The sequence below is a fragment of the Artemia sp. Qi Xiang Cuo genome, chromosome 1 (assembly GCF_049724085.1).
Source record: "Artemia sp. Qi Xiang Cuo chromosome 1, ASM4972408v1, whole genome shotgun sequence".
In the NCBI taxonomy this organism is placed as follows: domain Eukaryota; kingdom Metazoa; phylum Arthropoda; class Branchiopoda; order Anostraca; family Artemiidae; genus Artemia; species Artemia sp. Qi Xiang Cuo.
In genome coordinates this window covers 94,620,397-94,764,575 of record NC_142794.1, presented here as the reverse complement: position 1 = coordinate 94,764,575, position 144,179 = coordinate 94,620,397, and the positions used below count along the sequence as shown (strand labels likewise).

General features: G+C 35.7%; 2 protein-coding genes across 2 annotated transcripts in view; one reads left to right on the top strand and one right to left on the bottom strand.

The window, feature by feature from the left end:
• Positions 1 to 50,672: 50,672 nt before the first annotated feature.
• Positions 50,673 to 128,891, bottom strand: Pcl (polycomb protein Pcl). The gene is made up of 9 exons (XM_089096934.1): positions 128,860 to 128,891; positions 98,282 to 98,386; positions 94,035 to 94,223; positions 83,073 to 83,216; positions 80,240 to 80,412; positions 77,568 to 77,763; positions 72,641 to 72,875; positions 59,958 to 60,142; positions 50,673 to 52,884 (listed from the first exon to the last, which is right to left on the bottom strand). Exons 1-9 carry the CDS (start codon positions 128,872 to 128,874, stop codon positions 52,501 to 52,503), a joined length of 1,626 nt encoding a protein of 541 aa, XP_088953060.1. The 5' UTR covers positions 128,875 to 128,891; the 3' UTR covers positions 50,673 to 52,500.
• A 3,005-nt stretch (positions 128,892 to 131,896) lies between these two features.
• Positions 131,897 to 144,179, top strand: part of LOC148956948 (1-acyl-sn-glycerol-3-phosphate acyltransferase alpha-like) — a 51,622-nt gene continuing 39,339 nt past the window's right edge. The window contains exons 1-2 of the mRNA XM_089087920.1: positions 131,897 to 132,076; positions 139,632 to 139,768. Of these exons, the coding sequence (XP_088944046.1) occupies positions 131,907 to 132,076; positions 139,632 to 139,768 (307 nt within the window). The 5' untranslated portion in view covers positions 131,897 to 131,906. The remainder of the gene's footprint in view (positions 132,077 to 139,631; positions 139,769 to 144,179) is intronic.

Genomic DNA, 144,179 nt, shown 5'->3' with positions numbered 1-144,179 from the left:
ACCTACACTGGTTCTAGAGAATTCGGAGTGGCATGGGAAATTCCTTATCGATGTTTTTAAGAAAATGGCCAGCCTGGAGGACTTCACTTGTGATATTGACATGCTTGAGGACCCAGAGTGGGCAGATAGTTTCATGCGTGAACATTAAGATAATGTTACAAGTAAATTTGAACCGGGTCCTCATAAAGAAATTCCTTCAGAGGACAATACAGGCTGGATCGATCAATTGCCCCCAAACACCTTAGAATATGTACTAGGGGACCTCATGTCACATTCCCCCAATGCGATTGAAAAGGCTGGGAGTGATGTTATTGACAATTCCCTGTCACCCTCCTCCACCATTCCACTTAATAGTAGTAGTAGTAGTAGTAGTAGTAATACAACAGCAGCTCACTTTTCCGTGGACATTTTTAATGAGAACTTTACTATTAGTGAATTGAGTCCTGAACAAACAGGGTCAGGACATGAAAATAGTGCAATGTACCCGGAATTGCTTGATTTTTATCTGTTAGAATCTGCTCTAAGTCATTTACGAACATACTGGGTAGATTTTAGCCTTCCCGAGGAAAACGCTGGCATTATTTTAACTGACCCCGTGAAAGTTCTCCATAGCTATATCAACAGAATTTGAGTGCAAATTGAGATTCAGATCCAGAAATGGGGAGGTCGAGGGGGAATTAAAGCATCAGTGAAGCAAAAAGTTTATTTACAAAAGGGGACATCCGGGGACGTTTTTTATTTTCATTTTTCGACAGGCAACCAGACATTATAACCAGGTCTAAACGAAATTTAAGACAACATTTTCAACTGGGTAAATAAACTAATTTCAACTATGGATACGATTAGTGAGAGGGGGGGTGTATCCACCATTTTATACATTGAACACATGGATCTGAATCTCAGTAGATTTAAAAAAAAACTTTATTTTAAGGGGAGCAGGTAATCTAAAACTAAAATGCCACCCAGATTTGTCGACTACCAAAGGAGTTCAGGGTTTCAATTTTGACACAGGACTTCAATGCTTTAAGTATGAGTTTTTAGCAGCGGCCCATAAGACATTATAAAATGATTCAACAATGAAAAATCTCGAAAAAACTTGCACGTAACGGTGTGAAAAATTTCTCTAAAGTAAATTTTGACTGTTTAGAGGGAAAGTATCCGGTGGCCTTTAAAGAAATAAGCATATTCGAGAAAGCAAATGAAAATCTTGGGGTGGGGGTGGTTGTTCTCCAGTACGACACAGAATTTGTAGATGGGGGAAAAAAACCAAATAAAAAAGGGGTTTTGTACTCAGTGAGGACACCAATGGTGGATAATGTTAAAAATTGGGTATGGATTATTTACGAACCTCCCAAAGATGTAAATTCCTATAGTAATTTTTTTGCTGTAACAATGATGAGTCGACTCCTATCTCAAGGCGTTCAAAAAGGAGAACGTTTCTATTGCCCCATGTGCCTTTCCCCATTCAGATCTGAGCGGACATCCTCAGATCACATGGGGCATTGCAAAATTCATGGAAATCAAAGAATTAAAATGCCGGTAGAAGGCAGACACTTTACAGTTTAAAATTTTTCAAAATTCCCTTCTGCAATCTGATAAAGTGTCTTTGGATTGCGAAACAAGACTGGTTGAGGTATCAGACCCATCAAGGCCAAATATAGTCAAGAAACACAAACTAGTTGCGTGTTCCTATGCTCACGCCCGTCACGACGCCAACAATAAAATGCAATTGGAAGAGTTTTTTTTTACTATGGACGAGGAGGGCAGTATGGAAAAGCTATTGATTTCTTTAATAAAAACGGCAAACAGAGCGATTTCACGATTACGTCATACCAATTATCCGATGACATTGTCGGATAAAGAGCAACTGGCGCTGGAAAAGGGGACAATTTGCTGGGTGTGTAGGGATGTTCTTGCCCCAAAAGACGCGGTCCAGGACCACAATCACCTTATTGACCCCAATTCAACGGGAAAAAGTAACTTTCGAGGGTGGGCTCACAATTCGTGTAATTTAAAAATTAAACAACAACTTTTTCTACCGGTTTTTATACATAATTCTAACTACGATCTGAAGTATGTGCTACCTGCATTGGCACATCTTCAAAGAAATGGAACAGTAGATGATGATGCATGGGTGACAGACAGCTTTACGTACAAAATCGTACCTAAATCAGCAGAAAAGTTGCTTGTTTCGGAATTTATGTGGAAATTTGTTGAAGACGACGTTGAGTACAGGAATAAAATTCACTTTTTAGATTCCTACAGTTTTTTCCCTAAATCGTTGAGCGAATTAATTCAAGTGCAGAAAAACGATGACGGTTGCAATGCTTTCCCCCTTCTCAAGAAACAACTTCCAAAGGATTTAAATGATATTTTACCGGTCATTGTCATATATACTTATGACAATTATTCTTCAAAGTCGAGAGTTACCGAGGAGAATGTACATTACATTGAATGCATTATCGTCAGCCTTCATGATCGTGGTTGCACCCCCAAGGACTACATTTTTGCTAAAAAAGTTTGGGCAGAGGGAGGGTGTAAAAATGGGTTTGACTACTGCAAGCTATATTTGTCGAGTGACGTGTTAACTTTGTTAGACATTATGTGTAAAAATACGGATAAAATCTATGAGGAGTTTAGTATTGTTTTGGTCTATTATATTTCTTCGCCTCATCTAGGGATTTTCCTCATTCTAAATAGTGGTGGGGAAAAACTCTGGCTAATCCCTGACATTGATCAGTATAGGTTTATCGATAGTTAAATGAGAGGGGGGTTCGTTTTTCTCAGAGACCGTATCTTGGAAACCGAGCCACCGGGGGAGAAGAAGGGGACAAAATTGAAGGCAGGTTTCCTCAATATGGAGTCTCTCTAACCCTCGGCCAGGTCCCATTATGCACTATCTTGTGTTGACTACAAATGGCTCAATGACCCTCAAGCTTCCCGTATCCCAAAAATTGACAGTGTTGAGGAGACTGGGCTGGTGGGATGGTTTTTTGAAATTGATGGAGAGATACCAGTCGAGCTTCACGATTCAGTAAAGTATTTTGTTTTCCCATGCGTCAATAGACCAGTGACTAAGGACTCTTTGAGTCCTCGCAATAGGTGTTTAGTCGATGTGGACGGATTGCATTGGACACCTTCAAAACAAAAACTTATTGCTGACCTTCTGCCGAAAAAACACATAGTTGTACATCATGTAACGTTAAAATGGATGTGCAAAAATGGTTTTAAAATCACAAAGGTTCACAAAGCACTCGAGTTTAGTCAAAAACCCTATTTGAAAACGTTTGTTGACACTTTTGTCAACAAACGCTCTGAAGCACAGACGAAGGCAGAAAAAGAAATTTATAAACTCATTTTAAATTCGGCTTTCGGGAAAATGTGGGAGAGTGTTCGCAATAGGAATCGTTGTGACGTTGTGACCGATCCAGAACAATGTGCTCGAATTATTGCCGATCCCAATTACACTTCCTTTACAATCATTGACCCGGACATGGTACTTTTGAATAGGAAAAAAAGACGCATTGTCCTGAATAAAAATATTGCTGCAGGCAGTGCTATCTTGGAGATCTCAAAAAAGCTCATGTTGGAGTTCTACTACAATGTGGCTAGGGTACAGTGGCCGGCAAAGGGGCAAGTAGAGGTCTGCTACGGTGACACGGATTCTCTACTGCTCAAAGTAAAAACACCAAATCTAATTGATGATTTGGCGCACGGTGAAATTATCAGTTCACGGATGGACTACACCTATTGGTGTGGTGGTCTTTACCCTGAGCTAGTAAAACGTCGGGCGCCCAATCAGCTTTTATTTTTTAAATCTGAACCGGGTAGCGACTTGATTTCCCGTGGTATGTTTGTAGGTCCGAAGGTGTACTTTATACAGACATACGACGAGGAAATCAAGAAACGTTGCAAAGGAGTACCCACGCGCTATGTGGACAAGAATTTCGACATGAACATTTATAGGAATTGTATTGTTGAAAATGCAATTCCACGAGCCAAATTGTTGGCAATTCGTTCATTGAACTACAGGAACTTTACTGTAAATGTAGAAAAAATAGCCATGAGTACCATTTCCGACAAGGTCTATGTTTGTCAAGATGGTGTGACCACCCTACCCCTTGGACACTATTTAACTTCAGACCGGATCGAATGTATTGCCCACAGGGAAAGTCTCGGTTTAAATAAAGTCCTGTAAATTATTTCCTAAAAACTTTGGGGGGGGGGGGGGCCTTGCGGCCTTGGGGGGGGGGGGGGGGGGGCTCGCGGCACGGGGGGCGGCCGCCGCCAGCGCGGGGGGCGCATCGTCACAAGTTATCTTTTTTTTGGACTTAGAGCAGATTTTTTTTTTTCAAGTGCCATCTCTAATTTAATGTTTTTTTTCTCTATAAACAAAAAAAAAGTGTTTTTTCTCTCTGTACCTATGTAAATGTTGTTGTATTTTTTTTATTATAAATAAATTTTAAAAAGTATATTTTTTCAAGTGCTCTCTCTAATTTAACGTTTTTTTTCTCTATAAATAAACAAAAAAAAAGTGTTTTTTCTCTCTGTGTGTACCTATGTAAATGTTGTTGTATTTTTTATTATGAATAAATTTAAAAAAAGTGTATTTTTTTAAATGTATTGTTACTTTTTTATGTGCATATAATAAAAGAAAAAATATGATTCTTTATTCGTCTTTGTCTTTGTCTTCTTCTTCTTCTTCTTGAAGAACAGAGTAGTAGTAGTAGTAGTAGTAGTAGTAGGGGAAAATTATTTAGTCATTAGACAATTAGGGTCTACAGTTAGTTGTCCAGGTGAACTGTTGAAAGGAACATGTATCAATTTAAAACACCATTCAGATCGTTTCTGTGTGGGCCCTCAATGTCGGAGAAAACAAAACTATTAACTAAAATAATTAAAAATTGTGATAAAATGTTTGCGGAAAGGCCGAGAAAAATCTAATATTGCTATAGTATTTGGCAAGAGTCATAAAATAAAAGCAATTGCTGCCACCACCATTGGATCGATGCAGATACAGTTCATACTGGGACTTTATGTTTTCAACATTATTGAACCAAACTCTTGGCTGATCATTGGCGATCCGGCTAAATCTATTGAACAATGGTCCCAGCAAATGCTGCAATTGTTCACTGTTCGCTCTCATTATTAACAGATTTCCGTTACTCTAGTTCTACATAAACTCTTTCATCACAGCAAATGTATGCGAACACTTGCTTTGAACTGCACCTATAATATCATCTGCAGACTTGTTCGTGATTCTAGCTCGCTAATAACTCTCAATAAACAAATCTATCCAGTTGCCCGTAAATTTCTGCTCTCATCAAACAATCAGGCAACTAATAAACCTCACGGTTATATTTTGCTGGATCTTAATCAAACTACACCCAAGGATTTGCGTGTAGTCACAGATATTTTCGACAATGAAATTACAGTATATCTCCCGTTGAAAACTAAAAAGACCTATTAGTCGCTATCATGACACTGAAGAAACTACATGAAAATAGACATTTGTTTTCAGTTCTAAGCACTTCAAAACATCAGCTTAAAAAAACAATACTCAAACACGGTATTGACAATGATTTCATTAATCTAATATCTGAACTTTGTTTAAATTTGCCCGAGGGTAATGTTCAACTAACAGAACTATTTAAGCAACAGGCAAGGCAACATCGTTCTATTGTACACATATTGGCCTCTAAAAAGATAGGAACGAATTTTAAAAAGAAACGACTTCTTCAGGCGGACAGTAGCTTTTTCACACTTTTAATGCCAATTATTGCAGGACTAGTAAACAGTTTTCTTTAGATGGCAAAAACCTATAGATTGACTCCAATAGAACTTTCTCTCTCACCCGTCGAACACTTTGAGGACAATATGAGTAAATTCCTCGACATTGAAACTATTGATGATGATAAAAAACTGATTTTACTTCAAGATGCACTTCGCCGAGTGGACAAACACTATCGATCAAAGCCCACTGCTGCTGCTGCTGATGATTCCCAAAAATAATCATCTCCTCAAGAGTGTCCCGCTGCTGGAACACAATAAAAGAAGGAGTAATTGGATTAATTTGTATTGAAATTTGTAAATATATGGCCCAAATAGTATCTAGAAAAACTTACATGACTCCTAATCTATCTCTGGGAAAGTGGTCAAATTCAAGTTGAGATCAATGGAGAAAGGATTAAAATTCAGGGCAAGAGCTATAATCTACTTGATTTAATGTATGACATGGTTACAAATCGTAAAGGACTATTATCATTTGACACTCATCTATACAACTTTCTAAATACATTAAACTTCACCAAAATTCTTATTGTCAATATACAAATTCTAAAAAAATTAAATTAAAGTGCATCATCATAATCATCAACATTAAAATATGAACTTGAAGAAGAAGAAGAAGAAGATTTTAAATCAATTTTGGAAAATACTAGCACACCATTGATAGCTAGACAAAAGCGAAGACGTATCAAGTCAGTGACACCACCAGCAGCAGCAGCAGCAGCCAGTATACACCAGGGTAGCAGTCATTACACACCTTCATTTCGTTTAAAAGGGTTGAAGTTCTGACAGGTGTTTAGGAAAATATTTGTGTGATGGGGCGGTTAGTTCCACCACAGCTATTTCGAAAATCATGGGTGTTTACACTAAAATTGTACAAGACTATCTACAAAATGAGCCAAGTTACACTCTGCATATAAATGATAGACTTAGTGACAATCAATATAGAAAAACTAAAGAATTTTAACCATTTGATATAATGCAAGCAGATCTCATGACTCTAGATGACCTTCAAAGACGTCACAATACACCGTACAAGTACATTCTACTTGAAATCAGTGTTTTTAGTCGCTATGCATATGCTATTCTATTGTGATCAAAGAGAGATGTTGAAGTTGCTCAAGCCATTGAAATTATTCTCGAACAGGATTCATATAAAAAAAAATTCAAACGGTTTGCGGTAGTGAATTTGTTATTCCTCATGTTGCAAAAGTACTAGAGAAATAGAGTACACTGCTCTATCATAGTCACAGTCCCATAAAGGCTGCATTGGCCGAACGATTGATTAGAACTATTCGACTTTTAATTTCAAGATATTGTAGATTGAAAAATACGCCAGCTTTTATTCATGATCTAGATAAAATAATGTTGATTTATAATCAACGACCTCATCGATCATTATCCAACTCTACACCCACGGAAGTTCATCATTCGGATCATGATACAATTGACACCTTTCTTAAACAATATTCCAATGAATCAAAAGTCAAGAAGAAGAGAAATAAATTCAATGTTGGTGATACTGTTCAAATTAATAGAACAACTAAGGTTTTTGAAAAGGGGAATTACCTGTGGTCCAACGAGCTTTTTAAAGTGGCAAAAATCCTAGCCACGAAACCCATAACTTATCGTCTCCTGCGTGATACAAAATATGAATAGATTCTCTGTGGCTTTTATGACTATGAATTGCAAAGAGGTAAAAATGCTATTGAAATTTATCAAATTGAAAAGATATTAAAGACACGTACTCGCAGGGGTAAGAAACAGTTACTTGTTTGCTGGCTAGGATACAACTCGGATTTTGATTCTTGGATTGGTGTTGAAGATATTGACAATGCCCAATGATTTCTATGTAACTTTCATGTCCAACGTTTCCAATCCTCTCTACAGTGACTTGAATACGACAAGTGATTTTTGGACAAAACTCTCCCCCACCGTCAAATTTGACGGTGCATATGAATTGGATCTTGTCGACTGTATTCTCAAAAATACCTATGACATCCTGAGAAAGGGTCGTAAATATGAAATAAAAATACGACCGTTTGAGTTCGGTGATGAAGGTGCAATGGCAACTATTGACTCTAATCAGTACCCTATTGCTAACATCCCCTTCAGTTAATACAAGAACATTAATGAAATGTTTATAGTTATCAAAAAAAAAATTTAACGTCTAAAAATATGCTTTTTCACTTTAAATTACTCTACTTAACAAATGAGAATTTATATTACCAATTCATTTGATAATGAAAGAATTTTCCTCAATGAGACTTTACGTGAGTTTCTTGGTTTTAAAAAACGTATTATTAACACAGAAAATTTCAGTGGTATTGACCATGTTATCTATGCAGATGATGCACCCAACTTCTCCACAGACACTTGTATATTTATCTACGCTTCATTCGTAGAAACATCTCGGGATGGTAATTCAAATGTTCCCCTCCTACGAGTTTTTGAACGAAAAACCAATCAAGAACATATTCACCACTACAATATAAAGCATCTTCAGTATAGTCCCGTAAACACTTCCTATTTGGAACTCTGTCAGTTAACACTAAGAACTTAATTTGGTTATCAAATATAAATTTCAAAAGGATTGGAAGTTATTACTTGTAATTTTCGACCAATTTTCAACGACAACGACGGTACAATAACCTAAAAAATGAACAATAGAAGAATTCCATTTGTCCGTCCTGATATCGATTGCTATGTTGGTGCTCTGAGTCCACGTCAAATAGGCAATGGATTGAAATACTACAAGGGGTGTACTACAAAATCTGGCTATGGTCTTGGTAGCTGGTTTGCTAGGCTATTTCTTTCTGCACTACCCCTTGCCAGAAAATATCTTGTACCTGCTGCATCAAATTTTGCTGCCTCAACACTACAGGACTGGGCGTCAGATAAGAATTTAAAGGACAGTGCTAAGGAAATATTAGATTTTCAGCAAGAGCCATTGGTGAACAATTAAAATCTCGACAAAATGGGGAGGGATTGAAAAGGATGCGTTCGCGTCATTCACTCATCAGTCTCCACCAAGGCAGGAAGCAAAGGACATCAACAAGGACTTTGAGAAATAAAGAAACGAAGGCCAATACGCAGCAGCAGCAGAAGAAGAAAAATAAAAAGATTGTTAGATCAAAGATGGATTTCTTCGCTTAAGATGACTTATGTCCCCCACAAGGAATCATATCCATCAATCAGTTCCTCATTGAATCTATTCAATGCTGAAAATGTTGATGTTAGTGTCAAGTATGGCTACTATGAACAATTTCATCCTCAACAACCCCTCTTGGAAAATATACACTTTCAAATATTTTCCAATGAAGACTATTTCATTGATTTGTCGTCAACATTTATTGATTTAAATGTTGTGGTGAAGACAAAGTCAGATAATACAACTCCAAATGCCGGCGATGGTCTCTCCTATGAAAACTGTATTCTACACAACCTATTCAAACAAATTAATGTATTTATTAATGGAATATTGGTGAGCACTAGCAATAATTTATCCAACTATGCAAGCTACATACAATTTATGATGATGACGCCAAAGGCGTACAAGGAGATGAGAGGACAATTATTGGGCTATGAATATCGAACAGGTGTTGATACTGACGGTGAGTTGACTACTTCAGTGACCCAGGATTATCATCTAGTTTGAAAATTAAATCACGATATATTCAATATATCCAAATGGTGATCTCAAACTATGAAGATCAAAATACAGTTGCAGATGGCCCCATATACGTTCAATTTGAGAAAAACACTGTCTGGATAATACGATACAGCGGTCATTATCACATCGTCACTACTCCACGTTCGAAAACAAAAAGTTAGTAGCTCTTTTGCACTGGCAGTGGAAAAGCTAAGAGCCAATGGCAACAAAATTAAACTTCTTGTCTCCCATACAATCACCAATCAACGTTACATTGCCACCGGTTCTCGTAGCTGTAGCGATTCATCATTTATCAATGGAGAAATACCATCAAAACTGGCATTGGCATTTGTGAAGAGTGGCAGTGCTGTTGGATTCTAGGCTGAATCACCCCATTATTTTAATTTTTTTGATCTACCTAGGCCTGCGTGCAAAGTGAATGGTTTTCCCTTCTACACTTTATCATTTGACAAAAAATCCCGTAGAACTCTGTACGAGTTAACAATGCAGTCCCTAGATCATGACTCTCAACTATTTGAAAATGGAATAACCGATTCAATGTTTTCAAAAAAACATGGGGTTATTGTTTTGGACTTGTCAGGCACACAGGATATGAGCATAGTACGAACTGGGAATGTACGTTTAGAGTGTACATTTGCCAATGCTCTGACTGAGAGTATCACGCTAATATTACTGAGTCAAATTGAAACCTATTTGAATATCACACCCGTCTGATTGTTTCTACGAAATCTTTCACCATGAATAGAAACAAAACAATTACTATATTAAGTCTGGACCTATACATGTCCGGGTGAAATTAATATAGCATACTTTCTGACTTCATTAAAAGAAACTCAAGCGTTGACAATACCCTAATCATTGTTAATAGCAGTCCATCGACTTTGAAGACCGGCCATTGGCTATGCATCTTTCAAACAGCGAAGAACATTGAATTTTTTGATCCTCTTGGCCTATCGTATAAATTCTACGTTCCATACATCAGCAAATTTATTGAAAGCAGTGGGAAAACCATTATTCAAAATCAACGAACAGTACAGGATTTAAGGACTAAGACATGTGGCTTTCATGCGCTACTCTTTTTCATGTTCAGATGTTGTGGTTATACCTATAAGCAGTTTCTCAACATCTACGTTGACTTACCTCGATTGAACGATTTTCTAGTGGAAAATATACTTACAAGAGTATTTAATATTGATTTTATTGCCCTAAGAATAAAATGTTCTAAAGATGTATTTGAAATTGTTTATTAATAAAAAAAAATATATTTATACACATGATATAACGACTTTTCTACTCTTTAGATCTCATCCACTACTAGATATTTGTCAACAACAACTAGTGTAGGTAGATTATCTGAATTCACCGTGCATTGATCCTGATGTACTGCAATGTCAGGGTCACATCTTCTACCGTAGAGTGTGACTTCACTCTTGTCATATCTCTTTGTATATTCAATGATACTATTCTCATTCATTCTATAGAATTCACATGTTTCAATTTGCTTATTTGAAGCAATTTCACAAACAGTGTCCTCAAGTGTCGAATCACAGTCCGTCACAGCCAAAGAAAAATCAGTGGGCTTATAAAGATAGCACCCATTGTCTTCACAATGCTGACGTAGAAACTATATTCTCTTGTTGTTCCAACAGTTGAATCGTTGACCCGGGTCCTCCTCCCAGAACAATCTATAACCACGACGATACCAATCTCGTACCAGTAAACTAAAATCACGGTTAGGATTCTGTCCAATCATACCGGGATATGTACTCTCCCACTGATTACATTTATCATAATGACAATTGGAGCATAGGTGGCCTCTAGGATGAGAGTCACACACCTCTTCAAGACAGGAATTACAACCTTTAATTTGCACAGCATATCCTCTATGCAATTTACACGGGTTGCATAATCTACACTTTTCATCAAACTCCTCAATCATTGTGCAATTCTCACATGATGACCAGCTGCCCAGTGAGTACATACATAACGGACATGTATAGAACATTTTGTCATGTGTTGACACTCTCACTGCCACAATGAAACTGAGCTAGCAACATCAAAAAATTGTCTGAGATAGAGAGAGAGAGAGAGGAGTAAATCATGCTTGAGCACCATCTTTCTTATGAAAAAAAAAAGTCCTAAATTTCTAAGAACTAATGTTTAAAAAGCATAACCACAATATCATTTTGCTGTGTCGTGATCAATATATCAATAAATTGTGTAAATTCATTTGGACAACGATGTAGAAGATTCATGCAATAGTCTAATGATGGAGAATTGGTTTTCATTATATCAACAAGCATTCCCCGAGAAAATATCTTCCTTTGAATAGACAGCTCTATAAAATCATCATCTAGAATTAAACGTTTTCCCATAAGAACTAGATTCCTCATGATTCGATATTTCTCGAATCTATCCATTTTTTTTTTTTTTTTTTTTTTTATTTTTTTTTTTAGTCCTAACTCTCTCACGAACAACTTAAGACTAAACAGAATTTATTTTTGTACTCTAGAAAATATATGATTGTCTACTATAGAAAAATAAAAAATACCATTGATTTAGAAACAGTTTTATTGATCATAATTACAATAATAATATTCACTGATGCATTTTGTTCTCATCAATATGTTTCGATAGGACATCTAATGCTGACCGAAGTTTATTTATATGGAGAATATTTACTTTTCCAGCAAAACACAACTGCTCCTCCTGCTTAAATTTGCTTAATGATATCACGTATCGTATCGTATCGTACATAGTGCCCCATTCAAGACATAGTCTACAGCCAACAGTTATTTCCACAGCTACATTAGGTACTCGTATATCGTTGCTGCTGCTGCTGTCGGTTCCATCATTAATCTCCAATAATGTAAATGCACCACTCATTTTTTTCTCCACTAATATCCTTGCAAATAAAAACTATTCTCTTTGAATTCAATTCTCTTACTTATATGAATTGTAAAGAAAACTATTCCTTTTATTCAAATCCTAATCACCAATCAAGTTATGCTCGTTCCTCTTGGCAAAGGTGTAATGACCTGTAGAATAGGACTACCAGAAAAACCGGAAGGAACGTAAAGGCCGCAAATAAAACAGGATGGAACATAAAGTAGTAGAAATGGTACCTCTTAGTCTACTTTCAATGTTTTTCAGTAGAGGAGGGCAGAAGTTAATTCCATTATCATCCGAATGTTATTTGAATTAATCTGAAGCACCTCTCAAAGAAAGATGGAGAACAGGGACACTACACTCTCCCCCGTCCCCGCTCCCCCGTCATCATAAGAGAATTAATTGGAAAATACCCCAATAAATTACGTGCAACTCCTCGGTACTCTATAGCCGTTAGTTTTAATAGACCGTCTAACATTAACGGTTCATCTTATGGATTACAATTATGTTCAGGGACGAATGCCATATTATACGTCAGTACAACCTCTGAGACTGGGAGACTAAATAAATACTGTTGCAAAAGTTCTTCGTTTTTATGCTCGATAAAATTTGACCTTGTTCTGCACCAAAACCCTTGAATGCTACAATTTCCTTTGGCATGACCAGTTTTCTTACTTAAAAGACACTTGGTCTTTAGGGGCCAGGGCCACATCCAGTTTTTTTTATCGGGGGGGGGACAAAAAAACTTTAAAAACGCATCAAATTTTGTGTAATCAAATCAAAAATTTTCATCAAAACATTCATTTTTGTTACTTTTTTACGAGTATGACAAACATTTCGGAGGAATGGGGTTTAAACCCCTAACTCCTTCCTCTTGGATACGGCCTTGTTAGAAGCTTATTTAAATCCAACTTACGAGCGGTGCAGCGAACAGATACAATATCGAGAGCATTTTCTTATACAGCAGAAGAAAAAACAAATAGTAAGAATTGAACATACTTGTTTAAAAAAAAAAGTAAAAACTAAACTAAAGCTAAACTAAAGGGAAGAGAAAAAAAGTAAAGTGAAGATAGTACCTGCGGGATGACAGCAAGTAGGAGAAATTCACCGTTCACGTACAAAGCGTCCCGTTCTATTTCAAATCCGGGTTCAGGCTGGGAATCATGAAGGTGGCGTAACGCCTATAAAATGGACAGTTTAAATTACTCCTTTTGCTTAATGACAGGCACATCACATTAGATACATATTAAAACAAAATCACAATTCTAGAAATTTTTATTGAACCAGCGGGTTAATCCTTTTCTGAGCAGAAATTACTGGACCATTTCAAACTCTAGTGAAAATGAGAAGGAGTTCGAAAATTGACTGTGTGATTCAAACGGTGAGCTTAGTTTTATCGTTGGACGGTCTGCGATTCTAGAGTGTGCATTGCAAAAAAAACGACACCTTGTGGTACTCACACGATTTGTGCTGAGGATCTTAAGCCTGGTTCTACCTTACTAATTGAACGCCAATTCTTTTTCAGATAATATTTTGATTTGGCTTAGTCCATGGCTGACCGTGGGAAAGGGAAAGCCAGCTGACCAGTGCTCTTAGTATAGGCCAATTACCGTCTCTTCAGTTCTGTGTCAAGTATTTGACTTACTAATTGTTTCTGAAAATGATATTAGGTGTTCTATACAAGATAACCAGTTTGGTTGTACACATGGCAAAGGTTGCGACCATGCTTATCACCTGGTTACTAATCTGTTATTGCATACCAGTGAAAACAATGAAGTTTTTATTTTGCTGGGCTGGTCGCGGCTAGACCCCTTGATTCGGAGATTCATAAACATATTCTTTTGATGGCCCACAAGCAGGGTGTTAAGAAGTCTGTCGTTTTTGATTTGCATAATAGGTACAAGAAGTAGAATGCAAGAGTTAAGTTTACTGCTTCGCCTGGTGTCATTGAGCTTAGCGTGCCAATTGCAGCAAAAAAAAAGATTAAACAGGTTACAGTTGCTTCACCTCCTCTGTTCTAACAACACTGAAGCGTTATCACAAGGAGAGGTTTCAACTACTTGTGTTTTTAGGGATATTGATGTCTCTTTGGTAAACTTTGCGGATGTTTTCATTCTATTAGCAGACAGCGCCAGAACTGTGTCAGGAATAGAAGAAAATCTTAGGAATCTTGACAACGAATACCTGCGTATTGGTCTTCTATCCAATGAGAGTAAAATTGAGTTTTCGGCTATAATAGCCACTCTGATTTTGTTAAATATCCGACTACGTGAACATGTGATCCAAGCACAAGACACATTGACGTATCTTGGCGTCCGAATTGGGTTGAACCTTCGTACTACGTGGAGACTTTCCCATCAATCATGTTTGCGTCATCAAACCAAATTATTAACTAACATTGTTTGAGAATTCCTCTAACAAATTGAATAATTGTTGCAGAAAATTGTTGGAGCAATATTTAAAAATTAGATAACGCAGCTAAGCAGAATGACTAGTTTCCACGGTTATAACATTGATAGACGGTTCGAGATAGTTAATATATCCCACATTTAGCAAATTCTTCGCATATATTTTGTTTTTGAGTGCCTTTTTTCCCACAAAAAAACTTCTGATATTTTCCAGTTTAATTCCAAGCTTTTGGTTTTTATATTGCCTGAGTAGTATGTTACCTTATACTTCTGGGGCGCCCCCGTACAAACAGTTTTTTAGGTCATTACACTCTTTCAAAGAGGAATGAGTATAACTTGATTGGTGATTAGGATTTGAATATTTTTTAGGTTAAATCCGTGGTCATTCATCTGTAAGTTGATTAGTGGTTTTTTTTTTTAACTTGACTAATAGGTTTTTAAACCTATTACTACGAATGCTACATGCATTCCATTTTTGGAACTAGGAGCGAGATTTTGTGATGCTATAAGACTGGTTTCGTTTAATGGGTTCATTAATAGAAGGACTAATGTTTTTGAAAAGGGTAATTACTTCTTTAGTTTACGAGATTTGCGAATTTTTTGCGAAAAGATATTTGCGTAAAGGTATTGCGATGGTTAAGAATAGGTCATTACACCTTTTTGCCAAGAGGAACGAGTATAATACATGTTTATTTATTTTTTTTTTTTAACTGGTATTTTTTCAATGAAGTCCATAGCACTTTGCAGAAACCCGTGAATTTAGGACTGAAAGTCCAATTACTAATCAAGCTAGTGTGACCGCCATTTTTTTGATCTGGTTAAGTGGGTATAATCTGGTTTGGTTTGCTATTGCGAGAGGACTCAAGCGATTTCTTTCTTTGTCAAGAGATTTACGTAATTAATTACACCTGTATTATAAAACCAGCGTGTCTTGTTTCGAGTTTTAACGGGCAAGTTTTTTGATAGCTTGATAGGTGATTAGGATTTGAATAAAAGGAATTTTTTCTGACGTAGATTTCTAGTTCATGATACATGTCTTTTTAGTATTTGCAAAAAAAGGAGTAATTAGTGATTGGACAATTTTTTAATACTTTTAGAATCGGAGATGTTTGATTAACCTTTTGCGAAAAAAAAGGGTAATGGGATTTGCGAATTGGCGGAGATGTCGTGGCAAAAAAGGAGTAATTAGTGATTGGAAAATTTTGAGGGAGATGGGCTTGCATGGAGGATTGAGTTGCTTGAGAGTTCAGTTAAAGGAGAGTACAGTTACACGGAGGTTTAGTTAAATGGGGTCAAGTTGCATGAGGGTTCAGTAGCACGAGGGGTTCAGTTGCATGGGGGAGTTCAGAAGCTTGGGATTCACTTACATGGGGGGGGGGGGTTGTTACCTGATTCTTTTATTCTAACTTAACTTGTAGGAATAGGACTTCATTCCATTGGCTAAATCCGTTTATTCATCTATAATGGTGAACAAAAAGACTATTAATTCTCCGTATTCTTCTTTATCTTCTTGCATGAGGGATTCAGTAGCACGAGGATTCAGTTGCATGGGAGTTCAGTTGTACAGGGTTTCAGTTCTACAGGGGTTCACTTACATGGAGCGATTTAGTTGAACTAGGAGGGGGGATTTACGATTTGGAGGAGATAGGATGATAGTGTACTGTATAATACAGAAGTGATATTTTGGAGCGTATTGTCAATTTACCGAGAATGCTTCACTATAAATAAGGCTATCGTGTTTTACCGAACTTTCTAGGGCAGGGGTAACTATTTAGTTTAAATAATTCTAGGAGGAATTGAGTCTTATGGATGGTATGGAAAAAATGCTACTTGTTAAATATTCGGGTAAACATACGACTCCTTGAGAGTTCAGTTAAAGGAGAGTACAGTTACACGGAGGTTTAGTTAAATGGGGTCAAGTTGCATGGGGGTTCAGTAGCACAGAGCTTTACGGGGATTGAGAGACTCAGTTGCCTAATTCCGTGTGATTTTTCTTTACTTGAGGGTCAATAACATAGTTAATATCAAGGTTAATAAGTAGTTTTTGTAACTTTTAAAAGAACTTTCCGGGGGTTGAGAGACTCAGGTGCCTAATTCAGTGTGATTTTTTCTTACTTGGTGGTCATTAAAAACGAAATTTTTATGTTAAATAAATAGTTTTCGTATCTTTTAAAATAGCTTTACAGGGTTTGAGAGACTCAGTTGCCTAATTCCGTGTGATTATTCTTTACTTGATGGTAATTAAAAACGAAATTTTTTTGTTAAATAAGAAGTTTTTGTATCTTTTAAAAGAGCTTTACGGGGATTGAGAGACTCAGTTGCCTAATTCCGTGTGATTTATCTTTACTTGATGTTCATTAAAAACTAAATTTTTGTGTTAAATAATTAGTTTTTGTATCTTTTAAAAGAGCTTTACGGGGATAGAGAGACTCAGTTGCCTAATTCCGTGTGATAAAACGAAATTTTTGTGTTAAATAATTAGTTATTGTAACTTTTAAATGAGCTTTACGGGGATTGAGAGACTCAGTAGCCCAATTCCGTGTGATTTTTATTTACTTGTTGGTCATTAAAAACGAAATTTTTATGTTAAATAAGTACTTTTTTATATTTTAAAAGATCCTTACGGGGATTGAGAGACTCAGTTGCCTATTTCCGTGTGATTTTTCTTTACTTGTTGGTCATTAAAAGCGAAATTTTTGTGTTAAATTAGTAGTTTTTTTAGCTTTTAAAAGAGCTTTAAGGGTATTGAGAGCCTCAGTTACCTAATTCCGTGTGATTTTTCCTTACTTGATTGGTCATTAAAAACGAAATTTTTGTGTTAAATAAGTAGTTTTTGTATCTTTTAAAAGAGCTTTATGGGGATTGAGAGACTCAACTGCCGAATTCCGTGTGATTTTTCTTTACTTGTGGGTCATTAAAAATGAAATTTTTGTGTTAAATAAGTAGTTATTGTATCTTTTAAAAGAGCTTTATGGGGTTTGAGAGACTCAGTTGCCTAATTCAGTGTGATTTTTCATTACTTGGTAGTCATTAAAAATGAAATTTTTGTGTTAAATAAGTAGTTTTTGTATCTTTTAAAAGAGCTTTACGGGGATTGAGAGACTCAGTTGCCTAATTCCGTGTGATTTTTCTTTACTTGATGGTCATTAAAAACGAAATTTTTGTGTTAAATAAGTAGTTTTTCTATCTTTTAAAAGAGCTTTACGGGGATTGAGAGACTCAGTTGCCTAATTCCGTGTGATTTTTCTTTACTTGGTGGTCATTAAAAACGAAATTTTTGTGTTAAATAAGTAGTTTGTGTATCTTTTAAAAGAGCTTTACGGGGATTGCGATTCAGTTGCACGGGGGTTGAGTTAAATGGGAATTGAGTTCCACGAGAGTAGTGCTTTGTCGTGGTTTACCCGTGAGGTCCCTTACCACAATCCCCAAAGGGCTCCGATCCCCCCACCCCAACCCCGAAGGAACCCCCCGGTCCTCAAAGGTTCTCTAGGCTCCCAAAGGGGCCGTGGTTTACCTTGTCACAGTTACATTCTCTTGATTTTCAAAGTTCCGTTTGAATTTCTTTCGCTGAAATGCAAGAGTTGGAATATTTCAGTAGTGTTTGGTTGTGGTTTACCTTGTCACAGTTACATTTTATTGATTTTCAAAGTTCATTTCGAATTTCTTTCACTGAAATGCAAGAGTCGGAATATTTCAGTAGTGTTTGGTTGTGGTTTACCTTGTCACAGTAACATTTTCTTGATTTTTCAAAGTTCATTTTGAATTTCTTTCGCTGAAATGCAAGAGTTGGAATATTTCAGTAGTGTTTGGTTGTGGTTTACCTTGTCACAGTTACATTCTGTTGATTTTCATAGTTCATTTTGAATTTCTTTCATTGAAATGCAATAGTTGGAATATTTCAGTAGTGTTTGGTTGTGGTTTACCTTGTCACAGTTACATTTTCTTGATTTTCAAAGTTCATTTCGAATTTCTTTCACTGAAATGCAAGAGTCGGAATATTTCAGTAGTGTTTGGTTGTGGTTTACCTTGTCAAAGTAACATTTTCTTGATTTTTCAAATTTCATTTTGAATTTCTTCCGTTGAAATGCAAGAGGTGGAAGATTGCAGTCGTAGTTGGTTGTGGTTTACCTTGTCACAGTTACATTTTCTTGATTTTTCAAAGTTCATATTGAATTTCTTTCGTTGAAATGCAAGAGTTGGAATATTTCAGTAGTGTTTGCGTGTGGTTTACCATGTCACAGTTACATTTTCTTGATTTTTCAAAGTTCATTTTGAATTTCTTTCATTGAAATGCAAGAGTTGGAATATTTCAGTAGTGTTTGTTGTGGTTGACATTGTCACAGTTACATTTTCTTGATTTTTCAAAGTTCATTTTGAGCTTTACAGAGTTTGAGAGACTCAGTTGCCTAATTCCGTGTGGTTTTCCTTTACTTGGTGGTCATTAAAAACGACATTTTTGTGTTAAATCAGTAGTTTTTTGCATCTTTTAAAAGAGCTCTAAGGGGTTTGAGAGACTCAATTGCCTGATTCCGTGTGGTTTTTCTTTACTTGGTGGTCATTTGTTGTATCTTTTAAAAGAGCTTTACAGTGTTTGAGAGACTCAGTTGCCTAATTCGGTGTGATTTTCCTTTAATTGATGGTCATTAAAAACGAAATTTTTGTGTTAAATAAGTAGTTTTTGTATCTTTTAAAAGAGCGAGACTCAGTTGCCTGATTCCGTGTGGTTTTTCTTTACTTGGTGGTCATTTGTTGTATCTTTTAAAAGAGCTTTACAGGGTTTGAGAGACTCAGTTGCCTAATTCCGTGTGATTTTCCTTTACTTGATGGTCATAAAAACAAAATTTTTGTGTTAAATAAGTAGTTTTTGTATCTTTTAAAAGAGCTTTAAGGGGATTGAGAGACTCAGTTGCCTGATTCCATGTGATTTTTCTTTACTTGGAGGTCATTAAAAACGAAATTTTTGTGTTAAATAAGTAGTTTTTGTATCTTTTAAAAGAGCTTTACGGGGATTGAGAGACTCAGGTTTACCTTGTCACAGTTACATTTTCTTGATTTTTTCAAAGTTCATTTTGAATTTCTTCCGTTGAAATGCAAGAGTTGGAATATTTCAGTAGTGTTTGGTTGTGTTTTACCATGTCACAGTTACATTTTCTTGATATTTCAAAGTTCTTTTTGAATTTCTTTCGCTGAAATCCAAGAGTTGGAATATTTCAGTAGTGTTTGGTTGTGGTTTACCTTGTCACAGTTACATTTTCTTGATTTTTCAAAGTTCATTTTGAATTTCTTTCGTTGAAATGCAAGAGTTGGAATATTTCAGTAGTGTTTGGTTATGGTTTAACTTGTCAAAGTTACATTTTCTTGATTTTTCAAAGTTCATTTTAAATTTCTTTCGATGAAATGCAATAGTTGGAATATTTCAGTAGTGTTTGGTTGTGGTTTACCTTGTCACAGTTACATTTCCTTGATTATTTCAGTACTGTTTGGTTATGGTTTAACTTGTCACAGTTACATTTTCTTGATTTTTCAAAGTTCATTTTGAATTTCTTTCGTTGAAAAGCAAGAGTTGGAATATTTCAGTAGTGTTTGGCTGTGGTTTATCTTGTCACAGTTACATTTTCTTGATTTTTCAAAGTTCATTTTGAATTTCTTTCGCTGAAATGCAAGAGTTGGAATATTTCAGTAGTGTTTGGTTATGATTTACCTTGTCACAATTACGTTTTCTTGATTTTTCAAAGTTCTTTTGAATTTCTTTAGTTGAAATGCATGAGTTGAAATATTTCAGTAGTGTTTGGTTGTGGTTTACCTTGTCACACTTACATTTTCTTAATTCTTCAAATTTCATTTTGAATTTCTTTCATGATTTTTCAAAGTTCATTTTGAATTTCTTTCGTTGAAATGCAAGAGTTGGAATATTTCAGTAGTGTTTAGTTGTGGTTTACCTTGTCACAGTTACATTTTTATTGATTTCACCCCTTGAATATACAGTACAGATACTTCATTCAAGAAACATGATTAAACACGTTTTGAAACTACATGCTATTTGTATGCCTTTCCTTGGCACCTTTCCAAACGAGCGGGGGATTCCCCACTGGTTCCTACACATTGCAAAAAGTGAGCAGTACGAAAACTCCACGTTTTCAACCAGACTGGTTTTTTATGGAACCAATCCTTTCCTTGGCACCTTTCCAAACGAACGGGGATTCCCCACTGGTTCCTACACATTGCAAAAAGTGAGCAGTACGAACATTCCACGTTTTCAACCAGCCTGTTTTTTTAGGGCCCAATCAGGAGACATATGCAAAGTCGACATAGCTTTATTGCATTTTTTTTATGGTTCATAGAGACGAGGTTACGTGCGCGCACGGAACCTCGTCTAAATGAACCTTAAAAAAAATGAAATATTGTGTAAATATGTGCCTTAAATTAAATTTAATTTGTAATTTAGATTGATGCATTTTTTATTTTCTTCGAAGAATTTTTATTTTTGCCTTTTTACTTCATTTTCGTTGTTTTGTAGCTGAAGAAAAAAGTGTTGTTGAATTTTAACCCACATCCATAACTCGTTTTTCTCATTGAAATTGTCTTTTTTTTCTGCTTGTTAGAATTTTTAAAGTTATAAATCCAAAAGTAACCGACCCAGAAAATAGAATCTATTCAAAACTGCACTAGTTCAATTTCATTCACTGGAAAGATCACCACTTTACAACTTTTGATAACAATATTGGTCAGATTGGTGGGAAACAAAGACAGTCGACCTCCGTTCATAAAATCTACATTAATATGACTAAGAAAAGACTGCAATCTTTGACTATTTGTCTGACGCTCAAGCCAAATGAAATATACCAAAGTAAGATAAAAATATAATAATTTAGAAACAAATTCGGAAAACAATAATTTAGAAAACAACAAAAATCACCTTCCGATAATGCAATTAACGTCGACTATTCAATCTGTTCCGGTTCGATTATACAATCAACTTCACTATGCAGTTTAAACAGTAGAACCTTACTGAAAAATTTACATCTTCTCATTGAAGAATTTTCCAGATTTAAGTCACTTGCCATTGTTATCAGAGCTTTTCGGTCTTCTACAAAGCCACATGGAATTGCTGGGTCTGGATCACGAATTTTGAGAGGATAATTTACGCTTAGCGGTGACTGCAGCTGAATTACAAAGAAAGATTCTTTGTACCTTTGCAGTTTTGCAAAAATCTGATCTGAAAGCTCCTCTTTCTTCATTTTCCTCTTTTTTCCTTCTTCATTTTTTTTTATCGTTTTTTCAATTTCATCCGGCCAGAAATCCCCTTTAAAATACGGGAGGCCCGTGGGAAGACTTATCTTGTCACCAATGGTTGCTTCTAGAATGTTTCTGTAGTCTAAAATAACTCCGTCACTTTTTCCTTTGTCTAGAATCCTTTTATACCATTCCTGAAGTCTCTTTTCATCAGGGATTTTTTGTTCGGGTGGGTGACGATAAAAAATGTATCCCTCATCATCTTTATCTGGAGGACAGGCCCAGATATATGCAGTAGTGAAGCCGAGCTTTTTAACATAGTCGAAGTATCCGAGTAAAATTTCTTGGTAAACCTGCGTTCTCAGTCTTTTGGGTCCGAAGAACGGAAGGGAGTCTAAATACGCAATATAAATTCTTCTTTTATTTGGCTCTGGCGAACCTGAGCCATATTCCTGAACGTGCATTCCAAAAAAAACAACGTCGTCACCATCAATTTTTTGAAATGCCAATACAACTTTTGATTTGTACGGGAATGATTGAGGTGAATCCCCTTGCTTCTCACAAAATAGTTTTTTCATTTCAGGTCCAATTTGGACCACCTTATTGGCTGAAGACACGACTCGGATAAACACTTCCGCAGCTCCTGCGTTTTGGTTTTTGAGGAAGTTATTTACTCTGGCTTGAATAAAGCTGTCAAGTTTAGTTTCAGCTAGTTTCCGAGCACTAAATCGATTGTCATTCATCGTTGCACCTTTCAACCTTAAACAGCTTTCACACGTAAACTTCTGCTCTACAGTTGGCTCATAGTAAAGCACACATAACTGATGCAATTTGCGACCGCAATCCACACATTCTGTCATTGGCTCGGGCTTTTTCACGTTCGTCCCAGCACAAGGCAAGTCTGGCAGTGGATCAAATACGTACTTACGTCCGCAACAATAGCCTAGTGACTGCAATGCTGAATCGACCTCTTGCGCAAATATTTGAGACAGCTTAACGGAGCATTTGTAGGCTTCGGAGGTCTTTCTGTTACAGAGCTGTTCATTTTCAAATGTTTCCCAAATTTCATCAACACATTCCCAGGGATCTTTGTACTGTCCTTCTTCAAGCTTCTTTTGGATACTACCAAAACTTAATGTGCTTTCTCGACTATTTGCATTTTGGAGGAGTATATTCAAAACTGGTACCATTGTCCGGCAGATTATTTCTGGCTTAATTTCAAAAGTACTGGATTTGTACCGTTTATAGCCAGGTATTTCGTCAGTGTTAGTATTCTTTCGCTTCTTTCTTTTTTCCTGTTCATTCACGGACACATCATTTTGACTTTCACTAAAGATTTCGATGTCAGAACGGTCAAGCTTAGATTTTTTGGTTTTAGGGTGATCACATTTGTCAGGATTGTCCATTTTACGCTTATTCGCTCTACCAATGTTGAATTTTTCTGGAACACATAAATCACTTAAACGGTACAATTTGACGGAACACTGTTTAGTTTTCTTTTGCTGGTTTCTGCTGCCTTTTCCACCAGAAGACTTTTCCGACTCATGGCTTTTGTCATACATTTTTCGTCCTTCAGTATTTAACTGCTCACTATGATATTATATAACAAGTTTGCTGTAATCACAATTAACTCTCTAAAGTAACTAATGAGATTACTTGACTGTATACTTTCTTTTATATTAGCACCTCACGTCATTACAAATGACGTCATTTTTTTATGTATTATGGCTTGTTTCAAAATGACGTCACTAATGATCGTAACCTACGATGTATGACGTCGTTTGTCATTTTGGATATGAAAATGCATTTTTTATGAAAAAATTGCATTTTGTTACAATATCATCTTTTGTTAATAATGACAGGCACAAGATATTGCAACTTCTTTTCAAAATTAAAGAACTCTCTATGTTTCTTTCCAGTGTCCCGTTAGTGGTCACAAGAAAGAAACACTAACAAATCAGTGGTAACCATGAAAAAACTGATTTTCCTTATTGTTCAAGGTTAGGGGTTACCCTTGAAATTTTGCAGGGGGGCAGACGCCAAAACAGCAGTGGTGGTTGGGTGACAGTTAAGAGGGTTTACGGCGCCAAACTACGACTTTACCCCGAAGAGGACGAATTTGCAATCAACTTAAAACCCTTAAAAGCTAATTGATTTAAAAGTATCAATAACTATATCTTAGGCTTCCCAGTTGCAAAAGAAGTAATGCCACACGGTGGTAGTACTGGATTCAACCAAGTTGATTCGCTTTATTTGTAATAAAACTATGTTACGTTTGATAATCTGTAATTGCGTATCAACTATAATGATGGGGTTGTGAGTCATTGCTTAGGTGGGGGTAGGGTAGAATCCTACAAAAGTACATTTTAATGGAAAAACTGCTTACTGTTCATGAGGCTTCAGATAAATGTTGAAAGAGGAAGGAGGATTAGGAACTAATTAAAATATTTCTCTATACAGCTAATTTGTTACATTCCAATACCTACCAGAACAGAGGTGAAAAAGGCAAGGCAATTCATCATCAGCTCCGCCTTGAAACTTCTCTGGGCTGGCAAATACTGCTAGGAACTCAGTTTTCAGCAATTTTCAATGGTAATATTTTTCTTCTTCGTTTTTGGAGGATCAAAAGTCTCACAGAATTTCCATCCATACAAACAATAATACTCCTTTTCATCCAAACAAAATTCTTTAGTAGTAATAATAACAAGGACTTTTCGCCAAAATTACTATTCGTCGCCAATTTTTTATTCGTCGCCAAGTATATTCAATTCTTTTTTTTTCCAAAGTTGAAATTGCAAATTTAAACGTAGGACGTACTAATCAACATACAATTATTGATTTACACATTTTAAAAGCAATTCACCAGGGATTTTAGTACCGGTATCTCAAATTATATCTTGGTTAGGCCTGGGTATGATTTTGAAAACTACAAGAAATTAAATAAAAAAAAGAGTCTAGTCTTACCCATGAAAAGCTACGAGCCAGAGAAAATTTGTCTAATTTTCGGAAATTAGGGGAATGACCCCCTTGAATTCATATAATTTTAATGGAAATCACATTATCAGATTAAGCGTATCAAAGGACCCTGCTGTAGATGTTTCAAGCTCATATCTGCAAAAATGTGGAATTTTGTAATTTTTACCAGAAAAAAAAAATCACGGATGCGTGTTTATTTTTTGATGTTGTTTTTTCATAGGGGTGATCGTATCGACCCAGTGGGCCTAGAACGTCGGGATAGGGCTCATTCTAACTGAAATGAAAAGTTCTTGTACCCTTTTTAAGTGACCAAAAAATGGAGGGCAACTAGGCCCCCTCCCACGTCACTTCTTTTCCAAAATCGTCCGATCAAAATGTTGAAATAGCTTTTTTCTTCATCATAGTTGACAGGCCAAATAACTTTGTCTTTGGAGATAAGATGACCCCCTACAGCCCCTGGGGAAAAATTTTTAGTTATAAAAATCTCCATTTGTTTTACTTGTTATTGGGAAGTATACAAACATTTTTCGGGTGGGGAGGGGAGGAAGAATTTTCTACTGGGAGAATTTTCAATGGAGATTATAGTTTCCAGGGGCTGAAATTTTCCGAGGTGAATTTGCCAGAATTCATACACGAAACTTCTTTATATATCTTGCTTTCTCTTTGCCGATTCAATTTTATGTGTGGAGATGTTAAGGGTAATTGTCCGGGGTAAATTTTCGTCAGGATTGAATTGCCTAGAGGGTATTTCTATGGGGAGGGGGATTTTTCCACGGAGGTGGAGCCAGGTTTCCTGGCGTTATTAAAAAACGATCAGAAATTAAAAAACGAGTTTTTTTCGATTGAAAGTAAGGAGCAATATTAAAACTTAAAACGCACGGAAATTATTACGCATATGGGGGGTTTTCCCCCTCTTCAACATCTTGCTGTTTACGTTAAAAACTAAATTTTGTCCCAATTCTTTAAAAACGATTCTTAAAACATTAAATAAAAAAGAAAGTTTTTTAAACTGAAAGTAAGGAGCAACATTAAAACTTTAAACGAACAGAAATTATTCCGTATATGAAAGGGGCTGTCCCCTCCTCAACGCATCGCTCTTAACGCTAAAGTTTGACTCTGTCTCACAACTTTAATAGGGGGTCTTTCCCCCTTTTATCAAAAATCAGCCAAATTTTCTCAGGCACGTAGCTTTTGATGGATATAATTAAACTTGATGAAACTTATATATTTGAAATCGAAATTAAAATCTGATTCTTTTGATGTATCTATTGGTATCAAAATTCCCTTTTTTAGAGTTTCGGTTACCATTGAGCCGGGTCGCTCAATACTTACAGTTCGTTACCACAAATTGTTTGTTAAGGGTCGTTTAATTAGAACAATAAGCAACTTTTGTTGAAATGCCAAAAATTTGTAGCGTGAAGAGTGGGGTGTTGAGGGGGGTGGCCAACTCCCTCATATACGTAATATTTTCTGTTCCTTTTAAGTTTTAATGTTGTTCCTTACTTTCAGTTGAAGAAACTTGTTTTATTTTCTATATTTAATGAACCTTAGAGACAAAATATTTTCTAAAGGCAATGGAAAAAGTATGTCAATTAGAGTAAAAGTATTTAAAATGAAAAAAGTAAGTAGTCACAAAAAATACACAAAACAATAGCCTACATACAAAAACTAAGATATAAACTCCCAGCATTAAGTTCTGTTGAGCAATGCTTACACGTTGGACGTTGGACGTATATTTTTTAACAGTATCAATAGTTTTGAACTTGGTTATCAAACACCAAAACATTTAATTAAATATGAAATAAAATAAAATTAAATTTAAAATATTGATTCAATATTTTAAATTTAATTTTGAGTGCCAAAAGCTAGTATATTTGCCACCTTTAGACTTCATAACTGTAAAAAATGAAATCTTTTTCGAAGTGAGAAATAGATAAATACAATCACTCCTAGAAAAAAAATGATAATAAAACATAAAAACGTATCCGTTCAGGGGGAAAATACAGAAATTCTTAGCATTCCGTTCAGGGAAACATTTCTGATTATAGTGGCTTCATAATTCAGCTCATGGGTACTCTTGCGATGCAAGCAAAAGTTGACGGTATATTCTTACCGAAATTGCTCCTTAATAAGTTGTTTTCCTTGTGTTTTCAATAATTATACTAACTTTCTTTTGTTCTAATAACTGCACTAATTACTAATAAACCAATACATATTTAAGATCACTATAAAAAGCTGATTCTTTGACTGAATGTTATTAATAGTTAGGCTCTTATACTTTCGTTATTGACAAGGATAATTATTTACTTACCATTCATTACTATGAAGAATTTGATTTCTGTTTGCTCCAACCAAATCGTATAGGAAAAATATTTGTGGAAAACTGCTTAGGGGTTACTCAGTCACAAATTAGAACTTATACTCCCTTATTATGGGTCAAAATCCATTGGCAGGGAGCCAACAATGGGGCAACAAACATTTGTTTCATGGTTTTTCCCTATTCTGCTCTCTCATTTGGTTTCCTTATAATTGCTTTATAGTCTCAAATTTCCAGGGGGGCCATGGCCCCCTGTTGGCGCCCATTTCGAGTAGGGTTCAACCTCTCCCCCATATGATCGATAAATTTTGTTCGTTTTAAGCTTTAATGTTGCTTCTTACTTTTAGTTGAAGAACCTAATTCAATCTTTATTTAATTTCTGATTATTCTTTAAATAATGCCGGGAAATCTGTCTCCCTCTCCAAGACAAACCCCCCCCCCTTCCATGGAAAAACCCTCTAGACATCTCAATCACGGTGACAATTTACCCCAAACAATTACCCTCAACGTCCTCACATGTAAAATTCAGTCGGTAAAGATGAAGTAAGATAAATAAAAATAATTTTGCATAGAAATTCTAGAAAATTCCCCAAGTGTAAATTTCCCTTGAAAAGTTTGTCCCCCCGAAACTTCTCTCCCTATGAAAATGCACTTCGTGGAAAATCTTTAGCATAAAATACTCACCCTTCCCCCAACCAAACAATGTATGCATGCTTACCAAAAGTAATACTATACTTAAACAACATATAAATTTCATAACTTAAACACCTTTCCCCATGGGCTGGGTGGGATTATGTTATCTTTAAAGGCATAGTTATACACTCTCATACGCTGAATCTTATGGTGTTATTTTCATTAAGATTCTTTGACTTTTAGGGGATGCTTCCGCTTTTTTTCGAAATGCAGATAGTTTTTCCCTGGCCCGTAGCCTTTGATATGTAACATCAGACTTGATGAATTCTGTATATGTAGAATCAACATAATCAGCCAATTTTTTTTATGTATCCATTGATATCGAAATTCTCGGTAGCAAAGTTTCAGATTCTGGATATAAAATCAAAATGCTATCATTTTTGGTTAATATTGGGTCGTATCACTCCTTAAGTACAGTTTGTTACCATGAACTGTTTGATTATGTAATTTTGCCGACTTTATCTGCCCAAACATCAATATTCTGGTTTTAGGTATTGATTTTTCATTTTAAATTGAATTACCTTTTGTAATTTCTATTAAATTAGAAGAAATAACTGAAATATTAACGTTTATGTCTGTAGCCCATTAGTTTCTTTGGTGGACGTTTGACGGAATGTTTGGTGGACGTTGATTGATCTACCGTTGTATTCTCCCCTTCCCTTTTATTTTTAGCCTCTTTCTAGATACCAATTGCTATTCCTCTTGTCTGGATTGGGTTCAGATGTCATTGATGGTTAGTTCGATCACTCCAACGACCAAACTTGGCACCCTCTTCGTGGTACTAGTCCGGCTCTGATTCAATCCCTCCTTGAATATGCATATCTCACATGGGACCCGAAGATTCAGAATGTAGGGTACCTAAGTGATGATCCCTAGGGGATCCAAAAACAAGCTATAAGGGGTGCTATTGCGGGAAAATATGTTGAATACAACTCGGCTTTGAAATCATTGAATTTACAAGATCTCTGTGATTGTCGATTACTGACGATCGTCCCCTTTGTTTACTTCTTGTTTTCAAGTTTTCAACATCGGACATTACTACCAATTGCTATGCCAGCCCGGGCGAACAATCGCAACAAACTGAAGGCAGTTGTATGCTGTACGTTCTCAGTCATTGTTTGTTTCCTTTTTTACAATTGTTTATAACAAGTTAAAATGATATATTGTAGTGTGTACTTCCAAATAAAAGAAAGAAAAGCCTCCTTCAGACAATTTTTTAAGTGTCTATGACATCTCTTTTGAATATATGATTCTTTTACACTACACCGCGAAAGAAAGAAATGCGTAAGTCTGCTTTTGTCTTTTCGCTTCTTTCTGTCTACTGGCTGAAATTTCCCTTGTTTTCTTGTTTATTTTTCTAATCATATCTTCTTTTTTTTCTTTTTGTCAAACGTGAAAGAAATGCACCCCCTCTACACATTAGAATGGCCAGCTTTCAAAATACTGATTTCAAGACTGGCCATAAAATTAGCTGTTATTTCCAAGAAGGCCTTTGAAAATAAGTTGAATGACAATCTGAAAGACCGAAAACAAGCTTGGTAGAAATGCTAAGAAGGAATCACTAAATTTTACTGACTGCAGATATATGGTCATACCTCAGCAATAGATTTCGTGAGGTGACCATATATAAGCTAAAAAGGGTGTTCAATAATCTTAGATGTTCTGCGATTCGAATAGTCACAGATTAATGACCAAATTGCAGAAAAGTTTTCAGCCATCTTCAAATAGTGTGGTATCGAGAATAGTATAACTAAAGTCAAGTTGATTGTTACAGGTAATAAGTCAAACTTTGTGAAGGCTGTCAAAGAGCTTGAAAAGAAGGGAGAGGAGGAAGGTGAATAATTGCTGAAGATAAATTCACATCCACGATCTATTTGTGCTGCTGGATGAAAGTCAAAGCTTGCTGAATCAGTCTAATGAAGTGTATGTAACATATGCATCTAGTAAAAATGCTGATACACCCCAGCACTTACCACAAAACATATTTTGGCGTACATTGGCAAGCTAAGATTAGTTGCTCTAACTGATTCTAAGGCTCCACTATTTGAGGCTCTTTAGCAAATATTGTTTTCTCCGTTTTCGTGAAAGTAGTTGGATTGCGGAATTCTCTAAGCCTCACCACAACCAGTTGTGATTGCTTGGGTGAATCTAGGGGGAAAATGATTCAGCCAGTAGGAACGCAATGGAACTCTAAATAAAATAAATTATAATGTGTAGCATGTTGCACCAGTGGGGGAAAGCTCAGTACAGTATGTGACGGTAAAATATACACAATCGAGTTTATGGAGGAATACTTTTCTTTTCAAGAGTCCCTTGTAGTTAAGGCGGAGATACTCTAAAGCAAAAAAAACGTGTTGGTTTGGAATCATTTATCTTGCATTTAAGAGCATTTAGAAAAAAATTGATAAAGCTCTGACAGTCTGCTAACGCACTGCACCCTTGATCAGCCCAAAACTACACTACATGAATGATGATCTAGCTTTCTGAAACATTTGTTGCTCCTCCATAGCGCTGCCAAGACAATGTTCTTGGCAGCGCTGTGTTTTGTGATTGTGTTTTGTGATAGTTGAAAGGAACAAAATGAAAAATCGTCAGTCGAGGATGCCGTAAAGCTGGTTTTCTGCAATTCTGATGACGGCAACTCCAATCTCTTCTCATGGAACAGATTCTAAAAGTTTTGGAGGACGAAAGGGATGACAAATGGTGAGATCTTGTTGCTCTTAAGGACTATCTACCCGTCCACCAAGTTTTCAGACAAACGTGTCTTGCCCTCTTCAGTCCTGCGGAAAGGTTTTTCTTTAATAAGGGTTCAATTCTTTCTAAAGGGAAAAATTTCATGGGAGAAATCGGATTTGAATGCTAGGCGGTGCTCAAAACAAACGTCCAGTACTTAATAAGGAAGAAGTACCAGAAATTTTCAACCAAACCACTGAGTAGACTTTTATTAGGGCCGTTTTTCAGCACTAAGATCTTACATCTAAGATCTTGCATCTTTCTGCAAAGGTTATCGTTTTTTCAACTCATCTTTGTTCTAAGATCTTACAACTCAACTGATGTTAGCAAAAAGCATGAAAGACGGCATCTTTTTGCCAAATAGAACAATGATGAGAGAACTTTGATAATATACTCATTATTGTTCTCAGACCGCTGACCAGAGCAGAATGATGAAAGACGTTTGCATAAAAACGACAAAAGATGTAAGATCTTAGTTCAAAGATTTCACTTTTTAAGCGTTTTCTGACAAAAGAAGTAAGATCTTAGCGCATTTATGAGTGAAAAATCAGGCCTATTCTTTCTTACATTTTGAAAATATGACTTTCAACGACTGCACATCGGTCTCAGATAACTGAGCTATCGTTTAAGTCTGTAAGTAAGTTAAGTGATTTAAGTAAGTAAGTAAGTTAAGTAGGTAAGTTAAGTAAGTAAGTAAGTAAGTTAAGTTTCTATAAGTAATGATTCAAACTTTTACTGATTTATCAATTTTAGAATGTACTCAAGAAGTATTTCATGTAATACTTAAGGATAAGTCAGGTTCTTACATCTCAAGTAGGCCTACTGCTTAAGTAGATTTTTGGTCATATATTTAGAACTTGACACTTAAGTAATAGTTTTGGAAGTACTTGGTGTTTAATAGTTAAGTGGAAATATGAGACACTCGTTACAAGACAGCTGACCAGCATCCATAGGATTCGTCCTTATGGGATTTAAGGCAATATTCATTCAAATGAAAAGGGAGCTGGGGGTAAATTATAACCCTTTTATTTTTTTTTAATTTAAGGTGGTCAACCTTCCCTAATAAGGTGGTCACCTTATTAGGGAAGGTTGAGCATAAAATTGAATATTATGTTCACACTGTTACTTTAACAATGTTAATTTCATACTCAACATTCCCTAATAAGTGACCATCTTCTTTCCTTCAGCAGCCGTTATTGACGCTTTGTTTAATCTATTTCATCAGATTTCAGGAAGCTTAGAGGTTAATAGTCCCTTTGTTTTGATTAATCTGGCCTCTTGGTCAGATTGGTTGGTCTCTCAGTAACATCTTAAATTTTTTCGGAGAGAGGGGTCTTTATCCTGAGTACCACCAATCCTATAGAAACAGTCCGGTTGTCTGCAATAGTTATTATCCAAAGGATTAACATCCTTCATTCCTATGGATAGACTTCATATATCTTTACGGACTGAATGGAGAAGCCAACGGCTGTATGTCTTCAGAAACTATGAGATTTGACACAAATATCTCAATACTTTTAAACATATTGACTACTTCCTTTGTCCGAGAGGACAAGGGTTCGAATCCTAGTGTGCTCAATTATTTGGTTTAGGACGGGGGTCAGTGGCGTGACTGTGTAAGCTCAGCCAGAGTCGACCCAGTTTTAAATGGGTATTTGAAGAAATCTGGGGAAGGTAAACAGGAAGGGTGTGCGAAAGCACAGGATGGTTGCCCCCCCCCCATTGCACTTCCTGGCTGAAGGGCCAAAAACGGAGATCAGCACCACTGGTTGAGACTATAAAGTCCAATGCTGTATTCCTTACTTACTTTATATTGATTACTTCAATATTTTCGTTCACTCCGATGATGACTTTTTTGCGCCTGATGATTGTTTGGCGATAGAAAATAAACTTGCTATTACTAATCTCCATTTTTCACTTATGAAAAATACTAGAACTCGGAATTGCTATTTAAATGATGCCTCTTTCCATATTCTCAGAACTCTGGTTTAATGTAACTAGCTTTGAATCTAAGAAAAGAAAAGGAAATACGCATCCGTCACGCATCATACTTCTTCGACTTCCTTTACGTGGCTCTCACAAATTTTGAATTTGGGGGTGTAAAAATTAAATTCCTTTAACTTCTTAAACACGAACATCGCTTTCAAGAATCCTATGTTTATGGTTTCGCTGAATATAAGTGAGATCAGAACTTTACTTATCTTTGGTAGAATACGATCAATACAAAAGAAATTAATTCCTTCCCCCTCTCTTTAACGGTAGGCGGAAGACAGATATTCTCGTGTTAATCAAAAAGGTACTACTTGAATTAATTTATATTGTTGTTTTGTTCTCCAATATTTTTCTCAATCTATAAGTCATTTCTCCGTGTATGGCCCTCCTCCTCCTTGTGTATTTAAGTCATTATGCCTATTTGGGGTTATATTATGAGCGTATTAACTACTCTGCTAGATCATTATACCAATCAACTTTCCATGTGCTAACCTTGCGTAAATTACGACAATTCCTTTGACATTCTATGCTAATTGCCAGCAGGAAACAGCAGGCAAAAACTGTTTTGAAAACGTAACTTCGCTCATCTCTAAAAGGTCAACTTAACACGCCAAATTTGAACCTTCGACGTAATCAGGGATTGTAATACTTTAAAGTTAAAAGCATAAATTATTTGTTTAATTTAGAAGTTTTAATACTTTTAATCGGTTTTAGTTAATTATTTTTAATAGCTGAAAAGTAATCAAAACACGACCAATAGGGGAGGGGGTCTTTCTATATAGGGAAAAGGAATGAGACATTCGGTACTTAGTTTTCAAATGTCTGAATCTTATTAAAAAATCCTAAGATGAAGCCCTTGAGCAATAGTTTCATGGGAACCTTTCTAAGTCCCCCCTGTCCCTAGTGGCCCCGGGGAGGAAATCATTGTCAACTCAGGTAGAAAATGCTCGCAAAGCTTAGTATCAAATCCAAAATAATAATAATAATAAAAAATCGAACACGGTAATTTACTTACGATTTTGAAACATATTAGTAATGGATTTAACTGTCTTAGTTTTCGGTCACTAAAAAGAACATAAAACTTGATTGAGGATATAAGATTGATTCTTTTGTATGGAACTTTAAGCAAAATAGGTGAAGTGAAGCAGTTTTTTAGTGACAACATTGTTTGTAAATAAACTCAAATGGTCAAGTAAGGTCTGTGTCATTATAACTTAAAATTAACAGATATTATTCCACATTTAAGTGGGGCTGGCCTCTCCTCAACTCCTTGTAATTTACAAAAATTTCTATCTTCCCAAGTTGAAATTATTTATGAGTGCAACAAATGTGCAACCGATTGCTTTTTAAAACAACTGAACTGAAATTTTAAATGAAGTGAATGCACATCAATCAGGTCTTCTATCCGGGAGACACTGTGGATACTGCAATCCAATCACCTTTGCCCTAGAACAGTCATTCTTAAAGCATTGTAGACAAAAAGACCAATTATAAAACTTCGATTTCTACTGGCAAGCGTCGCTCTTCACCTATAGTTTCTTGCTAGTTCACCTCACCCTAGGCTTTCGTAAATATAAGGAGAGGCAACTAATCCCTCTTTCAATGCCTATTTCTTACATTTAAGTTTAATATCCATATAAAAGTACATCAGGAACAATAATTATCTTTAAAAAGGTGCACTCCTCAAAATATTTATTAGAAGGGAAGGGTCCTGAAATATTAAAAACAGTCTATTACGTAGTATTCCACGGCTTTCGCGGTGATTTCTTCAAATAAATATTCTTTTTACAAAGATACCTTCAATGGATGTCACAAGGGAGGCAAGGAAGTCAGTGATCATATTCTGTTTCAGTATATTAATTGGGACAAAAAAAAATAAATTATTTAACATTTGTGGAAACGACAATTTTACCTTGCGACACGTAGGAATGAACCTGCCAACCTTCGATTAGGAAGCGCAGCTTTATTCGCACCATCATCGCAAGGTATTATGAACAATAGTTCGTTTATAATTTTATTAAACTACTTTAAAAATTGGAATTTTAGTGGCTAGTGCAGGGGTGGCCATCCCAAATTATCTTGCAGGCCACTTTGGACATATATATATATATTACATATATATATATATATATATATATATATATATATATATATATATATATATATATATATATATATATATATATATATATATATATATATATATATATATATATATATATATATATATATATTTTTACTATTATTTTACGTATAAACATAGATAATATAAAATAATAATAATACTAAATGCACATTTTAAAAATATATAATACTAACAATAAAATATAATGAAAGAAAAAAACTACAATCATAGACAAATACTTATGTCACTAATGCAATATTTATTTCTTCACTTTTTCACTTAGCTTTTGCAAGTCGATCTCAATTTGGGTATTTGCACATCGTAATTGGTGTTGCAGGTTAGCGTCCGTTATGTTTGAGCGTGTTTTGTGTTTGGTCAATTTCATTTTCGAAAAAAAAAAAAAAAATGATTCGCAGTGTAAGTTGAACCAAAAGCGCTAACAACTTTTTGTGCCAAATTTCTTAAATTGGATAATCTTTCTTTTGTGACGTTAATTCTTAAAAGATATATATATTGTATATTTTTGATTATGAATTCTCAAACATGCGTTTTAATTCATTATTGCACAGTTTGTCAGTCAGATCCGTTTGGAGATATTCTGGGACAGACTCAATTTCGGAAAAGGAGATGAATATATTTCAAAATTGTTGGTGTATTTTTCCAACTCTAGATTATTGAATAAGCTTCCAAAAGAATCTGCAAGTTTTCTTATTTATGTCGCATATTTGATATATTTGCTACATTTTGATTTCTTAAATTCTTCCAACAATGGAAAGGGGTGAGCATTCTTAATTTCCAATTGTGATACAAATAGCAACAATTTCTTCTGAAATGCTCTGATGTAATTAAATGTAGTGACTATAAGGCTATCTTTTCCCTGCAGTGATATATTTAATTCATTGAGTTTGTTGACAATATCCACTAAAAAGCATAAATCCGATAACCACTCATCATTTATAATTCTGGCACAACCCTTTTTTGTCATTCATTTTTTGTCGTTTGTCATTCATAAGCAAATCAATTTCTTCTCAAAACTGGCAAAATCGCTGTAAACATCTTCCACGACTTCTAGGCGGACTCGACTGAAGTACACAACATAACCGTATTCAGAATCTAATTCTTTCAGAAAATCCTTGAATTGTCAATGCGCAAATGCAATTCACTGAATGTAATTCACCGCTTTTATAACTACTTGGATAACATGATATATTGATAATACGTGGGCTATACAACATAATAATATAATACTTGGGCTATATACATTGAAAAACGACATTGTTAAAAGTGAAACATCGAAATCGAATCCGTGATGTCCCAAGATGTGCGCGCATCACGAGGGCGCAGAATATAAAAGTGTGATGTATCTCGCGGGCCGCAAAAATGTTTACGGCGGGCCGCATGCTGCCCGCGGGTTGGCCGCGGGTTTTTTTTGATGATATGGAGTACATTTTGAAATTCAGGAAACAACATTTTAATTTTTTTTTATTTTGCTTGATGGAAACATAAAAAAAGATACTTTCTAAGTTTTTCTGGGGGAACGAATGATCACTGGCAACTATGCCTGTCATTTGAGTAAAATATTGCCATCTATTCACAGGACAAGAATAGAACGAAAAATATACATAATGAGGAAAATGGGAAATACTACCATTAAAACTTTGGCACAAACAAAGCTCCTGGTGCCACTTGTACCTTCACATCTCATATTTTATGCCAATAAGCACATGAATGCAATCTTTGATGTTTACAGAAAAATCGTTTCTGCAACAAAAGAGAGCCATCACTCCGCAGCATCCATATTACAGTCTTAGTTCGGAAACATTTCTGGGTAGCAAGGGGGGTCGTACATAAATTTATACCCCCCCCCCCCTCAAATAAAAACGCTATTTACCTAATGTAGCTTTTTGAGGGTTCAGACCAACGCCTTTCCTATAAAGATTTACCACTTCTCCTTCCTAATAGCTAAAGCGCAAGTATATACATCTGCACATTATCTTATTAAACCTAAAATGAATCAACTTAGAGGACTGAATCCTTAGATACATGTCCGTATTATCCGTTTCTTTGATATGCCCGCATTTGTAGGAACGAATGCACCATTGAGTGGCATACCTTCCCCGTGGTGGATCCAGCGGGGGGGGGGCGAGGGGGAGCGTTCCCCTAACGTAGTCTAAAGTAGTGTAATTTACTTAATTAACTCAAGTTTGCGTTATTTAAACTTGCTCCTAACGCAAGTTTATGGGATCAACCTATTTTGCCCCCCCGGCCCCCCCCCCCTAAATTTTTTTTCGGATCAACCTATTTTGCGTCCCCCACCCCGTAAAAAAATCCTGGATCCGCCCCTGTAACTGCCTCTAAAACTGAAAAGATCAATATATATTTTTTCGGTTATTTTAAATCCAGTAACTATCTCAAAATTTTCAATTGATAGCTTTTTTCCTTTTTGAGACAAAATTGTTGTTTTGTGCCTTTAACTTTTAATTTGCGTTCAAAATAATTACTGATGGATACAGGAAGAGGGTGCAGGGGACCCCCCCCCAAAAAAAAGAATTATGGCACCCTCATTTATTATTTTTTTTAATAGATTTGTCAATTTGGTCAATTATTGGCGCCCTTGTCACACTGCCCCCCCCCCCAAGATTTTTCTTTATTGGTGCCCTTGTCACAATGCCCCCTCCAGAACCGGAAAAAGGGCGATTGGAACGATTGGGCCCAATCGGGCCCCGCTTTTGAAAGGGCTCAGTTCCGCCATTAAAGTTAGCACAAAATGACACCAATACGAGCAGGTAAAGCAAAGGACATTGCAAAATTGTCTGAAGTAATCAAAATCGAAAAACGTGTCAAAAATGAAAAAGAAGAGCAAAGATACTGGCGGTTAGAATATATGCGAAAACGACAATTAGAGCGTGTTAAAAATAAAATGAAGAGCAAAGACATACGCGGTTAGAAGACATACGATACCGAGCCAGTGAGCGAGTCAAAAATGAAAATGAATAGCAGATACACACACGGTTAGAAGAAAAGCGGCGGCGTGTCAAATATACGCGGTTAGAAATATGAGACACGGCGCATGTGAGCGAGTCAAAAACGAAACTTAAGAGGAAAGACACACGCGGTTAGAAGACAAGAGACACCGAGCATGTGAGCGAGTCAAAAATAAAAATGAAGAGCCAATACACACGCGGTTGGAAGAACAGCGGCGGCATGTCAAAAATGAAAATGAAGAGCAAAGACACAGGGAGTTAGAAGATATGCGACACCGAGCATGTGAGCAAATCAAAAATGAAAAGCAAAGACACGTGCGGTTAGAAGACATGCAACACCAAACATGTGAGCGAATCAATCAAAATCAACCTGGACAGCGAGAATCAAAACGTGTCAAAATTAAAAATGATAGCATTGGTGATTGGGTTCGGGATTTTGAAATGGATAAGGTCATCAATGCCTACCATACTTTTGTTGAAAAAAAAAGGTTCAGCGATATGTATTTCATAATGACGAAAGACAAGCCGAGGTAAAACGAAGCAAAAAAAAAATCGAAAATGATAGCGATGATTATTAATGGTTGGATTTTTTACACGGCTAAGGTTATCAATGCCTACAATACCTTTGAAAATCAAAAAACCTGCCGGACTAGATAAATCATTGGAAGAACAAGATGTTATTGTCCCATCACCTGAACAATTAAAAGAAACAAAGGTTCGGCGATGTGACTTTCATAATGACAAAAGACAAGCCGAGGCAAAAGAAGAAGTTTTGTCCCACCACCTGAACAATTAAAAGAAACAGAGGTTCTGCAATGACGTCACACCTTGTGGCAATTTGGAAATACAGTACACTGTTATGTTGTCACAATGTGGAAAAATTGAAGATTTTTAAGACATGAAAAAAAGTTGAACATTTTTTTAGTTTAGTTCAGAATCGCGAAAGTTATAATATTGCTGTAATAATAATCAAATATCTTTGAATAGAATGCAGTATGAAAAGACATTTAGTTGCGTAAAGAGGAAAAGAACTGGTAATTGCAAAAATATTTGTATATATTTTAACAAGGGACTACAAAAACTCAAAACCTTAACAAAGAAGTATGAAGCTTAGTAGAAATTGCTGTTAGAAAAACATCATTACTGTTGTTCTTTTCTTATAAGTATAAGCAATGTCTATTTTAAAACATGAAAAAAAGTTGAAAATTTTCTTAGTTCAGTTCAGAATCGCGAAAGTTATTATGTAAACTACAAAAAATATTTTCGGTGCCTTAGCAATAATTTTAATGTTTTAATTCAAACTAGAAAAACACCTGAAAATTTAAAAATTAGCTGTTTTTTTTTGTTTGTTTGATAAAATCAACTTGCTACGTGATTAAACTTACAGGATTGAACGTAACCAGTTATATAATGTCACTAGGAAAGTCCAAAAACTGAAGATTTGCAATTATTACAAATGATGATTCTCTATTTTGACAAGGGATTACAACAATTCATAAACCTTGAAAACGAAAACCAAAAGTTGCAAGCTTAGTACATATCGTTGTTATAAATCGGACTAGATTCAATAATCAAAAATCTTTGAAAAGACAGTAGTAGGAAAAGATATTAAATTGTGTAAAGAGCAAAGAACTGGCAATTGCAAAAACATTTGTATATATTTTAAAAAGGTATTACAGCAATTCAAAAACCTTAAAAAAAATATCCTTTTTGAACGCAACCATACTCTCAGAAGGAAGGCCAAAAACAAAAATTTTCAATTATTATAAATGATGATTCGCTATTTTGTCAAGGGATTACAACAATTCAAATCCTTAAAAAAAAACCATAAGTTTGAACCTCAATACATATTGCTGTTAGAACTGGACTTGCTTTAACAATCAATATCTTTGAACAGATACAGTATGAAAAGACATGAAATTACGCAAAGAGCCAAAAGCTGGTAATTGCAAAAATTTTTGTAGGCTATATATTTTAACAAGGGATTACAACAATTAAGAAAGAATAAAAATTAAACCAAAAGTTTGAAGCTTAGTAGAAATCGTTGTTAGAAATTGGATTTGCTTTAATAATCAAATATCTTTGAAAAATACAGTATGAAAAGATGTTAAACTGTGTGAAGAACAAAAAACTGGTAAAAGCAAAAATATTTGTATATATTTTAACAAGGCATTCCAAAAATTCAGAAACCTCAAAAAACTAAACCAAAAGTTTGAAGCTTAGTAGATATCGTTTTTAGAAATTGGGATTGCTTTAAGAATAAAATTTCTTTGAAAATACTGCAGTATGAAAAGACAACAATTTGTCTCAAATTGTTTGCGGCTAGTAGACAAGCAATAGGGGGAATCCATATATATATATATATATATATATATATATATATATATATATATATATATATATATATATATATATATATATATATATATATATATATATATATATATATATATATATATATATATATATATATATATATATATATATATATATATATATATATATATATATATATATATATATATATATATATATATATATATATATATATATATATATATATATATATATATATATATATATATATATATATATATACGGTATGTTTATTTATCATGGATTTGAATTAAGCTTAAAAACTTAATATAGGCCTATAGAGGGGGCCCGGCAAAAAAAAATCCATTTGGGCCCTACACATAGTCGATCCGGCCCTGGCCCCTCCCTGGTTTTGCTCTAGATCCACCCCTGAAAAGAACCTTCTCTCAGTTTTCTAGGACCATTGGTTAGATGTTAACACTCCTAAGAAAAAATACAAAATTCTGAATTTTGAAGCTTTTTTCTTGTAAATGGGGTAATCGTTTTAAGTCTTGTAGCTTTTGGTGGCTTACTTCAAATCATTGAAGTTTTACATGTTCGAAATCACTGTAAAAAGCTTCTTTTTATGTCCGTATATATTGCTATCAAACTACTTCTCTTAGAATTTCAGCGACTGTCAGAACTAGTCACTCTTTAGTTATAGTTCATTGCCAAGAACCCCATGAAACATGGACCAGGTGTTTAGGCAGTTCACTTATTCACCGTAGTATTGTTTACGTGGGCTTTAGACTGCCAAATTAGTATATCTTCCCATGATTATTGTGGCTCCTGGAAGGCACCCACTGGTGCCAGGCATTAAGACAGCTAGGACCGTATCCATGATTGTTGTTCGGGGGGAGGGGGGTACACAAAAAACTAAAAACGCTTCAACAATTTGTTTATCTGTATTTTTGTAATGTTTTTGCGAGTCCCACCCCTCCATGGAAAAGGCCTTGAAGTATAGTATTTAACAAAAAAGAAACAATTAACAAAAAATAACGGCTTACGCATTGGCTGGCACCCACGCGATATATTGTGACAAAGGAAACTAGTCAAACGGGTATCTGTCAATAGAGAATTTAATCGTAAACCGTGGTTTGTCATTGCGTTTACAATATTTAAACTATTGGTTTTGGGGGATTAGGGGGGGGGCAAGGTACCTAGGTTAGGTTATGTATTTAATATATGCTATGCTTTACCCCTCACCCCCCTAATAAGCAAATATGTAGCCCAGATTTGTCTCTAAACTATTATATTTTCATCCTATATTGTTTTATTTTATTAGCATTAACCAAACTTGACTTTTCGCGTGGGTACCAACTAATGCATAAGTTCCAAATAACGCTATGAATTATCCTAAGTGAAAATTAAAAAGAAGATTTCTGAAAACTTCGCAGAATGACCCAATCGAGACAGTAGGACAGCAAGCAATTCAATACCACCAATTTACAAAATTTGTGTGGAGGTGAAATATTTTCTTTATTAAAAAAAAAAAAAAATGTCAAAAGGTATCTTTATATAGGAATCCTGTTAAGAACATGCCACATGCCATACTGATTCCGGAAACAGAATACAAAATCACATACAGTTTGTATGTCAATGTGTAATGAATGAATGATTTTATTCAGTGATTAAACCCGTACAGAGTATTTCACTATCTAATCTACAAAATATAGCATAAAATATCAAAAACGTCAATGTGTAATTTAGCAGTAGGCAATTTGGACTGATGGTTTAATATAGAGGCTGAGGGGGTAGTAGTTCCCTCTCATTGCAGGAAGATTTTGAGCAGAAACAGGAAGATTATAATGATCCGTTTACTGGTAAAGAGGCGGGGAAGGGGGCCTCCTAAAAGACGGGATTTCTCTAAAAGACAAAAAAACTTGTTTTCTCGAAAGTTATAGAAGTGTGATCCAAAAACTATTTTTTTGCATTTCAGACTAAAGAGATTTACAATCTTTTGTACAGAAAATGTCATACCTGGTTATCATTATTACTGGAATGCACCGTTTATTTTTGTAATTTTATCATGAGCCCTGCGAAATTTTTGAATGAGATCAAAATCAAAGTTTTTTAGTTCGTTTAAAATCGAATTCTAACAAGATCACAAGAATTTGCATATATTATTATTCCCACGCAAAATTTATATTGGAAATTATCATGGGCGCCCAAAAGCTGAATTTCAGGGGGGGGGGGTTACCTGGTCTAATCGGAACTTCCAATGCTGTATAATAGAATTCTCAAAACAAAAATATAAAATATAAGCCAACATCATTCAGCCAGGGGGGGGACTGGATCCCCCCTGCACCCCCATATGGGCGCCCATGGTAATAACTCATGAATGATTCAGTATTCATATCAGTTTGTTGCATTTTTGACAAGGTTTGGTTGTTTTGGTCATTTTGAAGGATGCTACCGTTTTGCATACTGAAGACCTCTAATTTAGGTAATTAAAAATTATGCGGCAACATTGCTTAAACATAGCTGTAAATTCTCCAAATTCCCATACGGTAAACGTTGCAATGGTTTACGTTTCAAGAACTTTAGTAGGCTGTGAATCAAACTGAACTTATTGAAATTCATAACCTTGTTAACAGCCGAAAGCTGATACTTCACAGGACAGTCCCTGTCACTGGTTAATTGGTTTGGAATGAAGGCGAGACTCTGTACGCTCAGCCACAGTCAACCTAGCTCTGAATGCGTGGAGAAATCTAGAGAAGGTAAAAAGGAAGGGTGTGTGAAAGCACAGGTTAGCTGGCACTCATTTCCTCAATTTCTCTTCTTGGATGAAGAACCGTGAAACAGAGATCAACCCCGCTGGAACTATTCTTTGCAGTTCTTTTTTTACAGTTCCCTGTCCTGTGATCATTACTGTATGCTGTGTTGTGAAGCATCAGAATTCATCTGTTCGATAAATGCGCAATGACAGAAACACTTTTTGTCGCAGATAATTTGCAAAAAAAAACTCCTATTTAAATATGGAAAAACCTAGCAATAAGGAAAATCAAGACACAATTTCAAAACAAAAATTAGTTGTTCAGCAAATTCATCGTTAAGAGCCACAACAACTCCTCAACTTTCTAATTATAGGCCTACATGACTTCTTAGTGATACTTTTGAATTTTACTTTTCAGACTGCGGTTGAACCAAATTTTCCAAACGCGGCTTAAATATTTTAACGTCAATGAACTTTGGGTTTCTCGTAAATTCTTTTCCGGGAAAGTCACACCGGTTTACAATAAACGTAGTATTTGTGGACACATTCTTATTAAATACACCCCCAACAGGGAAAACCTACAAATCAAAATTCCAACTTATAAAGCACAAAAAAGGGACAGTAGAAAACCACACGAAAAAGATGCATTGGATATAAACGAAATACTTCGGCTTTATTACTTCATCCAACTTAATAGCAAAAACTAGGCACATGCATAAAAGGAGAAGATCCCCCCCCCCCCAAAAAAAGATAGGATTTTATGCGTATGTCCATAGTTTGTCCTAATGGTAACAATAAATAATGCGAAAAATGGAATGTAAAGAGATTTGGCTAGGAAGGCGGGTAGAGTAAAATTTATAAGAAAAAAAAATGTAAATTACATGAAAAAAAAACTATGTTATGGCTGCAGTGATTTTAAAAGGGGCATACAAATTAGGGGTCAACACTGTTTCCGTTTCCGTTTCTTTTTTTTTTTTTTCACTGTCTTCTGTTCTGTTTTTTTTTTTAGGAAACGGAAAAAAAAAAAAACAGCTAGCCGTTTTCTTATTACCCTTTTTGTTTCTGTTCCGTTTTTTTCTTATCGTTTTTGCCGTTTCTGTTTTTTTAAATCCGTTTTTCTTCATTTTCCGTGATTTGGTTGCGAACAGAATCATATCGCATTCTTGCAACTTTTATTGAATTTTGACACTTGCCATGTATGGATTCTTGATAATCTTGATACATGCTGAAGTTTGTCAGTTAAGAAAATGTCGATGCATGAGAAAGAGCTTGTAATTAGAGAAATTTAAGTAAGTAGAAATTCAAGGTAGGCTAATGTAGCTACATAGTTATATATATAAATATATAGGCTATGTTAAATAAAAAAACTGAAAGTAAGGAGCGACATTAAAACGAACAGAAATTATTCCGCATATTAAAGGGGCTATCCTCTCCAATAGAGTTGTGAGAAAGACTCAAACTTTGGCGCATAGAGCGAGGCGTTGAGGATGGGACATCCCCTTTCCTATACAGAATAGATACTGTTCGTTTTAAGTTTTAATGTCGCTGATTACTTTCAGTTAAAAAAAACTTGTTTTTTTATTTATTTCTGAGTGTGTTTGAATTAATAGAGGTTTTGATTTTGGATCACCATACATGAATAATTAAAACTAAGTTTGCATATTAATTTTACTTTTTTTTGGCTATATGGATTTCTCGAAATTTTGATCTGACGATTTTGAGAAAAAAGGGGCGGAGGAGGGGGCCTGGTTGACCTCGAATTTTTGGTTAATTCAAAAGGGCACTAGAACTTATAATTTTATTTACGAACGTTTTTATTAGTAATAAATATACGTAACTTAAGAATTAACTTACGTAACGAATTTCTGTATTCGTATATTTTTATTACGTATTTTAGGGGCTTTGCCGCCTTGCTAATACGTCTCTTTTTACGCTAAAGTTCCAATTTTGTTCTAATTCTTTAGAAACAACCACTTAATCACAAAGACCTTTAATTAGAATAAATAGCTCCTATGAAAGTACAAAAAAAACTTTATCGTAAAGAGCGAGGTATTGACTAGGGGGTGAACCCAATCATATGCGTAATAATTTCTTTTCGTTTTAAGTTTTGATGTTGCTTCTTACTTTAGGTTGAAAAACTTAGGCACTTATTTAAAATCCGATAAACACGTGAGAAGTGAAGTTTCGTTAATGCTGATGAAATGAAACAAAATAGGATGGAAATATAATAGTTTATGAACAAATTTGGGCCATATATTTGCACATTGGGGGGGGGGGGTAAAGCATATAATATATTAAATACGTAACCTAACCTAGGTACCTCTTTTTGCCCCTTCTACCCCGAAAAACTAGTACTTAAATCTTTGTCACGGAGTGAGCAATACCTCACTGGGCAGCGAAAACCTATTTTTCATATAGCATCTTTGAGATTTAGATGCGGTCTTTCTCACGTGTTTATGGGATTCTAACTAAGTACCAAAACTTGTTTTTTTATTTAATTTCTGATCGTTCTTTTTTAAATTATGCTGGGAAATCCGGCCTCCCTTCATAGCAATGTCCCTTCCCCCATGAAAAGTTCATCCATGGAAAGATTCTTCCACGTAAACCCTACCCCTCCCCCCCCCCCTCCACAACCAGAAAAAATCCCTCTGAAAATTTCTGTATTCTTTCCAATAACCAATACTATGTGTAAACATTGGGCAAAGTTCATAACTTTCTGACCTTCCTCCGGGAGCTGTGGGGGATTAAGTCATCCACAAAGACATATTTATTCTATTTTTCGACCATGCTGAACAAAGTGGACCATCTCAAAATTTTGATCGGGTGACTTTGGGAAAAAAGTGAGCGTGGGAGGGGGTCACTTAAAAGGGCATTTTTTGGTCACTTAAAAAGGGCAGTAGAACTTTTAATTTCCGTTTGAATAAGCCCTCCCGCGATATCCTAGGACCACTGGGTCGATACGATCACCCCTGATAAAAATCCGTGATCTTTCCTCTGGCAAAAGAATACAAAATTCCACATTTTTGCAGATAGGAGCTTAAAACCTCTACAGTAGTGATTATCTCATGGATTAATTTTCATTAAGGTTCTATGACTTTTAGGAGGTGTTTCCTCCTTTTTCGAAAATAAGGCAAATTTTCTCAGGCTCCTAAGTTTTGATGAGTAAGACTAAACTTGATGAAACTTATATTTTTTACATTAAGCATAAAAATCTGATTCTTTTGATGCATCTATTGGTATCAAAATTCCGTTTTTTAGAGTTCCGGTTACCATTGAGCCGGGTCGCTCGGTGCTGTGGCTTTATAGTTATTACAGCTCATTACGTAATGAAAAATGCTGACGGCAAGCTCACTTTAGTACATAGAGTCCTTGACCTTAAGAGACTAAAAGTTGCTCACACTAGCGCCAACATCCTTCGTGCGGTCCGTAGTAGCCTCCAGAAGTTCAGAATTCTGCATAAAGTCTACTTTATAATTACCGATTCAGGAGCTAATATGGTAAAGGCCCTCAGATACGGTAACATTATGCGAAGCTCATGTTTTTCACACAACCTGCATAATGGGGTGCCTAATGCCCTTAAGCTATGGGAATGCAGAAACAAGGCACACTTAGTAAGTGCTACCCACCTGAGTAATTCCGGATCTAGTTCTGAATCTGATGATAACATAGATACTGGTGAACTAGATGACTTTCCCGACCTGATTGTAGGTGACAATGACATTGAAGAAACGGGTTACACTGACTGCAGTAATGACAGTAATAGTAGCTCGGAATCAAATGATTCAGACCTTTACAGTGATTATGAGAACTCAGTACCAAGACAATCAGGACTTTCCACTGAAGTATTGACGCTGGGAACAGCCCTGGTAAAAATACGAAAGCTAGTTAGAATACTGAAAGTGTCTTCCAAATCCGATAACGTCTTAGAAGCTATCTGCAAGACATATAATCTTAGTCCATCCATCACAAAGGACATGAATGTTCGATGAAACAGCACCCTTACTACGATAGAATTGTATTGTGCCCGTAAAGAACCACTGCGCGAATTCTTCAACCGAAGCCTTCGTGACGCTAAAATCAGAGACCTCGAACTTAACAACAATGACTGGTCCATTGTGGAAGCTGTCATTGAGGTTCTTCGCCCGTTCAAACAGGCATCGGTGATAGCTAGCGGGTATAGTTATATTACGGCAAGCAAGGTTAGGCCGATGATTAAAGTACTTCAGGTATTTTGTGAGACGTTAGATAGTAGTGCTATTACTGAGTCAGTCAATGACCTGAAGGAATTATTAGCTGTCCAACTCAGGAGATATTTTTTTAACAGTCCTAGGTTTGATATGCTACTCTTCACAAGAGCATTGCCTTTTTGACCCTGCAATTTACGAACAAATGAACGATATAGACAGATTCAGCTCGTCAGTCCGTCTCTTCACTTCTCCAGCAGTTCATTTCTGAGAAGAGAAATACAGAAGAACCAATTCAAATCCAATTGAAATCTGCATCTTTCCCAATTGACGTCACTCCTATCAAGACAAAGACTAACGAAAAAACATTACCAACTCCACATCAAGAAAACAGCTTGTTTGCAAAGTTTCTCGACGCGACTGGGCTTTGGATGGACTCTTCAAATCAATACTAACAATATAAGCACTGCCCGCGCATCAGCAAATATTATTAGGGCATATGAACAGATAGTTCCAGTGTTCTTGAGTGAGAGACGTAGATCAGGAAAAATTAATTCTGATCCGCTAGAATTTTGGACTGAGTATTTCTACACTTGCCCAGAGTTAAGTGAAATTGCTTGTATACATCTCGCAGTGCCTGCAACTTCAGTACCAAGTGAGAGCGCATTTATTATTGCTGGGTATTTTACTCGAAAGCAGTGCTCACTAATGATTGCAAAGGCACTTGAACTTCGAATGTTTTTAAGTGATAAGTTTTGATTTATGTGGCCATTTTGAATTTTTGATCTTTTTTATATTTGATCTTTTTTATTAATCAATGTTTGTAAATGGTAATTTTACTCTCAAAAGCATAAAAAACTTAAACTAAAAACGGAAATATCTTTTAAAACGACCGTTAAAAAGAAAAAAAACGGGTCGTTTCTGTTTTTCGGAAAAAAAAAACGAAAAAAATAAACGGAATTCCGTTTATTTTTTCTCGTTTCTGTTAGAATCTGTTTCTGTTCCGTTTTTTAATTGCCGTTTTTTACCGTTTCTGTTTTAGCCAAAAACAGAGACGGTGCCGACCTCTAATACAAATGTATAAGAAGAGAGGAACCAAAAAAAAGGTGAACCTTATATGTACATGGAAAGGAAGGACCTCCAGGCCTTACACCCCTTAAAATCATGATTATGTGCATTTGCTCATCATTTCTTTTGATAATAACACAGATGGTCTGTTCCTTTTTTTAAACCCTAAAAATTTCCAGTCTGTGCATAGTATAAGGATGTCCGTGATAACAGATTCCAAAGGTCAAAGATAAAAAAAAAATCGGTGTTTCGCGTGTTTTTTTGTAAACAATTCGGTTCCTTTGGGTCTTATGCTACTTTTATTTATTGAAAAATAATGCAGAAGACGGAATTCCTACAACTTCTGTTCATTTTTTTTGTACTTTCCACCGTTTTAAGATGCTGGCAGTGAGTGCGCAGTGTCCAACACAGTGAAAAGCCAACAGTTATTTTTGAAAGCTTTTCACAGAGAAGACCCATGTCTTTGAACCAAGACTAGGGCTCTCTGATTAAAAGACACGCAATTGAATCATAAAAGCGTATTTGTCTCGTAATGTGTATAATTTCGTTGCAAAACACAGTGAAGTCATTTTTGTGAGCTTTTCATAGAGAAGGTAGATTTCTTTGAGCCATGAGCTTTTCATTTCCTTCGTAATGTGTATAACCTCATTGCAAAACATAGTAAAAATACATTCTTGTGAGCTTTTCATGTAGAAGTTCCATTTCTTCGAGCCAAGACTAGGCCTCCCTGATTGATAGGCACACGTTTGAATAATAGAAGCGTATTTTCTTCGTAATCTGTATGATTTTGTTCTAAAATATAGTGAAGCGTCGTAATAAGAGCTATTTTTGTAGACTCTTAACAACAAATGTTTTTGTGGCTCATTTCCAGGCCCCTAACCACTCCCCTTTCCCACTGCAAATGTTTCTTCAAGGAACCTGAGAGTACAGGTAGATTAACAATTAGCGAAAGGTACATGTTTTTTCGTATTTTCTTCGTAATTTGTATGATTCCGTTCGAAAATACAGCGAAATGTCGTAATAAGAGTTGTTTTTATATAGGCTCTAACAACAAATGTTTTTATGGCTCAATTCCAGGCCCCTAACTCCTCCCCTTTCCCACACCAAAATGTTTCGTCAGGGAACCCTAGAGTCCATTGGAGATTAAAAATTAGCGAAAGGTACACGTTTGAAAATAGTCAAATATTTTGGAATTTTTTGTTACACTTGTGCCTAAGAATTTGCTCAAGAAAATATAGTCACTGCCAATCCCAAAGATCGGATCTGAAATGCTCATCTCTTCAACTTCGGAAAAGTAGATCATGAGGATCAAAGCGTAGTTGAATACAAATCGACCAGGTGATCCTTCCTATTAGGATAAGCACGTTCTTTAGTTACTCAATTTTTTTTATCTCCACTTTCAATAAATATGAGAAAGTGACAGAAACAACCTCTAGGCGTTAGAGCAATAAAATGCAGTATGACCCACTTCGAGAAATTAAAAAACCTTGGCTTTGGGGAAGAGCAAAGAGATTCCATAAACCAATTTTTTTTTTCGGTGACAGCGCTATGTATGCAGGAATTTAATTTTTTTGGGGGAAGAATAGTAAAAGGAGATAATTTGAATAAGAGAAGCTTGGAAATTCGAAAAGGTGTAAGATTTCAGGGGAGACCGTACCCCAAGCCCCCACCCTCAGGATACCTCCTTGATTTGAGACATGTCTCGATTATTTCACCCTTAGATTGTCAGAAAAGCTTGTTTCACTTTTTTTAACCTTTTAGGCCTGTTAACTATGTCTAGCCTTTACTTATATTTTTGTGATTCCAAATAGTAATAAATAGCACAAAAAGGAGAAAACAAAGATGAAAAAAGTAAAAAGAGCCCCGAAGATTGTTTTATCTGGTATACAAGGATAGGACCTTCGCTAAAATCTTTCATTGGCTGAATAAAACGCTTGGTCATAATATATAAAATGAGGACTAAAGGGCTTTGATAACTCATGCACTTCTCAATTGCTACCCCAAGAGTGAAAGTTTGGTCGAAGGGTCCTCTACCCCTCCTAAAACCACACTATTCTTCTCATAAAACTTTATAAAAAGAGCCCCAAAGATTGTTTTCATCTGGTGTACCATACAAAGATAGGACCTTAGGCAAGGTCTTCTATTGGTTTTCATTTTTAAGCAACGAAAAACGTTTACTCGAACAAAACGAGCGTATAATTTTTTTTTTATGGGGGTGGGGAGGATTAAGAAAGAATGGTCTAAATGACAACATTTGAAACATACACAGCGAAATACTGGCCAGAAATAGTTCTAAAGTTAGAGTCTGGGCACAGAAACAAATGTGTAAAAGAAAAACCTTTCCAGACATTACTGAATCTTATGTCTTTTCTTAAACAAGTTCGTTTTAGACCAGTATAAGCATACTGGTCTAAGTTTACCTTAATTACCTTCCGGACACTTCCAGCAACGTGTTCAACAGTAGATAGGCTTTGAGTGGGCGTATAATGAACTTGCTTATTTTTTCTATACTTGACAAAAATACAGTATTTGTGTTTATTTGCATTTCCTCGAGCTTTTAATTTGAACAACTGGAATACCCAAGTAACACTTATGAGCCAGAATAACACTCCGTTCATAATAGAACTGTAAGAAAATTAACCACAGTAAAGTTAATAATGATAGGATTCAATTTTTTTATATAATCAGTTTTACAATAATAGCATTATAATAATAGTTTACAATAATCTTACCAATTATAAATAATAACTGGTAACGTTAAAAAGCAGAAAGGAAACGAAAAAAAAACGAAAGAAAGAAAAAATTGCTTATAATAAAGCCATCAAATTATTGGCCCATAATTGCTGCCAATTCGGTTCACTAAATTAGGACGCCTGAAGTTACAGGCCTAGAATAATTTTGTTTTGTCCCTTTATGAAACCTTATGGCTCTTATTCAGAACACAAACAAAGAAAATTCGAATAAAATTAGTTTCCAATAAAAGCGCTTTTACCAATTATCAACAACAATTAATAACATTAAAAAGTGAAAAGAAAAGGAAAATACGAGAGAAAAACAATTCATTTTGCTTATACCAAAGCCGGCTTCTTATTGGTCCATAATTGCTGCCAATTCAGTTCATTCAACTAGGACGCCTGAAGTTACAGGCCTAAAATATTTTGTTCTTTAAAGCCCCACCATCCATACTTATGGGACCCTCATTAAGAACACAAACAAAGGATATTTAAATAAGCTTAGTTTCCAATAAAAGTGTTTTACTAAGTATAAATAACAATTAATAATTTAAAAAAGCAAAAAGAACAGAAAAAAGCGCGAAAAACTAACAAAAAACTACTAAGCTTGTATTTTGACCAATTAAAATAATTAAACAACGCTCATGAACAGGAACAACAAAAGAATTCAGCTTTCCCATGTCATTCATTTTCCAATAACAGTATTCTATCAATTATAAATGACAATCAATGGTTTAAATAAGTGGAAAGAACAGGAAATAAAAACTGAAGAAAAGAATAATTTTGCTTATAACAAAGCCAGTTTCTTATTAGCCTATAATTTCAAAAAATTAGAAGCAAACTATCTTATGGTAAGTACAATAATAAAGATAAAATTTAGTTTTCAATATTTATATTTTACCAGTTTTAACAGCAATGAGTAACTTAAAAGGAACTAAAAAAGATGAAAATCGAAAAAAAGGAAAGTGGAAAAAAAAAAACGAACTTCGAAGTTTACACACATTACTCACTTGGACACATATATATTAACTAAAAAAATAAACAAACAAAACTAAGAATGTATGCTCCCAGAGTGCTGGGAATCTTGGTCTCACTTTTGACGAAACATTTTGTCAGTTATCCATTTTGTCAATTTCGGTCTTTCAATCAATATGCAAAAAGCAATGACAGATCCACGCGAGCCCTCCCCCAGTTTCAATGTAGTAAATTCTATGCAAAATAGCCTTATATATTTATAAAACTCTCTAACAAAAAGAATTACATATAATTCTTCACAGCAAATCTGTACCCACCCACCTTTCCTTTTCACACGACGAACAATATGCAATGTTGGAGGAAACAGAACTGTTTTAGATAACAACCCTTGCCCCTCCTGCTTAGATAAGTTTTAGCCCCTTAGCCTTCCAAGAAAATTGGTGCTATTTATTCTTTCCATTCTGCTCCTTTGTCTTCTGTCAAGATTAGAGAGTATTTGATAACATAAGACAACTCTTAGAAATCCTGATTTGACTCAAGGAACATTTAAAATGAGTGTTTCTAAATTCTCATAGTGAATGGCCAACTTGAACGATGGTTTGAAACTATGCTCTTTTTCTGAAAAGAGGGTAAAAAAAGAAGCGAAGCAGTGGCTAATTCTCAAACTTCAACAAAAACATCGTCTTCATATATAAAACCATAGCCTCCTAAAGGCAGCACTTTTCTAGCAATGCACAGACGTTTAGAATCGGAAACTTGTTCTTGAACTAGCAATTTTCTAAAAATTTTCTTTCGTTTTTTTCTCAGACGTATTTCACCATTATTACGAATGATTAGATCTTTGGCACATAATTTTCGATTCCTTGAAAACACTTGTTTTAGTTCAAGCCATCGAAATGGATTCATATCATCACCATATTTTCTGGCAAATGTTGCTACATAGTCTACTAAGTTAATGGTACCACTGAGAAAACAAGGATCTAAATCTGTGGGATTAACACCATCCGAAAATCCATTCATCTTCCGCTTCTTCTTTTTACCACTCTGAAAATACGAGAAAACATAAAATCAAAATATATCAAAGCTAAAACTATCATTAAAACTTAATTGACTAGATTTTATTATAGCCCCCAGACCGAAAAAAGAGAAATGGAACCCTAGGTTGAGTTCTAACATAATTAACTTGTCTACTTATCTCAGTAGACAAAAGTCTTGTAAATAGAAGAGGAAAGAGAGGATAATATTTAAACAAAAAAAAAGGATCAGAGATAATCTTAAATGGGAAGTAAGCATCAGCACTGTTCTGTGTAAAAAAAAAAAAAAAAAAAAAAAAAAAAAAAAAAAAAAAAAAAAAAACGAGAAACAGGTCCGTCAAAAACGGGCAAAATGTTTTTCTTTTCTGTTTTTTTTTTGTTTTGAAGAACAGAAACAGGTTAGACAAAAATAGATGTAAAAACAGAAACAGTGTCGATGCTTAATAGGAAGGCTGCTATCAGACCACTCCCTCCATTCACTCCACCTTTTATGCTACGGGTTGACTTTTTCTTATTAAAAAATAAAAAAAATGATGATTAAAAAAGTGTGATTCACTATATTACTTAGCATAAAATGAGCCGGATCACAACCCATGTCAAACTAAGAACATGAAACTAGAATGAAATAAAATCACACCTTTTCCGTTACGCGACAGATACTCGGCCAAACTTCACTAAGAACATAAGAAATAGTAACAGTAGCAGTTTGCGGAATTGCAAGAAGATTTATCACGCTCCAAAACTAAAAAAAAATGCTTCAGAGCTTAAAAAAAAAGAGATTATTTTATTTCAACTTTGTTTGCAAGATTTTCTAGCGATACATATTGTCTTTTACTAAGTGACCACGGTATGGCAGCAATGGTACTCTTGTCTGTCCACTCTGTGGCAACAAGTATGGATGTGGGATACTTACATGGGCTTCGGGAGGGGGGGCAGCGGGTGGGGGTGGAGCATACCTTATATGCTTCCATGGCATAACTTATAACCCTTGCCCTGGGGGCTCTGGGGGACCTTTCTTTCTCAAATACATAATTTCTAGAACTTTCAACTATGTTGAACAAAATGGCTATCTCTAAACTTTGATTAAATGTGTTTGGGGAAACGGTGGGCGTTCACTTACTCTCCACTTACTTTCGACTATTAAAAAGGGCTCAAGCCCTTTCAATTTCTAATCAAATGAGCCTTTTTTGAAATTTATACAACAACTTTCTATATAAACCTTATATGCCCCCAGGACATTGGAAAACTTAAGCCAAATATCGGATCATCTAGAGAAACAAGGGAATGAAGCTATCTTAATGGGGGACTTCAACATCAATCTTACTCTTCCTCTATCTTCCGGTGCGACAGATCTGCTTAGTATAATGTCTGCCTTGAATATGTACCCCTCGACGACGATTCCAACCCGAGTAACTGCCACTTCCCACTCACTGATTGACAACATTTTTTCGACCCTGCCTCCAACATCAGCCTCAGTTCTGCTATCCGACACTTCAGATCACGTCCCTCTGATTACAAATTTCAACATACAGCATAAATATCCAAAGCCTAATGCTTCTATATAGCAGGGGTTCACTACCTGGAAACTGAATGACGAGAACCTGAAAACTCTTAATCAAAATCTGGAGAGCACATTCTGGGAAAGTGTTATGAATACAGATGATGTTAATTTAGGATTTGAGGAATTTCATAACATTTTCATGAGAATATATACGGATTGCTGTTGTGAAAAGCGTTCTTGGAAGACGGGACGGAAAAATCAACCCATAAGCCCTTGGATTAGTCAAGGACTGCTCCAGTGTATTAACAGGAAAAATAAACTGTGGATGGATTACACAAATGACCCATGCATTGCAACGCTGGAGAAATATGAAAAATATAAAAAATGTCTTCGATTAGTTTTACGTAAAGCTAAAGGAGATTATTTTAGTGGGAAAATAGCTGAAAGTGGCAAAAATTATCGGAAAATATGGAAGGTTGTTAACTCTATACTGCGTCCCTGCAGCCCCCCACCTGAGCTTCCATCTAAATTATCTGTCAATGGGGAGACAGTAACAGGACCAGATAACGTTGCAAATGCATTGGGAACATTTTTTGCAGAAGTGGGCAGAAAAACAGCAGATTCTGTTGGGAATTCCGCGAAGAGTTTTAAAGATTACATTGACCAGGCTTGCACTATGTCAATGGCAATGGCAACTGTATCTCCATATGAAATTCTGCTTATTGTACTGAATCTAAGAGGCAATTCGGCTTCTTGGTTTAACCGAGTACATACCAAACTGTTAAAAGCAGTTGCCCCTTCAATCATAGAGCCCCTTACTTACCTCATAAATTTGTCTCTGCACAAGGGCACTTTCCCAGAACTGCTAAAGAAAGCTAGAATAATTCCACTGCACAAAGGGGGTTCTCGAGTTGACCCGGCTAATTACAGACCTATTTCTATCCTCTCAGTTTTTTCAAATGTTTTTGAAAAACCTATGCAACAGCAGCTACTCCAGTTTCTGGAGAAGAAAGGGTTTCTCAATAATCACTAGTTTTGATTCAGACCAGGGCACTCCACACAGGATTCAATAAGGGCGTTAAGTTTATGAATGAAAAAAGCTTTGGATTCTGGTCTAGTACCTACAGTGTTTCTGTTTGACATCAGGAAATCATTTGATAGCATGTACCATTCAATTCTCCTCGGGAAACTGAAACATACAGGAATAAGAGGTGAAGCTCTGGATTGGTTCAGATCATATCTGAGGGACCGCAGCATTTATTTGGGAGAAGATCCTGGAAAAGATTTTCTTGTTAACTACGGTGCAGCCCAGGGCTTAATATTCGCACGATCACTTTTCTTGATCCATGTTAGCGATCCGCGTCGAGTGCTAAACCCGGCACGAAAATTTCTTTGCTGCTGTAACTTGTGCCAGGATGAAAACTCCCTCCGGTCCGAAGGTGAAGATGATGAGCTCGTGGCCTTTGCCGATGACACCCCGCTTGGTTGCTGTGAAACGGATAAGACAACGCTCATGTCTAAACTGAGGGAGGTTCTGGAGGGGACATATCTCTGGATGGATGCTAACCGACTTGTTATTAATGTTGAGAAATCTTGCGTTCTATTTTTTTCCCGGGTTGGAAGTGTCCATCCGGAGATATGTGGTATCCAGACATCCAGAGGTGTGATTAATCGGCCAGAAAAGCATGTTGCAAAATACCTAGGAATCCTCCTCGATGAGAACCTATCATTCGTGCATCATATTCAAGCAGTAGAGTTGAAGCTATCCCGGAATTTTGGAATAATAAAAAACTGAAAAGCGCTTTGCCGCAGAAAACACTGGTCCTCCTTTACAACGCTCTTATAAAACCCCATTTACAGTATTGTGCAATGATCTGGCAATCAACTTTTAAATCCCACCTGCGAAAACTGAATTCGATTCATCAACGATGCCTGATATTAATTGGAAAAAATGAAGAGTACTTGTCATTAGGGTCCCTGCATCAATTATCATGCTTGACCTTTGTGTTCAAGTTTTTAGCTGGAGAGCTGCCATCTGCGTTTAAAAGATTATTTCGACCTATTTCAGACCAGCCTAATTTGCATACCCGATCATCATCAAACCTGCAAATATCCCTCACCCCAACCGTGCGATCAGATTTCGCTCCTAACGTAGCTTGTGCAAAGATATGGAACCTGATACCAGAAGAGCTGAGAGGTAGGAGCTCCCTCGCATCATTTAAAAAAAGAGTAAAAAATCATTTAATAGCATTACAAATGAATAGTAAAAAAAAGAAAAAAAAGAGAGAAAAAAAAAAAAAAAAAGAGTTAAATGTAAGTAGTAAATTTAAATTACAAATGTATGATTTTTAAATATGACGGGGTCGTTTCCCCTGAGGGTAAGGAACGGGAAGGTAATAGTTTTAGTTATTTGGTAAATGAGGGGTATGGTTGTGTCTGAGATTAGGAGCGGTGACCATTCTGCGTATAATGTTAATTTGTAATGATTTTGGTTCTCGACGTCCAGGAATGGACTGAGTATTTTGATTATGTGTGATTTATTATTTTCATTTGTTAATAAACCCATTGAACAGAACAGAACAGTATAACTTGCAATCCTTGCACTGAGGGCTTTGAGGGGGTTATCATCCTAAAAGATATAATTTCCAGAACTTTCAACTACGTTGAACAAAATGGATATCTAAAAATTTTTATTGGATGTGTTTGGGGAAATGGTGAGCGTGAGAGGGAGGTTGATTGCCCTTTAATCATTTTTAACTATTAAAAGGGACACTAGCCCTTTCAATTTCCAATTGAATTAGCCCTTTTTGAAGTTTCTACAACATCACTTTCTATAAAAAACCTTATATGCCCCCAGGCATAGCTTACACCCTTGCCCTGAGGGCTGTGGGGGGGGGGGGTAGGGGTTGTAATCCTTAAAGACCTAATTTTCAAAACTTTCGACTACGAAAAACTTTCAATTTTGATTGGATGTGTTTGGGGAAAAGGTGGGCGTAAGAGGGGAGTTAGTTCTTTCGACTTTCGAATCACTTTCGACTATTAAAAAGGGCATTAGACCTTTGAATTTCGAATCGAATGAGCCCTTTTTCAAGTTTCTACGACAAAGATTTCAATAAAAACTTATCTACCCCCAGGGCATAACTTATAACCCTTGCCCTGAAGACTCTGGGGGAGTGTCCTGCTCCAAGGTATAATTTCCTGAACTTTAAACTGCGTGGAACAAAATGGCTATCTCAAAATTTTGATCGGATGTGTTTGGGGAAATGGTGGGCATGGAAGGGGTGTTAGTTCCCTTCCAATCACTTTCGACTATTAAAAAGGGCACTAGCCATTTCAATTTCCAATCGAACGAGCCCTTTTTGAAGTTTCTACGACAACGCGTTCTGTAAAAACCTAATATGCCCCAGGGCATAACTTACAGCTCTTGCCCTCAGGGCTATGGGGGGGGGGGGTTGTCATCCTCAAAGACCTAATTACCAGAACTTGAAACTACGTTGAATAAAATGGCTATATAAAAACTTTGATTGGGTGTGTTCGAGGAAAAGGTGGGCGTGAGAGGGGGGGGTAGTTGTCCACCAATCCCTTTTGACTATTAAAAAGAGTACTAGTCCTTTGAATTTCCAATCGAATGAGCCTTTTTTGAAGTTTTTACGACAATACTTTCTATAAAAACCGTTTATACCCCGAGAGCATAACTTACAACCCTTGCCCTGAGAGCTATGGGGGAGTGTCCTCCTCAAAAACATATTTTCTATCTGGAAATCAACTACGCTGAACAAAATTGCTATCTCAAAATTTTGATTGGATGTGTTTCGGGAAATGATGGGCGTGGGAGGGGGGTAGTTGCCCTCCAATCACTTTTGACTATTAAAAAGGACACTAGCCACTCCAATTTCCGATCGAATTAGCCACTTCCGAACTTTCTACGACAACTCCTTCGATACGAAGTGCCCTGGTATGGAAAACAAAAGACAAAAAAATAAATAATACATTGTGCCAACATGTGTCTTTGCTTAGGCAGCGCGATTGCGCTGCCTACAATATCTAATTTTTCGTTAATTATCATCCTGAGTCCACCAACCCCAGAGTTACCATAAAGGTAGACTGTACCAGCACACCGTTTTACCATTACAGGAGTGCCATGTTAACTTATATACCATTTTATGACGATGTGAAGCATTATAAACTACAAGTCAACCATTTAGGATCTAGTGTCGCCATTTAGTGTCTTTTTTAAAAGAAACAAAAGGTGGGATGTAAGGAATAACGTTCATTGGGAAAATAATCTAAATGGAGGTGTTTCGTCTTTCAAAGTTGTTCTTCAAATATTCGGTGCGGTGTTCCTCTTCTTTTAGGCAGTCCGACCGTGCCACATTTTTACATACTGGCGACGTTGACTTGGCAAACGGCAGAACCACTAGAGATAGCTTGTCAGAGGAAGGTGGTGGATGAACTAGTAGAAATCAACCACCAACACCACTGAGACACTTTAAAATTTTTTTGCCAGTATTGTTCATTTTTCTGCCACTACGTCGCAAAAAAATAAAACTTCCTCACAATAAAGTAAAATTTTTTAGTTTTACTATTTAAACTTGAACATTTAATGAGAACCTGAACCTATCATTAAAGTTATATTGTGATGAGCGAAGGAGATATTAGGGTAAAGTAAAGCTGGGTAAAACATTTCTTTCCTTTGTCATCGATTGATGAAATTAAAACTATCTATTAAATGAAAAGGATCGGATAGACTACGCCTTTCTCTCCTTTATTATTCATCACTTCCTGTTTAACTCATATTAGTACAGTCTTGCCTTGATTCATGTATGACATTTAGAGTAGACGACGTTTTCCTCTTCTTTATTTGCCTTCTTATATTTCGCCTTGTCTTGACTCACGCATGACATTTAGAGTAGACAACGTTTTCCTATTCTTAATTTCCCGTCTTATTACTACTAAACCATATCTTGTAAATGCACTCCTATTTAACAGCCTGCCTATGCAGTCTCAAGCCTATTACCTTGACTGATTATTTATCCATGCTCACAAGTATTGTTCTACATTGGGAATGGCAACCCATAATAAATAGCATAGCTAGAAAGAGGCTATTCAGCCCAAAAGTAAAAAACAAAGCAAGTCAACACCCCTTCATTTATCAAAGCACGGGTATAATCTGGCTCCCGATGAGATTTTTGGTGGTTGTGATTAATTTTAAATTTGTCAATTATAAAGCTATAATCGTGTACATATTGTCCCATTCTAGTTGTGTCACTTTAGATATGAAAATCATGCAGCAAATTGCGCAACTAATGCATATCTAAGAGTATAAGTTAACTTGTTATTTTCAGTGTCCTTTTCGTACCATTTGGGTTTTGGGACATCAGATTCCAAAGCAAAGTTCTTAATTAAAGAAATACGCTTATGCTGGCAAAATTTTTTGTTTTGGATCACTTACAAGGTGATTCATGTTGAAAGAAGATGCAAGTTTTAATAATAATGCCAGCTGCCCTCCCCTCATATCTTAAAATAGTAAGTGCCCTCTCATGCCAAGTGTTGTAATCATTAACGTATATTAAAAAAATTACCGTGGTATGAGCTCTAACAACAGTTGTGCTAACACTGGTATCTTCAGGATGGTTTTCAACAAGAACAGAGCCCAAAATCAATGCAGATCTTCTACGTAATACGCGTTCATTTGCTCCTATCACTCCACACCTTTCTTCTGAGCTTTTATTTGCACATGATCTGAGACTAGATAATGTAGAAGTACCTATAATATACAAAGAAAAAAGTGTGTCAGAGTGGCCAGATGGTACGCATTTGCGCCATTCTGGCGGTTTTTTTTAATGGTTGCGCATTAAATTTTCCGAATCAGCGCATTTTCACTTATAGGCTGCGCAGTCTAGGACCAAGCAACTGGCAACACTGTTGTATGTATCAGTATCTTCGCAAAACTATAAGACAGGTCAGCACTTTTGGAGATTATTTTGTCCTACGAAAGATATTTTTTCTGAGACTGAAATTAGAAACACCACAATTAAACAATTGTTTATCAAGCCACTGATGGCTTTTTGATAAGGGAAAAATACTATAGGATATAACTAATTTGATTCAGAAACTGCACAGCGTATGAGTTTTCCAAACTAATAGTAGCCGGATTTATTCAACACGGGAACAGTTTACTCAAGTAATCGGAATATAAAATATTTCTTAATTAACACTTGATTGGAACATCTATTTTAATAATGACTTATTTAAGTTCGAGACTTTGACCAAAATTCAGTATTTAGAGTATGGAATTCCTGTAAATACTTTAAATAGAAGTTTAGGATTATTGAATCACATTTGATATGCTGCCTTGGTGGGTAGAAGAACATTATACGTTAACCTTAAACACTTAAAACGACTTAAATTATTTGCCAAGAAAATGTTGGCAAAAAGCCATCTCAGTCTTTGCGCTTGACCTCTGAGCTTCGTGCATTGGCGGAATTCCGTCGACATACCCGTTTCTGTGGATGCTTGAATCCACAGCTTTGACAATATTGCTGAAGAAACTAAATTTCAGCTGGGAGGGGGGGACAAACTGGGGTGTGGGAGGGTAGACTGAAGTCTAGGAGGGGCAGTTACCATAGCAACATAGCAAATTACGCCCCGGGTCTCGTGTTGAGAATAAAACTATCCTAAATACTTTGGAACATTTTGTATTGATAAATTTAGTTGCTGGTTCAAAGTTTCTAAAGAAAAGAGCTTTTAGGTTAAAAAAATCATTATTTTGCAGCTTTATAAAACGCGTTTGAATAGCAGCTTTGAAAAGCTTTTTTTCGGCATATTAAGCATATTTGGCATTTCATTGTAAAAATCAGTAAGCCCTGCCTAGTTTTTTCCTGTTTAAGCAGATGAAACTACTGATACTTTGAACTTAAGAGTTCAGTGTTTATTCATTTGAGAACCAATCGTAAAAAAAAAAAAAAAAAAAAAAAAAAAAAAAAAAATCAAAGTTTCAAGAGATTACAGAGTCAGTACCTATTTCCAAAGATAGTGTATTCTGCAGACGGGAAATTATGCTTAAAAACTTGCTTCCATGGCAAAATACAGTCAATAGTATTAAATATTCTTACAAGATTAGAATATCGCAGGACGACGGAGTGAAACGTAAAAGATATTTACGTTTATTTACTGGATTATTTACTTTGATATTTGCTAGATACAACGCAAAAACCTAAAGAAGACAGTTGTCACATTCTTGAGGAACGCTTGATGCAATCCAAAAATGGGAAGAGAACAAGACAAAACCCTCATTCGTGGATTAAAGCATCTAGGCATAGATATAAGTTTGTATAGAGGTCAAGGGCATGATGGTGCTTCAGCTGTGAGTGGAAGATTGAAACAGCCAAACTATTATACCCACCAGCAATCATATTTGAAAGATTTTAAAGTAGGAAGAAGGGAATGCCTCAAAATGTACATTTCTTCTGCTTACGGCAATAAAACAGCCAGAATTTATAGGGACTTTGTTTCACTAAACAAACAATTAAGTTTGATTTTGCCATTGCCAAGAACCTCTAAGAAAGATGCTTTCTGTTCTTAAAAGAATATATAAGAGATCCAACTAATGTGAAGAAATCCTTTATCTTTGAGCAGCAGCGGTAGAAAGTATTAGCAACGGCTGAAAAATTAAACTGTTGAAGGTAATCAAAGAGGTGCGATTATCCAAACATTCACCGATGATTTCAGTTGAATGGTGATTTAAGTTGAAGAATATTACTATCATACTGCTTTTCTTTTATTGTTAGACGTTATAGCCAGCAGCCTATAAAGCTGACATACTCTAGTGCAGATCACATAACATCAGGATATACTCTCCAGCCATAAAGAGGTCTCAAATGGTAAACCCCCCATTCAGAAAAATTGAAGTTTTAAAAAGCTTGGTCAGATTCGGACAGCAGAATCAGAGTTTTAAAACGACATATTTCAGGGCAGACAATTCAAGCTCAAATTCTGTGGAACCGTCTCACAGAATGTAGCTGTACCAAGAAATTTAACACAAGTCGTATCTGCTCAACAATAGCCTTTTCCCCCAATGTCTGTGTTAATATCAAGAATTTTTTCTACCTTCCAATTTCAACTAGCAGGGTTTTTCTGCCTTAAGAAGACTGAGTTATAACTTAAGTTTTCTAATAGAAAATAAGCAAAAGGCATTTGCGAGTCTATCCAAAGAGATTTTTCTTGTGACCCATAGCATGTGATGACTATTCTAGCAAAAAAAAAAGACCCAGGAAGCTAAATTAGCTTTGGTAAAAAGGTAAGACATTTACCCTTAAGGCATTACCCATCGCGAAAGGCGTGATCTTCACATTGTGGGTATTTACATACAAGCATCAGAGCTATGTTCAAATGTATTTTCGAGATTTTTCTTGTGGCCCATAGCATGTGATGACTATTCTAGCAAAAAAAAAAAAAAAAAAAAAAAAAAAAAAAAAAAAAAAAAACAGGAAGCTGAATTAGCTTTTATAAAATAAAAATACCAGACTAAAATCCTACAATTGCACATTTTCTATCATTGTATTTTTTTTTAGCATTTACCATTCTAAAATTTTCTATCATTATACTCCGAGAGCAGGCTTCTGTTGTTTCGTATTTATTTATAGTCTTGACATTTTCAATATACCTTGCAACAAACGGAATAAGTTCAAAGTATTACCAAAGGGGAAAAGACAGCAAATAGAATTTCAGGCATCATTGAAGCTATTCACATTGCTTTACAGTTTTACTGACTTCAAAGTATTGAGCAAGGTCCTGTTCACTCAGTCTCTCGATGAATTTAGGAGTTTTGTTAGCACTATGTATGATCATTCTCTCGCAAATAATTTAAAGACGTCATTTAATCCGCTTTAAAGACGATATCAAAGATTAAGCAAAAGGCGTCCTAAGCTGTTTGAAAGTTTAAAATCAGACTTATAGAACAGAGCTTTGTCCTCGATAGGCTTGGGGCTACAGATTTATTGCGAGGGAATGGTCAATATAACTGAATCTTTTCTATTTTTTAGAATTTGAAGTGATATTTCCTTTTGATTTGGGTTCACTTTATGTTTGGATTGTAATAAAATTTATTTATGCTTGTCTTAGGTTTAAGTACGACTCTCTACTTTTTTTTAAGAACACCTTTTTTTGAAAATGCTGTTTTAAATCAATTTCTGTTTATTTTTAGGTACTGAAATTTTTCACTTTTTCCGTCCAAAAATTAAACTGTTTAATTATAACTTATGCAACGGACAAAATTGGAACCCTCATATGACACTAAAACCTACCTAATTTTTGGTCTCCAATGGGGCTGAGGCCATACTGACCCCCATTCTAAAGAAATCATTGAATATTAACCTATATTAATATATATGTGTATATGTACAATACAAAATATACGTCTTGAAAATAATTCTTATACAAATTTAAGGCCCTTGTAATTGAATAGTCGTTATTGAAGGATTGGGACAGAAACTCTAACCTTAGCATAAGGAATGGAGGGTTAAGAAAAGAAAGCCCCCCTCCCCCCTCGTATATGGAATACTAATTTGATGGTTTAAATGAGTCTTCTGTCATTTTAGTTGCCTCTCTATTTCATCATCAGTAACCTTAAAGTTCTACTGGGGCGTATACAGCTGAGCCTTTTAGGCGAATCGGATTCACCCAATTTGGTGGCTCCGACGTCTCTTCCCTCTAAACAAAAATCACAAGCTCCCATTGCCTCCACCTCTTCTAATACTAATAATTCAGATTTGACCTTGCTCATCAGTACTCCTTCCCCCTTCCCCCAATTTCCCTACTCCTCCCCCCAAATTTGTTTAATCGATGCCCCAAGCCGTTTCTGAGGCAACACAAATTATCTATTTTGATACAGTTAGTAAACAATGTTTCTTTTGGTCTACATCGCTATTTCACTAGGAATAAATTTTTTAGTTCAACGGTGGTTCATAGTACCAAACTGTTTAAACAGATTAGAGTCCAGAGCGTTTAGACTCTTTCCTTCTGACCCCCTCCTCCCTAAAAAATCAAGATTCGAAGCCCACTTACTCCTCTACAATCCCTGCAAGTTTTTACTTAATCCTCAAAGAAATCTCCTGGATATTTAAGACACACCGTTTTGAAGACTTGCTAAAATAAAATGTTTTTAATTACCTCGCTACTTCACCATTAATAGATATCATAGGTTCTAAAGAATCATATAGTGCAAATATTCGAGCAGGATTGGAGAACATTTTAACCCCATTTCCTCCCTAGGGCAAAAATTTCAGGCCCACTTGGCCCCCTACTCTCCATGAAAGTATTAAATACATATCTAATCCCTTTCCATGATCTTAAAAGCAGATAGACTATCATTAATAATCATAACACATAGTTTCCAGGTTTCTCAGGTTAAAATTTAAGGTGCAAATTCCTTTCCCGAAAAATTAACGTAAGCGTCAATTTTATCTGCCCCAACATTCCAAAGATATTGCAAATATGCTATTTTGATGAACTGGCGACATTTTAGCTCGCTGATGAACCTTGAATAGATTAAAAGACGCATAGCGATTTGTTTAACTGCATATCCTACAATACAAAACTTGAATTTCTCGCACCGATCCTCCTTCTCCAAAATTATCTAGAAATTTCAACTCCACCCTTTCAATCTTACTCGAAGTAAAGTAAGATTATTATTCTGATAACCAGGACACATTCAATGTCTTTTTATTTAGGTTTAAACTCTCCCCCAAGTCATAGTTCAACCTTCACTTGTATTCCCTTCAATATTACTGACAATTTCAACATGATACCCAAAGCCCTTCTCAAGATATTAGCGTTACGCTATTTTGATAACTAGACAAAACATAGCGTCATCTAATTTACCTCACCATTTATCCTTGCATAGACAACGCCCATTGAACCTCAAAGTGAAAAAGCTTTTTGGTGGATTAAAGGTAAATTTTTTTTAGCATCTCCCCCCCCCCCCCTAACGATAAATTTTGAAATCTCTTTGCCACACGAGATTTGCTTCCTTCCAAAAAATTACATGAAAGTTTCAACTTCCAGCCTAAAGCCATTCCCGAGATGTTACAGAAATACTATTTCGATGAAAAAGATATTTCGGTGACTGCTGCAGATACCTTATTTTTACAATAGTGTCTCTTGAATCGTTTAACACCAACTCATTCGTCCTCGGAAGTCCCAACTTCATCTCGCAGCCGATTCTCGAAGTATTCCTGATAATTTGGAGACTTGGGTACACACAGCGCTTAAGGTTTACTTAGGTCCGCATATCGTTTCCAGAGTATACCCTAGGGAAACCCTGAGAAGGGTTTAGCTGTTTCGGGCGAGAAGGGTAAGCCCTGAGAGGCTTAGCTGTTTGTCTCTAAAATTTCCTAGCTGATCGGGCGACCGAAACTAAACAACGTCACCCTTTCTTCTAAAAACTATATATGAATATGAGTTTAGTATCTGTTTTAGTATCAGTATGAGTTTAGTATCTGAACTAAAAGGAACTAACTTATGAACCTAATCGGATTATCTTTTGTACTGTACTGTGTTAGATTGTACAATTAACTTGTGGATTTAATTGTGAGGGATTTTTCACTTCACACAAAGTGAGTTATTATTTATCATAGTGAATAATCTAATTCCATAACTGAATATTTACTATTGGTCAAGTAACCTTGAATTAAGACTGATTAACATTTCATGAGTATGTTGTTTATCGTAATAAAAAATTTCGGTAAAATAACATCCCCTACGGTTCCCCTCAATTAATGACATTTCACTGCCAACCGCGAACCGTCGTCCGTCAACAATCCGGTGCTACAACGGTATAGAACCCCCCCCCCAAGTCCACGGTTAAAAACAGTTAGCTACCTATCAAGCATTCAGGCCTTAGCCCCAACGAACTCTACTGAAAGAGGTGAGACGCCTGGCAAATACAGGAAAAAGGATGAAACTCGATTGCCAGTGATAGTGCAACCTCTCTCTTTAAGTGTCCCAGAAACTAATAGTGCAGATTACCATAATTATTATACTGTCTCAATCAAGAAAATCAATGGCCAACCCTTTTCTAAAGATAGAATAACGCACATGAGAAAAGCTGTTTTTCTGATCGCCAAGGTAAATTTTGAACTTGTTTTCAAGCAGGACGAGTCTATTGATATTTACTTTACGTCTTCTCAGGCGGTAGACCATGTCCTGTCAAAATCCAAAGAAATAATCCTTGATGGCTCGAAAATTTTAGCCACAGGAAAAATGTGGAAAAGTTACACAAGTATGTGCTTTATGGTGTTGATACCAGTGTAAAAGTGGAGGAAATACAAAATAAACTAATAGATTCTTTAGGCCTTCTCATAAATCCTTCAACTGCAATAAGGCTAAGTTTAAACAAAGAAGGAGTCCTTCACCCAAGCCGTTCAATCCTCATTTCCTGCAAAGTTGAGCTAAACAGAGAAATATTCTTGTACGGTATGTCCCTTTTTTATAAGATTTATAAGCCTAAGACCCTACAATGCTCTACTTGTCTGGCCCACGGCCACAGCAAAAAACACTGCAAACAGTCCCCTCCGTCTTGCCTTAAGTGTGGGAAAACAGGCCATGCAATTAGTGAATGCCCTGAGTCAGACCCTTTCTGCAGGAATTGAATCCGTAAGGGACGCACAGCCCTCCAAAAACAATCTTGCCCGGCTCACCAAAAGCGAGTCGTAATCCTTAGAACATCGGATAAAATGAACCTACCCTACTCAGTTGTAGCTGCAAGAAACCCTCAGCAAACCACACCCCATAGGCCCAGTAGAAGCCAAGCAACAGTTGTTGTAGAAGATGCAAATACAGTATCATTTCTTAAAGAGGCAAACCATGTTCATACTCAAGGCATTAGTCAGTCCCCCATCCCTTACCGAAGTGTACTTCAACATTCTGCCCCCCAAAAGATTCATCCGAAAGTTGTCAAGAATGGCAAAGACTTGCAACTTATCTCACAGTCAGTCACTTAATTGAGGTTAGTAATGAACCAGGAGAAACCAAAAATATTCTCAACAAGAAAGCTATCACCAAACACCTAGGTGTTGACATCTTGCAAACAGCTATAGCTCAACTATCTTCCATCAAAAAGGACATAGATTCCACATCGAAGCTAGTTAAGCCTGTTGATTCAACTGCTAATCAAATCGGTGCCATTGCCCTAGTCAAAGGCAAGAAATCTAAGAAAAAAACGGCAAACTTGCCATCCCAGTCCAAAATTACCACCAATAATAATTCGTCGGCTGAAGAAGAATTTCAATATTCAAATCAAGCAAATGATGAAACTTCGACCACAATGGATATTTAAATGTATACTATGCAAGATTTTACGTTTCTCACGAAACTATCACTGTGCAACAATGCTGTTTTTAACTATTATGATGACCAAAATAATTTGCGCAACAACCCCTTATCTCGCCCTGATAGCCCCTTAAGCCATATTAACTGTGAATATCTCGACACTTTTGATTTTGTAAAAAATGTAAAACCTAAGCTAATGGAAGAGACCAAACTTAATATAATCTGCTTTAACATCAGAAGCATAAGAGATAAGTGGACTAATTTTAAAGATTTAATTTTAATTAACGGTTACTGCCCTTTCGACGTAATCGGAAAAACGGAGACGTGGCTTTCAGAAATTGATGATACTAATGAATTTTCCCTCCCTGGCTTTCAAGCTATTCATATTGAAAGAAAAGTAGCCAAGTCCACTGGTGGCATTTCTCTTTACATCCGGTCAAGTCTAAAATTCACCAGGCTATTACACTGTGAATCCTTATTCTCGCAACCTATAAATAATAGATGCATTTATTCAATAAATATTGATATAAGTGTTGACGACAATTCTTTTATTTTTTCATTGTTTTATAAACCACCCTCATTTCCGACACCTTTCTTTTGTAACCTTTTTGATGACTTTTCTAGTTTTATTAATTTACCACAAAAGAAGTCAAAAGTTTTTGGGGACTTCTATTGTAATTTACTAAATATTAGCAATAATAATGATTGTGATACCTTCTTTGAAACATTTACCTCAAGTGGTCTTCTTCCAACAATCTTTTTTCCGACTAGAGTTGTTCCTATGAGATTTACCACTACTGTAATTGACAACATTTTTTTATCCACTTCCCTGGGAAACCACCTGTCCTCCAAAGTAATATTCTCTGACCTGTCAGACCACTTTCCAATCTTTCTCTCCCTACCCTTCCAACCAACTACTAAACACCCTAGAACTAATATCCCTACGTCTAATAGAATATATAATATTGTGAATATGAACTGGTTCACGGATCGTTTGAAATCATTTGACTGGTCAAAGGTTTTGGATTGTCAGGATGTTAATTCAGCCACAAATGGTTTTACACAAGGACTGAGTGATCTTATCAGTTCAACCTTTCCAGTCTGTAAATCAAACCGAAAAACTACCTATATACACCCCTGGATGTCCAATTGCCTGATAATCTCTTCATATTGTTAAAATGACCTATATAAGTTAGCTTGCAAAACCAGTAGCGTTATTGACCTAACTAATTATAAAAATTACAAAAACTTATATACCAAACTCATCCATGAAGCAAAAAAAAAAATATTATTATTCAAAAATCACTCACTGCAAAGGGAACTGGCAAAAAATTTGGTCAACAATAAATGAAATTCTTTAAAAAAAAGGAATTCAAGATCTATACCTATTAACCTTAAGGACATCAGTGGCAGATTAATTGACCCAATTTCAGTACTGGATATTTTTATAATTATTGCACCAATTTTCCAAATGCTAACTATTGCTATCCCTCCGAGTCAGTACACCCTAGCAAGAATCCCAGATCCATATTTTTCTCTCCAACTGATAGTAATGAGGTGCTTCAAGTTATCGAATCTCTCTCTAATAGTACACCTGACTTCCTTGGGATAAGTAATAAGCTTCTTAGAACTGTATCTTCCTATGTTTGTGAACCCATTGTGCATATAGCAAACCTGTCTATGATCAATGGAGTCTTCCCAGAAATATTTAAATCAGCAATTGTTATCCCGATTAATAAAAAAGGCGATCCGTCTGAGATAAGTAATTATCGTCCAATCTCACTTCTCCCACCTGTATCCAAAGTGCTCGAGAGAATTATTTCCGACGTCTTTCTTCCTTTTCATGTGGGATTAATCCTTCTGATTCGTTGATTTCTTTTCATCAATATGGCTTCCGTTCCAAATTTTCAACTGCTCATGTACTAATCGACGCCACACAGTTTATCCGTTCCCAACTTGACCCTAAAAATACTGTAAGTGGCTTATGTCTGGATTTTTCTAAGGCCTTGGGCATGGTTGATCATTGTGTTTTACTAAGTAAACTTAAGAACATAGGGATTTTGGGAATTCCTTTCTCCTGGTGTGGCTCCTATATCTCTTGTAGAGTACAGAGTGTGAGTCTGGGCGGCATGACCTTGCATCCCCTACCTGTCCGAAGGGGCGTCCTGCTGGGCTCTGTTCTCGGTCCAATACTGTTTCTCCTTTATATTAATGATTTGGTTACAGGCCTGGGTCCATCAGTGCACCCAGTACTTTTTGCTGACGATACCAACTTTTTCATCACAGGCCCTAATTGACCATCCGTCGTCATCTCCGCTTAAACCATTTTTAATAGAGTACAAGAATGGCCTCTCGTTATGTGTATGATCATTATCAACAATAAAATTCGGGTTGTATTATATCGTATCCCTTACAAAAAAAATTAAGGTCAGCAAGCACTTGACCTAAAATATTCCACCAATCTCCTACCGCAGGTCGAAGTTGCCAAGTTTCTTGATGTCCACATAGACTCCTCCCTATCATTTGCAACTCATGTATCCTGCATCAGAGCCATAATTTTGCGACAGTTAAGTATGATTAATCGTGTGAATAATTTTCTCCCCCCTGATATCCTTGTCACCCTTTATTACTCTTTTATTTACCCATATATCTCATACTGCGGATCTGATTGGGGCAACACTTATCCTTCAGTTACCAATAAATTAAAAACTGCCCGAAAACCGTGCCATCAAAGCAGTTTTTCGGCTGCCCCGACTATATCCCACTCAGGACTTATTCTCCGATTTTGGTATTATTCCTTTTGAACAAATTATTAAAAAATTAAATCTACCCCTTGCATACTCCGCTTACCATAAAAACCTTCCTTCCCAATTATTATCTTATTTTAATTGTAATAATTCTGAAGGCCTCTGTGTCCGTTCATTCAACCGTTCCTTCATTGTCCCCAAGTGTGTCTGTAGATCCGCCCAGCGATCTCCCATTTATAAATCTATTCTTCAATGGAATATAATACCCTCCAGTATCGAGCTATCCCCAAGTTTTTGCACGCCGTAAAACAATGTTACTAAACTTTGATATTATAATTCTCGAAATTTATAATCAATTCGCTTTAATTTACCCGTGTTTTCTCTTTTTTTCTGTTTTTTCTTTTTTTCTCTCTTTTTCATTTTCAATTTTTTGTTGTTATGGTCCTCAACAAGTTCGCTTCCAGGATCCATATTATTATTGGTGTTAAGTTTCATTTTTTTTATTTCAATAAATTGAGAATTGAATTGAATAAAGGGTGAACTAAACAATTCAGGAACATTGCTCCTGTGGCTCGAGGTGGTGTGGACTCTGGGATATACTCGACCGTTTGACGTTTCTGAACAAAATAACTACCCCACAATATTAATTCAAAATCATGAAGGATACAGGGCATCGGAGAGAACATAATGCATTTGAGGGGGGTTGGGGGCCCTGCAATCACTTTCAACACTTAAAAGTAGAACAAGAACCACCCCTTAAATGAGAAGTGTCCACAAAGAAACGTCGTTGGCTAACGTTTTTGGGCCTCATTTTACAGAAAACCTATCTTCTTTTCCATTTTTCATTCTGTATTTGGATCCCCTTATAAGAGGTTTTAGAGGATATAAGTTTCAGCAGACAGGAATTTTTTTTTGCTTTTTCATCCATTTTTGTTGTATTTTTGAAGAATATGGTCCAGATATATAAAAGCATAAGATTTAAGTTTGTTTGATCTTATTTTCGGAAAAGAAAATGTAGGTTTCAGCAGGATTAAGATTCTCATGTTTTTCCATACAGAAACAACCTCAGCTTCAGTGGACTCAATACAACGCCATAAAAGATAGTTCCACATACTTGGGTATTACGTGGAAAAGATATATTATATATTGGGTATCTGGTGAAGCCAGAGTTTTTATTTAAAGTAGTATTCTCCGAGAAATTGATAAATCATGAAGAACTGAGCAGAACAGTAAAAACTAAATGTAAAAAGGCAACTAAACTAGGATAACAGATGAGCTTTAAGTTCATAGCTCGAAAGTAATAAACTGTATTTTTGCCCCGAGAAAAAAAACAACTTAAGCTTAAATTAATTAGCCTAATAAACTTTGAATCTCGTTCAAATTCAGCTCAATTACTTCTACTCGTCCTGCGACTCCTATGTTAATTTTTTCTTTACTTTTAAATTGTACCCTTTTGGGGTTATCCACCCAAAGTTTACTGGAGGAATATTTAACAGTGTGTATCTTTGCAGTTGCATTAAAGGTCATCAATTATGCTAACATAAAAACAAAGAAAGAATAAGCGCTTTTACAATCTCCTGAGAGTTTTAGATATTATCCAATACCTCTTTTTAAATAAGCATCATTTTAGTTCTGTATTTCTTATAACAAGAGGCTACCAAAGTCCTTGGGAAAGACAACAGGTAAAATTTGATCCGAAACAAAAATTTCAAGGAAGTCGTAGACACAGCCAAAAGGAAAAATGAATGATAAACAGAACTAAAATAAAGTTAGATATGATAGAAAAATAATTATTTGAAAAGAATTGCTTCTAGAAATTCCTCGCGGGAATTTATCTCATATATAAATTAATTGTAAGTATCGTAACTATGTCTTAGCACCATCATATCGTCAAAAAAAAAAAAAAAAAAAAAAAAAAAAAAAAAAGCCTGTTGCAGTGTTTAAGTCTTAATGACTACTTTTGAAGACGCTAATCAAGTTTTCAAATATTAATTTGAACAATTTCAGTAATAAAACGTAACAATTTATATTCTTCTTTTTTTCTATTACATTTAAAGTCTGACGCTTAAATGGAAGCAATTTCCGATCGTAACTGTATTTTTGGGTGAAAAATAGTATAGGCATTGGGTTACTAAAATTGAACTGAATAGGGGCTAATAGACTATTTCTATCCTTTCTTTTCTACTCACTTTGAACGTCAACAGAACTAACTACTGAGATGTTAGCATGTTGTTCATTTGTAAACAAGGCGTGTTGAGATCTTCTTTGAGGTTCTTTAGCAGGAGGGAAAGGAGGAGTATCGGCTCGAAGTCCCCAAAGGGTTTGTCCAAGCTTAAATTCAGCACCATTGACAAAAAATATAGGATTGGCGGCAAGTTCAGCTAAGATCATTTGGTCTCTTTCAGATTTAGACAGGTTCACAATCTGAAAAAAAGTAAAAAAATAAAATAAAAATAAGATAAATAAAAAACAAATGGAATCAAAGACACTTCAGTCTTGCCTAGCCCTAAGAACGCAGGTTTATAAGTTCGGTCTTGGAACAATTTTCTTCGAATATACAAACCAAGGGATTTACAATTTTATAAGTTTTGCTAATTTTGATAATTTTTAACCCTTAACTGGTAGGGTGGGGTCTTTTTTACCCGAAGTACCCTTTAGGAGTGTGTTCCTCCTATGCCGTTAGGAGCAAAGCGTTTCTCTCTTGTGTATTCACTAGAAACTTAGTAGTGCTGAAGCATAAAATCAGTCGAGTAGCTGGCACCAAAGGCAAAGGAGGTAAGAGTGGTCTGGGTTAATTTTGACCCCAGACCACCATTAACGTTACAAAAAAAAGTAAAATAAAGATTTTGTTTTTTGAAGAAATAAGATATTTGTTGCTAGTATTACATGTTTCTGGCATTGCCAAGAATGACTTAATTGTTTTTTTGTATATCCTGGTTGGATTTCACTTTTTAATTTCTCTGTTTTGGCCTTTTTCACCTTTTCTTTCCGGATTTCAGTGTCGAAAAGTTATTCATATGGAAAACTTTAACATTTTCTTTTGCCCTTAGAGAAAGAATGGATACCCGAGCTGAGAAACGCCTTACCGAGGAAGATATCATTCAGATACTTGAAGAAGATAACAATTTATCAAGTGGATCCGATACCCAGAACGACGATGACTACAGACCATCGAATGACGATCAGGAAAACCTTGTTCCAGATGAAATTTCATCATCAGAAGAAAGCGCAGAAGACTACTAATGAAGCTACCGCTCCTTCAAGTCAATTCGGAGAACAGCCATCACCAGCTCCAGGTCAGCCAGACCTCGATAATGTGCCTCTTTCTCAGAGAACCAAAAGATGGACCCGCAAGGATGTGCTACTAGGATGTGACAGAACAACAAAGTGGTCAAAACGTGCACCACCCCCGAGCCGAACCAGAGCTATAAACATCGTGAATGAACGAGCTGGCCCCAAAGGACCAGCACGAACAGGTCAACCTTTGCAACCAGAAACTGCTTGGGGTTTTCTTTTCCCTGAAAACATTATTGGTGTAGTGGTGGAGCATATCAAGAGAAAAATGGATCTCTGTCGTGTGTATTTTGCCGCTGATCTACTGGATAAATAGACATTTATGAAGCAAATTGATTAGGTAGAACTTCGGGCATTATTTAGTCTCATAAACATTGCCGGACTTTTCAAGTCAGGAAACGAAGATGCAACTGGCCTGTTTGCCAGCGATGGGACTGGGAGAGATATTTTTCGAGCGACCATGAGCCTGAAAAGGTTCCTCTACATTGAGGCCTGCCTTCGCTTTGACGATCCATCGCCCCATCTAGCGAGAGGAACGCCGCTTGCACCGATGTTCGATATTTACGAACAGTTTGTTCGAAATTGCAGCAAACTTTACTCTCCTTCAGAAATCGCCACTATCTACGAGATGCTTATCTGGTTTAGACATAGATGTAATTTTCCTATGTACATTCCTTCAAAACCCAACAAATACGGCATCAAAGTGCAGTGCCTAGCAGACGTCCGTACTTTCTATCTCTGCGATGCGTTCATTTACTGTGGAAAGGAGACAAAGTTGCTTGGATCCGAGCATCTTTCGGTACCAACTAGGACAGCCCTTACTTTGACGAGGACCATCTCTGGTTCAGTCAGAAATATCACGGCCGACAATTGGTACAGTTCCGTTCAGCTCGTGGATGAGCTTCTAAAACAGAAGGTGACCTATGTAGGGACTGTAAAGAAAAACAAGCATGAAATCCCTGACAGTTTCCTGCCAAACAAAACTCGCCAGGAAGGGAGCTCACTCTTTGGCTTTAAAAGTGATGAAACAGTGGTTTCATGTGTGCCAAAAAAGCAAGGCCGTCATGTTAATATCATCGATGCATCACACTCCTAATGTCGACGAATACACGGGAAAACCGGAAATTATTGAATTTTATAACTCAACAAAGAGTGGAGTTTACAGTTTGGACTAGAAATGCACCAACTATACCACAAGCCGTAGAACACGCCGTTGGCCAATGGCAGTGTTTTTTGCTCTATTAGACGTTGCTGGTGTGAACGTTTCTGTGCTTGTAAATCAAACTAGCAATCAAGAGAAGAGCATTTCCTGCTGTGAGGTCCTCATAAGGATAGTTATGGCTTTGGTCCGACCATTTTGCGCCATCAGATCTTCAAACAAAGTTCTGCCACGAGAACTTCGTCGACTTACATGCTAGGTTGCTGGGATCCCCTTTGCAGAAAGCCAGACCACTGGGAAACAACATTCTACAACCAAACGAGCTCCATGTGGTATCTGTCCCAGGGAAAAAGACCGCAAGACTACCCTAAGCTGTGCTATCTGTAAAAATATGTCTGTAAGGAACATGCAGTGACTGTTTGCTAAAGCTACATCTAGAAACAATTTTTTTATTGGTTTCAATATAAGTTATGTCAATATATTTGAAAATAAAAGCTCATGTTTCCATCTAAATATTTTAATGACTGGTACCCTTCAGAAGATTGGGGTCATTTTGACCCCACCCTACCATGAGTGTTATAAAAAACACCCTACCAGTTAAGGGTTAAAAAGGTATAATTTATAGTTACCTTTTATAAAAAGGTAACTATAAATAAGGTATACTACCGATAAGTCATAACACCACGGCAGGTGACACCAAGATAGCTGCGAGCCTCAGTATTATCAATGCTGCACTTTTCATTTCCTCCTGGAAATAAGCAGTTCGTACTTCCTTTGAATCTTTCCTTGTGAACTTTTTCTACCGCATTGGAAAACATCCTGCTTTCTCTTAGGCCCAATTGCATTGCCAAAAGAGCACAATTTCTGGCAAGCTAGCTTTCAACAATACACAAAATATAACCAAGGCATCGCAACAATCATTACATTGCTGCGAAAGATGGTACGGTTGACCCAAGCACTGTCTCCACAAGCCAAAACCCGTATTTTCGCAAATTTTAGCTAGCAACAGTACTGAAATCGCTGATTGCATTTACTCAACTTCGTCATGCGCAGGTTACGAATAAAAAAAAATTATAGTTTTTTTTTTATACATCACTTTCCAGAGGGTTACAATTGTACCAAAATAGAACACAGAATAGAAATAGGAAATACTATTATAGAAACACTAAATAGAAACTAAATAGAATAGAGGATTACTATTTGTTAAAGGTAACGCGAACAAGACTATTTGGTTTTAAAGCCCTTCCAACATCATCAAAGAAAATCCTTCACACATTTTTTTTTTCAAACCATATTTTTTGTAAGTCTTCCCAAATTTACCCATTTTAATCAGCGTGTACTCGATTTTCGAAAGAGAAAAATGGAAACACTGTCTAAAATATTCTTTATAAATTTTTAATATGCTCAGACTATTAAAAACAGACGAAGCCAAAGAAACTAGGAAAGACACATTAGAATTAGTATAGACCAACTATTAATTTCACACTGGCTTTGTTTCCAATGTTGCCACGCATCCCACGATACTGTGAATTGTCTTTCCGGTTTATTTGTAGTTTAAAACAAATCTGATAGTTTTGGGTATTGACCTTTATTTTTTCAAAGGCGACCTTATATAAAGGTAACAGTAAATATTATTCACAACGTAAATAGCCTACTGGGCACACAGGCTTTTTAAGGCTATATGACAAAGTCAATTATTTTTAGTTTTGTATACCATCCAATATTGTTTATATTATTAAATTCTTTTTTCTGATAATCCCCAACCATTTGGGTAATCTTGTTAAACATTTAACACTGTAAACATTATTAAATTCTAATTCCTGGTAATCTGATGCCAATTTTATATTATTCATCTTAAAAAATTGATGAAAACAACTTGTTTTCATTTCCATAGCTAGATTTTAAGTGGTCAAAGTTAGGCAAGAAAATGTGAAGTTTGCGAGATTCCAAGTGCTGAATGAAAACTTTTAACATTATATGTCATTAAAAAGTAACACAACAGTAAGCCAATAGAGAGTCACACAAAAACATAGAATAGAGAGGGAGAGTATGAGAGATATTTGTGTTACCCAAGTGTCAGCGCTAGAAAAAATGAAGAATTTAGCCTGAAAAATTCTGCTTAGCATACTTTCATTTGAAAAAGACTTTAATTTCTAATCGGTTTCTCAATCACCTGTAACGTAGTTACTGAATTGGTTTCAGAATTTTTGAGGGAAGGAATCACAGGAAAACTGATTATGGATATATTCAAAATGCACAGTATTATACTTTTTCATTTCATGTCTTGAAGGAAAATAGTTACTGCTGTATGCACCTGATGACTTTTACTCATTAGTCTTAAAATTGACAATATCTTAAACCAAAACATATCCTAGACCATTTCCAGATCATTTTTTACCCTCCCGCCTCCATCCTGAATAAATAAAAACTTTAAAAAATGAAAAAAAAACAAACAAAAAAACAACCAATTTGATGCAAGCTCTCCTACGGACTTCGTTTGTTCCTAAACTCACTCAATACTCAAGCAATGATACAACAGCAATTTTCACATCCGTTAAACTTTAACAACCAGTGACAATATTTTCTATTTTTTGATTTGTATAGGATATCTCCCCCCCCCTCCAAAAAAAAAGAAAACTGCTCATTTAACTGGGATAACTTACCGAACCACTCAACTGGAAAGATTTCCAATTTTTCTCTACATGTGGCAGTATGCGCTTGTCCGAGTCCATCAGCTTTTCACCAGTTTCCATCTCCAAGTCAAACAGGATGAGCCGTAGAGCATCACACAAAGTTAAAGGCAGTCGGGACAGGTACTCAGGACCACAGTTGCAAACACCACAAAGGAATCTATAAAATCTGACAAAAAAGGGTAATTTGTTGGATATTTTGTTTCAAAAATCAAACATCAAATAACTAGCTTTTGATTTAGGGTTTGAACCCCAGCACTCAGCCAGGCCCTAATCTTGGTCTGATATTCTGATTAAAAGTATCTTTCCTATAGCCTAAATAGACAGCAGAATCCTAATCTTGGACATTATGTGTATAGGGTTAGATAGTTGTGACTAACTGATGATTAGGACTAGACCAGTTGGAATTGGCTGACTACAATCTTGGAACACATCTGGTTTTTCAACAATTGAATTTAGACAAAAGTTACCTCTACACCTAGCCTATTTAAATATAGTTATTCTGTTTCACAACACTTGTCTTAGATTCAATATATTCATGGTTGGCTATTTCTGTACTAAGGATATTGTTTTTCTAACCTTAAGATGCGTTTCAAAGATTAGATAGTGTTTCTAAGATTAGGCTCGAAATCTGAATGTGGCGCCAATATTAGGCTCGACTGTTGTCAATCAGTATATTTGAAAACACGAGTTTTGTATTTGTTTAAAATATTCAAGCCAATCATATACTTGCTGAGAAGATTTTGACACATCCAATGGTGAAACAATCCACCTTCTAGGTGGTAAGAAAGAGGTATTACAATGATTAGCTGACCAGCTACTGGGAATCTTACCCTAAAAGTGAAGACAGTCGTGAAAGGTACTTAGGACCACAATTGCAAAAACCACTAAGGAATCAATGAAATCTGGCCAAAAAATTCTCTTTTCTGCTCTTATTTTCGTGAAATCCTGGTATTTTAATTGCCTGCATAACTTTACTAGTGTATTAATGTAAGGTAAACTGAAAAAAATATAACCGGGCTCTTTTTTCTTTCCGCAAATAGTTTATAGATTATATATTTTTTTTAAATAAAAAAAAAATCGCTAAAATAATAGACAATAGAAGATTTGTTATGAGAATCTAAAATTCAACTTGAATTTTTTTTTTTTTTTTCAGGAGCATAATTTTATTTAGACATAAATTACAAAAAACAAACGCCAAGGAACTTTTCGGTTCGTTAGGCCAACTCTAACTTCCAACACATAATTCAATATAAATAAACAAAAACAAAACATTATTCCCCGCCGACGGGCAATCAAAACAACGCAAATAGAAATTCCATTACGGCACTACTAAAAAAATCAAAAATAAAACAAAAAATAAAAAAAAATCAAACAAACTGATAAATATTATTACAAAAATCCCTCAATTTTCCCCGGAAAATACTTCGGTCACGCTCACGCACAACCCCAATTGGTACAGGAGCTCGGCAAAACATGCCAAGCAGAGAACCGTGACCGGGTTGTTTCACACTGCGGCCGCCGAAAAGCATCTGCATTTCTTGTATTATAATAATTGTGAAGATCCACACCAGTTGTTATAAATCGAATATAATTTTGCTTATCAGCACAGTGAGGGATCAAGTGGGCATATTTTAATCTTATTCATGGTTTAGGTGATTAAAAAAAGAAGCTGTTAGATTATGGTTTCTAAAGAGACAAAATGGTTCTAAAATATTTTAAATTATGTCCAAATGATTGGGATAAAATTATTCTAAACAGCTTGAACAACTGTATAAGGAATCTTTTTTGTTCTGTTGACCTTAATTTTAGGAAACATAAAACAAAACATATCAAACTTAAATATCTACGAATAATATCTGTCATGTTTTCAATTAAACAAATTGACTGTATTTGCAATGGCAAATACTCACTTGACTTTAGGTACCTCTCCTATAGCACCATGTGATCGTATCATAATTGATGGATTAAGTTATTGGTTATGATTTACGGAAACTTACCAATTACATAGGTAGAAGAAAGGTAAATTTTCCAAACATTTAAATTAACGATCAAATTATAACTGCGAAAATTAGAAAAATATCTATTTCGCGACCATTTCAATTTTATTTTGTCAGTAAATTTTAAAGTTAAATTTCCCCCCAATTTATCAAGGATGTTAGAGCTAAAAATTTTACATTAAACTCTAGAATGTTTCTTCGGACTTCGGTTGGGAACCACTAAACTAGATATCAAAAACTGAGTATCTACATTTTGGATTTTCAAGAGCATTACCTAGTAGGGATTTGTTTGATCTTTGGAACTAGGAAAAAAAAAAGGATTATAGGATTATACAGGAAATTTTATCATGTATCTGTTTTGATTTTTAAATGTATGTGAATGTGACGTCATTTACATGAAAAATGTTTTTTTTTTTTCAAAATTAAGGCTGTAGAGTATTGTCAGTTGAAGGGTATATGTCCTGCCCATGACACACCAAAATATTCCAATGCCCCACCGGTGGGATGTGTGCACCACGTTGGGAATCACGGATCTAGAGCAATCCTTTTCTCTAGTTTTTTTTTTGGGGGGGGAGGAGGATTGGCACTAAATTTTTATTTACGTGATATAATTAAGCAAATCAAGAAGTAAATCGAAAGAAATACCTGTCACCATTGAGCAAAGTATGCTGGAGGCACAAAATACAATTACTATGGAACCATTGAAGACAATGAGAGCATTGTAACATCTTCTTCGACCAATCACCATCCCCACCACAGTAGCAGTAGACGCCTTCAGAATTTTTGATATGCAGGCTGTCCCAAGTGAGTGACTGCAGCTATAGTAAGATCATTAATTCAATACTAAATTTACAGAAATAGACTTGTTTGAGGTTCAAAAAATCACATCAGAATTAATATTGTATATTGTAGACAACTCTAAATGAATTGGCTGAAACTGGCGAAAGCTAGATATTTTGTCAGTATGATCCACGTCCTCGTCACAAGCAAATAAATGTTAAGTTTTATGTTCACTGTCTAATTCTCAGCTCTATCGAACTACCAAATTACATTTTTGAAATTTGGTGTACAATGTGTTTTACGTTGAAAATATATTGAAAATGGGCTGAAAGTTGTTAAAAAAAAGACAATTTTCCGGGTTTTTTTAAAAGCAAGTTTAGATTCTTCTCAAAGAGAAAAGTATCATTAATATCATAATTCTGGCTCGGTGAATGGACAGATTTAAGAGAAATGAATCTAATAATATATATGCCTTGTCCTTTTGGTGCCGGTTACAGCTGCAGGCTTGTCGCAAATACTTTACTTCAATTGGAACAAAAAACTTAAGTCTACAAGAGTGATTGAAATACAAACAAACTTGGCTAGAAAGAATTGTATCCTCGTTAGAATATTTTAGATTATTTCACTCTATTTTAGCGACAAGTAGATTACCTTAAACTGCCAACAAAAATGATCTGCGGTGGCACAATGCATGAAAGTATTTGTTTCTCGAATATTTCTAACAGCAGTCGACATTTAAAACTACTGTATTGATGAGTTTTACATATGATGATTATCAGCTTTACCGTGATTCCGCTAGTTTTTGCCGCGCTATCACCGATTAAATATATGATTTATTCTCAGAACTGTTTACTTTGATTCTTTATTATGTAGTCTTAGAATTACAAAGAAAGAAAGAAAAAAATAGGATCGAGAATTTTTTTTTTTAACGAATATTTATGGAGGATAATTGCTTCCCTTCTTCAGCGCTATAAGAAACAATTGGAAAGAAACACGTTCACTTGTTCTTAACAAACATGTAAACAATACAAACCAGATAGAAAATCAACTGATAAAAACAAATAACACGGAAAGCAAACAGAAAACACAAATAAAAACCAAAATAACGTGGAAAACGAACAGATAAAATCAAAATTAGCAGAATTAAAAATAATTTAAAGGCCAAAGTTAGCAGTAGAAGTAGTAGGCGTTCCTAAGACATTGCTGATACACCGATTGGACAACCTGCATACATATACTGTGTTTTGATTTAGCTCAATATTCACTGCAGAATTCCCTGCAATTTTATTCCTTATGCCCCTAGCCATTCTAGAGATATTGCAGATACATCCTTTCAACAACGTGATTTAGTTAAACAACCCCCATAGCCTGAAAGTTTTAACTTAATATCCTTAGCCGATACTGTGATATCGCAAACACGCTCTTATGACAAACTTGGATGCACATAATCTTTTGATTTAGTTCGATGTCCCCATTAATAACCAATTAAAATTCGATCGTAACGCCCCTAACTCTTCCTTGGATATTGCAAATACACCCTTTTGACAATCTGGATACACACAGTGATTTTTTTTTATTTAGTTTTACACCCCCCGTAACTTTCCCTGGAAGTTAGAACTCAATAGCCTGATCTGTCCCTGAGACACTGCATCTATGCTATTTTGATAACCTGGATGCAGTTAAACCTTTTTGATTTAGTTCAATAATAGTAGTAGCAATAAAAATAGTAGCAGTACTAGGCCTACGAGTTAAACTTAACACCCTCAGCTGTTTTTGCTATTTTGCTGATGCACCCTTTTCACAACTTGCATGTACATAGTGCTTTAAGATCAAGTTTTATATCAACATAAGGCTTCTCTTAAATTTTATACCTAATACCCTATGCTTAAGACTCAAAACCACCCCTAAGATTTTGCTGATAGGTCGTTTTGACAACCTGCATGCACACGGTGTGTTATGATTTATTTCAACATCCCCCTCAATATTTCCTGAAAATTTCACCTTAATATCCGTAGGCTCAGTAATATCAGTAGCAGAGATAGTAGTATTAATAGCAGTAGTATTAATAGCAGTAGTAATGGTAGCAGCATGCACAGAGTGCCTTTAGGTTCGTTCAGCATCCTCCTCAACATGCACTAAAGTTTCGACTTAATACTTTTAGCCGTTCCTATGATATTGCTGATATGGCCTTTTTACAACCTGAATGCACAAAATGTGTTTTGATTTAGCTCAACATTTCCTGAAGTTTGCACTTACAATGCCCTTAGCTTCAGTAGTAGTAGTATGTATATCGTGTCTTTTAGTTAGTTCAGCATCCCCGTCATCACAACCCGAAAGCTTCGACTGAATACCTCAAACCGTTCCTGAAATACTGCTGACACGCCCTTTTCCCAACCTGCATTCACATAGTGTGTTTTGAATAAGTTAAGCATTTCCCCCAACATTCCTTGAAAGCTTCACCTCAGTCAAAACGGCTATCTCAAAATTTTGATCGGAACATCTTTGGGGGAGATGACAGAACAGGGGCGTGGGAAGTGATTGCCTGTCCTCCATTTTTGACTCTGAAGTTCCAAAGACAAATTCCATACGGAGGGGCTGGGTGAAAAGATTAGTTAATTACTTTATAATTAATAAAATAAGTTAAATCCTGATTATGAAGCCTCTGTAATATACAATATACTATACAAACATGTCTTACCTCATACGGCAATAGGCGCTTTATGTGGTGCATAACTCCTGAACGACTGGAATTTCTCATATGGTATGAAGACATATGTCGTACCGTGTTTTCTTTGTTTTGTTTTGAAAGACAACCACTTGAGCACTGCCCATCAACTTTAAACTTAAAAAAAGGAAAAGGTAAAAGCAAATAAGAGGCAAAAATACCAAGAAAGTATTTAAAAAACAATATTGAAAAAAGATTTCAGGGGTAAGCTCGCAATATTAATGTTGCGTGAACTATAAATCTTGCTAATTTTATAACAGAAAAATATTGGCTAACATATAACAACAGTGACACAAACGAGAAAAATGGCGACATGGTTAATCCTATCTATCAGCAGCAGACCCATGGATCTGAGTTGTGGAGCATTATATACAAAATTTTATCAAGAGGAAAAATTGATCTGCTCGGTTTCAAGCTTGTCATACAGACACAAATCTCCAAACAAAGGTTTTACGTTCATAAAGCAATCATAAAATAGATACACAGACATAGACATATATTATTACAGATCAATGTAGCCACATAGCTGTCATTTGGTTAAACATGAGGCTACCAATGACAATTTTTATAGTTTTAGACTCTCGGTGTAATTGTCGATAGACAGACGTGAAGATCTTAACCAAAAAGTAGAAGAAAAGTATCAAAGAGCTTACACGGCACTTACTTCTAGTAGAAGAAGCTATATGTTCTATCAGACTCAAGCCCCCTGAAGCTGTAACAAACACTTTAGCTGCTATAACCGGGCATTTTCAATTAAGATCTAATAAGCCCTTTCTGATGGATGCAGATGAAAAATGTGGCCATTCTCTCAGAGAAGACAGATCAACCAATGACAACCGAAATCAGAGCAGTAGCTGTTGTCTGTAATATATTAAATTGACTTCACCCCATATGATAGAGTTTGAAGCCCTCTATACCTTCTTTTGGGGTTAGATTAGGTACATAGACTAAAAAAATTACTACGAGCCGAGCTCTTACTCTTTCCACCAGTTTGATAGAATACAATATATTATATTCACTGCAACAGCAGGTTACTAACATGAGCATGTCATGACACAAAAAAAACCTCATAACAAGGATAAAAAAACAAAAAGCACTTAAATAGCAACAACAGAATAAATTAAGGCAGCAAGTGCTGCTTCAAGGTCAATAAATTAAAATGAGTAATTAAAAAATTAATATAAGTCAAGAATCGATTTCCACGTTTAAAATAGCAACCGTTTATACAGAATACATCAGAATATTAAATGTATTGATCTAATATATTTAAATAAAAATTATGTTTAAACCATAAATCCAAAATTTTTATTATCCAGCGTTGGGATACAAGGATCGTACATTATCAGTGCAATTCAGTAAGTAATTCACAAGGTCTTTACGGTAAGGGCCACGGGACGGATAATAAACACATATCACCAGTTATGCCACCTCCTTAGGTAGCCTCTTAGGCCTGCATCACAACCATAAGACTTCGAGACCGTGTTTATTTGGTATATTGCTGAAACAGAGGACTTTTTTTTATAGATGATCGACAAATAATACCAAAACTACCACCATCCGTTACTGTAATGTCATCGGGTGTCATTCTTGGTTTGAAATAGGTATCATATCCATCAAATGCAACATTCTCTTCAGTCGCGGACCATGATTCACAGATACGAGCAATATCAATAAGTTCATTTTTCAAGCATAGTTCGACCTCTTCAATTCTGTTCATAAGTGATCGGACATTAGACGATAGTATTTTCGGAAATGAATAGGGATGGATTAAGGACTTTACACTGCGGTCTCGAATTTGCAACACTCGTCATGGCAGCTACCTTTAAAAAAACCCCACATAAACATGAGAAAACTGTCATTCCGTCACATATGAGACAACTCAGTTCAGAACCTGAGCAGTCTTTTGTTTCCACCGTTATATTTTCTACAGCAGCCATAAGTATCGGTGCTACGCCAGGAGCCGCTGGTAATTTTGTCAACACGTTTTCACTCAGGAAATAGTATTCGTTTTAAATTGATCATGGTTCTTCTCGTTGTTATTTGGCTGTTTTGGACTGTTATTTTTCGACTTCAATTTAGTCAGGATACAGTTTTTTGGAGAATCTTTTTGCGCACAAATTACACACACAAAGGTCTTCTTCAAATCATTTGAGTACTTAGTTTTTCCACAGCTAAAATGAGACCATTTAGTACATTTAACACACTGCATGCCACCTGCTTTACTGATTATTCTTTTTAAGCAGATACCGCAATATTCTGGATCCATAATAGATGCTGCTGCTATGCACAAAGAGTTCAATTGAGTTCAAAGATTTCAATCCTCTAAATTAACTAAATCTCTTAGTCTAAGTCTCTGTAGTTAATAGATCACTAGATCCCAAGGGAATTTAAATTAAGTAGCAAAAATGCCAATAGCAAGTAAATAAAATGATCCGATTATAAATGTCTCAGGGGAAATCACACCGGTTGAAACCTCACTTTATTATAAGGTTAATATACAAAAATAAGGTGTTCACACAACGAACTCTCAAGCAAGACTGAATAATGGAAAATAGTCCCTAACAGTTTCAATGAAATTTGTTAAAATTTGACGTGTCTTTCCAGTTGATACCCTGAACATAAAAACTTAGGTTCTCATTTCCTATATAGTTAGGGTCAGAACCAAGTAGGACATTAGCATTTACAGCCCATAAGTACTAGTTGCATTTGCCAAAAGCAATAATAACATATAAACGAACTAGATATAAAGTAACAATACGTGAAGAAATAAAGGAAAAAAGAACAAAACAACATAATAAAATGCAGCAAGAATACTCGAATAAGAAAAAAAAGGAAAGCAAAATCTCGCAGAAATCAACTGAAACAAACCAAAACAGATCGATGCCACTTTAAATAAATAACACTCAATTATAAGGACAGGGAGCTGTTTTATCTTATCCTCTTCCAATAGAAGGCGCAGGAGTATAAAAATATATAAGTTAGGCAGAAGATGAGTGTTAATAGGGAATTCATAACAACGACAAGCATTTTTTGTTCTTACATAAAATGCAACAGGAGCCGAAAAATGCGATTCGAAATAATACGCAACCGGGAGACCTAGGTGAATAACTACGTTTGTCTTTCTCACAACTCTTTTTTTAAACAATAAAAACTTTAGCGTAAAGAGCGAGGCGTTGAGGAGGGCACAGCCCCTTTCATATACGAAATAATTTCTGTTCGTTTTAAGATTTAACGTCGCTCCTTACTTTCAGTTTAAAAAACTTTTTTTTATTTAAAGGCTGCGAAAGCGGGGGGTTTGGGGGGCGGCAGCCCCCATCTGTGCCTCCTAATCCCTGTACGTTTTAAGATTCAACCTTGTAACTCAGCCTCTTTAATTTTTTAGAAAACGTGGTTTTTTTCAAATAATCAGAAAGAAGACGGTACCCTGTGATCCATTTCACCTTTGAAATAATGCACAATATGTCAGAATTTGTGATAGAATGAGCCCTTTTCAAACTATCCGTGATATTTTGTTATAAAATATACAAAATATATTTTATTTTCAGCAAAGGGCAAATCACATTTGCGTCCATAGAAGACATAGGGGGCGTTAGTCCAACTCCTCTTGAGGTAGTTCCCGCTTGATTTAAATTAGACTTCGTTATTTATTGTAATTTCTGTTCGTTTTGGGTTTCATTTTATTTCTTGCAAGTGATATAAAGTCGTTTTACGCTTGAAAAATAATTTCACTTTGTTTTTGGTCGTCTGTGGTTTAATATAGATCTTCACTTTTCCTTCAGAATCTTCTTTTGTGGATAAAGTACTTTAAAATCAATTTCTCTTCGCTTTTAGTTAACAGTTTTTTTCATTGGTTAATAAACGAGTATTTTTAAATCTTTTCGATTTCTCTCCATAAAAATCAAGATTTTGGCTTACTGTTCATATATTGGACACACTTTTGCAACATATTTTAATAATAGTTTTACTATAGAGCTTAAGAGGACTGAGTATGGTGAATAATATTCGAATAAGTGAGTCGAAACTCTAATTAACCCTTAAATTTCTATAGGACTGAAGGGATTCTGACCCCTATCATATTACAACCGTGAGTATAGACAAATATTAATCAACCATCCCCTTCAACATACCACAAAAGGATCCACATATTGTCTTTTGATTTAGTTCAGTTCTTTAAAAAAAAAGAAGATATTTATTTGAAAAAAAATCGCTATCACAAGCCCATAAAGGGCCGAATTCGGACTTTGGAGTCGACAATATAAATGGTTACACAAAAAATGCAAAGAACAACAACGAAATAGAGAAAGCCATAGTTAATAATAATTTAAAAGTCAATTATTAAAACTGTAAAAAGGCAATTAAAAAATTAAAAAGATAAAAACTGGTCAAATTAAACTTAGAGCGAGACATGAATTGATTAAAAACTGGTCAAAATAAACTTAGAGCGATACATAAATGCATTTAAATTAAAAGGTATACTAAGAAAATGTCAATAATTCAACTACATTAAATCAATAAAAGAGTTAAAAACAATAAAAACTGGTCAAAAAAAAAAAAAAAAAGCAAATGAGTGCAAGAACCTGGGCAGTACCATCAGCTAATAAACAAAAAAGAGGGGGGGGGGAAGAAACTATTGAGACATTTTATTTATTTTTTATGTAATGAAGGGGATAAAAGTTCTTTTGTATCCTGAAGTAACGCAGCGAATGGGGGACAAAGCAGGGATGGGCTCAGAAACAGCTCGAGGCGGCCGTAATCTGGATGGGGAGTGGTGTTTGGGGAAAATATTTGCCGTCCGTTGGCTTATTATGGCATTTTTTGCGAAAAGGAGGCACAAAGAAACCCTCCTTTGGTCCAGGGTTTTCAGACTAGCTTTTTTAGGAGCAGAGAGTATGGCACCTTGCCCTCCTTGAAAATTATTCGCAACGCCCTTTTTGAATTGATTCGATTTTTTCGATTCTTCGTGAGAGATACCAGGGCGCCAAACTGGTCAAGCATATTCTAGATGCTGGCGGACAAAAGACGTGTAAATTTGTAAGGAGTGGGATGGGGGGAAGCTAAATTTATATAGGAGCTGAAGAAGGGTGATAGACACATTAGCTCTATGTATGATGTCTTTAACTTGGATATCCCATTTTAAATTTGAAGAAATTGTGACACCAAGTAATTTAAAGGAGGACACGGAAATTTCAGGCGGGATAGGATTAAGAAAATAGGGCGAGGATTTGAGGAAACAAATCGGTATTATCATGGACTTAGAGACGTTTACTGTCACGTCTAAGTCTAAGGCTTCGTCTCCAATTTGATTGAGGATACTCATAGGGTCAGTTATTAAACTTCTGAAGCAAGTTTCAACAACCGTTAGGTCATCAACAAATTTCCATCGGTCAGGAAATTCCTTTGCGAGGCTGTTGATCATTACTGAAAAAAGGAGGGGACCTAGGAGAGTACCTTGGGGTATGCCGTTGTGGACAGGGAGAGGATTTGAACAATGGTTTTGGTATTTGACGACTTGCGATCTATTTGTTAAGAAGGAGGCAACTAATTTCACCAGTAAGGGATCAATATTGAACTCGTTGACAAGTTTCTCAATTAAAATATTGTGGTTAACTAAGGTCGAATGCTTTCTGAAGGTCAATGGAAATTAAATTTAGCAAGGAATTAGGCTTTTCAAGGGTTTTCCCGATGTGATCAATAAGACAAACGAGGTAATGGGAAGTAGAGGTGGATTTTAGGTTCCTAAATTGTTTCAAGTCAGTAAGTGGTAGAACTTTTACCTTTAGCCAATCTTCAAGTAATCCTTCATAAAGCTTCGAAAAAATGGGAGTAACAGTTATAGGCTGAACACCTTCAAAACTAGGCTTTCTGTTTTTTTTTTCAATGGGGTTATGAAACCCTGTTTCCAAATTGTAGGCATTTGCCCAGACTCGGTAATTTTGTTAAACAGGAAAGAAAAGGGCTTAGACAAGAAATCACCGAAGGCACTAATAAGAGGAAAGGGGATATCCAAAAGACAGCTACTTGTCTTTCTTAGTTTTTGAATTCTTCTTTCTATCTCAGACAGGGAAACAGTGGGTAAATAAGGGGAAAGGGCTCCTGATGGTAATCGGTCGGACAGTGGTGGAAGGCTCTGGGCAATGGAAGCGAGGAATTTATTGAAATTATGGGCAGTAATATCAGGGGACTCGGGTAGATTGAAGTTAAGCTGTTCAAACCTCCTGCCACATAGCTTTTTAACCTCTGAATACCAGTTTTTTGGTTTACTAGTGAACAATACTTCGACCTTATTTTTGTAGTACGATCTTGCCAATTTGCGAATTTCTCTTTTAATTGATTTTCTTTGTTTATTGGCTTCATCTTGTTTACCATTTTTGAAAAGCTTCAGTTTGGTTCTAATTAGTGTTTTTATAGTTTGGTTAATAAAGGGTTTATCACTGGAGCACTTTTTAAATTTGTTTTCAGGGAAACAAATTTGATATTTGTCAATTAGGTTTTTGTGGAACAAAGCCAGTTTCTCATCAATATTTTTTAAACTATAAACATCGGACCAATCTTCAGTATTCAGCCACATACGAAAGAAAGAAGACCAGAATTTTGAAGAGGGCGATAACTGTCATAAGTTATTGAGAAAGAATGCTTAAAACTTGAGGAGGGGGATAAAAGAATCGAAAGATGATAACTCCCACCTAATGGAGGCAAAGCTGAAGTAGGGCTGTAAAAATTATACATATTAGCGAAAATAACATCAAGAGGTATTTCCCCGAGTCGTTGGTATTTTAACAAATTTCGTATCGTTTATTGAGGCGCAAAAATAATCCAATTTAAGGTCAATTTCATAGCCAAATAAAAATAGACCAGCATAGGTGTATTTAGAAATTACAAAATCAGCACTCGTCTGCAATTGCTGGATGAATTTACGTTTTGAATCGATATTTTGATTTGGGGAGTAATAGAAAACAGCTATTGAAATAATATTAAATGGATAAGGGAGAACTTTTGGTCTAATAATTAGCCAGAGGATTTCATTATACTCGGATAAACTAGGGACTCGAATAACCATTGGATAAAGGTTACTCTTAGTAAGAACACAACACCACCACCTTTTTTTGCAAGTGGGTGGTTTAAAGGACGGAGTTTAATAAACTCCGTATAATTTGTCAGGCGCAGAGACCCTGGGTCATGGGACTGTACTTCCGTAATAGCTAATATCGATTAGATTTGATTCTGAAAGCAACTCGAGTTCGGTAAGCTTTTCAAAATTAAGACTTTCAGCATTATTAACTAAAAGTTTACGAAAAACAAACCGATTGGGGAATCTCGACATGGATACTTGGTGTGTTTGAGAATTTCCTGGGTGGGGTTTCAATTTAATATTATGATGCTGCGGAGAAGTAGGGTAAGAGAAGGATTTACCTTGGGGATTTGGAGATGGAAGGAAGGGCGAGGATACAGACAAAGCATGATGAGGAAGGTGCGACTTGTTTTCAGTTGTCGGGAAGTGCGAACAATTAGGATTTAATACAAGACAATTATTAAATGCAAAAGGTCTCAGACCTGAGTCACACTGGTAGGGTGGGCACGCGGGGTAAAACAAATGGGTCGGAGGCGGGGTTTCGTGGATATACGGTAATAAGTAGTTGAATCGAGAGGATTTTTGGCAGGGAGGAAAGGGGGAGATGGGAAGGTAAGAAGGTGCTGGGAAATAGAAGTGGGGTGGGAACTTTCTGGGAGGGGGGAGGTTGGATTTGCTTTGGCAAATGACGGATGGAGGCCAGAACCAGTCAACAGCATCTAGGGCACATGGAGCGGGTAGGGTATGCAAGGGGCCTTGTGACGGGGAGGGATATGATTAAGAGGGGATTGTGGGATGGTTTTGGTGCAGTAACATCTGTAATGATGATTTGACTGGTCGTGAGTAAAATTTCGGGTTGGAGGGGTTTTTCGGGTAGAGGATGCCTGGGGCATGTTGCTTTGTAGTGGATAGGGAGGGAGGTCAGGAGAGGGCAGGACTGCGGGTAGCCGGGGGCCTGTAGAGCTGCATAAAAAAGGGAGCTTTCCAGTGTTGAATTCTTGAATGGTAACAGCTGGGACTGCCCAAGTATGTGAACTTGTTTTTTGTTTGCGGCTTGATTTATTTTGTAAAAAGGAAGGGGGACATAAATATGCAGGCTATCACACCCGAAACAAAGCCCACTTGATTCTAACTTACATAAAGGAACGTGGTCAAAATTACACTTTGTTTTAGTACACTTGCCAGTGAGGTAAAAACGGCATAAGTGCAATAACGAGCACTTCTTTTGGTCGCACTTGTTATATAAAAATCGAGAACAAACTCTTGGACTAGCTTCATTTTGTTTTTTGAAGTTACGGGTAATTGATCCATGATTATAGGGGCACTTTGGACCTAATTTACAATTTCGTTGCTTAAAAAACTTGCAATTTTTTATAGCACTATTGTCAGGAATACTTTTTTCCTGCAACTTGCTTGGAGCACGATCATGCCCAAAATGACATTTATCACCTAATTTGCAAATACCTGCCAAAATTATATTAGCACATTTGCGATTATTTGCAGAGAAGTCCTTATTATTAGTCAGAATCACTTCAGTACTTTCAAAACAAATTCGGGCATCTCTGATTGAGTTCTCAAGGTTAGGATTATAATTAGGTTGAATAGAGGTGATATTGGGGTCAGGTACAGTTTCTGAACTTGGGTTTATATCACTCGTAGTGGCTAAAGTTGATGAACTTGATCCTCTGCTTCCTTCATTAATATTCATTGAGCTTGGGGACAATGCACTGTTTTGATGATGCGAGTCTAAGGTGTAATTTACCTCCTTTGTGATGGAATAATTTATAAGTTGACTGCTTGAATCATTTTCATAAATTGACAAAAAATCTCTAATTAGCATTAACACATCCGTTAGCTTTTCAATTAAAGTCAACATTTTTGTAAAATCTGCTTGTGATGAGGGGGATGTCGTGACGCTGTCCGTTTGAACATATTTATCCATGCTGCATTCAGTGGTTTGGCATGATACATGCATTGGACCTTCGGGAAGAACTTCAAGAACTTGGCACTGGGGTGGGGCAAGGACAATTGTGGGATCAACTGAACTAGCCTCCTGGGGCTTGTTTGATTTTTCTGTTGAAACAGAAAGCTGGCTGTGTGGAGGGTCATGATAAGGAGTAGGACTGCTTAGGTCACTTAGGATGCTAAGAATTCTTTTTCTTTCAACTGGGATACGGGGCGTTCGGGGGAAGCCAGAACTGGGTACAGAAAGACCCGGAGAAGAAGTAAGGTTTATCTTGGATTTAGTGGAGCAGTCAAGGCACATCCAGGAGTTACTCCAATTAGTAATGTCTATCCTGGCACACTTTTCGGTTCTGCGTGGAACCAAGAGTCACAATTGGCACATTTGATTGAGTTAGAAGTAACTCGTAGTCTGCATTCTGGACAGTATTGTTTTTGTTTTGCCATTTGGACAAAGGTCACAATCACTGTAGCTTTGAACTTAGAGAGGTGTTGACAGGTTGAACTCTGACAAAGAACTAGTGACAGTAGTAGTTTCCAAAGTATCCATATATTGACTTTTGGTTAGTTTTACATCCTCCTTGACCTGCTCTGAAAGTTTCAACTAAATACTCAAAGCCGTTCCCGAGATATTGCTGATACGCCTTTTCATGCACATAGCATGTTTTGATTCAGTTCAAAATCACCCTCAACATTCACTGCAAGTTTTACCTAAATACCCTTAACCTTAGCAGTAGTCGCAATAGTAGAAGTAGTAGTATAAGCTGAGTAGACCGGGCATTTGCAATAGTTGAAATCATTAAGATTTACATATTTCACCTTTTTTGTCAATTCGACATCCAGTTGCACTTTTCAAAGCCATCGGGTAATATTTTTAGTAAAGTTAAAAAAAAAGAAAAGTCTTTTTTCTTCAACTGAAAGTAAGGAGCGATATTAAAACTCAAAACGAACAGAAATTATTCCGTATAGGAAGGGGTAGTCCCTCTCCTCAATACCTTGCTCTTCACGCAAAAGTTTTTAGCATTTCTAAAAAAGATTTCTATTCTAATTAAACGGACCTTGTGTTTCAGGAGTCGTTTTTAAAAATAGGGACAAACAGTCAAACTTTAGCTCAAAGAACAAGGCATTGATGAGGCGGGCTACCCCTTTATACACGGAATAATTTCTGATCGTTTTGAGTTTTAACGTTGCTCCTTACTTTCAGTTGAAAAAAAAGTTTTTTTTAAATTTAATTTCTGATCGTTTTTCAGACAAAGCCGGTAAATATGGCTCACCGTCCATGAAAACTTCCCTCCCCTTACGGGAAATTCCTCAGTGGAAAGTTCCTCCCATGTAAAATACACCCACACCGTAAAATTTTCCCCAGATAAATCTATCGTAGCTGAATCCACCCCCTTTCCGTAAAATTTCTTGCGCACGATTCAGCATGAAAAATTCTACTTAGCATATTTTCATTTGAAAAAGACTTTTATTTCTGATCGTTTTTCCCATCGCTCCGGAAATTCCCTTGCGTGGAATTTTTTCTGGAAATCCAAACACGCTGAAAATTTTTCCTGGGCAATTTTTCCGGAACAGGGTCAGAAAAATAAGAGTTCGGCATCATCCCTCTCATTCATTACTTTTGGCTCATCAGTTGCGTTCTGTTTAATTCTTCCACTATCCCCGAATTTTCGGGGATTTCCCGAAAATCTCGCAAAAAGGGAGCGGTAAAAACGCTTGGGCCGTCAAAGCTTTAAATCCGGTCCTGTCTACAGCCTTCAATGTTTATGCACACCATGTGATGGGTGCCATACTTGGTGTTAGTGTTCCAAGTGCGGAGTGGGAAGGCCTGGTATGCCTAAACATAGCGTATATTATAAATATATTCGTATTTATGTGTTTTTTTTTATGATTTTAAAGCTTACCTTCTGACAAGAAATATGAAAGACTTTTCCGCAAGTTGTACATCGAGTTTTCTCATCTATCTCATTCCCACTTTTTTTACACTGATCTTCGATATTTTGTCGATTTAACGCTCTTATAGAGTTCTTTGAACACCATAATGTACTGCCATTAGTCAACTGAAGCTGATAACACGAATCCATCCTGTTTTCCTATCAAACATAGCAATATATAGTTTAACTAATAAAGGCCATGAATCTTAAAAAGTTATCGAAAACAAGAGCGATAAAAAAAAAAAAAAAAAAAAAAAAAAAAAAAAATCTATTTTTTACAGATTGCTTACAATCTTAGCTTACCAACTTTACAATTTTAGCTTACCAATATTTTAGCTTACCAACTTTACAATCTTAGCTTACCAATACCAATTACAAACATTGCTTACCAACACCAATAGCCAGATCTATGTGTAATAATTAATATTATTAGAAGTAGGAAATTTGCTCATGATTCTCTTGGTTGTGATTGTTACTCCTATGACATCATTCAACTCTCAATAGCTCTCACATGTAACTCAGCCTATGTAACTCCAAAAAAAAGAAAAAAAAAATTCAAATTCTTTTGATTACATAGTGCTTAAGATCTTAGAGAGACTAACACCAATAACCAGATCTATGCATAATTATATTAGCATTTTTATTAGAAATAGCAAATTTACTCTTCATTCTTGTTGGCTGTGATTGTTACTGCTTGCCCGTTAAGCGCCCCATTTTTTTTTTGGGGGGGGGCCATATTCCAGTCCTCCCGCTACAAAATATTTGATCTTTCAATCTCAGAAAAAAAATATTACGAGGCAATTACAGACCTAAGCACACACAAGCCTCCTATACTAAAGCCATTTGCAAAATTTACATCTCTTGGCCTTGGGGCTCTGTGGGATGCCATCCCCAGCTGTATATTTATTGTAACTTTTATTATTTTAAGCAAAAGAGCTACCTACAAATTTTGCTCATGTCTTGGGGGCTTTCTGGAGAAGCCGTAAACGAAAAGGGCAGGAAACAAGAAGGGGGGAGGAGGACGTATCCTTTAACCGGTTTCGGCTGGTAAGAACGGTAGTAGGACTTTCGATAAAATGAGTCCGCTCCCAAGTTTCTAGGACCATCCCTTTCAAACGAAGGGCTTAAAAAAAAACAACAAAAAAAAAAAAAAAAACACGCAGCAATCATACATTATATTTTTGCTAAAAAAAAAAAAAAAAACCAAAACCACAATTAATATATTGGCTTTTTGCTACAAGCAACGCTTGGTGTCACCTCTGACTAAGCTTGTTTTCTCAAAATAGACTGCGTTTCAGCAAGAATAGAATCCTAGATAAGCAAAATTGTCAAATGCTTAGTTTTTTTTTCAAAACAAGAAATACTTAAAGAAACCGCAAAGTGAACCGGAATATGCTGTTATAGCAATCATAGCCAACAAGAATCAGGAGTAAATTTGCTACAGCTAATAACAATAATAATTACACACAGATTTAGTTACTGTTCTGGGCTTTCTAAGATTTAAGCATAAAGGGGCATACTTTTATGAAAAGAAATAAGCAGTATGCTAGATAGAGTGAAACTCGTATATAAAAAAGTGTAAAAAAAAAAATCCCGTAAACTTTGCGGGTTTTACTAGCATTTCTTGTTTTAAAGAACTAAGCATTTGGCATTTTTTGTATTAATAAACTTTTGATTGTTCATAAATGCCATCTATTTATAATGCAACAAACTAAAACAGAGGTGACGCTAAGCAATGCGTATAGTAAAAAACCAGATGCCTTGAACGTTTATTTTGGCTATTTTTTCATCAGTCCTTCGTATGGAAGGGATGGTCATACTATTTAGCAATTAGCCCTTAATAAGCATTTAGCAATTAGCTAAATGCTAATTGCTAATTGACACATAGGATTTATTACAGAAAACTGGTGGCTTGTTAGTTCCTGGGTCTGCAAAAGGCTGGAAATATTTGGCGATTGTTCTCTTAGATTAAAAAATAAGATATTCTGTAGCGAGAAGACCGGAACTGGGCCGAAAAGCTGCCTATCCCAGATCTGTTTGAAATTTACAGAAGAAAGTCTTTGGGCTGAGAGGAACCTAACGTAAAAAAAAATATTGAGGGGAAAATACATCCCCCCCCCCCAAAAAAGAAAACAATTCCGATTGGCTCGAAACTTATATCTTTACGTCCATGGCTAAGAAAATCAAGAACTGACCAGGATGGGTTTTAAACCCGCTTGAACACTGTGCGTAGACCTGGAACTAAGTTATCAGTCCCAGACCTCCACTGTAGAGGGATACGGTGCCCTCCCCAAAAAAATTGGGCACTAAAAGGACGAAAATTTTTTTCGATGGACTCAAAATCTATATCTTCGAGTCCTTGGATAAGAAAACCATGAACTGACTCTGTGTCCATGAGATGGACACAGAGTTGCAAAAAGCCTCCGTTCAATTGGACTTCTCAAGTCTGGTTTTAAGCCCGCTTAAACAATATGTATAGACCTGAGACTAAATTATCAGTCCCTGACCTTCAATGTTTAAATAATAGCTTCTCTTGAGGTCATAGCAAAGTCAACGATTCGTATAATAAGAAAATTACAGAAAAATACGACGTTAAATAAAGACACTATCGTAGCCTATTGGAGTTTTGACTAACAAATTCATAAGTTTCGAAATTGACTCATTAGGAGTTTCAGAAACTCACCTCTGAGCAGGGGCGTCCCGATGGGGGGAGGAGGGTCGAGCCCCCCTTCCCCCAACTTTTTTGGCATTCAGTAAAATTTTCGCCGAAGGCGAAAATTTCGGCAGAAATTTTGCAAAATATGCTGAAATTTAGCAACATTCTTGATTTCTGCAGAAAATTCGGCATAAATCAGGTAGAGATTCGGTAAAATTTATGAAGATCGCCCCCCCCCCCCCCCACAAAATGAGCCTTAGGACGTCCCTGCCTCTGAGTGCTAAAAAACAAGAAATTAGAAGATATTTAATTCAGGTAAGAAGGATAGGGTGCGCAGGCAGGAACTGGGGCTTATGATAAATAAGGAGGCTTCTAGAATTCTAGTCACATACATTCTGATCAAATAGTGCAAGATATCTCACATACAGTTATAGGAACAAATAAAAAACAACCTAGGTAGAAACATGATGCTACCAATACTCTGATTGTGACCAATAATCTGTTTTGTCATGAAAAAAACCATAAATCAACGTGATAAAACGAGCTTCGATAGCGTGGCAAATGAGTTCTTGAAATATGTTTTTTACGAATTTAAGTTACTGAAGATTACCAATTCAATTTTGAAAAAAAAAATTTATTTCGTGTTAATGGGAAAGCTTTAATTAAACAATATTTCTTGATAATGGGAAAGCTTTAATTACAGGAGAGGCGACAGGAATGAGTTGATAAGAAAGATGGATAGAGCTTCAATGTTTTTCAGTGGAGGAGGGCAGAAGTTAATTCCATTATCATCCGAATGTTATTTGAATTAATCTGAAGCACCTCTCAAAGAAAGATGGAGAACAGGGATACTACACTCTCCCCCATCCCCGCTCCCCCGTCATCATAAGAGAATTAATTGGAAAATACCCCAATAAATTACGTGCAACTCCTCGGTACTCTATAGCCGTTAGTTTTATTAGACCGTCTAACATTAACGGTTCATCTTATGGATTACAATTATGTTCAGGGACGAATGCCATATTATACGTCAGTACAACCTCTGAGACTGGGAGGCTAAATAAATACTGTTGCAAGAGTTCTCCGTTTTTATGCTCGATAAAATTTGACCTTGTTCTGCACCAAAACCCTTGAATGCTACAATTTCCTTTGGCATGACCAGTTTTCTTACTTAAAAGACACTTGGTCTTTAGGGGCCAGGGCCACATTCAGTTTTTTATCGGGGGGGGGGGACAAAAAAAAACTCTAAAAAATGCATCAAAATTTTGTTTAATCGAATCAAAAATTTTCATCAAAACATTCATTTTTGTTACTGTTTTAGGAGCATGACATTTCGGAGGAGTGGGGTTCAAACCCCTAACCCCACCCCCTCCTGGATACGGCCTTGTTAGAAGCTTATTTAAATCCAACTTACGAGCGGTGCAGCGAACAGATACAATATCGAGAGCATTTTCTTATACAGCAGAAGGAAAAACAAATAGTAAGAATTGAACATACTTGTTTAAACTAAACTAAAGCTAAACTAAAGGGAAGAGAAAAAAAAGTAAAGGGAAGAGAGTACCTGCAGGATGACAGCAAGTAGGAGAAATTCACCGTTCACGTACAAAGCGTCCCGTCCTATTTCAAATCCGGGTTCAGGCTGGGAATCATGAAGGTGGCGTAACGCCTATAAAATGGACAGTTTAAATTACTCCTTTTGCTTAATGACAGGCACATCACATTAGATACATATTAAAACAAAATCACAATTCTAGAAATTTTTATTGACCAGTGGGTTAATCCTTTTTTGAGCAGAAATGAACCCTATCAAACTCTAGTGAAAATGAGAAGGAGTTCGAAAATTTACTGTGTGATTCAAACAGTGAGCTTAGTTTCATCGTTGGACGGTCTGCGATTCTAGAGTGTGCATTGCAAAAAAAAAAAAAACGACATCTTGTGGTACTCACACGATTTGTGCTGAGGATCTTAAGCCTGGCTCTACCTTACTAATTGAACGCCAATTCTTTTTCAGATAATATTTTGATTTGGCTTAGTCCATGGCTGACCGTGGGAAAGGGAAAGCCAGCTGACCAGTGCTCGTAGTATAGGCCAATTTCCGTCTCTTCAGTTCTGTGTGAAGTATTTTACATACTAATAGTTTCTGAAAATGATATTAGGTGTTCTATACAAGATAACCAGTTTGGTTGTACGCATGGTAAAGGTTGCGACCTTGCTTATCACCTGGTTACTAATGTTAGTGCATGCTAGTGAAAACAATGAAGTTTTTATTTTGCTGGGCTGGTCGCGGCTAGACCCCTTGATTCGGAGATTCATAAACATATTCTTTTGATGGCCCACAAGCAGGGTGTTAAGAAGTCTGTCGTTTTTGCTTTGCATAATAGGTACAAGAAGTAGAATGCAAGAGTTAAGTTTACTGCTTCGCCTGGTGTCGTTGAGCTTAGCGTGCCAATTGCAGCAAAAAAAGAATTAAACAGGTTACAGTTGCTTCACGTCCTCTGTTCTAACAACACTGAAGCGTTATCGCAAGGAGAGGTTTCAACTACTTGTGTTTTTAGGGATATTGATGTCTCTTTGGTAAACTTTGCGGATGATTTCATTCTATTAGTAGACAGCGCCAGAACTGTGTCAGGAATTGAAGAAAATTTTAGGAATCTTGACAACGAATACCTGCGTATTGGTTTTCTATCCAATGAGAGTAAAATTCAGTTTTCGGCCATAATAGCCACTCTGATTTTGTTAAATATCCGACTACGTGAACATGTGATCCAAGCACAAGACACATTGACGTATCTTGGCGTCCGAATTGGGTTGAACCTTCGTACTACGTGGAGACTTTCCCATCAATCATGTTTGCGTCATCAAACAAAATTATTAACTAACATTGTTTGAGAATTCCTCTAACAAATCGAATAATTTTTGCAGAAAATTGTTGGGGCAATATTTAAAAATTAGATAACGCACCTAAGCAGAATGACTAGTTTCCATGCTTATAACACTGATAGACAGTTCGAGATAGTTAATATATCCCACATTTAGCAAATTATTCGCATGTATTTTGTTTTTGAGTGCCTTTTTTCCCACAAAAAAAACTACTGATATTTTCCGGTTTAATTCCAAGCTTGTTGTTTTTATATTGCCCGGCCCAATTATTAAGTTCCCGCAAATTGTTAGTAGACAGTTTATGTTAAATAGCCATTCAATTTTCGCCGTCCTGGCGAAATTGTTGCCTAGTACTGCTAGCTAACAATTGGATGACGGAGAAAAAACCCTTAAATGTTCCCGGGGTCGTATCCAGGACTTTTATCGGGGGGGGGGGGGGGGTTACAAAACACATCAAAAATGTGTTTCTATTCGTTTTTGTTAAGTTTTTACGAGTCAGACAAACATTTCGGGGGGAGGTGGGCGGCTCAAACCCCCAAACCTCCTCCCTGGATACGGCCTTGAATGTTTTACAACCTCCTCTCCCCAATGTCCGGGTATAACACAATCAAAACAGTTCAGGCTATACAGTGTAGGTTATGATTCGGCTTAGATTCAAACTATCATAAAGATTCCGTTAGGTTTAATATGAAAACCTCCGAACCTAGTTATAAATAGTGTAGAAATAAAAATGTGCCTTAAATTAAATTTACTTTGTAATTTAGATTAATGCATTTTTTATTTTCTTCGATGAATTTTTATTTTTGCCTTTTTACTTCATTTTCGTTGTTTTGCAGCTGAAGAAAAAAGTGTTGTTGAATTTTAACCCACATCCTTAACTCGTTTTTCTCATTGAAATTGTCTTTTTTTTCTGCTTGTTAGAATTTTTGAAGTTATAAATACAAAAGTAACCGACCCAGAAAATAGAATCTATTCAAAACTGCACTAGTTCAATTTCATTCACTGGAAAGATCACCACTTTACAACTTTTGATAACAATATTGGTCAGATTTGCGGCACACAAAGACAGTCGACCTCCGTTTATAAAATCTACATTAATATGACTAAAAAAAGATTGCAATCTTTGACTATTATATACCTGCTAAGCAAAGCTGCTGAGAGAAATAAACAAATAGGGGCCTACTTGGTCTTACTGGGAATTTCTTGCATTTTTTTCAAATGGAGATTATAAGGTATTTCCAGGCTCATATAGATAGTGCTTGAGCAAGCTTAGACAAAAAACAGAAACTTTCTCTTGTCCAATGTCATTCAGATATTTGTATATTTGATTAATGTATAGGTTTAATAGATTCTGCAATCTGCGGTCGGGCAAACCCAACTGGATCGAGGCTCCAACTTTAAGTGCACATTGCCTCCATACCCTCTGCGGGTGAGCTTACAGGGTCCCACTAGAGACCCCACCCCCAAGCCAGGACTTGGCAACACCAGGATTTGAACCTGTGTTCCGAAAGACACACGGTTACAAGTCTAGTGTGCTATCTACACGGCTAAAAAGAAACTCCAATAACAAGATTTAGCTAATAAAATGCTCCCTTTTATGACACGCAATTGAAAAAAAAGGACTTGATTACCAGTAGCATGTTACTGCATTGCCTTCCACGGCAAAAAAGGAGCTAACCACCAAGCAGTCATCTACGGACTCTTTACTTTCTTAGAGGCGCATATATGGAATTTTTCGTTATTTTCTTTCACCATACACCCAAAATTTTGTTTTCCTTTTTAGGACAATTGGCGCAGCAGCATCACAAGAAAATGGCAAAAAATGTTGTGCCTGACGTCATATCCCTCCGCACAGCACCAAAATGGATAAAAACCATTACCCTGCATAAATGAGACATATCTAGTGCCCAAAGCGAAGTGGCAGTTTCTGGCATTTTGCACCACATTCCATTAGACCCCAGAAAATGAATCTTCTGAAGTTTTAAAACTTAAGAGGTTTTGAGACCCCTCCCCCACCTTGACAAAGCGTGACACAGTTGCGTTTTCTGCCTTTTTATGCGACAAAACATCATTTTTTTTCAAAAGAGGGTTAAAATCCTGGGAAATACAATTCTAGTTCAGTCAATCGACTTTTCTTGGTCTATAACCAAAAACAGGATCTTATGAGCCCCCCCCCCCTTGAGAAACGGCTCAAAATCATGACTTAAATACTGCTGTTAAGGAAATTTCAGCAAAAAGTATAAAAGAACAACTTTTAAATAGGTCATTATGGTCTATAGTTGTCAGGACATGATTTTGTGGCTGAGGTAACCTAGGTTTAGACCCTTGTTAAGGCAAATTTTTCTTCGAAATAGGGGCTCACTTTCAATATTCACAGAGCATTTCGGGACCAAAATATGGCATGTGGAATCCAAAATGATTAATCTGTTTTTCAGTATTTTAAAGTTTTTCATATTTCACACGTGGGTTGTGACTCCTTCCCCTCCCCACCCCACCCACCTCGCCTCCGTAATAAGAGCTGATCCACAATTGTAGATTACTGAACATAACTTCATATGAAATCAAACGAATCAACTAAATGAAGCTTTCAAATAAATTCCTAGATTAGGCATTATGTATGACCTACGTAACTTTTTAAAAACGAATGCGCCAGTGGGCGGCATTACTTCCTCTGAAACTGGGACGCTCAAAACATAGTTCTTCAATACTTTTGAATCGATTCGTCATCCCAAAATTTTCAATCGCGAGCAATTTGTCCCTCTTTAGGGCAAATCCTAGTTTGGTGCCACAAAACGGTAAAAAACGCCACTCTTACACGACGCACTTTTTCGCTAGTTGAAAAGAGCACTTTAAGCCTTTCATTTCCAATAAAATGAACCCCTCAGGATTTTCTAGGACCACTGGTTCGATTGGATGACTTCTGGAAAAAAACAACAAACAAATAAAAACGCATCTGTGATCTGACTTCTGGAAAGAAAAAAAAACCGAAAACTCCCTATTCTGATAGATAGGAGCCAGGCACCTCAAAAATAGAGTTCTCCGACATTTGTAATTCGGCAGTGTGAATTTCATCAAGATCACTTGCCCTTATGAAGTGCTTCCCCTTATTTCAATAATAGGCAGATTTTCTCAGGCTCACAGCTTTGGATAGGTAACTTTAAACTTAAGATTCATATAGATTTGGATTCAGCAAAAATTCATTCCTCCTATGTGTTAATTGTTGCCAAACTCCCTTTTTTTGAGTTTTGAATACTAGTAGTTCTTACTTAGTTAGGTACAATTAATCGTTCAGCAAAATTGCAGGTTCTTTTAGGGTAGAGTAGAGTAGAATATTTTTATTTATAACACGTACATAAATAAATGTCACAAAACAGCGCACATGCCTGGTGGCATACTTTAGCGCTGAAAATATTGCCAACGAAAATACACAGCCATTTTCTAACTAAATTTTACAACAACGAAAAAGAACACCCCAATGAACAAAATGCTTAGCATGTCATAAGATATTTCTTCACCAGTCTTAGAAAATGTCGCTTGTTGCTGCATTCTCGAACTGATGCAGGAATTGAGTTCCAGATTTTTCGGCCAATGTGACGGATGCTGAATCCCGCTCTCGATGTCGGGCGAATTTCGCACGAAAAGTCTGAACGATGCGTAGTAGGATAATTATGAAATTGAGAAGTAGTTGAGAAAATGCCGGAGAAACTTATAGGTAAATTACTATATTGATAATCGTGACAAATACTAGAGATAAAAATTAAATGAAGTTGGTCCAAAGAGAAAATTCCTGAAGTCCCATATAGGTGTCTAACTGAAGTTCTGCAATCAACATTAAAAAGAATCCTCATTGCTTTATTCTGAAGTATTTGGAGATATTTGAAAACGGACGGAAAGGTAGATGCCCAAACCGAAATGCAATAGAGAAAATATGGGTGGACGAAAGAATAATAAATAGATTTTAGAATAGCTTTAGGAAAAAAGTGACAAAGACGAGTTAGTATGCCAATATTTCGGGAAATTTTTAACGACAGTGTTTTTACATATTTATGAAACGACAAATTTTCATCTAAAATAATCCCAAGATATTTGAACTGATCTACCCGTTTTAATTCAAGACCATTCAAGAAAAGAGAGAAGGTATCTGACACTACTGATCCAGTTCTCGAAAATAACACATATCGTCATTTTTTTTCATTAAGAACTAGTAAATTCCTTGAATACCAGTGAGATACAGCCTGTAACTCACTTTCTAGGTTTTGGAAAAGAACTGATAGGTCCCGATTAGAAGCAAATATTACTACATCATCAACAAACATTATAATTTTACAAAGAGGCAAAACTTCTGGCAAATCATTTATAAAAAGAATAAATAGAATAGGCCCAAGAACAGAGCCCTGAGGCACTCCGTAATTAATTGGAAAAGTTTCGGAACGGAGATCACGAGGTTTATCAACACAATCTAGTCGTCTCCCAGAAAGGTAAGATGAAAAAAAATTAACAGCTTGTGTTGAAAACCCATAAGACTTTAGTTTAAAAAGAAGCAACGAATGATTTACGGTGTCAAACGCCTTTACGACATCAAGATAAATCGCCAACGCGTGTTGACCATCATCTAGTGAATCATTAATATTTAGTAAAAGCTCATGAATTGCCAGTTCAGTTGACTTTCCTTTTATAAAACCATATTGAGACGTGTGTAAAATCTTACTATCAAATAAATATTTCTGTAATTAACTGTTTGCAAGTTTTTCCAAAATTTTTGCTATCGAAAGTAGAGAAATGCCTCTATAATCTAAAGGGTCAGTTGAACTCCCAGCTTTAGGTAATGCTATAACATTTGCTTTTTTTAAAAGCTCAGGAAAAATCCCAGGCATAAGTGATAGATTAAAATATGTGCCAACAAAGGTGAAATGCTTGACGCTATTTGCTTTACGGTTTGAGCCGAAAATCCAAATTCGTCCTTAGAAAAACTCCGTTTAAGCTTCAGAATAACTTTTTCAATCTCATGAGGCTTAATCTCAGAAAAAGAAAACGAATTTTCCGCATGTTGCTCATTAACTGGAACAGAAGGGGAATTCAGTTGCATATTCATAATCAATGCAAGTCTAGAACCAATATTACTGAAATAATCTCCAAAAGCATTTAAAATTTCATTGGGCTCTGTAACATTTTCTCCATTTAAAACAAGGCAATTAACACTATTATTCTTACGACTATGAGGACGTATCTTTTCATTTATCAATTGCCATGTTTTCTCATATCCTATTTACACACCAAAACTTTCACTTTATAATTTTTTATCTACAATGTTTTGATATTTGATTTTAACTTATTCAAATTACCTCCTATCAATTAACATGGCTCGGGTGTCTGTAATTTTAAACGAATCTTGATCTTTCCATCCTTATTTTTTAAATATTTTAAATTGTATTAAGTAATAAATTTTTCATAGTTCTGCGAGAAAATCCATTACGGAAATCTGTTTGTAGAAGCTAAGTTTGAGCGAGATGCGAAATATTACCTACATTTAATCTCATATTTAATTATATAAAAAAACAGAATTAGGAACCTGACGAAAATAAAAGCCAGATGGAGCATGTAAAAAAAAAAAGACTAATTTATAAGGCTCTCGATACTGTTTTTATCGGCAACAAAATTAACCAATTTTACTATACAATTTTAATTCTCAAAAAACTCAAAGAAGCTTAGTTATATATATATATATATATATATATATATATATATATATATATATATATATATATATATATATATATATATATATATATATATATATATATATATATATATATATATATATATATATATATATATATATATATATATATATATTTATATATGATATATATATATTAGGGTGGTCCTTATTTTTCAAAGTAGGATTTCTTCAGCAGGCACCCCCTAATCTTGTTTCTATTGTTAAAATACCACAGAATCCCAAAAAAGAGCCAAATATATTGACATTAAGAGGTCCCTACCAGAGGTTAAAATTTTTGTTTACTGCATGCTCATTGCTCAAAGCTGCATGTCTTGCGCAGTTTTCAACATTTCAACAGTCAACACTACACTATAGGACAGTAAGGTAGCTTTATGAACTGCTGGACTTATTTATTTATTTATCTGTAGGCTTCCCACAATGCATTTCAACACAAGACGCCATTTTTGTTGTATGTAATGTGAGTGAAAATGCAAATTTCAAGCTTTTATTAGTTTTATGAACTACAATATATTAATTATGCTTCACACTGATACAGGTAGTCTTATTAATCTCATACTTTGTTGCAGACAAACTGACACTGACACACCAATGAGTGACAGCATGGACTGCATGGTTTGTACGAGTGACAGTACTGATGCAATATTAAAACCAACTACAAGAAGTGAAACAGACATATGACTCATCAGGCAATTATCAGAGACTCTGATTTCAACAAAACTACCGTCGAAAAAGGAGGTCATGGCGCTATTCTATCACTACAAGCAAGTGATGAACAAGACAGTCTGTGAAGCAGCACATTCCACAGCCAATGACGTCCTTGCAGTTTGGACAAAGGCACACATTCCAACAAGGCTCAAGAAACATGCAGTAAACAAAATTTCTCTTTAATGAGTAAGTGTCTCTTTAATGAGTATGACAACCTGAAGAGAAATAAAGAAAACAAAGCTAAGCGTTCTGAGACACTGAAAAAGAAGGAAGAAGAATGGAAAGTGGGCCTGGACATTTTGTTTGACATTGCCCACGCCAACGCAATGGAGATAATACGTATCCAAGAGGACCGTGAGTTTCTGTTGGCGCAGCTGGAACCAGGACGCCGTGGAAAGATGGGCAGTGTCGACAAGGTTTTAGAAATAAAAAGAGCATCATCTCAGAAAGAAAAGAGTACCATGACATAAGAATGTAGAAGGAGAGGCAAGAAAGAAAAACAAAAGAGAAGAAAGTGACACCGGAATCATTTTCTGACAGCAAAACTGACAGCAAAAAAGATCAAGAAATTAATGACCCCAAAACAGAAGATATAAAATCGTCAACCTCAGCAAAACGTCAAAAAAGAGGACGAGTAAGCATATTGGATGACAAAATGTCAGCCTGTCTTGATGTGGCTAAAGTTAGTGACAGCAGTGCTGCAATACTGCTTGTTCCAACTCTGCTATACCTTGGTCATGATCCTGCTGAATACAATGTCAATCGCTCTTCAATTTGCAGAGACAGGATAAAGCAGCGCCGGGTAATAGCCGAAAATATACGACAGGAGTTTAAACCAACAGTTCCTCTAACTATTCACTTGGATGGAAAACTGCTAGAGGATATCTGCAGCAGACAGATTGTCGATCACCTTTCAATTTTGGTATCCGAAGCAGGTGTAGATCAGCTTCTTGGTATTCCAAAGCTAGCCTTGGGAACTGGTCAAGCTTCTGCAGCAGCAGTTTTTGAAGCAGCTGTGGCTTGGAACATTACAGATACTCTAAAGTGCATGTGTTTTGACACCACATCTGTCAATTCCAGTCCAAAAAATGGTGCTTGTATCCTTCTGGAACAAAAACTTGACAAGGACATTCTTTGGTTTGCTTGTCGACATCATATCTTAGAAATAGTCTTACAAGCAGTGGTTCTTGACTGCCGTGGTCCTAGCAAAGGCCCAGAGATAAAAATTTTCAACCGGTTTAAAAACACCTGGCAGTTTATTAACAGAGCAGATGTTCAGATGTTTCATCAGACAAGTGCGTGTTTACAGCTCTTTCACATCTAATCACAGATATCATAGCATTTGCTGAGATGCAGACACTAGCCTATCAACCCCATGATCATTACCGTGAGCTTTTAGACTTGGCAATCATATTCCTTGGTGGCACGCCATCTAAGGGAATCTTGTTCAGAGCTCCAGCTGGGCTGCATCAAGCAAGGTGGATGGCAAAGGCCGTCTATGCGCTAAAGATCTGGATGTTCAGAAGTCACTTCAAACTCAAGAAAAGGCTCTTGCTGATATTTGTCAATTCACTGTGATCATCTATGTGAAAGCATGGTTTCAGGCATTGTCAGCACCATCAGCCCCTTTCATTGACCTCCAACTTCTCAAGGACATCTACAGCTACAAGAAAATATCAGAATCAATATCAAAAACTACCATGAACAAAATAAGACACCTACGGTACTTATCAGAGGAATTGGTGGCCCTCACCTTCTTTGACAACAACATATCAAATGACACCAAACATCATATGGTTACGGCTCTGCAAACATCAGGAGCAGAGCACCCTCTGAAGAGAATAACAGTGGACCCGTTGACACTGGGGGAGAAGAAGTTAGAAAACTTTGTCACGCAGAATACCAACAGATTTTTCAGCATTACCGGATTACCTTCATCATTCCTAGCTAGAACATTGATTTGTGGTCAGTTGACAAAGACTACCAGGCAGTTAAAAATATAGTGCACAGCATGGGGGTAATCAATGACACTGCTAAACGTGGTGTTGCACTGATGGATGACTATAACAAACTGTACACAACATCTGAAGAACAGAAATAGTTCCTGTTGCTAGCTGTCAAGGAGTACCAACAGCATTACAGTGATTGAACCAAAAAGACATTGATGAACCAGTCTGAAGCCCATAGATAGATTGATAGATTGTGTATTTCCAAAGCCTAAGAGCCATATACCCACAAAAATTTCTGAAAAATAGAGAAATCACAACAAAACAAATTACAAAATACACATTAACATGATGCATAGCAAAAATATCTAATGGTAATTTGTCGAGAAAATAAATGTAATTCCATATAATTCATAACAATTAATTGTAAAAACTTTTCCTTCTTTCTCATCCCTTCTCTATGTACGTACCAATACGAAATATTGTGGTTGGATTACTACTTTGTAAAATACCAGGAAGTAGCAAAACAATCCCATGTAAGTAATTTTCTCTTAGATCAGAGAGCACCGGGCACTTTCGGAGAAAATGGTCCAAATATTCGTCCTCATCTCTACAAAGAGGACACACATACCGACCATCAGGATGTACTATCCCCCTGTTGAACACTGTTTGCCTGCTCTGGATTGGAAGGCAATTCGCCCTAAGCTGAATCCATCGACATAAAATCATAGCCGGTAAATTAAATTTAAAATAAAATGTGAACTGTGTAGTTGGACAATTGAAGTGACTGGACACTATTACTATTGCTGGACACTACTTCCAATCACTTATTTTCTGTTTTGTGTACAGCAACTCAACATGTTTGATATTATTTAACTAAACGGCATTTTTTTTTTAAATCAAAACTTGCTTACACATTTAAAACGTGCGTTTTTTTAAATCAAAACTTGCTTACACATTTCTAACAGTTATGGTAGGGACCTCTGAAATTGAAAATAATACTAAAATATTTGTTTATTATTCAATTATAATCAGAATGCAATCATTTCAGATTGTGCCCCATAAAAAAAGAGTAAATTTTTTTCCCCATTTCCTAAGGACCACCCTAATATATATATATATATATATATATATATATATATATATATATATATATATATATATATATATATATATATATATATATATAGGTAGTCCTGTATTATTAAGAACAAACTTGAGGTGTTTTCTGGATGTACTATCTATAAAACCGGTTTTCATACCCACAAAGACAAGTTACGGGTGACAGAATGCATTGGACTTATATATTTTGGGCTATATATTTGCACATTAGGGGGTGGGGGTAAGGTTATGTTAAGTCAGGTTACTTTACCCCCACACACCCTAATATGCAAATATATAGCCCAAATTATATTATTCTATAAACTAAACTATTATATTTTCGTCATATTTTGGTATATTTGATTACGATTAACCTAACTTAACTTCTCGACTGTGTTCTGAATAATACAGGAGTACCTATATATATATATATATATATATATATATATATATATATATATATATATATATATATATATATATATATATATATATACATATATAATGTTGTTTCAGTACTAACTAATTGTAGTAACCTTTCAGCTCACTGAACTGAAATTACGGGTGAGCTTAGACTATTTTTCCCCATGAAACTATTGATTTTTGCTGTTGGGCCTATCTACTTTGTATGAGATCACATAGCCTACATGCAAACAACAAATAAATCAACATTTTCTTTTGTGAATATATGATATAGACTGATGATTAATCTCCGGTGATTTTGGAGTTCCTGAATTTGAAGGAACATGGTAAATAACCCACCTCGGCTTCTTGGAACAAAAAGCACAGGTAAAAAGTTGGTGAAGTAATTTTGTATGATTTATTATCAGAATCCCTCCTTCACAGGAGGACGGGACAACTCTAAAATGGATTGAGAGCAGCCCCCAGGAAACACCAAATTTCCAAATTCCCTCGTTTTAAACGGGAAATTTAAGATAAGTCACATTATAAGCTCGGTTTACAAACTCAGCAGCTTTTAGTGACGTAGGAGCTATGAAAACCACTAGAATCAATGAGCTTTTTGTGTATGATATTAAGAATTGTTTATGAAAAGACATCCCTGCATGATGAAAAACCCCTCCCCGACACTACAAATCATCCTAAGAACCCTCGATTGAAGACTGGAAAGAAGTGGAACAAAATTTTCTGTCCATTTTTCTCTTTTCCTTTTATTGGGAACCGGGAAAGCCGTGAGTACATTTTCTCTTTTATAAGTAAAATATTGGAGAACCAGATATTACTATAGGATTTACTATCATTATGAATTATCACAAAATACTTATTTAAGGTTTATAAATAAGAGTGATGACCTCGACCTCGTTTCTAAACTGTCTAAACAGCTTGAATGCTATTCGTATTTCATAGGCAGAACAGTAACGCTACCTAAGTTAATTACTATAAGCCTTCAATGTATTTATTTATCATTTGTTTCTCACCACTTCGTCTGCGTCTGGAAGGAATGATGGAAGAGACTTCGGAGGGATCTCATTCAATTGGAAATTGAAAGTTCTAGAGCCTATTTAGGTCAAAAATGATCAGAGGGTAACCAACCACAATAAATTTTGCTGAAACTATAAATTATCATAACATAACTTTTTACGTTTACAAATAAAAGTGGCGACCCCACGCCGTTTTTAAACTCTCCAAACAGCTTAAATATCATTTCACAGGCAGAACAGTGGCGCTACCTAAGTTAAGTGTCATAAGCCTTCAATATATTTACCTATTGGTTTTTGTTGTTTTTTTTTGTTTCTCATCGCTTCGTCTAGAAAGAGTGACGGTAGAAAATTCGGAGTGTTATCACTGAAAGATCTAGAGCCGTTTTTTAGAGTAAAAAATGTTCAGAGGGCAACCAAACGGCGTCTCATTCTCTATTTCAACCCACCTCCGCCAAAAACATCCAATCAAAAAAGCCATAATTTCAGTTTTCAAAAGTTCCATTAAATATACCACCAGGATGACATGATACCTAGTACTTTTGGAACTTTTTTCTGCTTTTTCATTTTCCCCTTTTACTGCTCCCTCTTGTTGTGGCATGTCTGTTGTTGTTTTGTGTTCTTGTCGTTTTGTTTGTGTATAAGGTCGGTTATTGTGTGTGCGTGTTGCTTTTTTTTAATGTTCTTTTCTTTCTTTGTTGATGAAGACAGGTTTTCAAATAAATAAATACATAAAAAAATTGTTTGAACATTACTTCTAATTACGAAAAATAGGGATTTTATTGTGAAAGGAGAGAAGGAGGCACAGACATAGGTTAGAACGTTTTGCCATTGGTCAAAAACTTACAAATGGCCGCAGCTTGGGTTTTAAGTTTGGGGGGGGGGGATATGTGCCGACAAATGCTGACACATAAGCTAAATTAAAACAAAAAAACAGTCGAAATTCAAAGGTCTCGGCGCTACGCGCCAGCACTTTTGGGCCCCCTCCCCTTAGCTGCGCCCCTGCTCATGACAGGGTGGTTATAGAAACTTAGGAGAGGGTTCATTGCAAAGTAAATATTCTCCTGTCATTATTAAGAGCCAAGAGTGATTTAAGCGCAACCAGCCTCTCTCCTGTGACCTTTTCTGATACCCAGCTCCCGATTAATCCAATGATACTACATCCAAATTTTAAGATCGTCATTCCACTCAGAAACATTGAACAGTTTAATAAGCATACCTAAGGGTCAATATAACCCCCACGTCCCCAAAGACAATGGACCTAAATTATATAAATTGGCCATTGTTCACAGAAAGGTCTTGGTAGAAAAACTTTTAGGGATCGCTTGCTAGGCCTTGGTTCCAAGAATTTCACAAGCGTATAATTTTGAAACAACATCCACGTTTCCGCGTAAATGTACCCGCGAGTATCTGCGTAAATGAAAAGATGTTATGTGCACTTGAGTTTTCAAAATACCTGTCATGGCTCAGGAATAGCTTGAGAGATCACCTTGAAACTTCTAGGCAGCATTGGGGAGGAGGTCGATAATGTGCAAACGACATGAGTAGCCTACCCGCGTAAATGAAAAGATGTTATATGCACTTGAGTTTTCAAATTACCTGTAATGGGTCAGAAATAGCCTGAGGGATCATCTTGAAACTTCCAGGCAGTATTGGGGAGGTCCATAATGAGCAAGCGACATGAGTACCCGCGTAAATGAAAATATGTTATATGCACTTGAGTTTTCAAAATACCTGTCATGGCTCAGGAATAGCTTGAGAGATCACCTCGAAACTTCCAGGCAGTGTTGGGGAGGAGGTCGATAATGAGCAAACGACATGAATAATCACGTAAATGAAAAGATGTTACATGCACTTGAGTTTTCAAACTACCTGTAATGGCTCAGGAATAGCTTGAGAGATCACCTTGAAACTTCCAGGCAGTGTCGGGGAGGAGATCACTAATGTGCAAACGACATTAGTACTCGCTTAAATGAAAAGATGTTATATGCACTTGAGTTTTCAAACTACCTGTCATGGCTCAGGAATAGCTTGAGAGATCACCTTGAAACTTACAGGCAGTGTTGGGGAGGAGGTCGATAATATGCAAACGACATGAGTACGTACGCAAATGAAAAGATGTTATATGCACTTGAGTTTTCAAACTACCTGTCATGGCTCAGGAATAGCTTGAGAGATCACCTTGAAACTACCAGGCAGTATTGGGGAGGTCCATAATGAGCAAGCGACATGAGTACCCGCGTAAATGAAAAGATGGTATATGCACTTGAGTTTTCAAACTACCTGTAATGGCTCAGAAATAGTTTGAGATATCACCTTGAAACTACCAGGCAGTGTTGGGGAGGCGGTCGAGCAGACCTCAAATCTGTACTGAAGAGGAGGACATGAAGATCAATAGACACTATGTCCATCTGGTTCATCAAAATAACATATCTGTAATATTTTGGCCAAAGTTGGGGGGAATTGTGGCAACCAGGCTTCCACTATGATTTTGAGGGGCGAATAAGGAGAAAACAATTTTTTTTTTCTCCAGCCATCAGAACACTTTTATACTTTAAGCTCCAATGGGATTTATAATCTAGGCACAGTCAAGAAAAGAGGTAAATCCAAAGAGAATATGCACTATAAGGTTGTCAAAATTGCGTGTCTTAGTTTCTGCAATATCTTGGGGAAAAGTTTGGGGTACCAAATTGAAACTTTCAAGGAGTGTTGAAGGGAGGAGGCAAGTCAACTTTGAACTATGAATTGGGGGAAAAGCTACAGGTATATAAATAAAATTCTACATATCAAAATCTAATACCTGCAATACTTCAGATAGCCTCCGAGGATAGAGTTGAAACTTTCAGGTAGTATCGAAAAATTCAAATTTTGCGCTAAGGGAAGGACTAAATAAGTTTCGCCTCCAGTCAACCTAAAAGTTTTCACCGTATAAACTCCTATATGGCTCAGAATCAATCCACGGTTAAGTGAAGAGGTAAATCAGGACATACTATGTGTTGCCAGGTTATCCATAAGGCGTGATTGCAACATCTCAGGGTTGGCTTTACAAATGAAACTTTCTGGGAGGTTTTTTTACAAAGAGGGTGTTTAGACCTCAAACAGTAACTTGCAGACAGGAAGAAGAGGAGCTTCACAATTTTTGTCCAATTTTTTTAAAACTTTAAGCCCTTGTAGCACTAAAATCTATTTATGCTGAAGTAGTACTCTAAATTGAAAGACACTATATTTACGAGGTTAACAAGCGGGTGAGGGGGCAGAGCAAGATAGTCTAAGGATTTTTTCTACAAACCTTTTAAAATGTTTTGTACAATAAGCCCCTATTGACTAGAATCTACTCCTAATGAAGTAGCAATGTAGCAGGAAAGAAACAACGAATCTACATCATCAAAATAGCGTATCTTCATCATGTCAGGAACAGCAAGGGGGATTACGTTGAAACTTCCAGGGGAAGTTGGAAGGTCAAGTGGAACTTCAACTTTCACTTGGGGTAGGACTATAGGTAAATCAAAAGAAACTACACATCTAGGTTATCAAAATGCAATATTTGTGACCGGGTGGAGATTGACTGAGGAGGCAAGGGGCCTTCATTTTTGTTTCTACATGGAGGAAATTTGGGGGCACTTAACATGCAAGTCTACCATCCGCCAACATTTTTTGAACTATTTACCCAACTGGAACCTGATTTCTAAGCATGTTGAAGTAGTAGGTAGACCAAAAGAAAGTAGGCCTATATCCCCACAGAGTATCAAATAGCGTGTCGTTAATATCGCGGGAAGGGAGAAACCTTCCAAGGAGTATTTTAAGACAGTAAGGGACTCAATATCTTACGCTATTGGAAATGACTAAGGGTGCAAAAACATTTTGTCTCAAAACGGTTCGCCTGAAAAAGGACATGCAATATTTCTTGAAACCTTGATAATTATACCCATAGGCTGTTGGGTAAAAAAAAAAACTTTCCCCGGAAAGGGTCCAAAATCATATTTCTTTTCACGTAGGACACGAATTTGTTTGGTTTAGTTAGCCTATTTCATTAGAAGTTGGTTCAATCATTTCAGACCAAAAGACTGCAACTTGGGAAAACCTGTCACAAAAGACATGGCATATAGACAGGGCCAGATACACCTGAATGAAAATTAAATATTTTGAACATCATTTGAATCAATATGTGACAGCTGAAACTCGACAAACCATCTCTTTTCAGATTAATTAAGACCAACAGGGTCAGCAGATAAAGCATGACGCCGAAAATAGACTCAAATCTGTTTTATCCATGATCAGTTAACAACTTAATAGGCATATAAACTGGGTCATGCAAGCCTTAGATGAACAAAACAAATTGTAAAAAGCAAGTTGTATTGTTTCGCAAAACCATGAAACGGAGAGAAATCGTTTTTCTTTTACTGCCATAAAATTTTCATGGTAAGTAGACTCAACCAGAACCTTAACGAGGACAATTAATTTTAAAAGAAAAATATGGTTTCAGCGTTTGCACAAAAAATTCCATTTTTTTTTCTTTACTTTGATGAGTCCTGAAGTTTCAACCAAAGTAAACTCCTTAATTAAAATTTCAGAACTAAGGGAACAGCAATTAAAGCAAAGAACTTGGAGCAAAAATCTGCTTGAATTGATTCATACCACCCTTTTCTAAGACAACGAAACAAAACTATTTTTAATACATGAATTTGACATGTATTTATTTAAACAAACAAACAATTACAGCAAAATATAACAATACAGATTATTTTAATAAAATGATGCATTTAGATACGTCAATTTTCAAGGGCGTCCACTCAAACTACTATTGGTAAGTTGTGTTGATCTAAGACTTCAATTGAATATTCAAATTTTGTCAAAAATTTAGATTAGAATTCAACATTTTGATCTTGCTGTGTGGTGAAGATGTGGGTTTGAACTCGGCTTGGTATAACGGGATCCAGAGTTCAAACTCAGTTCAAACGCAAGAATATTAATAGTCAAGAAGCATTGTTAATCCCATACAATGCATCATTTTGATCCTTAAGCTGAACAACTGCAAAAACTCAGTAAATATTCTTTAGATTAATTAACAATAAAACTAGGTTAATTAAAAAGACCAAAAATTCAGTTTTAAAATCTTTAGAAAAAAGGCCTTCAAATAAAATTAAATGGCCACATTAAAACCCATGACGTGCAGAGATAAAATGCCCGTTCTTTTGCACTAAGATCTTACATCTAAGATGTCACGTCTTTCTGCAAAGATTTCCGTCCTTTTAACTCAGATCTTACAGCTCACTGATGTTAGCAAAAAGTGTGAAGGACGCCATTTTTCTGCCATATAGAACAATGACGATATACTCATCATTGTTCTTAGACCACTGAGCAGAGCAGAATGATGAAATACGTTTGCAAAAGAACGCTATAAGATGTAAGATCTCAGTGCTAAGATTTCAGTTTTAAGCGTTCTTTGTCAATAGATGTAAGATCTTAGCACAAAGATGAGTAAAAGAACGGTCTTAAAGTCTTGTAGTGATTGAAACTTAAAACGAAGAAATTTCTATCAATGAACTAACGAGATGTAAAATGAAGAGAAGTCGCACTGAAAACAAACGGAAATTCCAAAAACAAGAGTAGGCTACTGTCCCTAAACTTTCTAAAGGCTCCAGGGTCGTTTGTGCTTTAATCAGAACGAAATATATTTATTAAAATTTCCCTTTCGACATTAAAAACTCGAAAAATAAGAAAAAAACTGCTGAGATTTAAAGGAACTAATGTCAAAGCTTATGTATGTTTTAAATGTTAGCTTTGTTTTTGTAATGATTCTAGACACACAAATTTTGTATCAATTGTTTGAAAAGTACTGTCCTAAAAGCGTCTCGTTTCCAATAAAATGCAAATGATGGTAAAGCGGTTTAAGAGGAAAGTAGCATCAACGTTTTTTGTAAGCCTTGAGTAGCCTTGCAATATCACTATTTTTGATACTATAAATAATTGAAAAAAAGGGACATTACTAAAAACAAAGTCATATTCAGGCATTTTTTTGGAAGAGGATGTTACAGAAGAGCTTTAAAAAACGCAGCGAAATTTTTGTTCATCTGCATTTTTTTTTTTTTTACGAGTCGGACAAAAATTCGGAAGGAGGGTCAAACCCCCTAACCCCTCCTAGATACCACCTTGGATACAAATAAAGATCTTTATCAGTTAAGGGCGACTTATGATATAGCCATTAAAAGATTTATAGGCAGCAGCCCTAGTGTTTTTGTAATAATAATTGTTTATTTTCAGTGTAGCCAAAGATTGTCCCTTTTGGTCAATCGTCTAAGGCTAAAGGGAAAGCAGGTCGTCCGCGGTTGGGCTGGGAGGATGTCATAAAGAATGATTTAAAAGAAATGGAAACTTCCTGGGAATAGATTTAATAGATTGGGATGGAGGAAGAGCATACGCGCCTGTGTTGACCTCAGGCGGCTTGGTGCTGCAGTGAGTTGTTAGTAGTTTGATTATGTGTCTTAGTTTTTATTTGTTTTAGGATTTACCTATAGTGGTTTCCTTTTATTTTTATGTTTGATGTGACTATTTGTTTTCATTTCTGTTTGTGTTAATTTATTCTTGACCAAAAACCTCCTTTTTCCAAAAATAAATTTCAGGGGATTTATATATTTCAATTCTATAAGAGAAAATGCTTAAAATATAATTTGATTCAGTAAAGAGCAAATGTCGGTCTGGCCTTCAGAAGGTTTAGTGGACAGTTGTCCTGCTAATGTTTGCGATGATTCTGTGTTTGAAATTTGCCTTGATTATCAATTTGCATTTCTGTTCGTTTTGGGTTTAATTTATTCATTAGTAGAAATATCTATTTGTTTTAGACTTGAATTATTATCCGATTTTATGTCTGCTTGTCTTAACCAAGCTCATTTTGATTGATATTAATTTTAGAAATTTTTGCCCAAAAAAGGAGTTTTTTTTAAAGAAGAATAAACAATAATTCAAGCTTTAAACGCAAGCTTAAAAAAAGAATACCCACAGATAGGCAAAAACAGACAATTTTTCTTTTTTTTTAACTCTAAATTTGAGATTTCCTCGAAATTTTAAGAATCGATTTAATCACACATTTCTTCCAAAATGTCTTGTCCTTGTTGAGGCCTCCTCGATAAAGTTGACTTACCCTGATAATTACACAATAATTGGGGGGAAGAGGGAAGATCTAATTTGGAAAAATTCAGAAGATTTGGAAAAACCTTCTTTTTATTTCATAACAAAAAGCGGCTAGAGGTCAGAATCTATATAGGGTTTTTAATTTCGTTGAATTAGTGAACGTTTGATTTCCTTTACAAAAGTGCCAGAAACAAACCACTCATATGGAAAATAGAAGCAGGGATGGATAAACCATAACAACTTTGAATATTTCTTTCAACTTCAGAAAGAGGAGCCTTACTTAAAATACTTTTTTTCTTGTACTTGTACTTCGCACATGTACTTGGACTTCTAAAAAACATAAGAAAACTTGCCAAATGACAAAATAAACATAAGTATTTATAATAGGACTGATCTGAAGTATTTTTCACTTCGTGTATTTGGTTTTATCACTAGCCCCCCCCCCCAACACACACTTTCTGAGTCTTGAGATAGCTTGATAAATAATGCGCATGCAGAGTCCTAAACATAGCTAGTTTTCTAGTGTTGAATAGTTTTCATTGAAGTATTACAATACAAACAAATCCAGTATTTACAAATAATTTATCAAATTTATGTGCTTAGGATCAATGCCAATAAGCATAGGAGTTAATAAGGGGCTGAAGTAGTTGTGAAGGGTTGTTTCTCTGCTCACTTTGAAACTATATCCTTATAATTGAGCCAAGGTTATCTATGAAGGGTTGTTTCTCTGAAAAGTTTGAAACCATATCCTTATAATTGAGCCAAAGTATCCCAAGTAAAAGTAAAAAAAAAATAAGTTAGCCTAAAAATGGGGTGCACTAAATAGTAAAAAAAAAACTGTTCCTTTGGATAGACTTAAAGCTTTCAGGGATCGTTCTAGGGGACTTTTGGTTATTTTATGCATAGAAAACAAACTGTACAGCCCTCTCTCACTGAAATCTTTATATTTTCATGATTTTCTTCTATACATTTTTCTGTTTCCTTTATGGTTCCTTTTTTAATCCTACATACAAAAATGAAAGGCACAATATTGAACAAAGGCTATGAAAATACCAATTTATTTATTTATTCCAGGAATAATTTACTACTTTGGATTTTAGAGAAGAAAGAAAATAGGCAATCAAATAATTCCCTATTGGGCACAATATTGAACAAAGTCACAATATTGCCTTTTGAAAAAAGGCACAATATTGAACAAAGGCTATGAAAATACCAATTTATTTATTTATTCCAGGAATAATTTACTACTTTGGATTTTAGAGAAGAAAGAAAATAGGCAATCAAATAATTCCCTATTGGGCACAATATTGAACAAAGGCACAATATTGCCTTTGGCAAAAAGGCACAATATTGAACAAAGGCTATGAAAATACCAATATATTTATTTATTCCAGGAACAATTTACTACTTTGGATTTTAGAGAAGAAAGAAAATAGGCAATCAAATAATTCCCTATTGGGCACAATATTGAACAAAGGCACAATATTGCCTTTGGCAAAAAGGCACAATATTGAACAAAGGCTATGAAAATACCAATTTATTTATTTATTCCAGGAATAATTTACTACTTTGGATTTTAGAGAAGAAAGAAAATAGGCAATCAAATAATTCCCTATGAGTTCCCGTACACATCAGCTATGCTTAAGATGGAGTTACAAGTCTCACCTTGCTGTCAATGCAAGAGCAGTGTTGACTAATTCAAAACAAACCCTGTAATATGCGAATATCAAGTCAAAATCACAAGTTCTAAAAAGCAGATACCCCCCCCCCAAAAAAAAAGAAAAAAAAACACACTCTAGAATTTCTTTTGTAGTGCACTTTTTCAGGGTTGATTGTATTAAATTAGCGGTTTTAGAAAACAGATATGAGTTATATTCAAACAAAATTTTGGGATTCTAGTTCCCTTTTTAAGAAACAGAAATATTTAAGCTCAGTAAACAACTTTTCTCTACCTTATCTGCTGCAGAACATAATTTTAGTTAAAATAACAGTTTTATTTGAAAATCTGTTTTAGAAAAGCAACTAAAAAGTTATTTAAAGGGTTTTCTAAAAGGACAGAGAAAAAAAAATAAGTGATACCAATAATAGGACAAACTATTACAAATGGGACAAAAAAGGACAGAAGATGTATCAGCAAGTGGGTGATCTAAAATGTGCAGAATTTCTTCTAACCTCTGATCATAAGTCTATCCAGACATTTGTGATACTGTCCAAGTATCTTTTTATATGTTACATCACAACCACTGGCCCATTAGAAGAACTTCGAGGATTGCTATCACTTTAAAATCAGACTCACAGAGAAGACAAAGCAGATGCTATCATAGCTTTTTTTAAACTACATAGCATTTACTAAATAAAATAACATCAATGTTTAATTATGGAGCAAAAAGTATGACAGGTGTCAAAAGAGGCTTTGTTGTTTTTATGAGAGCATAATAACCACTAGTGGATTCAGGTTAGGTTTTTTTTTCAAGATTTTTTCTGGCATGATGATTCCGTTTTTTTTTCTAATTCTTTTTAATTTCTTAAACCACATTAGTCTGCCAATATAAGAAAAGGAAACGATTAAAATGGAGTTTTAAGGCCAAACGGAGATACTGAATAAACAAACAAAGTGAATGGCAGTTCAAAATTTTTTGGATTTTTTGCAAATCGCAGATATTGGTGAATGACTCGCTTTTATGGTTGTTAGGCATTAGGTTTTAATTCTTACAATTTTTGGCTTTTATTGAATTTTATTCATCTTTTAACTTTTTGGTTTTTTCATTGGTTTTTTGGTTCTTTTCACATTGGCTTTTCACGTTTGTTTTTTTCTTTGGCACTTTTCTTGAATATATTATTTCGTTTTGCGCTGAAGAAGAGAGGCGGTTGCCCTATCGAAATTTTCACTTTGTTTGTTTATTCATTATTCTCGTTAGACTGTTAGGCTGTAGGGCAACTCTTGTCTAAGTCCAAACTTTCAAAAACAGAATTTTCCTAGATTGCAGCAGTCCAATCTCAACTAGCCTAGTCTAAACTATTAGCTAATCCCAGCTGTCTACATCTATACACATCATGTCAAGATTAGGAGCATGTTGTTCAAGTTTAGACAAGATGCATTTTAATTAAGATTTGTCCGAGATTAGGCACTGTCTGATTAATGGGAATCTTACTCTAGACTAATTAAAAAAACTTTTTCCAAAAAATAAGTTTTTCAAAGAAAAGTAAAGAACTCCATTAAAAAAAATGAGCAAAAATAAAATCAAATAATCTACCAAGCATGTAGCTACCACAAATCAGCATTGATAAATAAATGAAACCCAAAACGAGCAGAAATCACAATAAATAACCGAGTCAAGCTCAAAACGAGCAGAAATTAACATAAGTTTGACTCAAAACCCCTATGCCTTCCCAAGGCAAGAACAAAATTTGCACTTTACTGAAAAAATATAAATGTTTTTACTTTTATAACTTTAATAAACAAATAATATTAACATTCTGATTACTAAATATCAGTATATGTATATTAAACTGACAATGCACATTTGTATTTTTTTCAGTAAAGTGCAAATTTTGTCAAAAAAATAGCTTTTTTGCAAAAAAAAACTGTTTACTTTCTTTGACAGCTTGGATAAACTTACGCTATTTTGATTTGGTTAAATTTTAAGAGCAGAAGTAGCCTTGAAAGTTTGAACATAATACACTCGGTCATTCTTGGGATACTGCTGAGATGCCTTATTGGGAATTAGCATTAACACAGTGCATTTTGATTAAATCATAAGGCAACATTTAGTTTTTAAACATAATGGGCAAATGGGAGGGTGGGCGTGAGAGGGGGTTAGTTGCCCTCAAATCAAAAGGGCATCAGCCCTTTCTATTTCAATTGAATGAGCACTTTTCGAAGTTCCCACAACAACTCCTTTAATACGAAGTGCCCTGGTCTAAACAAAAAAAAAAAAAAAAAAAAATAATAAATTATACCCACATTGATCTTTACCATAAAAATGTCAAGCCTTCCAATCCCTTTTGACTATTAAAAAGGGCACTAGGCCTTTCGATTTCCAATTGAATGAGCCCTTTTTGAAACGACAACACTTTCTATAAACACCTTATATGCCCCCAGGGTATAAATTACAACCCTTACCCTAAGGGCTGTTAGGGTGGTTGTCATCCTCTAAGACCTAATTTCCAGAACTTTCAACTACGTTAAACAAAATGGCTATCTCAAAATTTTGATTGGATCCGTTTGGGGAAATAATGGGTGTAAGATGGGCATTAGTTGCTCTCCAATCACTTTCAACTATTAAAAATGGCACTAGCCCTTTCAATTTCCAATCAAATGAGCCCTTTTGAAGTTTCTACAACAACAATTTTGATAAAAACCTTATATGCCCCCAGGGCATAAATTACAACCCTTACCCTAAGGGCTCTTAGGGTGGTTGTCATCCTCTTAGACCTAATTTCCAGAACTTCAACTATGTTAAACAAAATGGCTATCTCAAAATTTTGATTGGATGTGTTTGGGTTAAGGTGGGCATGGTCAGTTGTCCACAAATCACTTTTCGACTATTAAAAAGGCCACTAGTCCTTTGAATTTCCAATCAAATGAGCCATTTTTCAAGTTTCTATGACAAAGATTTCAATAAAACCTTATATGCCCCCAGGGCATAACTTATAACCCTTGCCCTGAACACTGTGGTGGGAGCGTCCTGCTCAAATGTATAATTTCCTGAACTTTGAACTACATGGAACAAAATGGCTATCTCAAAATTTTTATTGGATATGTTTGGGGAAATGGTGGGCATGGAAGGGGTGTTGGTTGCCTTCCAATCACTTTCAACTATTAAAAAGGGCACTAGCCATTTCAATTTTCAATCGAATGAGCCCTTTTTGAAGTTTCTAAGACAACGCATTCTATAAAAACCTTATATGCCCCCAGGGCATAACTTACAACCCTTGCCCTGAGGGTTGTGGGGGAGTGTCCTCCTCAAAAACATATTTTCTATCTGGAAATCAACTAATATGAACAGAATTTCTATCTCAAAATTTTGATTGGATGTGTTTGGGGAAATGATGGGTGTGGGGGGGGGGGGCTAGTTGTGCGCTGCCTATGATCTGTTTGTTTAATATTTTGCTTGTATCAGCTAATGTAAAGACAGCAATAGGTCATCAATGGTCTCTTAGGAGGATGAAGGAGTTAAGGCTGATTCTTCAAAATACTTTCCCAGCTGATCATAAAGGCTCTGAGTTCATTCCTGAAAGCTTTATTCACCTTTCTGAACTACTTTCCAAGGAAGACAGAAGACCCTCACATAGAATTTTGCCATGTTTCCCTGTAAGAGGCCACCATTCTAGCATGTTACCAATAACTAATTTCAGGACCAACTTTCTTTTATATTGAAAAGATAAATAAGTTAGGACTACAAGGCTAAGTGAAAAACATTAAAGCTTCTAGGAGAGATCTACATGTAGATTCCACAACTGGCATAGGGACAAGGTGAATCCTCTTTTTATGCTCTTTACAAATATGTTAGTCAATTCACGTGCCAATGCACCTCCTCCCTGCTGATGGTCCAATACACAGCCCTGATAATTTTTCAGGCGAAACTATAAATGATCCTGCTTGTCCACAGGGGTGGCCTGGAGGGGGGTTGGAGGGGGGGCTCTCATCCCCCTGGTTTTCATGAAGTCGTACAAGTTGTTTATTTTGAGCTCATTAAGGTTCCATGAGTTCAATTCTGAAAACAGTTTATGTTTTCACTTCCTTCTCCTGGAAAGACTTCTGCATTTTCAAACTTCTCAGTAAACAAGCTTGATTTTAGCACTGCTTACCTTCAGTCATAGATACCAAAAATCGAATTTGCATGTAAATAGAACAGGGTCGTTGTATTTTATATTTTTTATCAATTTAATAAATTTGTATTTAAACAAAGTCGTTTAAATTAAACCAAGTTTGAAGTGACTGGACTGGTAGCCTAGCAACTCACCATGAAAATCTTTTTATGCTCACATATGATTTATTTTTGTCTGATAGCTCAGTAGTTTGGAGTGTTGGTCAAACTTTCACTATGAGTGAAAAGAAGGCAAGAAATTTCTAAACGCTATGGAAAAGTGATTAGAATTCAAAGAAAAGGAGCCCCACATGACTCATTCAAAGCAAATGTACACAGAACAGTGAAAAGAACTTGATTACAACATGAAGTTGAGATGGATACAAAACTTGAACAGGACAAGCAAGATTCAGTTGTGCACCCAGAATTTTTTCAACAGGACAGGTGTGCTTTTGAAAACACTGGCATAGCTTATTCTATTCGGGAGGAAATTTTTGGCCTGGGACAAAAGTAATGAGCAACTTATAAGGAACAGAAGTTAGATATAAATTTATTCCAAATGTGTGCCTCCAGCTCTTTATTGTAGCCTAATTTTTGATGTCATGTTGTCAATCAACACAAATGATGAGAAGGAGTTAAATATAGGGCAAGACTTTTCCAATCAAAGACCCAACAAGATATTTTTATATGTGTCATCAAGCTGGAATGTGTTATACCATTAGTTACGGATTCCAGTGACATTGTTAAGACTGCCTGGGAAAATTTTACATTTAATGCAAGAGAGATCTTGGTGGAAATACTACCAACATCATCTTCTGTGTTTGAGCTATATAAATAGTTGACAGTCAATTGCACTGAATAACTTCTTAATATATCAAGAATTAGTGTAGTTCTTGTCAAAAGTTACAATGACTATTTGAATGTATAGTTCCCAAAAGTCCAGGAATAAGTAAGCCAATCCCTAACGAAAACCAAAGGAAGTACCTTATTTCGTTTGGTCATAATCAACCAAAGCTGCTTGTATTTCCAGTTGATTCTTCAAAATAAAAAAGGAAACAGAGGCTTTTTCCTTTGGGATGGTACAAGGATTACCAGTTCTTAGAATACAATATTGAGAAAGATCCTGCCTTCTGCTTTGTGTGTTTTCCTTTCTCTAGTGGTCCCAGGAGCAACCAATCCAAAAAGGCTTGGGTGGAAGACAGTCTGTGGCAATGTCAAAAAATTAAGAGCAAAGTAAAGGCAAAGAAAGGAAAACTGGCAAGTCATTTTTCCTCCAAGTCACACAATGCAGCTTTGTCAAGTTTTTGTCCCTTCGTCAATAACAGCAGTCATGTGAATTTCTTACTTGATAAAAGCATTCAGACTGAGGTTTTGCAGCAAGCAAAAGATGAAGAGACAAACAGAAGAATTGAGAAAATATTTTGGACATTACAAGGGCCCTAGTGTGACAGACATTGGCCTTAGGAGAGCTGAAAAACAAACTGGGGACTTTGTTCAATCTTTTCAACTTCTTGCAAGATACGTGACAGTTCTTAATACCAAATGTAGACAATACAAATTTCATGAATTACGCACAATTCCTCAGGATAATTTCATTGACTGTCTTTAAGCAGAAGTCAGGAAGAAGATCCTCAACGAAGTCATGGATTCAGAATTCTATTCTTTGCTGGCAGATATGATAATTGATACTCCATATTCTGATAAGGTTGCAGTCATCATCCACTATATCAGCTTGAAGGGAAACGTAAAAAGAAACTATTAGATATTAGCAAGGCTAATGACAAAACTGGGCAGGGTATGGCAGAAAGTTTAATAGGAACATTGTCAAGGAGAGGAATTCTTCTGGATAAACTAGCTTCCCAGTCTTATGACTGTGCAAGTGCGATGTCTGGTCAATTTAAAAGAGCCCAGCAGAAAATATCTGAAGTTCTTGGTTGCCAGGTGCCTTATATTCCCTGCTAGGCCCATAGACTAAACATTGCAAAAGAACATAGTTACAATTCATCTCTTGATAGTCAACATTTTCAACATCCTTGACAATATATATATGTGTTTTTCTCTTCATCTACAAAGTATTTCCCCCCCTTAAAGAAAAACTTTCTTCAATTGAAAACAGCCTTTATCTCCAAACTGATCACTAACTCAGTAAACTGCAAGGCCTGAAACCATACAAGCAGTAGTTATTTTGTTTTAAGCAATAGCTTCAGCCATTGAAGAAACAAAACAGTTAAAGAACACCAATGCAATGACAAAGGCACAAGCTAGCGGCCTTCTGAAAAGGATTCTAAACTTCGAATTTCTCGCTAGCCTCATGTTTATGAAAAGAAAAAAAAATCATGTACAAGATCAAGAGAGCAACGGAAAAACTTGTAGAAGAGGAGATCAATATCTTCGACGCAATTGATATGCTTAAAACTATGAAGAAAGTTTTTGAAAGAATATTGGAGGATGAAATGAACAATTTAATTGACAGTGCTAAAGTGATTAGCAGAATGAGAGAAGTCAATCCAGAGGCAGATTTGGTCAGACATCATCTTCAGTGACTTGGACCATCTCATTTTGACAGCTGAGCTCAACGTCAAGCCAAGATCTCAATATATCAGTTCTATCAACATCATTTGAGAATCTACTGCTTCTACTGCTATTTAATTAGAGTTTGATGCTTTCAGTTTTGCCAAGATACTACTTGCTTCAGAAGTCCTAGGCAAAGAATAATTTCTGGCAATATCTTAAGCATGCTAATCGCTTTTGCAAAGTGGCTGCAACAGCACTTGTTGCAGTTACTGCTGCCAAAGAACATTTAGCAAGCTCAAGTTTGTTAAGACTTTGCTGAGAACTGCCATTGTTGTTTCTTGACTATATTCCCTCATTTTGTTGTCAAATGAAAAAGACCTCACTGATGCCATTGACTTAAACAAGATTGTCCAGCAGTGGTCCACTCTGTATATAGCTGTTCTTAGTTATGCATATTAAAATGAGGAATTGCGTTTTAGCTTCTTGTTTGTTTTGTAGATAGGTATAAATGATAAAGGATTAATGTATAATAAATTTTGCAACTTGTATACAATGATCTAGGAGTCATTTAAATGAGGAGATCTCACCCCCCTGGCCTGGATGCTTTGAGCCATCCCTGTCTGCCCAGTAGAATTGCTACATTTGAGAAATTTCACAAATGAACTGTCAAAACAAACAAAACCATGAAAATAAGTAGGCTGTATAATTAGTAGGCCTAATCTAAAAATGTCAATCTTTTTGTTTTAACGTGTCTCCTTTTAGAGAGCCACTATGCTACAGCTTTACAATTTTTCTCCATTATATCAATCTAGGCAAGTCATATGTTATAGTCTAGCTCCTATACTAAACTGATTATCTTCTCCTTCTTTAATTCTTCTCTGTGTGTGGTTGAATGCATAATTTTGCAAAATATTATTTGAAATTATTTTTTTAAAGTGTACTGTACAATAAAGGAAGGAAATATGATAATCTGACTGGCCAAATAGAACATTAAGCATATTATAAAGTAAAAATATCATTGTTTCAGAGTTTTCTTTTAGTTTTTATATATATTCCTAGTTATATATCCTTAAAAAAGGTACAAATTAAGTGAATCATTTAGCATCCCAAGATCAGTTGATTACTAACCATAAAAATAAAGCTAATTTACTAATTGAACAGTTTAAGTCAGTATTCACACCTCCAGATGATACAACTGTAACAGATGAGCCAAATTATCTTATTGATGGCTCTATGCATACCCTCAGTTTTGATTCTATAAACAGTTGAAAAGGCTGAATCATAATAAGTCAAATGGTCCTGATGGCATTTCCTCCAGACTTATAAAGGAAGCAAGTTCAATTTAGCTGAGCTGCTAACTAAGCAATTCCAAAGTTAGACACTTTAGAAGTAAGGGATGGAGATGACTAGAGACTGACACATATTACAACTTCTAAAGGGGGTAACAAAGATTTAGCTGGGAACTATAGACTAATTAGTGTAACATCAGCTGTGGAAAAAGTGTTGAAAAGTCTTTTATCAAGCACCTTGATTCTATTGAGCTGGTCACCCCAAATTAACATTGCTTTAGACAAAGAAAATCAACTGAGATAAACTTTCTAGATGCCTATAAATATGTAACTGAACTTATTGATCAAGAAGTGGATGTAGATGCCATGCTTCTTGACTTTTATGAGGTGTGTCACAGAAGACTGAAAATAAAACTATATGCTAGTAGTATTGATTCAGTTCCAACCAGCTGGATAATGACCTTCTTGACAAATAGGAATCAAGCAGTCAAGGTTGATGGTGCTGGAGGCTAATCTTTCTTTTCTGGAATTGCAACAGTAATAATTAAAGTTCCACAAGGTACTGTGATTGAGCCAACATTGTGTAATATCTATATTGATGATGCCCCAAAAAGAGGTCTTTTACCCTATATTAGCTGATAGGGTAAGACACCCAGTAGTCGGCCACCTGCCTATTCTCGGACAGAATGTAACTAACAGGGAACCTAGCTCTAGGCTAATGTGCTTAGAAAGTTTTTATACAAAGACAAAGCTGGTTTCCCTGGTCACTATTAGATATCCATATATGGATATCTAATAGTGACCAGGGAAACCAGCTTTGTCTTTGTATAAAAACTTTCTAAGCACATTAGCCAAGAGCTAGGTTCCCTGTTAGTTACATTCTGTCCAAGAATAGGCAGGTGGCCAACTACTGGGTGTCTTACCCTATTACATGGGTTAATATAACTGCTTGGCATTGGCCTACCTTCCTAGGATAGGCTATGTTTTAGGCCCTGGATTCATTACTGTATGTTTCATTTCCCTAATCTAATCCCTTTCAAAGATATCAAAAAGTAGTTTGTCTAAATTTTACTGGCTACATTTCCTATACTCTTTCTCTTTCTTGATTTCTTTAATGCTGATGCAATTAGGCTAACAGGTAGGCTATTAGGAGGGAAAAAAGATTGATGTATGGCAAAATGTCTGGGAAACATAAAATTTGTGCTAAATATTTGCAGATTAGATAGGGATGGGAATGAAATAAAGTGAACTGGTTTTTTAGGAATGGCATAGACTAAGTAAGGATTTTGCAATTTTTTAAAGGTTTGTTTTCAAAACTTTGTATGGTTTCCGTCTCAACAGCCCTCACTTTATACTGATACCCATGTCTCCCGCTAAATGCAGATGATCGTTGGGTTTAAAAAAATACATATTGACTTGGACACACTAGCCTAGGTCTACCTTGAAAGATTGATTCTTTTGCTCAATGAAAAGACAATATTAATTGGGGTCTAGTGTGAGATTTTCTAAATTTACCGAAAATAGTATAATATGGTTCTGAAAGCCATGCAACAAATTTAATCTTCATATAAAACAATAAAATCTATAAACCTCAACATCATCCATAGAACTCCCGCCAATATTATATGCTGATTCTTCATCAAAGATAGTAGTACAGTGTTATCGATAGCTTGAAAGCCTGTCCCATTTACATTAAAGTAAAATAAGAGGCAAGGTTCTCGGTAATTTTTTCTTTTTGTTCCATTTTAGGAAATAACCAGGATGAAAATCATAAGAATTTCCATGTTCACAAGAAGAATACAAATTAATAATCTGTGATAATCAGAAGAAGAAGATTTTCGTAAATTGAGCTATTAAAACTGTCTTAATCTCTAACATACGACATGAAATAACATTTCATTCCTTTCAAGTTTTATTCTAATTTTGTAACAAAAAACTTGTTATTTGGCTCACAGATTTTATGCAGATTCCGATTCCTTAAAGTAAGGTTGGAGTAAGAATACTATATCGTCTGAGTTTGGTCAGCTAAACTAACCCACTATTCAAAATAAAGTTAAAAGATTAAATTTTTTTAAGCAAGCCAGTAAAAACGGTGCAATTAACCAAACTTCATATGACCCTACTCCAGTGCAAAATTTGACACCCCAAATGCAAGTAAAATCAAAATTTTACTAGCGTGCCGCATTAATGCAAACTTTGAGATAATTACGGGTTGTTCCAAACGAAAATAATATAATTATAAGTTGAAAAATTTGGAATCTTTTTTCTTTGAATTCTACAATTGCGGTATTTATTCTTGTCTCGGTTTGGAGTTTAAAGTATTTCTGGGATCTATATTTTTTTATCTGAAATACTTTACTGATTTTTAGCTTTTTTGACTTTTAAAATGACCCTTTGATTATTTCAAAGCATTTTCCCAAATAGTATTATTTGATTGTGAAGAATTGTGATTCCCAGATGAATGCTCATTTAGCACTCGGATGATTTACAAATAAAGTGTCCAAGAAATCCATAAAATTATATTTATAGATCTATATACTTATTATTTTACATGTTACATTTTGTAACATGTAAAAGTGGGAGGATTTTGTAAGGAAAGATTTAATGGAAATGGGAGGTTATAAAGAGGGAGGCTTTAAACAGTTTTGGACGGAGCAGGAGCTTACGTATCTGTGCTGTCCTCAGGTGGCTGGGGTGCTTCAGTGAGCTGTTAATAGTAGTTGTAGTAATAATTAGGTGAAATGATCTTTTTGAGCTAGGAGGCTACGGTGGCAAAAATACAACACCGAGTCACGTTTTGTTCAGCGTTTTACAGGCATACTAAAGAGTTAGTTAAACAACAAAACCGAGAGAAACAGTATTTTTCCCTTTTACTTGTTTCATTATTTCCCAATTGATTTGTAAAACATTAAATAGAAGCGTGGTTGTAGACAGTCCCAAAACCTCCTGAATATTTTAAAAATTACACTAATGCTTGAGTAGAGGAATTTCTCTTTGAAGTTTATCAATAATGTTAGGGTATGCGTAAAATTGGTTTCAGATAATAGGATTTGTAATATAACTAGATAGATTGAATCGATTGTACTTTGATTATTGAAGTTGGTTAGGAGTAATGGGGGGGGGGGTATCTACACTGGAAGTTGTTTAATGATTTTAATTTTTACTTCGAATATCTAATCGAAACTCTAACAATTCTCCAAATTCTTTTATTTGCAATTGAAACACCTAAAAAGCGCAGGTAACGTTCTATTCTATAAGCTTTGGGATTTATGTGCTAACATATCAAACAGAGTGTGATAACGAACTGTAAGTATGGAGCTACAAGGCTCAATAGTAACCGAAACTCTAGAAACAGAATTTTGATATCAAACGAAGTATCATCGACTTATTATGTTGATTCCAAATATATAAGATTCATTAAGCTTATTTTTTCCCATAAAAGGCTAAGAAGCCATGAAAAATTGTCTGATTTTTGAAAGAGGGAGGAAACATCCCTTAAAATTTAAAGAATTTTAATTAAAGTCAAATCATTGGATTTGGCGTATCAGAGAATCCTACTGTTGAGGTTTCAAGCCCCTATCTGCAAAAGAGTTAGATTTGGTATTTTTTACCAGAAGGAAAATCCCGGATGCGTGTTAATTTGTTTTTTTTACCCCGGTGCGATCGTATCGAATCAACGGTTCTAGAGTATCGGGAGAGGGTTCATTTGAACGGAAATTAAAATTTCTGGTGTACTTTTTATGTGATTAAGAAGATCGAACGGCCACTAGCCCCCTTCCTTCGTCCCCTTTTCCTCAAAGATTGTTCAATCAAAAGTTTGGGATAACCATTTTAAGGTTCCAAAACTATACCTTTAGATTTTGTGTTACCCACGCAGCCCCTGAGGATAGCTCTGGGGATAAAAATCTGCTAAGGATATATAAGGAAAGTACGATCTATGAAAACCAGTTTCATAGCCACAAAAGCAAAATAGTTTCTATATTTTCTGGGGGAAAAGTGGGGGTTTGGATGGACAAGGAAAAAATAGAATTATTTGGATTAGATCACCGATAACCAATTTTCAGCGCTAAGGGTATAAGCCAAGAGTACCATTTCAGGAATATAGAGGGACAAAAAGGATTTTGTTCTATTCCCTGCGAGAGGAGTAGCTACAGCAGTTTCATTGGAGGGGGGGGGAAGGCAAGAGAGATCCATACCCGCACAGTCAAATGGCATGAGCAATGTAATATTTTTTTTCTCCAAATCATTTTTTTTGGAGGGGGGGGGGGGGTTAAACCCCCCACCCGAAACGACAGCCCTGTTTTCTGCCTAAAGATGCCAAACGGTATTTATCAAAATTTCAAGGGTAATTTTCAATTGAGAAAAAACTAAACATCAATCTAAAGATATTTTTCCACATCTAGGGGGGGGGGTTTACTTCCTTCCTACAGGTGCGTCTGTACTGAAAATGATAAAGAAATGAAAAAATCATTTATTATACTAATAAAGGGTATTATAATTCTAGTTATTTCTAGTCAATAATCTGGTAATTAATGTGTTGATTTAGTAATTTTTTTCAAGAATCTAGTGATTTTTTCTCACGAGTGGGAACACTGTACATTACGAGAAAAGGCAGATAGTTTAAAATTTAAGACAACATGGATCTTTTAACTTTAGTTTTACTTTTTGTTCTAGTAGTTGTATATGCAAATGTACCAGTTTCCAAGTATTTTATTAAATATGGAGTATATTTTTCTGTGGTTATGATTGCTTCCTTGATTGTGATACCAGTTGCTATGGTTAGACCAAAGAATTGCAAGAATACAAGGTGATTTTTTCTTTATGTCAAATTTTAACTAAAAACAGCCCAAGTCCGTAGAGATTCATTTGATTAATTTATATCCTTTCCAAGATCAACTAGTGCTGCTTATATAGAATTTTACCTACTGTTGTTTCACTGTACATTATAAAAACACAATTGCAACAATTTTGTAGTTAGTTTTGACCATAGGCTACAATTCACATAATTTAGCTAGGAAAAAAGTGAATACATCACTTAATGGGGAAAAACTCTAGCTTAGCTACTTTTTGGTAAAATTCTTGTTTAGCTACTTTTTGCTATCTTGGAAAGGGGTTAGGCTAGAAAAATTAAACTTTCATGGATTGGTTTACAGACTAAAGTATCTCTCAAGAAGGAATGTTGAATTTTCCATCTCCACTCCTTCTCCCTCCAGAGGGCTTTGACCTTTGATTATCTTTAAACAAATTTGTGCTAGCCTAATAGGCTAAGTAAAACCTTGCAAAATAGATCTTCTGCTTAATTAAAGCACAAAAAACTGTTTTCAGCTCAAAAACTAATCACATCTCCTAAATTAGTAAAAAAAACATTGATATGTTTTGAAATTATAGGCTACTCAAATAACTGAAATTACATTTTCAGAACTAAAACCAGAGAAAAAGAAACTGATAACTGAAAATTAATATAAAATAGTGTCTTGTCCAAATTTCAATAGGTATAGTGTATAGACCTGTCAAGTAGGCAAATTTCTAAGACTTAGAAATCAGAAGAGAGATAACATAGAAGCTTGGCAATACCTTCTCATAGTATAGTTTTGGCCCTAGATTCATTACTGAAAGTTTCATTTTCCTAACCTAATCCTTTTCCAAGATAGCAAAAAGTAGTTAAACTAGAATTTTATACTTGATGCTTAAATGCTCCTTCTAAATCCAAAAATAATCTTTAGAGTACATTATATTCAAAGAATTTGAAGTACCTACCTTTGCTCCTTCTTCCTCCAAAGGATGCTGATCTTTGTTGACCTTTTACAATTCTTTATTTTATAGGGTAAAAGAACTGGTATGCAAATGAGCCAAAATTATGTAAGATTCAAACCTTCATATCTTGTTACCAAATAGGAATTGAGAAGAATTTCAATTATTTATATTTAGCTATTCATATTAATGAATTGCTACAAATCTAAGCTATGCATCAGTATGGTTATTAGTTTATTGACTTAGTGACAGTGAGATTATTTGTTTATTGACTTACCTAGACAATCAATAAACAACTGTTTCATGAAGAAATAAATTAGGACTAAGAACAGGGCAAGTAATAGCTGTCATGGGGCCTTGTGCTGTGCAATCCTGGGCACCCTGATTTGTTCCTAAGTTGTTTTTTTAAGTACACAATACAGTATGCAATTTGGTTCTTATTAAAAACAAACTGTAAAATTAATTTATATTTTTTTTTATGTTTAACTTTTAACCTTGACATGAACATTGAAAAAGCTAGAACATTAGAATGTGGCTGTCTTATAAACTGAATTAACAAAATAATCATTTTTTTTTTGTAAATCATAACTTTAGTTTATTTAGTTCTCAACTTGTCTTTTTGTAGGCATAGGCCTAAATGTCTTAAATTTTTTATTTTTTTTTGAAGTTAAAGAAAGTTATTTCTTGTCAAAGAAGTACATTATGTTATTTTAAGGAATTATTGCATAGGCATGATAAATTAGTTGTAGTTATTTTTTTTTGTATTTTGCTAACAATTTTGATGCACCAAAATCCTTCTTTATTTTTTAAATATCCTTATTTACAACAAAGTCTTCTTTCTGGTCTTTCTTGTGGTAAAGTCACCAATGATGGTGTTCAGGCAAGCTTCTCTTGCAAGGTTTGTCTCCACTACTAAAACACCCAGCCTTGAAAGTCTATCTTGACACATTTTTTGAGTGTAAGACATTTTTTACATTTAGAAACAAATTTACCAAATTCAAAATTTTGATTTTGTTTATGAGCTCAAATGATGGTAACTTTTTTCACCAAAGTTAGCAGAATATATTAACTGCAGGTTAATCAGCTCATCAGTAAGTTCAATTCTTAAATTTCTTTGGTACTTCTGAACTGTATAGTTTTTAGCAGTTTTAAAAAAGCTTCCTATTCTAATTAAATAGCCCTGGTTTTTACAGAGCTGTTCTTGAAAAATTGAGAAGAACAGTCAAACTTTAGCATAAAGAGCAATATATTGAGGAGGGGGACAGCCCCTTCACATACAGAATTTCTGTTTATTTTGAGTTTTGATGTTTCTCCTTGCTTTCAGTTGAACAACTTTTTTTAGATCTGACTTCTAATTGTTTTAAATATTATACTGGTAAATTCAGCTCACCCTCCATGAGAAATTCCCTTCCCCTTTCTGGGAAACTTCTCCATTGAAAGTTCCTTCTATGTGAAATAGACACCCCCATAACATTCTTTCCAGACAATTCCATCCTCACTAAAAGTCCCCCCCCTTTCTATAAAATTTCTTGTAGAAGATTCAGCCTGAAAAATTCTTTTTGGTGTACTTTTATTTGGAAAAGACCTTAAGTTCTAATCATTTTTCCAATCACTCCAGAACCCTCCTTGCTTTCCATAGAAATTATTTCCTGAAAATCCAAACATGCTGAAAATTTCCCCTGGACAATTCCCCCAGAACATTTACATACAAAATTGAGTTGGTAAATAGAAAGTAAGACAAATAAAAAAAAAATTGTAGAAATTCTGTCAAATGGCCCCAGTGCAAAATTTTCCCTGGAAGGTTTATCCCTGGTAACTAATACTAGGATATACATAAATAATGGGTAAATTTTGTAACTTACACATATCCCCAGGGGCTGGGGGAGGGGCCATGTTATCTCAAAAGGTATAGTTTTGGGACTTTTCAAATATGTTGAACAAAATGGCTATCTCAAAATTTTTGATTCTACAATTTTTTGGGGAAAAGGGGGTTGGTGGGGGGGGGGGTAGTTGCCCTCCAATCTTTTTGATCACTGTAAAAGGGTACTAGAACTTTATTTCCCATTCAAATGAGCCCTCTCCCAATGTTCTAGGACCATTAGTTCAATACAATCACCCCTGAAAAAAAATAAACACTCATCTGTAATCTTTCTTCTGATTAAATAAAAAACTTTTTCAACTAAAAGCAAGGAGCAACATTAAAACTCAAAATGAAGAGAAATTGTTCTGTATATGAAGGAGTTGCCCCCTCCTCAATACCCTGCTCTTAATGCTGAACTTTTTAGCATTTTTATAAAGCTTCCTACTGTAATTAATGGCCTTGTGCTTTAGGAGCCATTTTTAAAAAAACTGGGACAAAAAGTCAAACTTTAGTGTAAAGAGCAAGGTATTGGGGAGGGGGCAACCTTTTCATACAAGAAGTAATTTCTGTGTACGTTTTGAATTTTAATTTTGTTCCTTACTTACTGTAAAAAAACAACCATTTTTTAAATTTAGTTTCTAGCCGTTTTTCAAATAATGCTGGCAAAATATAGCTCACCCTGCATAAAAAAGTCCCTTTCCTCATGGGAAACTCCTCCATGGAAAGTTACTCCCATGTAAAATATACACTTGTAAAAATACGTCCAGGCAATACTGTCCTTGCTGAAAATCCCCCCCTCTGTAAAATTTCTTGCAGACAATTCATTCTGACAATTCATTCTTGCTCCAGAAATCCCCCTTCCATGAAAATTTTTCCCCAGAAATCCAAACCCACTGAAAATTTCCCCTGGACAATTCCCTCTGAACATCTCCACTTGCAAAACTGAGTTGGCAAAGAGAAAGTACTACAAATAAAAATAATTTCTTATTGGAATTCTGTCAAATCTCTCAGTAAAAATTTTTCTCTGGAAAGTTCACCCCTGGAAATTCCTCTCCCTGTGGGAAATCCCATGGAAACCCACTCTAAGCCCAAAATCTCCCCCCCCCCCAAAAAAAAAAACAAATACTATACATAAAAATGGGCAAATTTTTAACTTAAAGACCTATCCCCAGGGGCCATGGGGGTCATATTAGTTCCAAAAGTATAGTTTTTGGACCTTTTGTCTATGCTAAACCAAATGGCTATCTCAAAATTTTGACTCGGACAATTTTGGAGAAAAAAGGGGTGTGCAAGTGGCGCTAGTTGCCCTCCAATCTTTTTGGTCACTTAAAAAGGAACATTGTTTGAATAAGCCCTCTCTTGATGTTCTAGGCTCATTTGTTTGATGCAATCACCCCTGGAAAAAAGAACACACATGTATGATTGTTCTTCTGATAATACAAATTCTATAAATACAAAATTCTACAGTTTGCAGATACAAGCTTGAAACCTCTGCAGTAGGGCTCTTTGATATGCTGAATGGAATGGTGTGATTTTTATTAGGATTCTTTGACTGTTAGGGGTTGTAAAATTACCATAAAATAAAAATTTGGTAAGCAAAATTGGTAAAATAAGGTAAAATTGGTAAAACAAGACAAAATGTGGTACTCCTTAGAAAATCTAGAGTAAAATTCCTTTTTAAGCATCACTTTCAGCTTTTAATGGAGATTTTTGATGATTCTGATTTTCCTGTGCCTAAAAAAGGTAATACTGCTTCTTCTAGAGTCTCATCAATTTAATTAACAGTCTAGTTTATCCCTTTGGTAATCTTGTGCCCAGTGTAATACCGACAGTCAGTGCCTGATTTCAGACATCTATTTTGTAAAATAAGAAATCTACCATTATTTGGGAGCAAAATCATGCTAGCAATTTTTTTCTACATTTAGACCTAAGAAATGTTATCCTAACAGCCTTGCATATTTAAATAGCTTTACTCAGCCACACTTCTCATATAAAAAAGTGGTTTGTAACACTTTAATGGCATTGATTAATGAAGCACTGGATCATAGTTTGGTCACTTTCAGTCATTAAGACCATCTTCAACAGGATCTGCTGGCAAATCTAGCTCCTCTCCTTCAGAATCAGATTCTCATTCAGTGACTGTTTCTGTTCCAAAGCCCTTAGCCCCGAAAAAAATACACCCCCCACCCCCAGCAAAAGTCCTTGACATAACCCTGTAGATTATATACCAATTTCTACCTACAACCTTTCCTTCCCTCTCCCTTAGAACTAATTCTGTATTTATCTGAAGATTAAGACACTGTAGTCAGTAACAACTCATTTGGTTGCAATTGGTTGAAAAGCAGGCTAAATCTTAGAAAAGAGCCCTGGAACTTTCAATTTCCAATTGACTGAGGCCCCTCCAAGGTTTATTTGACCACTCCTTCAACTTGAAGTGCCTATGGTAAAAAAAACAAATGAACTAATATTAATACTTCGAACCCTTATATGTTTTTACTACAGGCAATGCTATACAATTGCCTCTGACTTCAACAGGAGAGTAGAACTTTCAATTTCACTTCTAATGAAGATCTGGAACTATCCAGGTGGAAATTGGGGGGAGGGTTTCCATGGGGGAGGAATGAATTCTTCCATGAAGGGTATTTTATCAGAGGGGGGAGGGGGATAAACACCAGCTCTGAGGGGAACAACAGCATGAACACAAGATTTCTTTGGGATGTGAAATTAAAAAAAAATGAGGATATTGACTCTGCTTTGGCCCTCCACATCGTTGAAAATCCAGATCATTTAGCCCTTTTTGATGATGCAACTTTAATATCTGAAGCAAATGGCTTCCCATATTCTTTTAGGAAGGCAATTGAAATTCAAAAATCCGTAAATACAGACCTTGCTTTAATAGAGATACTGGAGATATTCCTATAAACCCAATTTACAATAACTTAAAATAAAAGGATTCAAATAAATTTTTTTCTTCAGTTTAAATTAAGATCATCTGACCACACTTCTAATGAAAATTTGGTCAATAGACAAGCCAAGTCAATTATTAAACAGAGACTTCTTGCCCTATCTAATCAGTGAATTGTCTTTAATTTATTCTGGCTTGGTTTGTTTGATTAAGTGTTTCTCCTGCTTTGTTTCACTTCAAAAGGTTAGTTTTCCTTCTTTTTTTTCTTTTAGCACTGAAGACGGCTGGACAAATGTCCCTGAAGAAATATCTGCTTCTGTCATTTTCACTTCTTTTCTGTCCACTGGCTGACATTATCCGTCAGCCATATTATGGGGCAAATGCAGATTTATAAATTTTTCTCTCTTTTTTTCTACTCTTTTTCTTTCTTCTATTTCTTTTTAATTGTATTCCTATGTTTAAGGGGTTACTCCAAACAAGTGAAAGCTTACAGAGGGTTAATTTTTTTGTTGTATTGCTTTTTTTTCAGTGCTTTCTTTTTGTATTTTGTTGTGTATTTTCTTGAATAAACCCCGTAATAAAATCAAAATCAAACCCTCATTATCTAGGCTATTTAATTTTATTATTTTTTTTATTTTTGTGATATGTCAATCCTGCTTGTAGCAATATTGTAATTTTCACAGCACAAAAGTGTGCAGAGGCTGACACAAAACAGGTTTAGATATGATTTTGTTTAGTGTATTACCCAAATTAGTTCAACTGTATATTTCTGAGTTACTGACACTGTTGCCAGCTTATATTTTAAATTCTCCTCCAGCACATATTTTCAAATGCAAGGATTCTCTTTTCAAGTTGTTAGTTTATTTTCCAGCACTCACTGGCTTAGAGGAGTATGAAGAGTACATTGCAACCTTAACTTTAGTCAAAGAGAATACTCGCTATGTCTCCAATTGGGCTTTAGTCTATTCAAAGCTCCAATGACTCACCAGTTCTGGGTTTAGTCTAAGTCATCATTTCGCGCTCAAAAATTCTATCCAGCTACCCAGGGAATTTGAATTCCTAGTATCTCTCTAGATTCTTATCCTTGCAATGCAGAACAAGCAATGTCAACCACAAAAGACTGCATCACATGCGAGATCTAAGTCAGAGAGTTGCTTACTGCTTTCTTTTACGTCATATCTAGAGTTTTATCTGAAAATATAGTCCATTATAACTACAAAGGGAAATGGAGAAATTACACATCAACACCTGACAACACCAACATAATTTTGACAACACCAAATCTGACCAAACCTGACAACACCAGACATGATCTTGAAAAGTCTGGCTCTTCCAACCTTGGTCTAAAAACAGTCTCTTCATTTAGAGATATGATCATGGTCACAAGTTTTTCTGACACCCCCTAATACTTGAGTACTGTCCACAAGGGAAGGAATTTGCTCACTTAGTTGTATTTTCAATAATCAATATATTCCTGTAGTGTTTTCAGTATAATGCATTTTAGTAGTATAATGCATAGTTCAACTATTTTGTAAGGATGTGGGGAAGCATAGTTTATGTATATCCCAGTTGGCAATGCATTTCAGTAAGTTTAAATAAACTAACTTAAACTACAAAGGTGGAGACATTCACCCCTGTTTATAAAGTAATGCTCACACCCTTTAAGCTATAAAATCATTTCCACTTTTGTGGGAGGCAACTTGGTTTTATTTAATACTGTCCAAATGGTCTTATAGAACATAAATAATTCTGTAAAATTTGTTTTTTGGTTAAAATTCATTAAGTCTCAACTATAAAAATATTCTCGAAAAGGATCTGACAATTGATAAGTATTTGTATTTTCAGGACTGTTTCATTGTTCCTTGGTCCATTACTAAATAAATTACTTGGACTGCGGTGGCATATTGAAAATGGAGAGATTCTTGCAAAAGACAGAGCAGCAGTTATACTTGCCAACCATCAGAGTGGTTTAGATTTCCTTGGTATCGTAATTAATTTTCTCTTTTTACCTAAACAATTTCTTAGACCACACTTCCATTTACAGAATTGAAGAGAGAAAAAACGGGTATAATTTAAATAGGCAGAGTGGCATTGTTCTAATTAAATTGTCCCCTTTTTTCTCTCTTAAAGTCTTTACTTAACTTTGTATTTATATTTCCGTCATTTTTATCACATTTTCCCTCTCACTTGGGCCTTTGACACCTCAGGCTTCTACGGCTGGTAACTCCTGTCCTGTAGCCCTCTTTTTATTCTGGCGTTGAGTCCTTGCACACGCGTTATCAGGTCTTCGCATTTCCTTTGCGTGGGGACTCTTGGGCCTTGAGCTCTTGCACGCTTGTTTTCATGACACATAAGTTTTGCTTTAGAGTTATTAATTTTTCAGATTTATTATCCATTTTTGATCTCTCTCCTTGAATTTTTTTATTGCTATTTTGTCTGTACAAATAACCGTCTAATAATGTTTCAGTCCAATCAAACACAAAAAGTGCCGACCCCTGTGCCAAATGCCTTCCTCTCGGACCCTCCTCCATTTTTATTTATTTTTATAAATGGGATGTCTCCAAAATCTAAAAAAAATTATTTTCACAACTCAAGCTAATCTCCCTAGCTGTTGCCGAGATATGAAATTTATTTGGCAGATTATGTTTTTTTTATTTTCTCACATTACATGGAATTTAATGAAACAAAAAATTGGAACCAGAAATTAAATAACACCAACAGAAATGATTATTAATGATAGTCATCTGAGTTGAAGGAGAAGAATAGTATTACTTAAAATTTTGGCCATCATTTTTCTAATATTTGTTCACATTTTATGCTTGATTCTCTTGAATGTCCACATCACCCATATAAAAAAAATTTATATTTGCATCGTCTGAAAATTATAGTATGCTTGTAGCCCCTTGGGCTCTTTTTGAACTTCCGAATGTTTTATTGAAGTCAACCAATAGATAATTTTTTTTATAGAAAAATTGATTAAAAAAGGAATTTTTTTATTTTGATGACAAATTTCTTTTCTAACAGTCAATTTAAATTCAGGCCTGATTATTCAATCAAAAAATCTTTTGTTGTACTTTTATTACGCATTTATAACAATAATAATAATATATTGCTTAAATAAGGCTAATAAGCCTCTGAATACAAAAATGAAAAATAACACAGAACGTTTCCTAGCAATCTCAAACTTTCTCTCATTATAGCCCTAGAAAGTGGGATTGGACTACATTATTTGTACAACTTTGTCTGAGATATGGTCAGTCAGATGGGTACCCAAAACAAACCATAGATCATTTGGAGTGTCCACGCTTTTCAACAATACTTAACACTATCATCTCTGTACTCTCCAATATTCTAATCTTGGTTTGCTAATCTATCTTCCTATTCTCTAAACTTCTTTTGACTGTGAAAAAAAAAATATTGTCCTTGGCAATTCAAACCATCTTGAGTAATTATAACACCCAAGTAAGTAAAGCTTTCCACTTGATGGGCCTTCTCGTGACCAAAAATCATCTCTGCTTCATTTTTTCCCAGTCTTAGTGACTTAGACTTTTTAACATTAAATTTCAAACCTATTTTTGCACACTGAGCCTTATAGAACTCCAAAAATTATCTATTTTGCTAAAATGTTCATCTAGAATGCGTAAATCATCTGCTTAATCTAAGTCTAGGAGAGTTTTACTTCCTCATTTGATTAGTGTGATCTCTCATAGCCTTTGCTGTGCTCCTTAGGACAAATTCATCAACATTATCCATATAAATGGAGATAGAATGCAACCCTAGTTAACTTCTGATTGAAAACGAAACCAGCTACTAACCTCATTTCCTACCTTTACTGCAGCAATGTTATTCACCTACAAACGCCAATCACGTTAATGTTGTTATCTGGTACACCATACACCTGTAGGACCTTTGCTGAAGATCTTCTATCAGCGGAATAAAACGCTTTCTCGTATTCTATTAAACTAAAGACTTAAGGAGTCCGATGATTCAGGCGGTTCTCGATTATTAATCCAATAGTGAAAATTTGGTCGACGCATCCTCTCCCCTTCCTAAAACCACACTCTTGCTGTCTTAAAACTTTATCTACAGCATCTCGAAGTCAGATATGAGTTACTAATGTGTCCAGTTCAAAGCGTCTTCATTCGTCAGTCAAAATATCTCTACGATAGCTGTTTTTTAACGCTTGAACATTCCAAGTTGAAATCTTAATTTTACTTGAATCATTGAAATTATTGCTGCCTCAGGATCAATTACTCATCTTGGTCACAACCCCGATAACCACACTTGACGTTGCTCCTCTATCAACAAGAGTCAAAACCCTGCTCAAGCAATCTCAAGCCTATTAGCTCCAACTTATTATATATTCATGCCTGCAAATACTATAGTACTATGGGGAGGCAGCCCAAAATAGATAACTTAGCTAGGGAGCGGTTCTTTTTTTGTCCCAAAACCATACCAAAACAAACAAAATCCAGAGAATTGTCCATCAGTCAGAATCAAGTGTAAATCCTGTGTTGTTTACTTGTCTATAACTTTCTTAAGGGATGTCATACCTCAAGGTGAACCTGCAGTGCTGTTTGCAGTCATGGTTCTTGTTAGGCAAACTCCTGAAATGTCCATCCTGACGCCACTGATTTCACTTGGGTAGGATTTCTCTTTCGGGTATAGGGACGGAGGAAGGAGCTTATGACAGAGCGCAGATCCTAAACCATCTCACAACACCGGAACGGCTCAAATCTTTTATACCCAGTATATCCTCGTCAAGTCATACTATTTCACTGCACTCAGAGTAGCTTTCCCCTAGTTTTTGCGTTCCATCTGAAGATTGAGATTGCTATTGCACTTCCCCAAATCTGTGGGATTTTTTCATTTTCGAAAGATTGCTTTTAGATCATCGTTTAAAGTTCTGCTATAGTGCATAGTGTTTTCTGAAGTGCCCTTGGATTTAGTTAATCTGGTCAACAGGATTTCACTGGATTTTCGGATTTCAGTTTAGGAAAAGCTTTCTGGTAGTAAATCCTCACATTGGTATTATTGGGTTGCTGAATTCATAGTCTTTTTGGATGTTTTCTTTTTGTTCCCAATAAACACAGATAAGGATTTTCTTTTTATATTTTTGCCTTGTTTTTTTGGTTTTCAATCGGATTCCACGTCTCATTATTGCATAAAGGAGGTATGCAATTTTGAATGCTCCTTCTGGAGTTAACTGACTGCAAGAATTTTTTTGGATTTTGACGGATATTCTGAGCAAGTGGTTTTTCACTCTGCTCGGTTTCTACCCTTGTACCCCGGCTCTACCTTTCTAACTTTGTTCCTTATGTGTTTGCTTGTCTTCGGCTGTATGTATAATGGATAGAAATTTGGAGTACATATCTTCTGCTTGAGCCATTTATACAGTTCTTCCTTCCAGTTATTATTGCCTAGATCTATACTGTCGCTGCCAAAAATGTCAGATACTGTCACTGCAAAAAATTAGCATTTATTTTTAAAAATAATATTACAGTGATAATAAAAGCTACAATCCCGTTCTGGCTGGTGGAAAATCTGACGACAACAATGCATATCCCTAATGCTTGGTTTGTCTCCACTTATTGAAAGCTGAGCTCATGATATTTAGATACTGGAACCACGCACTGAATAAGATCAGAGTAAAAGACTTTATGTCTGTTTAAAATTTGGTAGAAAGGATTAAGTCATTTAGGTGCCTCAGGAGCAGTACTGATACGACAAACATTTTGATTTTCTGCGCCTGAAAGTTGCTCATAAACTGTTCTGCTTAGACTGAAATGTGAGTTTCCTTTCTCCAATCTTAAAATCTTCAGTCAATCCCTTGTTTAATTCTACCTTAAGTATTGTCTTATAATTTATCTCATTGCATTTATGGTCCACTTACTGTAGTAAGTAGACTGTAATGTAGACTTATGGTTACTACAACTGCTGTAGAGGGTATGGAGTAAGGCAGTAGGAATTCTTGGCCTCTTTGTTCTGCGCTCTACAAAGCTTGAAAATCTATCGAAAACTCTAACACTCTTTTTATTTTTTTCATATATATTTAATCTCAACCAAATAAAAAAATAAAAAATAAAAACAGTAATGGGGCATTGTGGCTTTTAATTTATAACAAACTTTTTCCAGGAAAAAACTACTGCTCTGTTCCCCATTTTTCTTTCCTTGTTCGCTCCACGAAGCTTCGTCTTCTACTTCATTAAAAAAAGTCTACATTTTCAAAAAGTATCATAATTCAGTTGTCTAAAATGAGTTTAGTTCGGCTGACATGATCGACAATCGTTCTTCGATGCAAGTCTTGTCGGGATGCGAGGACCTCCAAATGATTAATTTGGTTTTAAATCAGTAACGTTGTAAAATTGAGGGTATTTTTTATAACTCTCTCCT

Excerpts from the sequence above, each read along its gene's own strand:
- Pcl (XM_089096934.1), bottom strand. Across the intron at positions 80,413-83,072 it reads AGCGCCTATTGCCGTATGAG|CTGCAGTCACTCACTTGGGA; the intron begins GTAAGACATGTT and ends ATCTTACTATAG. Across the intron at positions 72,876-77,567 it reads CTTTCCAGTTGAGTGGTTCG|ATTGTGAACCTGTCTAAATC; the intron begins GTAAGTTATCCC and ends ACTTTTTTTCAG.